The 144179-nt window shown below is 25.2% G+C and overlaps 4 protein-coding genes across 6 annotated transcripts; 1 reads left to right on the top strand and 3 right to left on the bottom strand.

Moving 5' to 3' along the window:
* Positions 1–10278: 10278 nt before the first annotated feature.
* LOC145831375 (vesicle-trafficking protein SEC22b-B-like) lies at positions 10279–11629 on the top strand. The gene has a single exon (XM_082938617.1). The coding sequence runs from the start codon at positions 10303–10305 to the stop codon at positions 10948–10950; it is 648 nt and encodes a 215-aa protein (XP_082794743.1). The 5' UTR covers positions 10279–10302; the 3' UTR covers positions 10951–11629.
* Positions 11630–18471: 6842 nt separating this feature from the next.
* Positions 18472–26870, bottom strand: LOC145832377 (gonadotropin-releasing hormone receptor-like). The gene is made up of 8 exons (XM_082939696.1): positions 26727–26870; positions 23569–23785; positions 20737–20843; positions 20410–20532; positions 20147–20248; positions 19742–19859; positions 19060–19265; positions 18472–18819 (listed from the first exon to the last, which is right to left on the bottom strand). Exons 1-8 carry the CDS (start codon positions 26868–26870, stop codon positions 18472–18474), a joined length of 1365 nt encoding a protein of 454 aa, XP_082795822.1.
* Positions 26871–41466: 14596 nt separating this feature from the next.
* On the bottom strand, positions 41467–51579 carry LOC145831700 (pleckstrin homology domain-containing family A member 1-like). Of its 3 annotated transcripts, none has more exons than XM_082939013.1 (10): positions 51419–51579; positions 49070–49169; positions 48721–48818; positions 47676–47819; positions 47216–47356; positions 46499–46567; positions 45777–45899; positions 44530–44622; positions 43940–44082; positions 42051–42228 (listed from the first exon to the last, which is right to left on the bottom strand). In XM_082939013.1, exons 1-10 carry the CDS (start codon positions 51554–51556, stop codon positions 42186–42188), a joined length of 1092 nt encoding a protein of 363 aa, XP_082795139.1. In that variant the 5' UTR covers positions 51557–51579; the 3' UTR covers positions 42051–42185. The 3 variants fall into 3 exon arrangements, with proteins under 3 accessions (XP_082795138.1, XP_082795139.1, XP_082795140.1); XM_082939014.1 differs by having other exon boundaries at positions 42097–42228; positions 43932–44082; XM_082939012.1 differs by lacking the exon at positions 43940–44082 and having other exon boundaries at positions 41467–42228.
* Positions 51580–59865: 8286 nt separating this feature from the next.
* On the bottom strand, positions 59866–73935 carry LOC145831264 (uncharacterized). Its single transcript, XM_082938444.1, has 11 exons — positions 73872–73935; positions 73227–73385; positions 72882–73150; positions 72478–72650; positions 71026–71163; positions 67845–67975; positions 67479–67604; positions 63569–63754; positions 62165–62296; positions 61527–61650; positions 59866–60975 (listed from the first exon to the last, which is right to left on the bottom strand). Exons 1-11 carry the CDS (start codon positions 73923–73925, stop codon positions 60770–60772), a joined length of 1698 nt encoding a protein of 565 aa, XP_082794570.1. The 5' UTR covers positions 73926–73935; the 3' UTR covers positions 59866–60769.
* Positions 73936–144179: the final 70244 nt, after the last annotated feature.

Genomic DNA, 144179 nt, shown 5'->3' on the forward strand with positions numbered 1-144179 from the left:
TAAGTTTTATTATTTCATGTTAAATAAATCTAATTTTATTTATTTACATATAAAATATGACTTTTTACCTCAAAATTATGGCTAAAAAACATATAGAATTAAATATGATTTCAGCTTAATATTAGTGCAACATCATCCTAGGTACTTACCTTTTCTTTTTACTATTAAAATAGGTTTGTTATGTTACTGTGTTTTATTTGTATAGTACACATGTTTAAGTAAAATGTATTTAATAACTAAAAAATGGCTTGCAAAAAACTCTGCCAATTCATTTTTTTTGGGTTCTAATTAGAAGTCTAGTATTCCATTTAATCTCATTAGATTATAAAAAGATCATATTAACAATTTAATTTAAATTTTGATTATTTTTTTTATATTTAATAACTTAAGATGCTTATATCTTTATATGAACTTTGAATGTCAATAAAACAATAAAAATGACATCATATTCTACCAACATATGTTTCTGTGTGTCAACGAATCAACACACTTCAACTGGGTTCTGTAAAAAAATAATTACTGTAATGAGAGAATAGAATAAAGTAGGTATATATGTTTTCATTAAAATAAGATATATTCTACAGATAATAGTTATTGATAGGTGAAATACTTAACATTGAATCCGACTGTTATAAAACTATATGATATTTGTAATTATTAAGTCTAAAATAAATAAGTAAGCTAAATTACACAACAAAATATAATATAAACAAACAACTTACGTTAATAGGAAAGATAACTAAATCACAATTTACCATTGTTAACTAACGAAAAAAATACATTCGTTAAAACTAATAATTACGTCACAATGTAAATGAGGCCACCTAAACTATTCAATTTGTACTGCAAGAACATTAATTTTGTTTTTATGTAATCTATTTTGAACAAAAATAAAACATTAACCATCAGTTAGTAAATCAATAAAATTTAATAAAACTTAACGACGCTGAAGGCAATAAAAGTCACAGAAACTCGGTGTAACATGTGTATTATATATTGAATGTTAATAATGATTGAATCAAAGTTATATAGAATTAGGAAGCAGATTTAGTTCAAATGTAAAAGTCAAAGAGTGAAAAAATGAAAAAATTAAACTTTAAGGAAAAAATAAAACACAAAAAAAAAAAATTATTACTAGGCTTACAATGTACTGACCGATAATTAATTTACAGCGACATACATAAAATCATAGTGACCTGAATTAAATATATATTGTATTTTATAGTTAATAAAATAATTAATTGGTAAAGTAGGAGTCGGCTGTTTAATTTAAATATCCCTTACAGATATTTTATATATTTAATAAGTAAATTGTGTTATATGTGAAAGTTAAAATGTAAAACAACAAGGAAGTCATATGCTAAGTATAAACCTGCAGTAAAAAACCTACTAGCTCTCTTGGGCGTAGTAGGTAAAAAAGCACGGTTTATCTGTGATTTGAATACAGGCTTCCAATTAAACTTGGAACTTAACATATAAAGGTGTGAAGAATTATAGTCGGAGGGTAAAGTGAATATATGAAATTTCAGAGAATAGAAAGTGACTTGTGTGAAATAGATATAAATAATAAATGAATAAAACTATATGTTACTTTCACATATAACACAATTTACTTATTAAATATATAAAATATCTGTAAGGGATATTTAAATTAAACAGCCAACTCCTACTTTACCAATTAATTATTTTATTAACTATAAAATACAATATATATTTAATTCAGGTCACTATGATTTTATGTATGTTGCTGTAAATTAATTATCGGTCAGTACATTGTAAGCCTAGTAATAATTTTTTTTTTTTGTGTTTTATTTTTTCCTTAAAGTTTAATTTTTTCATTTTTTCACTCTTTGACTTTTACATTTGAACTAAATCTGCTTCCTAATTCTATATAACTTTGATTCAATCATTATTAACATTCAATATATAATACACATGTTACACCAAGTTTCTGTGACTTTTATTGCCTTCAGCGTCGTTAAGTTTTATTAAATTTTATTGATTTACTAACTGATGGTTAATGTTTTATTTTTGTTCAAAATAGATTACATAAAAACAAAATTAATGTTCTTGCAGTACAAATTGAATAGTTTAGGTGGCCTCATTTACATTGTGACGTAATTATTAGTTTTAACAAATGTATTTTTTTCGTTAGTTAACAATGGTAAATTTTGATTTAGTTATCTTTCCTATTAACGTAAGTTGTTTGTTTATATTATATTTTGTTGTGTAATTTAGCTTACTTATTTATTTTAGACTTAATAATTACAAATGTCATATAGTTTTATAACAGTCGGAGTTAATGTTAAGTATTTCACCTATCAATAACTATTATCTGTAGAACATATCTTATTTTAATGAAAACATATATACACCTACTTTATTCTATGCTTCTATTCTCTCATTACAGTAATTAATTTTTTTACAGAACCCAGTTGAAGTGTGTTGATTCGTTGACACACAGAAACATATGTTGGTAGAATAAAGGAAGATTACTGTATAATTTGTTTTTATTTATATTCCAGTGAAGTTACTTTACTAGGATCTTTTGTTAGCAAACAATTAAAACTATATTTTGAACAGTTAAAAATGACATCATAAGTTTCTTGAAATGTTAGCTTTAAAAGTTTTAAAAAAATATAACAAAACAAAAATAAAATGTTTAATGCGCTGTGGGAATCTGCCTTAAATAACAACATATTTAATATTTTTATAAAAAAAATCAAACTGTAATATCATACAAGGTTGTCAGGAAAAGTTAAAAAATGACAAAAGTCAGGAAAAAATGGGGGGTTTTGAAAAAAAGTCAGGAAAAGTCAGGAAAGTTAATAAAGTTTTAAAATAAGTCAGATTTTCTCAGTTTAAATTAACAAAATTTCTTATTTCACAAAGCCTTCAAATGGTAAAAATTAATTAAAAATCCTTTAAAGTCGGAAAAAATTCCTAAATTTTCCTAGAAATTTACAAAATTATTTAATTTCTAATGCTTTTATATGGTATAAATTAGTATAATATCCTTTATAAAACTGAAAAATTTTTCTATTAACATATTGAACATGTACCTACTTGAACAAGCAGATTTTGTAAGCATTTTAGTATTGATGATCTGTAGCAAGGCCACTTTCATAGTGAACTGTGATATATACACAAAAGTTTATCTAGCATAATTTTAGAATCAAAGTGTTTTTTGTTTAAGTAAATAATGAATTCTTTATAATTAAGCAGTTAAGTATAATACAAACTGATGTGTATACTTTACCTCTCTATATAATTTTTTCAAAGTTCTTTAAATTTATAAAATAAGCTATAAGAAAGGTATATGCCAAGAGTAAGTTTACATATTATTTGTATTTTTTTTAGAATAACCTAAATTTTTAAAATAAATAAGAGTATATTTATTTGTTACAAATCTTATACTAAATGATAAGATAATATTATTTACAACAGATATATAGTTTACTTTTTTATGTATTTTTTTACGGGTGCATGACTATTCAAATTTGGACAATTTAAATTCTGACAAATAAAATTCTTAATATAAAATTTAAACAGCTATAAATAAAAAAGTAATGTATATTTGTCTAAAATAAAAAAATGCATATGTAAATCATATTCATATCTACAGGCCATTTTTTTCTTTTTGCAAGAAATTGACTATTTTTTGAGATATAGCTTTATTAAAGTAAAAAATATAGTTATTTTTTGTAATTTTAAAATATCTTTAAAAATATTTTAGATTTTTTAAAAAGGATAGAAGTGGCTTGTAGATATTAATAAAATACATACGCATATTTTTTTTCAAATTTATATTACTTTTTGAGATATGGTCTTTTATAAATTTTTTTAAGAATTTGAATTGTCGGAATTTGTGTTGCCTGAATTTGAATTGTCATGTAACTTTTTTTACAGTTAATTAAGTATATTCATTTTTAATTGAGTTTTAGGTTAGGGATTTTATAACAAATAGTTTGGGTATTATTTTATTAAACTAAGTGAACAATTTATATAAGTAAAACTTATGGTAGGAAATGCTAAAAATTTGTGTCTTTTTTCAGACAAGCTGTGTTTATAAGGTAATAATACAAGTATTTTGCTGATAGAGATGTTTGTTGCAAATACATCAATCATGCACAGATGGTTCAAATTATGTAATGGAAGTTTGATGATTTAATTCAGGAAAAAAAAGCTGTTGTTTTAACCTGTATTAACATTAGATTGAAAGCTTTATATAGTTTTTTGTGTTAGATTATGTATTTTAGAATAAGTTCAAATTAAGAGCTTGGTTTAGAAAAGTCAAAAAAATTTTGGTCAAAATTCAGGAAATTCTTGATCTTTGATCAGCAACCATGGTCATATCAAATGATAACATTTCATTGACAATAATGGTACTTTAGTGAAATTTTAACTTTTTCATAAAACATGGTTGCCACACACTCGAGATAACTTGGGCTATTTTGAAATTTTTGTAAAACTTAGTTTAGTTTTAGCTTTTTAAATAAACTAAGGCTGACTCATGATAGTTCAGATATTTTTCTTCCGATTGAAAACAGTATTTTATGTACATTTTTTTTATGTTTAATTGTTGAGTAGTTTTGTTAAAATTTTGATAATTTTAGGTAGTTAATGATTTAAAGTAGTTTTCATCTGCTTCTGGCTCTTATAATTTTTTTCTTCTTTACAATAAACTCAGGCTAGTTTTCAGTCTTTAAGGCTGTCTTTATGCTTCAGAGTATAGCAACCCTTTTAAGAACTGCAATTTTAATATCTTTTTTTAAAAGATACAGTAGTACTAAAATATAAAATTTTCACAAAAAAAATGTTATGGTTGTTAAACCTTAAATAAATAAATGAAATCAGCAGATACTAGTGAACATATAAAAATGACAACTCTAAAAAGTAAAAAAAACTTAAAATAGATGCTTACAAGCATAAGTGAGTATGCTTTTGTAAAACTAGTGATTGTGGGGTTTCCTTGAACTAGAAACTAAAAATACAGGTTTAAACAAAACTTAAACTTAATAATTAGAAAAAAAAGAATTCTAAACAGTTTTTAAACAAGTAAAAGATAAAGTAGAGAGGATAATAAATTAAAACTATAATTTTAAAAAAATTGTGGGGTATTTTGAGTATTATTTAATTATAAACACATTTAAAGTAGCATAACAGTATCTTTTTAGTATTGTACTTCTTAAAGTATTTTCCTACCTGGACGCAAAAAAACATTGGAAGAAAATCAGAAAACTTGAAGAAGTTTCTTAAAACCCAATTGCTATCCTGTAATATGATATTGGAAACTATCCTTACTTTTTAAGAACTTATAAATGTTTTATCACAAAAGATAGCTGTAAAATTATTTTATAAACAATTAAACAAAGTTTTAGTGATACTCAGCTTTAGAAAAACTAAATGCTAAAAATTGAATCAACTTATCTAATCTAAATTTTACATAAAAATTAGTCTGAGTTTCTCAAAAAATCTTTTAATTAAGGTGATTTTGTCAACTAGTGTCAAGTTGGTCTCAGTCATCCAATTTTTTTATATCCTCAAACTAGACTAAGTCAGCTTCAGTTTTAAAAAATTCTCAAGTTAGCCTGAGTAATCTGAGCTAAGTGTTTGACAACCCTGATATTTATTCAAGTTGGTATTTTAGATAATTTAAAACAAATTTTCAATAAATACAGGGTTGTCATAAACTCAGAACATTTTATTTATTTTTTAATTTGAGAAGTTCTGTAAAACTTTGTCTAACTTAAACTAGATTGTTTTTTTTTTAAATATTGAAAAAAAATTCAGTCAGTTTTTTGATATTTTTCAACTGAGTTTAGATTGATTTAGTTTTAAGTTAATGATATTTTGCAGTTACAGTCACCTCTTGCTTAGCACTCTTGTTTAATTACGCATTTTAGAGTTCTCAAAAAAAGAATCTCTAATATTGTAAATTTATTGTACACTTTGAGTTAGTATTGTGTTTAATTTATAATATACATAATTTTAAATTGTAAATCCTTTCTATATATATTTAGACTTTGTAAAATTACGTTCCTTTTTAGTTGGATAAACATTTAATTGTGCCTCAATTGCATGGTATTAGACAAAATTTATTCTTAGGTGGGCAAGAAACATAGTAAAAAAAAAAGTACTTTGTATACACATAATTTTTTATGATTTTTTTTTCAAATATATGTACAACTTAAATGAAAACTATTTTTGTAAACAAAATAAATAGGAAAGTCAAAAAACTGTATTTAATCAAATACAAAATAAGAAAACAGCTAGATTAGTTACGTTCTCTCACTTAGTTATTGTTTAGTTACACACTTTTGCTGTGGACACAATGTGTGTAGATATGCAAGAAGTGACTGTAATTCACAATCTGCTTTTACATTTTTGTTAATTTCACAGTATTTAGATTAATTTAATTCTTAATTTAAAAACTTAATCTCCCTCTCGATTAGTTACGTTCTCTCACTTAGTTATTGTTTAGTTACACACTTTTGCTGTGGACACAATGTGTGTAGATATGCAAGAAGTGACTGTAATTCACAATCTGCTTTTACATTTTTGTTTATTTCACAGTATTTAGATTAATTTAATTCTTAATTTAAAACTTTGGTTTTGGGACTAGCTAAAATGTTAGAATTGTTAGATAGTTCACTTTAATTGCCTTTTATTTGTAATTTAGTTTTGAATCAAGTGATGCATTAAACATAATATATTTTTTGTCTAAGAGCTCTTTAGTAAATAAATTAAGTTTAATTCACTTTTTATTGTACTTACTTTATGTCTAATGCAGCAGTAATTGTAACTTCACTAAGCTTACTTAGTTTTAAATTCTGTCCACAATAGTCAATAAAAATTAATTCAGATAAAAATAGATTCTTATCAAAGTCCTACAGTTTATGAGATAAAAAAAGTTTTTTCAAAAATTACCATTGGTTTTTTTGTAAATTAATCAAGAACTCTGATTATAGAATAAGGTCCGAGATTTTTAAACAGTATTCAACGTTTGATTTAGTTTAATTAAAGTATTTTAAGTTAATATTTTGATGAATGTAAAATTTATAAACTTTGAATGAAGTTTGTTAAAAGTAAAAATAGTTTAAGAGCTTCAATGAATTTTAAAAAGTTAACTGTTTTACTTTAAGAATAGTAAAAAAATTTGAACCTAATATTATTTGAAATTTGAAAAGTTTTCTTGAATACTCCTGTGAAAATAATAATTTAAACAGAACAAAAAACTGTTTAGCTGTTGGCATATATTTGTTTCACAGTTGATAGTAAGTTGTATATGTGAGAAAATTTTTGCAGTTCCTTACTCTTACAACTATTTTCAAAAGTGTTCTCACAATTTTGTATTTAATTACTCAGGCAGTTTTTTATTTGTCCAAGAATACCAGCTTTGTTTACTTAACAAGTAGTAAAATTAGGAGTTAGGAAGTAGGCCAGGGTGTTTGTATTAAAAAAATTAAACATTTTACCCATTAAAAATATGCCAAGCTTTACAAACATGCCACTCTGTAAAAAACTGACAACTATTTAATTAAAAACCCAATCTATAAAACAATCCATAAGAAAAAAAAACATAAAATACACAAGCTCACACTTTTATAATTTTTTGGTAAAAAAATATTTTATACTCATGATGTAGTAACTGTGTAGAATACAATTTACAATGTGTGTTAAGAATATCAATGAAGCTCATTTATTTATATACTAAGAATTAGAATTCAGTATAAAGTTTTAACTTTTGAAACAGCATTTGTTAAAACTAATTAGAAAAAGGCAACTATTTTTGATTTACAGGTAGACAACATACTAGTACTTAGTTCTTTGGTTATGAGTTAAAAAAGCAAATAAGGGATATATTTCGAATATGAGATATTTTTTTTTCTAAAAAAATATTACTTTTAAATATGAATTGTTGATTGACAAGTTCACTCAAGTATATATCCTAATTAGGTCTTTTAATACTTAACTTGTTGCTTTTTTGTTCTTGTTGTTGCAAAAGTATAAATAATTATTAAGTTGTAGTAGTTATTTTCTATAGCTAATAATTAAAGTAGTTTTGAATAGTTATTTTATAATTACTAACAACCAACTATTAACTCCTAACATTTTATTATGTTAATTCAATTACATTGTGAAACTATACACAGTACAAACATTGAAAATAAATTATTTTATTAGATATTTTATTATCTTTTAATACTTAACTTGTTGCTTTTTTGTTCTTGTTGTTGCAAAAGTATAAATAATTATTAAGTTGTAGTAGTTATTTTCTATAGCTAATAATTAAAGTAGTTTTGAATAGTTATTTTATAATTACTAACAACCAACTATTAACTCCTAACATTTTATTATGTTAATTCAATTACATTGTGAAACTATACACAGTACAAACATTGAAAATAAATTATTTTATTAGTTTATTAGTTTTAAAACTCTATTCTAAAAATTTAACAAATAACTCTAGTAAGAAGCAAAGCATAATTTAGGATTAACTTGGGTATCAATGTATTATTTTATAAGAAAAGCTGGATTTATTATCATTTAAAATATTATTAAGTTGAAGTTATAATTCAATGAGTTTTGAGGTATAATAAGTCTTCTAAGGCTTGTATATTAAACTGCTATGACATACTATAAATAAAAGTTGTTTTACACTTTTTTTTTACCTTGTTATGTGTAATCCATTGAAGTATTTTTTATAATACTATTTACTAAAAAAAAGTATTAAAATGTTGTCATTTAATTGTTTATTGAATATATCTGGTGTCAAACATGATTAGCTTGCAGTAATTATAATATTTTGTTTGATAAGTTTTAGAAGAAGTGTTGCTTACTAACAGAAGCTGGAGTTTATTGTAAACGTTAATAAGAAATGAAGAACAGCAATGTTGTTAACAAGTTCATGATCCATTCAGTCAGGGTTGCCACTCGGTCAGGAAAAATAAGGAAATCAGGAAAAGTCAGGAGAAATTAAAAAAAATGACAAAAGTCAGGAAAAGTCAGGAAAAAATGGGGGGTTTTGAAAAAAAGTCAGGAAAAGTCAGGAAATTTGATAAAATTAAAAAAGAAAAAGTCAGATTTTGTCAGTTAAAATTTACAAAATTCCTTGTTTTTCAAAGACTTCAAATGGTAAAAATTAATTAAAAGTCCTTTAAAGTCAGAAAAAAATTCCAAAATTTCTTAAAAATTTACAAAAACATTTAATTTTGTTTCCAATGCCTTCACCTGGTATAACTTAGTAGAATATCTTTTATAAAACTTGCAAAAGTTCCTTATATGTCGTTTGTTTATCTAGATACATTTATGCTAGGAAATGTTAAAAAATTGTGTCATTTTTCAGACAAGCTGTGTTTATAAGGTAATGATCAACAAAAAACATCATACTAAAACGAGCGTGCCAGATGTCTTGCTTAGTGGACAATGTTTTAAACGTTGCACAGCAAATGACAATGCTGACGTCACTGATCATTGCTAGCAAATGGTTGATTCATGTGAAATCATGATAAACCGTTTGTAGATTGACGACTACAAGTTTTTCGGTTGTGACTGACTGATGAGTCCTAATAAGGACGAAACCGGTCTTAGTCTACCGAAACTTGTGGTCTGATGATCAAATTGGCGTGATCAACCCTATTGTTAAACTTGAGCTTGTCTCACGGCAAACGAAAGTCCAGGCTTCTGCTCTGCTGACTTTCGCCGATGTTTTTTGTTATTTATACTTATATAGAAAATAACTTTTACTAAATAAAATTAATTGTAATGATTGATATGAAAATTAACTTGTGTATTTAAACAGATTGTTTGTGATTTATAAAAAACCTTTAACTGTTTATTAAATTTTTAGAATAATAGTTATAAGAAAATTTTGTCAATGTTAGGTTTTTATTTTTTTTGACACAGACTACCTAATTTTTATTAAAATAAACCTAAAATTTTTATAGTTATGTTACAAGTTTTCAATAAACTACAATATATGTATTATGAAAAATCCAAAATAGAGATTAAAACTACATACTTTTTTGAGAAGACTAAGTTATATTTTTCTACTCCTTTTTAAATAATTTTACTTTATGTGCTACAGAAATATACCATGCATGAAATATTTTTTTAATTAATTAGATAAATTTACAGCTATTTGAAATTAATAATTATTTTATTTTACCATCATACTGTAAGTTTAATAACTAGTTAGGTTTAACCATTTGGTTATATTTTTTAAACACCCAGCATTTGAAATGAAATTATACTAATAACCCACTTTTCAGTTTTACAACAAATAAAATAAAAGTAGCCATGGTGTTGATGACAATGATAGCAAGAGTCGGCGACGGCTTGGCTCTGTGTGCATCCATGCATGAAGAAGAAGAGAGGCCTCTTGATGAGTACAGGAGGCAGGCCAAACAAATATTCAGAAAACTGAACCAGCAGTCGCCCGACCGCTTCTCCATCGAATCCAGCAACAAACTGATGTTCCACTACATAATCAGCCAGGCCGTCTGCTACCTTGTGCTCTGCGAACAGTCCTTTAGCAAGAAGCTTGCTTTCGCCTACCTCAACGAAATACAGTCGGAGTTTTTTGTGCAGTATGGAGCAAGAATTGCCAGCCAGACCAGACCTTATTGCTTCATCGAGTTCGAAACTTACATCCAGCGCTCCCGCAAGTCCTACATGGACAGCAGGACCAAGAGGAACTTGAACCTGGTTTCAAACGAGCTTCAGGACGTGCAGAGGATCATGGTGGGAAACTTGGATGACATTTTGGGCAGAGGAACACAGCTTTCGGAGCTGGGAAACAAAGCAACCATGTTGGCGGACGTGTCCAAAAAGTACAGGGATGACGCGCACTCGTTGAACTTGAGATCTTCTCATATTAAACTGGCTTGCGGCGGTATCCTCACAGTTATTCTTATGATCTACTTAAGGTTTTTCTGGTTTGTGTAAACTATTCCTGTGTTCACATTTCAAATATAGCTGCAATTCCTCAACACTTGTTTTCTTACTTTTTGATAATTTTTGAAAAGTTTGTAGTTTATTAAATTGTGTGTTTCACAACATATTTAAGCAGAACTTAGAGTTAAACTGTTAACAAAAGAACATGTTTTTAATTCTAAAGTTAGATAGTAAGCTTATTTTTTAAATATATTTTTGCTTAAACTTGACTTAGTTTTATACTTTTAAAGTTTATAATTTCACCAGGTTTTAGAAAAAATACTATCTTTTTTAACTTTCTAACACTTAATTTGCAAACAATTTGCTATATATTAACATAAAATGTAGTAAATTTGTCAACTTAAATAATTTTTTTCAAAGTTTTTAAAGTTTTATATTGTTTAGATATATACCTAGTAAGTCTAGCGTAAATTACTTAAAAATATATTATAATATGTACAAATGTGAACTAAATACTTTTCTACGTAATATAAAGTTTTTGGTGTGTTTTATGGTAATGGTTATAAAGTGTTAATGTTTGAAAACACTGTCTGTTCTTAACCTTGTTTCATACATTCAAAGTAGGTTATACTTCCCAGTAGAAAATGGTTTTTTCACCTGTTTTGATATCTGGAACAATGAATAACAAAGTAATAAATTATACACTTGTTGATTAGTTTTATCGTAAGTTTTTAACTAACATTTTACAAAAAAAGTTGTACTTTTCACATGTTATTTCTTCTTAACTGTTAAAAAGTTTTTTCAACTAAATAATATAAATGTTTATTAGCTATAAATTAATCTTTATAAGTTTAATAGAAATTTTAGAGCAAAACTTTCTAGTTCTAAATTAAATATGCAAAAAATAAATATTACTAAAAAATTTAGTTGTAAAAGGTTATTAAAGAAGGTGTATTACTAATTTATATTTTATAGAAAAGTTCAGATACTTAAGTGAAGTTGTTAAATAGAAACCGCCTAAACTGTTCTATGGTTAAAAAAAGATTGATACTTTTTTATTTGGCTCTAATTTAATTTTGTTTTTGTTTAGTTTTAAGTATTAGCATTTATCTTAAAATACGGTATATTTTTAGTTTAGCACTCTTTTATACTTTTATTAAATTTTATGTTGTTTATACAGGTTGGCCACTAAACCTGGAATTCTGGAATACCTGTAATTCGACAATTTGGAATAAAAAAGCCTGTAATTTTAAACTATTTTTACATGTAGTAAAATTTTGAACTGACACGAAAAAAAATCTATCAACTAGAAAAAAAAAATTGTCATCATCAAACATTTTTTTGATTAAAAAACACATTAAAAGTAACTTTACAGTATCTTTTCAATGTTGTTATACTAATTAAACACAATTTTGAAGCTTAAACTTAACTTTAAACTAAAAATAGACCAAAAAATATGTATTTAACAAAAACCTGGAAGAAATTTCTCAAAAACCAGTGGCTACCCCGTTAATAATTTTCTTTTTAAATAGGATTTATAATTCTTTTTTTATTAGCTTGGATTCTAAACTTAACAAAACTTTTTTTTGTTTTGTTAACCCATTCTTATAATAATAACCAATATTTTTACCATAATTTACACTGTTACTGAATACATTTTAGTACTAACCAGCAGAATTTTTTTTCGTTTAAAATTGAAGCAAAATAGTCTATTAGCTACATTATTTTTTTAGCTATTTATTAAATAGTAACTAATTCAATGATTTATTTTGATTTTTCTATTTTAAGCAGAATTCTTTTTAAAAACGGTTTAGAGTTAATTTAATAAGTTTAATCATGTTTATAAGTTTAAAAATAATATATACACAAAAATATGCTAAGTGGTGTTCCACAGACTAGTAGCCTTATCTTAAAGCTTATATTAGCATTAATTTTTTTATATTTAAAGTTCATACGCGTCAGGCTAATTCTTTATTTTTTCTGAAGTATTGGAATAATGTCACGTATTTGAAATTTTATTAACTTTTATAGAATTTTCAGAATAATATTTTTCAAGTAGATTGTTAAATTGTAAATATCTTTTTTTGCAAATGTGCCTTTTGATCGTGTAATGAGACAATTGTGTCTAAAAAGTTATCATATCAGTGATAAGGTAGTGTTTCTAAGAGATGCATTTAATGAGATTAATTTTAGTTTTACAGAATTAATGAGGATAATTGTGAAAGTAAAATATTAAATAAACATGCAGCAGTTACATGACAACTCAAATTCTTAAGATATTTTCCTGGGGCCATCTCTATTTAAATAATTATAATTTGCACACATAAAATTATATCAAAAAGTTCCTATAGTCTACACTGTTTCATCTGGTTGTAAGCGCAACTGGGCGCCAACCAACAAATGTTAGAGAAAAATTCAGTCTAAACTTTGGCATATCTATAAAAAAATTTCAAAGGTCTGAATATAGTTTTTATTCTAGAATATTGTAACTACTAATTTAATATTTTATAAGAATGTAAGATTTGTTGTTTTTTGCGAAAAACTTTGTTTATAGAATTGAGTTCACTTCTGAAAACAGCTTGCAAAAGCATCCCGTTTGAAACATGTTTGTTCTTTTAAAAATATATTTTGATCTGCTACATTTACCAATTATCGAGAGTTTTAAACCATATATAAAATATATTGTCTATGTTTATAGTAAAATATACTAAACTACTGTCTATTTATTAAAAAAAGTTTCCATTTTACCTTTTGATAACAATATTGTTTTAATTGAAAAAAAAAACAGCATATAACTTTTATACATTTTAATGCTTTTTGTAAGTTGTACAAAGTTTGTAACTAATGTTTTGGAATACTTGATTAAAATAACGTAACTTTGCCTTATTATCATTTTTATTTTAATAGTGCCAAGTTTAATTTAATACGTTTCTCAATCATTAGCGCTTTTTATTGAAATTAGTTGATTGTTTTTTGGTTTCGTTTCATATAGTAACTTGAAAACTATTAATTTCCTTTTATAAGCAAAGAAAGTAGTAAGACTTAAAAAAAAAATTAAAATACGTGCTCTTAATTTTACACAAAGTTCTTTCTATCAGATAATTTATCAAACTAAAACAAGTTTATACAACGCATAATTAACTTCAGTTTCAATAAATTACATATAAATTTTTTTGTAAGTTTGAAGATTGCAAATTTTCAGTTTTAAATTTTTTTTACTACGTATTTTTAACGTATTACAAAATCTCAAATTTAAATTTTAGACTTGCAATAGTACTTTATCTGTTACTTAATTAACAGAAGTAGAGTACAAAGAAAGTTAATGTTCTTATAATAGTCATAATTAGATAAGTTATTTTATATCGTTTGAATTAGTTGCACAGTGTAGAGGTGGCAGGGTTGTCCAATAACCTGGAATTTTGAACAAAAATCTCTAAAAAACCTGAAATTTTAAACAATTTTTACATGTTAAGTAATAAAATTTCGATTTTACACAAAAAAATTATCTTGTATATTAAGTTTTTCGGTCATCATCAAAAATATATTTACTAAAAAACTTATTTAAAGTAGTTTTACAGTATTTTTTTAATCTTTTTATACTAATTAACACGGTTTTTTACCTTAAACTTAATTTAAACTAAAAATAGACTCAAAACGTGTACTTTTTAAAAGCTGGAGAAAATCCTGAGGTGGGCAACGTTCGACCCGCGGTCAGACTATGCTTATCAATAAAAACACTGGCCTGCCACGTATTTTAAGCTAAAAAATACCTTGTACAAATTAAATTGTAATTGAAACAAAAAATAAATATATATTAAATAAATAAACTAAAGTAAAAATTATTTTGACTCTGACTTCTTCGTCTGCTTGGGTTTCTAAAAAATGCTTTTCTCACTTTTAGTCTTTTGTTTATAGAAGATCGCTATTTGTCTCGGTCATTAGCAAACTCCTCATAAATATCAGTGCTAACATTTAAGCTCATTAAGTCGCGCTTGCAGACGTCCTTAAGACATAGTTTTGGACGACTGCGGTTGCTTTAGCAAACGACTAACTCGCTGTGCAAGTTTGGGATTCGTTCGTCGCCCATTCTTAGAACATGATCAAGCCAACAAAGCTTGCCATAGCTGAGGGTAAAGCACATGTTTGTTAAAGTACTTATGTCTCAACACTTTCTTATTGGTGATCTAATTCTTAAGATACGACGAAGACATCGTAGGTATTGATGTCATCTTTTGCGCTCTCGACAACGTTAACGTTTCGTCACCGTATAGCAGAGTACTGCATTAAAAAGTATACCCGCGGGTCAGATCCACCCAAATGATTTCTTTGACCAGCGACGTATTTTAAATTTGAAAATATCTTGCGAAAATCAAATAAAACTTCATAACAGTACTACTTTAAGTTTTTTAACTTTAAAGAACAATTTTTAAAACTATGTAAACTGCTATAAATGTTATTTAAAAGGTTCGACTCGCAAATTAACTTTTTGTTAAATCTGGTCTGCCGTATAGAACAGTTACCACCTCTATTTAACTAGTATTATTGATATAGTATTTTTTGTATAAAATCTAAAAATCTAGCTTAAAATAAGAAAATCTAAGCTTTCTTTCTTTTTATTATAGTTACGCAAAAAATTCTAAAGTGCATGCTACTAAAATCTAAGTCTGTTTATTTTTATTATAAGTACAAACAAATAAACACCAAAAATAAACATATATTTTTTCAAAAAAAAAAAAACAATACTTGATCATAATTTAAGTTTATGTAATTTCCTTAAACAAATGTCTATACTAAAAAAGCTAAGCTTATTAAATTACTTTTTATTGAAGTATATCAACTTTTTTACTGTTTCGTGTAGGCAATTGGGTTGCGATGAAGTATTTTGATACTTTTATTTTTCCTGAAAGATATGGATCAGAACAGAGTCCAAACCTGACTTACCGCGCTGTAATTTACTAAACCAGGTTTTAAATTTTATACTGTTTTAGCAAGCTCACAGTTTTTTAGAACAGTTTTCCATGTTAGTTCAATTAAAAAATTTTAAAACAAATATTATAAATACACACAAAAAGTTTTAAAGAGCTAATCTCAGAAAAATTACAACTAACTTTTGAAATACCAATATTCTGTTTTTTTTTTTTAAGCTTAGTCTTTATAATGCCTAGTTGTGCATTAAAATTTTACAGTAACCATCAATACGACAATTGTATTTGGCTGTACAATGCGCATTAATTGTTTCATCAGACTATTTATTTTCTCTTAAATTAACTTTTGTTGCATCAGTATTTCACACTAAAACATTCAAAATTCAACATTCTGGAATTTTCTAAAAAAAAAAGGTACAGACTAAGAATAGAACAAATTTTTAAGTTTAGTAGAGCTTTAAAAGCTGTTTTTGATCAATAAACACCATTTTTTGTCATTAAGGCGTATAAACTAAAAACTTGTTCCATCGTGAAAGAAAAAAAAAATTCAATAAGCTAAACAGTATTGCTTCACTGTTTGTCAGTAGACTAGTTTTTAGAGTCTACTTAAACAGAGCAAAGTTATTAAAGTAATAAAAGAAAATTGTTAATGAAAAAAAAAGAACTAAAAAATAAAGATGCTTGCTTATATGGGGACGGGTCAAATATGCACGAAGGGACACTTTTGCACGAAGACACTCTTGCACAAAGGGTCATTTTTGCACGGTGAGTCACTTTTGCACGAAGGTTTACTTTTGTTCGAGAATAAAAAAATTATAAAATTAATTAATAAAAAAAAAAAAAGAAATAAAATTACCGACCGAGAGTAAGGGTTAGGGGTAACAGTAATAAAAAAAATATTTAAAAAAGAAAAAAAATTAAACCCGTGCAAAAGTATCTTCGTGCAAAAGTGACTCTTTGTGCAAAAGGGACCCCTCGTGCAAAATTGATGCTATGCAAAAGTTTCCTTCCGTGAAAAAGTGTCCCTTTATATAAAACTTTAAAACATACTTTATTAGTTAAAGTTGTTAACAAAATGTTAACATTCTAGTGTTTGTTGTTGTTCTTCTTTTTAGTTTAGAGTTAAATTTGATAGTTAAGATTATAATTTCGTTTGTTAATGCTTTTAAATGTTATCTTACATAACATTTGAAAACAAACTAAAATTTATTTTAGAACAGTACAGCTGATTAAAGTTTTTAATAACTGTAAAATACTTCAAACTTTCATCTTTAATCATTAACATAAATAGGTATTACTTAAAGAAACTACATTAATTAAAAGATATGTCTTAAATTATTGGTTGCTTAAAATGCTTTTTCTTTTATTATTGTAGAAAAATAAACAATTCAAGTTATTTATTACACCTTCTTTCAAAAATATGATTGTGACTAAAATTAACTTTTAAAATAATACAACTATATATCATAAATTCAACTTTTTTTCATACTATATCTAACAACTTTAGTTTGATATCGTAATTCTAGTGAAGCTAAGTAAAAACGAGTTTTTCTGTTTGATATGAAACTGCAAGTACATGACATAAAAAGTAAATTGACCGTAAAAGCAAGGTTTTATACAATTTGAAAAGGTAAAAAGAAAATAGTAAAACCAGTAAAATTAAAAGTAGGGAGCTTAAAAATTATAAAACTATTATTTCTGAAAAATGTTACCGAAAACTAAATTGAAATTTGTTTTAATTTTTTTAAATTCTATTTCCTGAAATCGGAAATCCAAACGGAGGTACCAAGATGACTTGTAGCTAAGTGAAGTTTTCATTACAAAATCATACATTGGTTGTCCTTGACAAAGGAATAACTTCTTTGAGAAGCTTGTTGCTTTTGGTGTTTGAACTCATGTTCCTTGAAGATCCACTACTGTTTATATAAAAGTTATAATGAAGATTGTATAACACATCCCAACTTTTTCTAAAGCTTTGTTCAGTAAAAGACTAAAAAAAAAACAATGTGTCAAAAGAGACAAATTAATATAATTTTATATATAATTTAAAACTGTTAAATTATGTTTCATTATTTTTGTTGAATACTAAAAAAAAAACTTTTGAAAGCAAACTAAATGCATTACAAAATTACTTTGGAATTTTTTAGTTACTCAGAAATTTAGTTTTGCACAGTAAAATAAATTTTATGCATACTGGTGTTACTTCTAAACAGTTCTAATAAGTTCTATAAAAACATGTGTCAAATAATTATTACTTTAAAATAAGTTTTGTTTTTTAGAAATATAACTTTATCAAACTTTTATTTCCAAACAGTTATTTGTATGACCGCTTCAAAAAAGACGAAATAAAACAGAAGGAAGCAAAAAAAGTGTTAGACAGACGAAAATATTTTTTATAACTTTTTAAAGTTATAAAGTTGGAAAAAAGTGGTTCTACGTTGTAAAACTCTACTCTAAAATTAAACAAAATTTTTTATAGAACAGTTTAATTGTCAACTAAATTATAGTTCTAAAATCAGCTATTTAAATAAATAACCTAGTTAAAACGATTACCTACTACTCTAAATCTACAAGACTTCAACTTAAATTTACATAACCACAATAACAACGTCCTACAACTACTTCAAACTATTACATCATACTTCTACTATGTCATACTTGGAAGTGAATTATTTTTGAAAAAGCTGCAACTGTGCGTAGTAGTCAACGAGCACAGGTTTTGGTTTACTGTTGTAGACCCGCTGACGTTGTAAACGTTGTTTTTCATTTCGCTTGAGTTGTCGTTGCGACTGTGCTGAACAGTTACTTTTTTATTAAAACGAAGAACAGGAACTGCTAACCTGCTGTTGCCTTTTTGTCTGAATCTCCACAGTTTTCTGAGGTCGCAAGGACTCCTGCAGCCCAGGTTTCTCCTGACGTCTTTCAACAGAACGACTATGATGAGAGGATGGAGACAGGGTGACAAGTATAACGTCATCAGCATCCACTGGATTGCCTTTATGTCGTAATAGTACGTTAAAAGTAAACACAAAAATTCAAATAGAGTTTAATTTTAATAAAGCTTAATTTTATTTGTTTTAATTTGTATAGTTGTTTCTAAACTTTGTGTTACAATATAAAAAGTACGTTATTAGCGAATACAAAATATTTATTTTAAATAAAGCTTTTTCAACGTTTTCTTTATTTATTCTACCTAATATAATTACAATTTCGTACAATTTACAAACAAACTAACATTAGTGCTTATATTGTTCACATCAAAAGTGTTTTGTATGACCAAGGTCGAGTAGTATGGACCCCAGCAAGCAACGTAGGTCAGTGTAATGAAACAAGTAACCATCTGAGAAAGACGCTTCGCCCTTTCCAAACTTTTTCGAACCAAACTTTTTTTCGTTGAGCTGTTGTGTAAATTGCGGAACCCAGCCGAGTTTCTTTCAGTTTCTTAAAATTGTTTATACTAAAAATATTTACGTTATTATACGATAAAATATGATGTTTTCTTCATCGTAAGCTATACAGTGTAGACATCGAAAAAAAAAAACAGTTAGTTTGATTTACTTTAAAATATCTTAAAAATACCATGGTAAAAATTTACTAAAATTATCTTATGTTTTTATAAATAGTTAGTATAAATTAAATAGATAAATTTATAACTCTGTTAAACAGAATACTATGATATTCTTTTTGTTTTTTAAAATTTTGTCGACTTTAACTGCTATGAGTGTTAGTCAAAAGAATAAGAATGTAAAATAAAAGCTACACAGATATTTTTCAAGAACTATTTATTTCAAAAGTTCTCTTTGAAAATTACAAAAAAAATAATTTGAGTAAACTTATCATTTCCGTTCAAGGATAGTTTACAGAACATAAGAAAAAAACAAAGTATTTACAACAAAAGTTGTAAACGTATAAGTTACCTCTGTTTTTCTTGGCTAGCTGTGTTATTCTTGTTGCAATTATGGCAAAGCAAGTAAGTATAGTGACTAGTGGAAGAAAGAAAGACATAATTGAAGTGTAAGTAGTGTAAGCAGATACCTATAATCAGAATTAAGTTTATTCTTTTTTACAAAACAAAGTTTTTTTTTATAATTAAAACCTATCTATACAACATTACATAAAACCAAGCTTAGAATACTTATTTAAACTGACAAGCAATGATGATCGAAATTCCTAAAAATGGTCAATATAATAAAAATGTAGGAAAATTTTGTTTGAAAACAAGTTTTAAGCCAGCATTTATCTGATAATACAGTTCAATAACAAACATAAGTGCTAATAGAAAAACACTGCAATATTTTTGACAAAATATATTGTACAAATACCTGAGTTGGTGAAAGTATGCTGAAATCTACGCACTGAACAATTGAACTGTTTGGACAAACACAAGGAAAAGGGTGATGCTCTACAGAGTCGTATATACCTAACTGAAGCGTACATGAGTTATGTTTTGTATTATTAAACAAAATTTTGAGCTGAACATTTCAATACTAACAAATCAGTTAAGAAATATGCAGTTGTTTTATTTAAGACTTATATTAATCAGTTCTTTTTTAATCAAATAATAAAATAAATTCTGATTACTTACTGCAGGAATAGAAGCGATCAAGCAAACTATCCATGTTGTAGTCAGCATTCTTCTCAGTCTTATTTTCAACATGCCAGATGAAACCGGCTTCAATAATCCGATCGCCCGGTCAATCTCCATTGTCTGATAAAACTTCTTTTTGGTGAATATACTTCCAATATAGTTTTTTAAATATAACTGTAATTGTCAAATAAAACATTTTTTTGTAAATACATTCAAGTATAAAACAGTTAATTGTAGTAAGTGTTTCTTTTTTCTGCAAATAACTCATGTAGTGAGTACTATTAATATTCAAGTTGTTATTCGAAAAAGTGATTTTTTACTAACCGCCACCATAAAAGACGAAACGAACATTGAAAACTGTTTTGAAGCCTGAACGACCCGACACAAGATACCACCTCCATACCATTGCAATGTTTTCTGCCATACTGCGTCTGTAGTTTTGTTAGTTACTTTTTTTACTAAAAATTATCTTTAAAAAACATATAAACTTGTAAACTTTTGATTACAGTATAGCTTTATAGCTTAGTGCAACGATATAAAAAGTTTATGAGTTATAACAAACTATTTTTCAGTTTGATTTTAAAGAGCATATTTTTTTGAAGTCACAAGTTAAAGAACTTTAATAAAAGATTTAGGTTGTCGATTTACGACATGTGTTTAAAATTATTATACATGTATTTGGTTAGAAAATGAAAAGATATATTTTTGCAGAATGAGGCTTTCTGTTGTTGCTAGTATTATAAAAAATATGTTTGTTAAATTTGTTTTTATTATTGCTATTTTAAGCAAAATATGCTACAAAAAATAGTTACTGCTGTGATACTTACAAACTTAGTACCCTATAGAAATGTAATTTTACGAAAATAACTTTTCTTAGAATTATTCTAATTGCTTAAAAATCACTTTAAGATTTTAAAGACATATAAAAAACTTTAAGTTAGTATTCATTTATTACACAGTTTTTCCTGTAAACCATAAGTTCCAAAAAAAAGAACGAAAACTGTTTCGATCAACTTTTAAATAATATTTAGTAAAATGAATCACTTTATACTACAAGTTTAAATAAAGACTAAATTTTATGACAAAGTTTTTTTAATAAGCGTGTGACAGAAAATAAACATACAAAAAAGGTGAGTTTGTGATTAATCAGTATAAGTTTAATTTAGTTTAACAACATAGCAAATAGTTACGGAAAAAAAAAGTAGTTTTTTATTAGTTTGCCAATACTAAAACGGAAAATATCAGAAACCGCTAACCGCTATTGAAACTAACTTAATAAAAAGTTTTACGATTAATTTGGTTAGCAAGTTAACTAGATACATACTTGGTACAAAACATTGTTGTGTCTTCTTTGTCTTAAATTTATTTAACCTGAAAAACTTTCTTTGTATTATTTGTACGAAAGCTATATATGTTTACTAGTTTTTTAAGTTTTGTTGATTTTGTAACTATTTAAACCAAAAGTAATTCAAGTTTTAAAGCGTTTGCTTATGTTTTTATGGTTCCTATATTAGAAACTTTAAAGTAATTTAATATTTATAAACTATTTATAAAATGGAAATTAGTATTAATTTTAAAGTTATTTATTTATTATTTTTTCTATTAAACAGAAAAACCCTGTTAAGTTTAAAAAATTAAGTACTTTGAAAACTGCTGCTGTTGTTTTAAAAATTATAACAAACAGTTTAATTACAAACAGTCAGCGATAGAAATAAAGAAAACTAATATTTAAGTGTTAATAGCTGATTAAAGTTGCTTATAGTTAAATTGATTGGTACTATGTATCATAACAACCTAAAAATAAATCATAAAATATAATATTTGCTTTTTGTATATATTTTTTATTTTAACCACTTGGGTTTATGAACTCGTTTACATTCACTTAACTTATTTGAATAAAAGGTATTGATTTTATTCTTTATTTAGAGTCAAATGTTTGTAAATTTATTTTGTTTTTTAATGTCAGTTAACGCATGTTATTTTTGGTTAAAGTTTAAATAATCTATAAGTTTAGATTTTTCAGTTCAAGTTTCAAGTTCACATAAATTATTCAGTTGTTTTATATATTTAATCCATAAAATATGATTAAGTGTATAAAATCCGTAACAGTAGCCAAAAAACTGTAAAAATAAAAACAAACTTATAAAATAACACTTTTTATAAACAATTTTTGCTCTTTAAAAACAGCAACGGCACTATTTACTTAACTTCTTTTATATAGAAACAACTTAAAGTTTTATTTATACCAATTTAACTTTTTAGTGATTGGTAACATCATAATATCACATCAAACTTAGAGAATTTTAATGATTGATTTTTAGTCAATAAAAACAGTTACTTGATATAAAGTAACAACTGTTTTTAAAATATAAAACCGTAGAATTTTTTGATACATAACTGTTGTCAACAAGCAACCATGTAATTAAAATATTGTTAAAGTTCCTTTAAAGTTCTTATAACTTTTAAGGTGTTATTCAAGATTAGACAGTAAAAAAGCTTAGGTTTTAAGTTTTAGTTCTAATTTAATAAGTTTATTAATTAAAATGTAATTATAACGTTTATAAATATTTTTGTATTAAAATAATAGTTTCAGTACTATATATTACATATTACTTTGCTAATAAATTTTAAGTTTAAAATTTAGGTTATTCTCTAATACTTTTTTTTCGTTAAAATCCTTATAAAGGTTATAACAAAAGAACTTTTAACACAAAAGCTACTGTGTAAATTATAAAATTCAAAGTTTAATATTTTGAATACTTATAAACTAATTATTTAGAAGTTAAACTAAGTATAATTTTGGTTTCGACTGTAACAACTAGAGTTTTCAACTTGCGTTCAGGGAGATAGGTACAAATATTGTACTTAAATTTTTTTTACCAAATATTTTCTTAGTCTAAGTATTAATATGAGCTAAAGCGTAAAATAAAACACAAGTATTTTAATTATCGGCAGTAGCTGCGTATTAAAACGACAAACTTTACTTTTTTTTAGCTAATTGTAATTTAAGTTTGGTGTACGACTTGATGACCGAGAGGTCTTTTCGTACACCCAAGTCCTTAGACAAAAAAATTATTGAGAACGCTAGTTTTTTGTTTTTGTTCAATAAACTTATAAACAATGTTATGTTTTTGCTCATTAAAAAAAAGTGGAAACCTGTGGGCATGACGGTGCAAGTGAAGCAGATGTTGGCTACCGATATGTTCAGCATCAGCGTCTGAGTGTGCGTCATCTTCACGTTTCTCCGCCACGTGGTGACGCACATGAGCACGAGGGAGTTTCCCGCCAACGAAATTGCGAAGGCCAACCAAGCGACAAGTATGCGGGTCACGTGGGTTTGGTCGAACACAAGACGGTGGGCTTTCTTGAAGTTCTGTTGTTTGTTTTGTTGTTGGTGTACTGCTGCAACCATTTAAAAAAACTGGTGAAAAGCGTGCAAATAAAAAGCAGACAGTAAAACACAAGTAAAAATTTAAGGTGACTTAAAAGTTATTATAAATTTGAACAAACTATGTCTCTACATCAGGGCTTCCGAAATTAATTTTCCTATTTGCCCCTATGGTATAAAACCGCCTACTTTATTTTACAGTGCCCATTTACAAGATAATTACGTTTCGCCCCTTTATAGTCAAACTCGCCCACTTTAGAAAACCCCGCTCTATATAGAATGAAAATACAAACAGCTGAAAGTTGAGCTTAATGAAAAAAATGTTAAAAAAGGTTTAAAATGCTAATTTTAAACTAATTGTAAAAATAAGTTTTGGGTTGGATCGTAAATATATAAATAAAAAGAATTATCAAATAAGTTAAACTTGAACTTTAAAATCTAGTAAGGCATTTAAAGATCTGATTAAATTAACTTAGTTTTAATGAGATTTTTTCGACTTAAAAGAGTAATTTAGTAAACTTAAAAACTAATTAATGTTGCTTTCAATTTTAGTTTAGAAAGTTGTGTTTTAAAAGAATATATTTTTTTAAAGCAGAGAAGATGAAACTATATAAAAATATATTGGAAAAAAACAAAATTTTTAGTTAGCCACTAGCCAATTAGATAACTTAAAAAACCTACACGAGGTGTTTATATATTGAGAGATGAAGGATTTGCTAGTGGTTTAAGTTTATTGCAAAACTAAAATTTCACAGTGGTAACAGTACCAGTGATCATCAGTTACTGTAAAATATAGATTTAGTTTTTTGTAACTGATGATCAGTGGTATTGTTAAGTTGAGCAAAGCTTCATTAGCTTGATTAAAGTAATGTTTAAATAATATATTGCGACATTAAACACAAATTAGTTTTTGCTCATTTTGTGAAATACCATCAGTAATTGTAAGTTACTTATTTAAAAAAAAATAATCACCGCAAAGCTTAGCATCAAAAGGTACATCTAATTAATGCTGTTAGACAAATATAAAATCTGATCAGATAAAAAATACGGTGGTGTTGATTTTTAATATTCCAGTTTGATTTTAATTAGTCATAGACGACTTTCACTAATTGAAAAAAAGATTGATTAAGTTTTTCCTTGACAATAGAGCTTTGAAGTACTCTTGATAAAAAAGGTACAAAATTCTAGATTTTTACTTTTATAAGATTATGATGGTTAGAAACATAGTAACATAAATTATTTTTTTTTATCAACCAAACTTTTTGTAGTTTTAAAAACAAAATATTGAGTAAATTAACAAAAATCTACTTCTTTTTAAAATAAATGACAAACTTATGATTTTTTGGAAAAAGTATTAACTCCAGGTTTAAATTGTTTAAATCTAAAGAAAATTAATAAAACTACACTAATAATTGAGAAAAAAGCTTAACATATGTATATATATTTTTCAAATAATTACATTAAAAGTATTAACATCAATATTTTTTTTATTAAATATATAGTTAAACTTTTTTACTTTACATAATTAGCAGTTATAAAAAGTTCTTGATTGAAAATAAAAACATATAAGAAAACAAACCTTTAAAGTATTTTTATTACCGATTATATCCTGTATAATTAGTTTTTTTCAAAAACCAGCAGAGTAGTGATTAATTTAATATAAAAAAATGGTCGGAAAAGTGTCAACATCAAAACTAGCTTCAAAAATTAAGTACTGTTTTTAACAATTTAAATTAAAAGTCTAGACTATAATTTTTAAGACAAATTTTCTGCTCCTAGTTTACTTTTTAGCTTTCTAAACTTTCAACAAGAAAGTATAACAACTAAAATTGTGTTTGTAAGTTAGTTATTGGTGATTTACGGTATAAAAAAATAAAATCAACTGAAAAACTATTTGTGGATAAAATTTTTAAATATTTAAAAGTAAACTTAACTATTTTAAAGCAGTTTTTATAAATTTAACTTGATAAATTTCTTTAAAATACATTTAAGAAAATGTTGAGTGAGTATGTATGTAGTAATAAAAAATAAAACCAGTAGTTACATTCCGTCAAATATGCCAAAATAGAAATCTGATTACTACTTGTAAATACTTGTAAAAAAATATGCTTGAAAAGGTAGTTTAAAGAAAAATCAAACTTATTTATGCATTTATAAAATTTCACTATAAAACTTTTTATATCAGCTCGTTTTTTTAACAAAACTTTTACAAGTAAAAATCAGTCATTTTTATCTTTCGTTTAAAGTTACTACATTAAATTTAAACTTAAGATTTATTAAGAAAAAAATCATTAAAATGTTATGATTGTCAAAAATAGCTAACTTAAAAATAATAAATTTTTTTATATATACAAGTTAATAAAGGAAATAAAAGCAATTTTAGTCTTTAAAATCCAAAGCATCTCTTAATTACTAGTTTTAGACTTTACTTTGATACATAAAACGTGTTTTATTTTTGTTTTTACAACTCCTGTTGGTTTCAATCTGTTTTAAAGTGATTTTTTTTTTAAGTTTTTCTTTTTTTATCTAAAGATAACTTTATCTGTTAGGCTATTATCGGTTCTTTTAGGTTATATTTTCTTTTAGTATATTTAGTGCCAAGTCAGTTTTTTGTATCTCTTTTGAATTTTGTTTAAGATTCATATTATTTTTGGTCTACTTTCTAACTCTAAAAATAATCTTTTTTTTCATGTACTTTTAAAACTACAAAAAAAATAGTTGGATATTATGCACCTTTAAAACTATTTTTAAAACGCTAAAATTTTTTTTGTTTTAAATCACAATAATATTCAGAAATTGTCGATAACATACTTGATTTGTTAACAATGTGCATAAAATACTTTTTTAAAAACAATTCAAGTTTGAGCTTTAAAAGACATTAAAACCGTCCATCGAAACTTAAGTTATAAAATAACAAGAAACTAACATAAAGTAAACTGTCGCAAGTGTAGTTTGTTTGACCTGGTGGCAAAAAATATTTTGTTGCATTTAGTTCTGACTCCGTCACATCACATACAAAAGACTCGTTGGAAAATACTAAAAGATCACTTGAAACGTTTACACTAGCCATTGTGTTTTAAATTATTTAACAAAAGCTAAAACAATGTTCGACCGTAAATTTCTGAAGAAATTCTTAAGATAAACAAATAATTAAAAAAAATACAAAATTAGCTTAAAATTTTGAAAACTTGACTATTTTTATAAGCAAATTAAAAATTATTAACATTTAAATTATACTATTGTGTAAAATCTTCACTGAAACAAAAAATAAAATATTTAGTATTTTGCGTAGTAAAAGAATGTCTTAAACGAACAAAAATTAAAGCTTTATCTCAATAATATTTAAACATTTTTGTTACTGATAAGTTTTAAGGTTTATTTAAAGTAGTACAGTTTTTACAAAAAAATATGCTTTAAAAACTTAAAATTATATTTAATCACGATTTATCAAAAAAAAAAATTTTTGTTGTGTTTTATGTAATGTGATAAAACTAATAGTTTGTTTACTAGTTATAGTTATAAATAACATGAAATAAAAAATTTAAAATAGTTCGTTGAAGCAAATGAGTAACTTTATATGTTTTCACAGCTTATTTACATTTACAAGGAAATTTTAATAGAATTTTTTCTAAAGTAAACTAAAGGTTTTGTAAATTTAGTTTTGTTTGTCTGTTCTTTATAAAGCTAGGTTCTAAGAAGAAATATCGATCTAACGTTTAAAAAATTTATTAACGATATCTATATTTTAATATGTTAATGTGATTTTGAATATTTTAGTTAAATGATTGTATAATTAATATTTTTTTAAATTACTTATAGAACTTAGTGACTGTATAACAAACTTTTTTTTTATTTAGATTTTATTTGTACTTCAGAATTTTTGAACTAGTTTTTGAAGAATACTAAAAAACTTAAATACGTTTCATATTATTTTTTATAATAAAAGACTAAAATTAATTAAAAAACTATTTTTTTTAATGATCGTTGTCTACATTATGTTTAAGGCTTCAAAGTTCTAGATTTCTAAATCGGTATTTTATTTATTAGTAGTACTTTAAAGCGTTTACAAAAATTATTCAACTTTTGGACCAAGTACTTTTTAAAAGTATTTTTTCAAACTAATAGCTTAGTCCTAGAATACTAACTAATTTAAAATTCAAAATTCTATACTACTGTGTTGATACTGTTAAAATCTGTCTTTAATCCCTTTATAACCTAAATGTTAAATAACTTCTAGTTTCAAAAACTACTTAAATCTATAAAACCTTAAAACTAAATCTATCAATGTAGATATTTAGAACCATATTTATACTTTTCACAAAAAAGAGACCTTTTTTCTTTTTTTTTACTACTAAGAATACTTTTTCTTTTATACAAGGGGAATGGTAGTTCAGTAATACTTTTTAAACAAAATAAGTATCGTAAAAATAAAGTTTATATTTACGAAGAAATACTTTACAAGTATACATTTATAACTTTAAAAGGAGAAAAAGTATTTTTTTTGTAAATAGAAAATCTTTTTCTCTTTTTTTTTATGGTAACTCGTATTGGAAAAATATAAAGTAGAGAATGGTCAGTTTAAGCATATATATTATATTACGTAATAAAAAAAAAGCTTTATTGCTAACATAAACTTCAAATTATCGATTAAAACTGGATGTAAAAATGCTTGTTTTGGTAATGATTATTTCTATGAAAGTATATAAAAGTTGGAAAGTTAAACATGCCATGATTTAGGAAAAAAATACTAAATGCTTGGTAATGAAAATATAAAGTAGTAAACGAATTTTGATAGAGAATTTTGAGAAGTTTCATAAAATTCTATAATGAAGTATTTTTTTAGAACCACATATTAAACTTTAAACTTATTGGTTTATGACTAAAATGAACTAGAGTTTGGTATAAATTTTCGAAAATAAATTAATAAAGTATTAAATATTTTTTTTATTTAACTTGCTTAAATACATCTTGAAGCTGTACTAATATTTATTTGTAGTTGTATATTTTTTAATTTGAGTTGTTAAATAAAAAATTTTTAAAGTTTTTATTAGATTAAGAAGTAATGTAACTTACTGCGTAACTTCGCACTTGAAAAAAGACTTTGGATAAACAAACAATTAAAGTTATTTTTTATACGGTAAAATAAATCCTAGCTTAAGTTAAAATAAAAAAGTAATGTGGTATTACTTTGTATCTTCTAAGTTTTTATACAAATCTTATATTTGTGTAAAAGCTACTTAAAGAATACATATTATCTGTAGTTATTAGAAAGTGTTATAACTAAAAAATAAATTTTACTTTAAGATTTAATCAATTGGTTATTACATATAAAAAACAAAGATAGATAAATTAAACATCAACTTAAAGCCTAAATTATGGAAAGGTTTTTCGCACCAGCCAAATATCTTCGCATATTTAGTTTTAAGCTAATATACGAGGTACTAAAAGGGTTAAATTTTGTAATTAAAAAAATCCTTTATTTAAATGTCTGTAAATTTTCAAATATAAAAAATACTTATAACTTTATTTATTATTGAAATAAGTAAACTATCTTTAAGACTTATCAAAAAATTAGAATTTATAGATTGATTTTAATTTAAATTCTAAAAAGGAGAATCTCTTTTTTATTGTCGATATAGAAATAAAGAATTTATCGATATTTTTTTCTATAGATATTTTTTAGTTAAAAAAAGAAGTTTTATAAGCACTGTTTAGAGTAAAGTTGAATGTTTTATTAAAATATTAACTTAGTTTTTTCCACAAATGCTCTATATGTAAAGTTAATCAAAGTATTTATCAAAAATTAAGTTTAAAGTTATAGTAACAATGTTTTATATAGATAAGTTTTCTAATTCACAATACCAGTATACTGTAAATCTTTTTATTGTTCTACAATTAATACTTTTTTGAATTTTCAGTCACTTATTTTAAATAAAAGCGTATAGATATTTAAGATTGACACTCAAAAAACTTGATTTAAAAAATTAAAGTGATCTTATTTAAACTTTTAGAACACTTAGGATTTTCAAAACATTCCTTGCAATTTAGCTAAAAGAAACTTTGAAATACAATAGTTTACATGGATCAAAAACTTGATAATTGAAATTATTTTCACTAAAACTTCTATAAAACTTAAAAAAAACTAAGAATATTAATTAATAATATCGGCTATGCTTGATAAGTCCTTACTAACAGTATCTTTAAACAAAAAAAACAATACATGTCTAAAAAAAAGTTATGTACAAAACAAGTACTAAAAGATAAACTATAGACGAGAAATTGCTATACTGTTAAACGAAAAAAAAAGCTCAGTTATGAAACAATAATTGTTTTTCAATCAAGATAATTGAAAAATATTAGTCCGAATATTTAATACTATACTGAAGTGTAACCAAAAACGTTACTTTCTGATAAACACAATCGTCAACTATAAATGAATGCAGGAAATATTAATCCTTAGAAATAAAATTATTCAAAGAAAGAAAATTAAAGTCTTAGTTTTACATAACACAAATTACAACAAGAAAAATAATAAAACTCAAAAAACTAATTAAGTTAAGGTTTATTCAAATAAATACATTTAGTTACAAAAAATTATGTCCTCTAAAAAACTATAAGTATAAAACAATGTTCATTAAAATTAAAAAATATATAAAGTTAAAAAATTATAAAATACTTTTCTAAAAAAAGGTTAATATGAATTTTATAAAGATTTACATTTCAAAAATAAAGCTTTCCTGCAAAACTTCAATTCCTTTTTTTTTGAATTAAAATTTTTCCCCTAAAGCTAATTTATTACTAGAAACTACGTCGAAAGAAAACTTTTACTAAAAATGTAAAAACAAACTAATTTTGCCGCTAAAAATTTTGAATGATATGATTAAATACAACCTGTTTGTTTATTTCAGCTAAGATTTATTTTAAAAGTATTTAAAGCAACTTTTGAGGTAGCCCTTAAAATAATTTAATTTTATTAATTTTTTTTTTTTTTAATTTTTTAATAATGGTGTTTAAGTAATCTGGGCATGGTGTTTAAATAAGATTTGTCATCTAATTTTTTTTAAAGAATTGATGTAAAAAATATATTTTATATAAGTTGATGTTTATTTTTAGAAAACAGTATACATAAATAATTAAAACACTTTTAAGAATCAACTTTAAAAAAGGTAAACTAAGTTTAATAAGCAATTTTATTGTACACTTTTTGTAGTTAACATTAAAAATTATATAAAACTATGTTCTAAACACGGTACAACATTTACAACTTAAACTACACACAAATTAAATGCTTAGTTTAGCTTTTTACCAAAAGTTTTATTAAGCTTTTTTGTAGTGAATATAACTAAATATTGCTTTTATTTCAAAGCTTGTTACTATTATATGCTTCGATTTATTCAAAACAGTATACAAAGATATCTACTTCTAGAGGAGAAATAATACAGTTTATTCTTTCGAGACATTAGTTAGTAAACAAAGTTTAGGTCAAATACCTCATCAATACTTATATAAATTTTATAAAGAAATGTTTAACAATATTGTATTGATCGAAGCTTTGTTTACTAATTAAAATATAAAATAATAATTTAATAAATTATAATAAAGCTTATTACTTGAAAGTTTATAAGACAATGAAATTAACACTAGTTCTTAACTGCAAAGTAGCAAGCAAGAAAATTAGTGAATATATTATGAATTAATTATGTCTTAAACTATGTCTTATCAAGCAATCGAGTTTATTACAACAAAAATATTATGTTGATAGTTCTAAATCATATCGTTGATATGATTAAGATATGATATACTATCGTTGATAGTTCATACTATGCTATAAAAATTAAGTTTAAAAAACACTCTGATCAAACTACGATATTACATCATTGTAGATATTTTTTAAGTAAACTGTAGGATTTCGGAGATACTTTAATACTGTTTTTTTATTGCTTGTAATTTGTCAAAATTCACAATATAGTTTTTGCTTGACTTTGATTTAAATAAATTATTTCTTACCTACCTAACAGTCTTTATTTTCTAATTATTCCTAAATTATTCTTTTACAATAATATTTTTTTAAACATAAATAAAATACCATACTAATTTTTGATTTTTTATGTAAAACTAACTCATAAGTTATAAAAACAAATCGAAAAAAGTTATGTTGACTTCAATATATTAAAAAAAAACACAGTTTTATAAAGACTTAAATTAAAAATTATCTATGGTTAGTGAATTATAAATGCATAACGTTGCTAATAATTTGATAAAAAGTACATTAAAAAGTACACCAAATGTAGTGCTTTTAAAACTGCTATGACCATTTAGTTTATGATCAATAACCTTCTTCTGCTTCGACGCAAGACTTAAACACTAAACTGTTCTAGCCAATTGTTAATTATTTTTACGATTTCGATAAAAATGTTTAAAAGAAGTTTCCACTGGTTTGATTCAGAAAAGTTTTGCGATAGTGCTAATCAATACAACTTTGGTTTTCTTGCCACTGAAATGTTAGCAGTACGTCACAATTTTTAATGGACTAGACTGATTAATGCAGTCTGGAAGGAAAATTCGCTTCAACCAAACGTGTTTGACTTTCTACTTACGGACATTAAAATACTTTTAAGGCAGACAGATTTTTTTCGTCTGATCTTAAATTCAGCTTGCCTAATTTCCCAAAAAGCTTGTTATTGATTTTTTTGACGAACGGTGGCAAAATTCTACTTATGCTGAGACATTAGTTTTGGTTTTATATTGAGCTTTAAATGAGTCAGGTCTTAATATTTTTAAACATCTATAATATAATGTGTAGTTAATTTTTTTTACCTTTAGCAAAATTTTAATTTAAAAGTTTAAAAGGTTTAGTCACTTTATTAGCATCGAAAAAGTTTTACAGAAAATTTCATTATAGTTTTTAAATTCTTTAAGGAAAATGCTATAGACCTCAAAAATTACTTATTAGATTTAAAATGTTATTAACTATAATCACAAAATACATTAAAACCAAAAGTTTTTTGGTAAATTTTTTTACAAAAATTAAACTAAATTGTTTTTATTACATTCAGTGCTTATAATAGTTTATACGTCAATACACTTTCAAGAGTTTCGTAGAAAACTTACAAGCGTTAGATCAAACATCATACCCAGAACAAAGAAATCAACTAAAAAAATCATATAGCCCTATTTTAAGTTTAACTGTTCGATTATATCGAAGAGCGACAGTGAAAAAAAAAACGTGATGAGGAAATTTACATTTGGCTTGCGAACTTAAGAGATTAGCTTTACCGTGTTTAGTTGGCAGATGTATTTGTTTGTGTCAATCTTCGATCAACGCTAATCACTCTTAATACTTGAAAGTATCTTGAACGTTTCTGCTATTTTTAGAAAAAAAATCATTTATTTTCTAAGAAAGTCAGTTTTAAACCCTATATGAACGCGGATTAAAAGAATAAACAGGTATTGAATGTTAAAAATTAAAAAACAAAAAGTTTATATATAGTTTTTAATACGACGAGTAATCTATATTATAAAACTTTTATACATATGAACTTTCAATGGCATCCAATTGGTTACAGATTAAGTACTTAATGTGTAAATTACACAATATTAATTAGTTTAAATCATAACAGTTTTAGTCTTTAAAAATAGAACTTACATTCTGTATTTTTAATAAATTAATACAAATATTTTTTAAATTTTATATTTTTGTGCTTTTACTTACAAAACAAACTTTAGTATTTGTAAAATTTGGTTATATATGAAAACACTTATTTACAAAGTTTTAAGTTGTTTAAATGGTCAAAAATGTACAGAGTAAAGATAAATTAAAAAATAGAAAATAATTTTTTTCAAACTTATAACTTGCATTTCTTGTTGTTATAATTTTCCATTAGCTATATTTTAGATAACTTTCAATCATTACTTAATTTTATGTCTAGCTTTTTATAAGTAATAATTTTCTGCTCTAAAAGTAAAAAGTTCTTATTGTTTTGATGTATAATTTTTAATAGTACAATTATAATAGTAAAATTTTCAAGAAGTTTTTCAAAAATTAAACAAAAGTATTTCTTTGTCTTGTTTAAACTTAGATAATTAGTTCAACTAATGACAAAAAACTGAATTTTTTTTAAATGTAAAAACTAATATCATCAACTTGAGGTTTTTTATTTAAACTACTTTTATTATTTTGAGCTTGAAAACAAACAAAGTAAGTAAGTATATTTTTCACCAGTTAAGTTGGTGTTTCAAATATGAAGGGATTAAATGAAATTGTTTACAACTTATAAGTTAACAAAAAATTATTTCGTAGTATAATAACAACAAATTATAATGGCTCTTCTCTGTGCTATTAAAATCATACAGTCTAACAAAGTATGAAATATAGCTTAAAGAGATGAAAACAAAGTATATTAAGAGAAAATTTGTATGTTTTGAAATTTATAAGTATATGAGAATACAATTGTTAGTTCTTCGAAAGTATGAACAATATTAATATAAAAATACAGTTATATAAAAATATATATGTGTATAAAGTAGTTACTAATTTGATTTAATGTAAAGAAAATTTTATAATAGAGCTATAAAAATTGATACAATTTTTGTGTATTATATTGTTTATTGAACGAAAATAAAAAACACTCAAAATTTTTAGTCCTAGGACCTGATTCACAAAAAAAAATTTTGGTTATCGAGTCGCACACCACTTCGATACCTTTTAACGTCTTGTCCAGGACATATTACATATTAGACTAGTAGTTAGAATCTTTTCTAGTCAGAGGCAAGATTTACCAGAAAAAGTCTTTCGTGGGTTGATCTTGTTAGCCAATGTATAAAATAATCAAAAACACACTTTAAACGTGAAAGTGCAATAAACATATCACCTGATGAGCACTAACGTATAACGAAAATAAATTTATGAGCACATTTGGACATATCTGTTAAAAAGTAGTTTAGTTTTATTATTTAGCTCAAGTTGATTTCAGTTAAAAATTACACCGCGGATTGTACATTGTTCACTCTAAAACTATACTACAGTTGATAAGCTTAAAAGGGTACGACATTATAAAAGTATAATAGACACATACTAATCACTTTAAAAGTGAGCATTAAAAAGTCTTTAATGTATTAAAATGATTCAATTTGTTTAACATATTTGTTTTGATTAAAAACAAGTTAAAACTGCTATGTATATGCTAAAAGTTCAAACTAAAACGTTTTATTTTAATTTTAAACTTTTTTAAACAAAGATACACCAAACCTGAATATAATTATAAAACTGTTTTGCAATAATTAAAAATTTTAACAAAAAAATCGAAAAAATATTTCCTTTTAAAGAAAGTAATAATTCAAGGTCTAGTATAACTACTCATTAGAAAGTCACAACTTTATTAAGATACAGTAAAAATTTATTAGTAAACAACATAATAAATTGTACATTTATCATATAGTAATATATTTACAAAATTAGACCTTTTATTACAAATTTAACGTAAGGTTATTTTTGTTTTATACAAGTTAATATCCTTACGGAAAATAATTTCAAAGCAAATTATAAAAGTAGATAGCTCTAGAGGTAAGCTTTGAAACAGAAGCTTATAGACTGTCAAAAATTTCTACTACAAAACTAAAAGAATTAAAATAGACAAAAATATCAAAACATAAATACAAAAGGCATGTATTCTCTTTGCAAAAGCTCTCTTTTTAATATTTTCTAAACAAATACTAATGTTGTTACATAACATGCTTTTGTTGAGTATAATATAAATAAATAAAAATCAGAAACTAATTTTCCCTTTTCTTGTATTCCGAAAAATTAATCAAACTGAAATCTATATACAAATTCACCACAAATAGAGCAAAATATGTCCATTAAAAATACACATGTGGTATAAAAAAGCTAAAACAACATAATTCGCAATATGTAAGTTAATTTTCTTATCTTGTGTATTTGACGTTTGTTCAAAATTTTGCGTTATGTAAATATTTGTTATTTGTTATGCATTAACGAAAAACAAAGCTAAAAACAGTTTTTAATGTTATAATGATTTTTGTAATATAAAGATTTGATTTTATTAACCAAGAGCTATATGTTTTATGCTACAACTTTATCTTTTTGTTTAAGAACATAATTATGTAACATTTTCATATTTGTAGAGGAAAACTAGTTGTTTTACGAAATAGTATAAATGTTTAAAGCTAACATACATATTTAGTTAAAGTACAAAATATAATTTGTTAAATTTCTGAATATACTCTAAAAAAATCTAAAAGACAAGTACTTCACACATATGTTTAATGAAATTTAAACATGATTATATTAAAATTTTAAAAGAAATTTTTTTTTGGAAATTGATATGAATTTGCAAAACTAGTTATTCAAGAAAATACTTTTGTTATTAAGTGTTTTATTGCATGTTTTAAAATTTATTTTAAATAAAAAAAAGTCATTCTGGTAATACAGATTTAGCTTATATTTAAAAAAATTAAGCAGATTATAAGAATATTGCATTAAAAATTTATATAACAAATATAGTAGGCGATGGTGGTTTAACATATTAAACAGCAATAACAAACATTTGTTTTAATAACTTTTTTTCAATCAGTTTCATATTATTTTGATAAAACAACTAATTTGACACGCTAATACTTTATCCAATTAACGGATTTCCGTTATCATAAAGTATAAACTAGACAATCATGTGATTTTATTTTTTGATAGACCTCGCTTTTCTAAATAAAAAAGTTTTTTTTAAGTCTAGCCACTGTTTGGTTTTGATTTGTTTCGTAAAGTTTTCCCAAATTTAAGTTGTAGTTTGTGGAAAGTAGTTTGTTCAATCAAAGCCTAAAGTAAAAATACTTGCACATTCTGTAGCCTAAAAAACTTAATTAAAATATAAACAAAAACAAATATTTAAACAAAAAAAGACAACATTCAAGCTTACAAAATCAGTATACTTATTTCAATAGAAATAGTAACATTAACTAAAGAAAATAAAAACAAACACAAAATAACAGCTAACATACTTGTATATTGCATTTTTATAAAAAACTATAACAAATTTATCAATTTTTGTTTTGTGGTCGTCATAATCACAACAGTTTCAACTGTAAAATTTCGATGCTTGATAACTGTTTATTTATTTTTGAATTTTGTAAAAATTTATGAATAATCAAACATTGAATGTTTTTTTAATCAAATATAACCAGTTACTGCGAAAATTTAATTGCATAGAAGCACTCTACAACCAATTAGTTAAAAAAGACACTTACATTTTAAGTATATATGTAAGTATGTATTGAAAATAACTCATTAAAACAGGTGTTTGAAAAGCTTTATGAGTAATTATAAATTTAAAAAAAAGTATTTTGCGGACCGAATTTGTACAAAAGAGTTTTTTAAACCCAGATTAGTTTCGAAAACAAAAATTAAGGTTAAATGTTTAGAATCCAAGTTGAAATAAGATAATCATTACATTTAATCCTAAAATAAATAAATAGCACATTTGTAGATATTTAACATAGGAAAGCTTAATTCGTTTTTTTTGAAAACTTTATTTTTAAAACTTAAAATACGGTTTTTGTCTGGCTCGCGGGCCGTAGTTTGCCATCCGCTTCAATAATATGTTTTGTATGAATTACAATCTACAACATGTTTTTTTCTGTTACTTTGTATACATTTAATTAGAATTTGCTCTGCGTTTTAATTTTATCGTATTATCAATTACTGAAGAGGTTAAAAGGCGAAATTTAATTCTACTTATTAATTTATTTTTATTATGTGAATATTTGTTACTTCAGTCCTACAAAGTGGGTTAACTACAAAATTAAGTTAATTTAACACAAACTTAATTTAGCTAGTAAATAAAACTTAATAAATGTAGTTATCATGTAGCATATAAAAAAAAACATTATTTATTATTTTAACTGTACTTTTTTTGAGGCAATTTTTTGCCCTAGATATTTGACTGAATAAAACATGAAATAAACTATTAGGACATATTGGAAGTAGCGATCTACAGTATCCATAAAATTAGTATCCGGTCAGGTCTTAATTTGAAATTTAGATCCGGATTTTGTTTTTAAATTTGAACCTAGCTAATCCTGTGAATTTTCAAAAAAAAAACTCTGTAAATCTAGTGTGGTTTTTAAAACGGAAAGGTGAGGTGTTAAATTTGCACGAGCGGAAAAAGTTGCAAGGGTACCAAATTTCACGAAGACACTTCTGCATTAAGGGTTACTTTTGCACGAGATGAAATTTTTGCACTAGCAGACAATTTTGCACGAAGACAATATTGCACGGTTTGATTTTTTTATTCATTTAGTTTGTTTATTTTTTATTTTACTATCACTGTTACCCCTAACCCTTACCCTCGGTCAATAGCATTTTTTTCTTAAGTTTTAATTAATTTATTTTAATTTATTCAATTTTCTTATTTTTTTAATAAAAATTTCTTTTGGTTATTATTTAATTTAATTTTTACTATCACTCTTACCTTATACTCTTACCCTCGGTCAGTATCTTTTTATTTTTTATTAATTCATCTTTTATTTTTTTTTATGTTTTTCATATATATATGTTTTTTTTTTTACTGTCTTTTTTATTCTCGTGAAAAAAACATCCTTCGTGCAAAATTGTAACTCTTGTTAAATTGACCCTTGTTGCAAAACTGTCTTCGTGCAATTCAGTCCCCTCGTGCAATTTAGTCTTCGTGCAGTTTTGACTCGTTCCCTTTAAAACTGCCCTTAAAGACGCCTAAGGCTTTTTTTCTTAATCATGAGCTCCGGAATATTTACTGAAGTTCCAAAAGTATTCTGTGATCCACCGGATCCATAAAGTTAAGATCCAGATAATTTTCTATTTTATCCATAAAGTTATTATCCGGGTTTTCAGATCCGGATACTTTAATCCGTTAGATCACTAATTTAAAGTTGAAACTAAAATTCTATTAGTTTAAAGTAAAGACAAATACTGCTATTTTCACATAAAATGTAGTTATTCCGACTTTTTTGAAATTAGTTTATATTTAACTTGTTTTGAATAATTAATCTGAGATATATATTTTAATGTAAAACTTTTTGTAAAGAGCATGTTCTTTAACATTAAACCCAACATTCGTTTTAAATACAAATTTTATCAGTTGTTGTTATTGCTAATTGATAAAAGAAACTGTTACTAAAAAACAACAAAGAAAAATTACTCTTTAACACTGTAACGTGTTTATATTTATGTGAAAAAGTTTTCATAAAAGGAGATATAAAATCAAAGTTAACGTTACTGTACTTAAGGTCCTTGACAAGACGTTAAAAGGTATCCAAGTGGTGTGCGACTCGATAACCGAAAGGTTCCTCGTCCACCAAATCCTAGGACCAAATATTTTGACCAGCTTTATTTTTGTGGTTTAATAAACTAATAAACTTCAGTAAAGTTTGTTATTTTTATCAATACTAGTAAAACAAACATTTTTTATAGTTTTATTTTAAATAACTGTTCAAAAACATCAAGATTGTACAAAGTAAACCCATGTTTTTTACTGGCCAATGTTTTAAAACAGATCACTGTATAGTATAAAAATTTGACAATAATTTTATTTATATACATTCAATTCTATGTTTACTCCTTAAATCAAAATTTCATAATAACTTGTTTTTACTTTAAAAAATAAGGTTAAAATTTTTGTTAATACAAAACGCAAACACATTACATATTTCCTTCAAAGATTTCTTTACGAGCTTAACAAAAATAATGATAACTTTTTATAGTAAATAAAGTTTATAAAAAAACGTTTAACCTAAATAACTTTAACGAAACAGATTTCCAAAAATGTATAATAAAAATAGTTCACATTTATTTTAGTGTTAAAAACTAAAATATTAAAAAAAGCTATAAATTATTCGTTGTTATAGTTGTATTTTAGTCAGTTAAAAAAACACAACATTTTCTTTCAATAGTTAAGTTTTGATTAGTTTTAAAATTATTACTCTATATCCTAAACAGTAATCGGTTAGTTGATGAACAACTGTTATTGATACCATTTCATAAAAATTGAAAAACAGACAGAATCTAAACTAGTAGTTTATTCTAACTTTTTGTTTAGTATTACAAAACTAAATACTATTTTATCATTTAAGTTATGAACTTCTTTAATAATTATGTTAACACAGTTCTATAAAGAAGATGGAACTCCGTACAACTGTGTTAAAGACATAAAATTATACGTTAGTTAACTAAAGAAAAGTACTGTGCCAACTGTTTTTTTTCTTATTATGTGTTAAAACGAACTTGTTTCTTAGGATCTGTTTTATTAGACCATTAACTAAAATAAATTTATTTTAATTCGGGGAAGGCTTTTTGATTATAAAAGGTGGATTTTTTATTGATTTGCTTTCTGCAAATTAATAATTGAGTTTTTAATGAAATTGTAGACATAATTTTTAAAATACTATTTACAAGTAGTGATAACATTCAAAACTTTTATTAATAAATGTGCACAAAATAGTTTAATAACTTGTTAAGCTTCACATAATACTTTTGTAAGTATTAGGGTTACAATTTATAGGATGCCTTTTATATATAAAATATATCAATACTTATTAAATGCAGTGTTTATGGTTCGACTTAATTTCGATAAAAATTAATAGATTTATAATATATACGGATTAAAGACTTTTTAACTACTGTAAGTTTAATTAATTTCAACTTACTCAGACAGTTTTGGTTAGATTTGAGTAAAGTTTAAGTCTTTTTTTTCAAATTAACTTTTTTCTATCCTCAGGATAAAATAAACAAAAACCAAACTAATTCCGTTTTAGTTAAATTCAGTGCTTAAAACTCCACATCGAGTCATTTTTGTTCACTCAATTTTAATGGTGCCATACAATCTAAAACATAAAACTGCGTTACAAACTCCAGTTAATGGTGAACTTAAAGTGATCTAGTCAATTTATTGCAATTTAGTGAGTGAAAAAAACAACTTCTCTTTCAAGTTTATAAGCAAATATAATTTAAATTTGTTTTAATATATTACAAAAAAAAAAGAGTATAAAAAGTTAAAGCAACCTATTAAAACGTAATCCTTGTTCTTTACATAATTATTTACAGTCACTTTTACTTCTCAGTAATTTCAATTTTTATATAAAACCTTTTTTTAATTTTTTAACATTTGTTGCTAAAAATTTTTATTGTGAAGGAAATGTGATTAAAACTTGATTTCTTAACCAAAACAACGTAAAATTAAAACATCAACAAACTGCAACTTGTTCTGTTCGTTTAAACATAATTTTATCGACACAACGTTGTCTAAAAACTATCGACAGTCAGCTTTTTTATATTTTCTAGATCTATAAGTTACTTCACACAGGTTATAAATATTTTCACTTTCACCAGTTTTCTGAAAACTTTATACTTAACATTTTACCAGAGTTTCTGAATGTAATCAAAAAACTAAAACTAGTGGAAAATATTTAAAATATTCTACTCTTAATTCAATTTTTTTATTTTTTTAATAATACAATACTATGGATAAATACAAAATTCACAACTTATTTAAATTATTCAGCAACAATTTAAGTTTTAAACAAACTTCTAAAAAATCTCATCAATTACAGAACTTCAAAGATTACACAAAAATAAACTATGAAAAGAAATGTTATCTGTTTTTGGTTTAAACATTTATATAAAAAAACCATTTATAAAAAATGTTTTACAGTGCTCAAAACGACTACTAATTTTACAGACTAGTATATATATAAAACTGAAATTTAGAAAACGTACAGTAATATGATCTTAAAAAGAGTGTCAAACAAATACTTAGTTTTGTTGTATTTTTTCTGTCAATTTAAACTAAAAAACAATTTTCACAACATTTTAGCGCACTAAAAATTAATCCATTTATGACACAACTACCGAACACACTTGACAGAAAAAATGAAATAAGGCTTGGCTGCAAGAAACAGTCATTAAAAAAAATAACGGGCTCTATAACAAAACTGGTGCGAACAAATCAAATAATCATACAAAACCTTTACAAAAAAAAGAGAAATGTACAGAAAATAAAAACAAAAAGTAGGCAGCTTCAGTTGTTGTTAATCTTCTGCTGCTTCTTCTGGAGCATGTAGTTCAGCGAGAACCTCACCCCAGTGTTCTTCTTCTTTTTCACCAATGACGGCTTCACAGCCGACCTCTTGTCAATTTGCGGGTCCAAGTTGAAATTCCCTCCGCCAGACGGCGCCACCGAGATCATGCTGCGGCGGAAGTCTTCCTTGGATTTTCTCCCGAGAGTTGACGAGGGCGACTGCTGCACGCTGTACCGGTTTAAGTTGGGGGATTTCCGGCCGGCTGTTCGCATGACGACGCCGGAGGAGGCGACGGAGGCGCGGCTGCCGCTGAGCGATGACGTCATAGAGTCCAGCGAGTTGTAGTCGCCGCTGTGATGGAATACCTGTGTGACGTAACAGCGTGAAATGTTAAGGTAAGTTGTGTTACATGTTCTAGTATCTGATTTGCTATTTGATATTTAAAATTTTTAAAATTTAAACAGAAATACATATCTAATGTTATAATCCAAGTTAGTATTTAGTTAAAAGTTAAGGTAAATGGTATCACATATGTTTTATTGTCTTATAGAACATTATTATTTACTTTTTATAATTAAAAACATTATGATTATACAGATAAAAATTTAATTTACTATCATGAATAGTGCTGTTATAAAACAATTTCGAGTGAAGGGTTAGTATAGTTTTTGTTTTTCATAGTTTATCTACCTAGACATAAAAATGTTTGGCTTTGTTAACTTAAATAATTCTTATTAACAAGGATTTATTTATTATCATTTAATATAGAAAATAAATTTTAATGTAAGTTTGGCAAAAAACTTACGTGTAGGTACTTGTAAATAGTAGAACAAAAATATTAATTGTATTCATTTGTACCTAGAATGTATATTATATTGAATATTTTACTACACGACAATGCGCTTTTTTCTTGGAATCACATTTCTATATTAAACGTGTTACTTTGTTTGTTTTGCTAAACTGCAAATAAAATGAATATATTATTGAAGAAATATGTTAAGTTAAGTACTATAGAAATCTGTCTAATCTTAAACAATGTTTAAGTTGATACAAGAATACTTATAGAACAATTAAAATAATGCTTTAACTTATTTTGAATTATCATTTTTAAAATTTCCATTCCATTCCCTTTTAATGACAAAACAAAATTTATAAACCAAAAAAACTAAAAACTTTAATAAAGATGCTGAACTTGAAATTAAACTTTATATTAACATATTAAAATTGTAAGTGAAACAGTTTAAAATTACTAAAAATATCAGAAAAGTAATTTACTTGAATATCTATATAAGCATATATATAAGCATTTATTAATATTATTTTTATAATTTTCTCAAACGTAACTAGCTACGTATTTGAGTAATGATTAACACTTTAGTTATAAAGTATTCTCTTGAATTAATTTACTATATTTATTTTTAAAGAGAAAATATTAACTAAATTTAAGTTAATTAACTAACCAATAAAATTAAAGATTTTAAATTTAATTATGGAGTTTTAACCAGATTTAAACTACTGTAAACTACTATATCATTAACAAAATTATAAATGGACATTTAATTTTTGTTTCAAAGAATAGAACTGTACTTGGAATGCACATAATGGAGTTACAGTTATTTTCACAGTAGTAATAAAAATAATAAAAAATATTTGTCATGCAGCGTTCGATGAATGCATGACGCAATTGCTTCCTGTAGTTTTATGACATCATAAAAGCCATTTTAGCATAAAACTTCATTTTACAATAATCAGTTTGTTTCAATAATTCTCACTACTATTTTTCTACGTTTACTATCAGTAAAAGGACTATTTACATTACTTAAGAATTAACTCAGGTTATTAGCAGTAAACTAAAGTTTTTTTTTTAATTTTTTATTCATTTTTTGGTATTTTATACTAAGTTTTCATCATTTATTCCTTACATACACAACTTAATACAGAATAAGGTAACGATAATAAAATCATCAAAAAATAATACAAAATAGATTTATACTGGTCTTAAAGTATTCTTTAGCAAACAAAAGCATGCATCACGCCACAAATAAAAAATAAAACAAATAAAACAAACTAAGTCACGTGGAATGATTTTGTTGGTCGCCGTTGGGTTGGCGTGGCAGCTTGTAACTCTGCTTGGACAGGCCCAACCACGAAGATATTCTCTTCAACGGTGTTTCCCCGGAGTTGCCATTTTGGTCGATGCCGTTTTCGGCTTCTTCTTCCTTCAAGAGAGGGCGTTCGAAATAAAATCATGCAAAACTTAGTAACTGAAACATGTCACACTTTAAAAAGTATTTTTTATGCGCAAGCTGTTATTTACCAAGGACTTTTAATAAATTAAACGAAAAAACTTATATATATTGATTACAATTAAAAAAAAAGGTTAAAGTATAATGCAAGATGCAAAATCTAGATAAAATAAAAAGTAAACGTTGTGCTAGATACACAATGTGTACAATTAATGTAAAAACTAATTAACAATTTATGCTGCAATCATAGGTCAAGTATCTTGACAATGAGAAAATTTTGGCAAAACATAAAACAAAACGTGTAAAGATTAACAAGATACAACTTTAAACTAAAATTTTATTGCAAATACGGATGATTATCAAAAAAAAATTAGGAATAACAAAAGAGATAAATACTTTAAATGTGAATATAAAACTAACTTGAAGCTGGATTGCTTGTAACGATTCTCTGAAACTCGTTATTGCTTCACTGAAGCTGGCAATCCAACTCGCCATTTCACTTTTGCTGTCCGCCTGGAAATATGTATTGAAAGCTTGAAGTTTTAATATAAGTATTTATAAACTGAGTTGTTACTTAAACAAGTTTGATAAAAATTTAGCAAAATGTATATGTTAAAAATTTAAATAAATAGAGTTGTTAGCGTTACTTAATATAAAATAAGTTATATAAGCAGTTATTTTTATTAAGTTTAAAATACTGTAAAATGTTCATTTAAAAGTTTATTATTAAAACCTTTATTTAACTTATAACGTTTTTAAATATTATTCAAGCTTTTATATGTAAATATATTTTCTTATTCTATAAATAGAATTAAAGCTTAAGCTTCGAACGTGAAGGTAGTTATTTATTAACATAGCTTTTACAATGAATCTAAATATTTGTTCAATTAAACTACACACTTAAATATACGACAGACTTATTTTAAAAACTATAAATGTTCAGTTTCCAACTTATATTTTCTATTTATTATTTTGCTGGATTTACTTTGATGATATTAATTTACTTTTCTTTCAACATTAAAAGTAAAACATTTTATCATACTGTGTGTATTAAATAATGGTAAATATATATTTAGTTCTACTGTAAGTGTACAACTGAACTACATATTTCAAACTATCACTTAAAATAACAGTTATTAGCTTAAATAAATTAATAAGATAATGAAATTTAAAATGAAAACCAAAACGAGTTTTTATGACAACTAGGGATTATAGGATATACAAACTTTAAAAATAATTAATAATTTGTAAAGTTATAAACTAAAAGAGTAATTTTAAAGTCATATCAACAATCCATTTATTACAAAGTATTAGCTATTAGCTACCTTAAACAGTTATAAATTTTTATGTCTAAGTAAGGATTCAACGAATTAACAAACTATTAAATAAAAAACTGGTCACAAATATACACAAAACAGTAATGGTATAAATTAAAATTGGACATTTCAACCAACATAAAAAGAAACTTGTTAAACAAATAGTTACTATTTTAGATATTATGATGAATGATATGCAGGTAGTCTGCCTTTTTCAGATTAGGATCAGACAGCTGTGATAACTTGAAAAATAAAAATTAATTGCAAAAATTTTGAAATATAACGTCTCAATTTTTTAACAGAAACTTTTAACAATAACTAATTTAGATATACATATTAAACTTAACTAACTTGTATATAATAAATCTTATCGTTAGTTGCAACGAAGAAGACGAAATTTTTACGATGAGCCCCGGTCTCTTGTACCATCAGAATATCGTTCATTTCCACAACTCTGATTGGTGGTTCATTTTGCTGGAAAAATAAAATTGAAACTTATATATATTGACTGGCTGCAATTTTCGAAGGTATTTTTAAATTTAAATATAAGAATAGTGTTTTAAACATTTAATGTTACAGACTTTAACTAAATAGCTCACTTTAAATAAATTGAAAACAAATATTATTTTTAAAATAACTAATGAGAAAAATTAAAAAAGAACGTAATAAATTAAAAAAAGTATTTTAAGATTATAGTTTAAAGTAGTGTATCCATGTGTACAGAAATTATATTACCCTGCACAGAAACTTTGAGGAGTAGTGAACCTACTTTTTAAATAACTAAAACACTTTTCTTATTTCATTTTAAAGGCTGTAGAAAACTTTATGAGAAATAAAACATTTCTATTTGTATACTATATTTTCATATATATTGTGATATGATTTTTTCAAAATAAGAATTTAAGTTTTCACAAAAACTTCTTCATTGTGGAACATATATAATTCTTTTTTAACTTACAACTTATTGAACAATTATTTGTTAATAATTACTTTTATCTTCTTTTTTTATGTAAATTATGTTTACTGAAACTATTTTTAAGTAATCAGGAGAAATTTATTATAACATAACTTACTTTATCACTTTTGTAGTAAGCAAAACCGTTCTTGAAAAGTTTGAAAAACCGCCGTTTCCAATTTTTTCTCTGTTCATTTTTTGATATGAATTAAGAACTTTTTAGTTAAATTTATACTTAATCACGTACAAAGCTGATTACAGAATAAGTTTAAAACTGAGTTATGTAAAGAATATAAATACTTAGAATGTGACTATTTGTGATTGTTTTTTGGATTTAGTTTTAATGCTGAAAAGCTTTAAAAATATATTGGCTTTGTTTTGAAATTTAAATATATAATAGTCAACATATATAGTAGATACCTTTATTTTGTATATAATATATAGAACTGAAAACAAATTAGGGTAAACAAAATACTTCTTACAATATTTAAATAATATTAAAACAAAAACAAAAGTTTTGACTCACATTATTTAATGGAGAAAAGTTTACATTTAATAATATAACAGAAGTTGTTAAAGCACTTACTTCATACATTTATTTTATATACTTAACTATTCTACTTTAAAGAAGTATTTACACAGCGCATAATTCAACCAAGTAAATATTTTCCAATTAATCTAAAATACTAGACAACTTATACTTCAGTAAATTTACATTTACGTTTCTTATTAGTCCTTCTGAATAAGTACAAACATTCACGTAACATACATGTCAAAAACAAGCATGTTACAAATAATTTCAAATGTCATGCGACAAACAAAACCAAGTTCTTACAATGTGCCCTTGTTTGGTGGCCCAGCCGGATCTGATCACCACATCGTAGTTGTTCTTATCAATCATTTCGGATGAAGAGTTGAGTGTGGTGTTGGATGCCGCGTTGTGTTTCCTCGAATTTAAAGACGAATTACTGGGTATCTGTATGATGGTTTTTCTTAATTAAATTATTACAGAGTATAGCTAAATAGCAAGCTTAGCTTGACCTGAACAGAACAGCTATTTAGTTTTCTATGATTCATTCAAAAAATTAAATGCATCAAGTACAACAAAACTTTAGTAGACTTAAAATGCAACTCTTTCAATTTTCTATTATACTTCATTTGTTGAAAATCATAATAAAAAAACAATATCTTATAGTTAAAAAAATCATAAATACCATGAGCACTAGTAGAAGCTTTTGTTTGAAAATGACTCAAAAAGTGTTGAACAACAATTAAAAACAACCAGCGAAACATACAGAGGCTGATGTGAGGTTGGCAGATTTCTTCATGACAACTCCCCCAACCACCTTCGTCGTGTAACCCTCGCCCTTCTGCGAGTTTTGTCTTGACAAACTTGAACTTGTCTTGCTGCCGTTTGAGAATAACACTTCTTGTGGCACCTGTGATTTGATTTGGGAATGTTTTATTTTTAGTGAAAAACTCGTTGAAAAGAGTTTGGTGTACGAAACCGACAAAATTTAAGTTTGCAACCATTTGTAGCCAGGTTCTTAATAGAAATTGAAACACAAAATCACTAATATTCAAAGAGTTTAAAAAAAAACTTGAACTGTGAAACTTTTAATTCAAAAAAACACTTTGAACATTCTAGCTTAATATCTTTTTTACAGAAAGTTCAAAGACTTGAGAAAAATTTATGTTTTTTGTTAGGCGTAATACAAATTTAGTCTTAACTAGCATATTTTTTAAAAACATGAACTTAAACAATTTAATAATAGTTCCAACTTTAATTTATACACCGAGCTTATCACAATTAAAAACAAACAAGGTTTTTTACTATACACCTAAATATTTCAACAAATTTTTCATTTATCACATTTTTTTTTCATATTTTAATACCAATAGTTATAAGAATTGAAAAAAATATTTTTAGAGTTTTCAAAGTTTTCAGTTATAAAGGAAAAATTACTTGAACATGGTAACAGATTTTTAGAACCGACCTTAAACTTAAGACAATAAAGCATTCACTTAGAGAATTGAAAATAATTTAACTGCAACTGTTTTGGATATACTTCTAAATATGACAAAATACAAACAAAAGCCACAAATATAACGTTTATTTAAACAATTAATAGGTATATTTAAATCCAATACAAGAATATTTAGTTAGCTCATTACGTTTTTGCTAATATACACTTCAGAGAATTTTTTATTAATAAGTTGTGATAACAGAAAATAAAAAGTTCTTCTTAGAATAACTAGTTTTATTAAAAATTTATTCAGTGCAATAAAACTAAATATAGACTTTGTTTAAATTTTTCCAATTATAAAGTAGCTGCTTACATGTATTCTTCCCGCGTCATTGAGAGCATCCACCCATCTTTCAGCTTCTTCTTTGCTTGTTCCTTTCGCATAGTAAGCACGAAATGGGGTGTTGATAACTGCAAAAAGCTTTAATTATAATAGGCTATTTAAAGAAAAGAAAAGTAAATATTAAGAAACTATGCTTAAAATGTTTTTTTTTTTATACTGGTGACAAAAAATTTAAACAAAGCTTATACAAAAATAGAATTATACTGTTGAAAACTTGTACAGTCTAATAGTTGAAAAAAAAATCCAAACTTAGTCCTATTGTTTAACATTCATAATAAAACTTTGAAAACATTTAAGATTTAAATATTGGTAAACAAACCAAAACAGTGTTCAATTTTTGATTTGCTCAGGATATCAACATGTGTTATGTAATTGATGTTAATTACTCCGCGTAATTCTTGCTTTTCTTTACTGTTTTCCTTGAAATATACATATCAATGTCAGAAACTTGAATAAAACATCAAAAAACTTCTTTTTAAAATTTATTTTAATATTTTTTAAATATTTTTGTCTAAATTCCAAATCACTAAAATATTTTTGGACTATTACAACATAACACATATTCGTTTCAAATTATTTTAACTTTTAATTAAAAAATCTAATTTTTTAAGAAACTATTGTTATATGAAGATATATATTTTGTATCAAAAATATCTGGAATTTTCAATAAATCTCAATTCCCAAGTTTGTTTTACTTCATTTGAATTTTTGATATGCTTTATTTAAGATAAGTAACTAAACAAAATTTGTCAAGTTTTTAAGTTTTGTAAATTATGTTAAAAAAATAAAATTTTTGTAAAAACACTTTTTAAATAACTTTATATAAGGACTCAACTGGCCTTCAATCAGCCTAATTAAAGCCATAGGGGGGGGGGGGGGGTCCAACATTTTTTTTTACTAAAATTAACTTTGGCTTTTATATGAAAGCTTAAAGTACAAACTATAAGCCAGTTTTTATAGAATTCAAAAACATCATTTAACTTTTGAGATATTTAACTTTTTGTAAAAATTTTCCAATATAAACGTAAGGACCGCAAATTTTTCAAGGTCAATTTTCTCGGAAATTTTAAAATTCACTAAAAACCTATATCCTCCTTAATTTTTTGACCTAGAGACTTCAAATTTTCAGGAAATGTTCCTTTTTATATTTTGAAGAATCTGAATGTTGGAATTTTTGAAATTTTGAAAAATAAAAATTTTCTACAAAAAAAAATAAAAAAAAGGGTAGTTTTTTGAAAATATTTTTTTTTTTACTAAAAATTAAAAAAATTCCTACAATAGATCTCTTTAAAGTTTAATGATACACATTCTGTAAAAATTTGAGAAAGATTGCTCAAAAAATGAAGGAGGAGATAAATTTTTAGTGAAATAGTCTTTTTTCGCATTTTTAGTTTTCGCCTTCCATAAGGAACCTATTGAACGCCCTTTCTTTGATTGCTTATATCTCAAAAGTTACTTTGAGTTTTTTTAAGCGGTTAAAAGTGTCTGATAGCTCAGAATAAATTCTACAAAATAAGATCAAGTTGTAAAAAACAAAGTGGACCCCCCCTGTGGCCTTAATTTTATTCATAACAATAGCAAAAGCACTTATTGTCGTGACAAAATACTTAAAATTATAATTTTGAAGTCTTAGTTACTAGTTTGAAATTTACAAAATAAAACTACTTTAGCATAAGATTAGCAAAAAACTTTAAACAAGCCAGTTTATTTTTAAAGAACCTGGAAAAACTTAAAACTAGTCAATTTTAACTAATTTAACAATTTAAACTAGGTCGGATTGTGTACCAATCCTGTTTATACTAATTTCCAAAAGTTTCAATCTGTCCTGAGTTTGGGACATCCTTGTGCCCTGTATGCTTTTTTTTTTAAAGAGTTTAATATGTTTAATTTTTAAATATTGTAAAGAACACTTTTTGAAGACTGGAGATAAATTGCTTAGAATTGGAATAGATTTTCAGTAGATGTTTTTTAACTTAAAGAAAACATAGCTTTCAAATACAAAAAACTTTTAAATTTTTTAATAAAAAATTTGAATCTTTCTATAGCTTTAACAACACTAAAAAAATGTTGTTGTTCTTTTATTTTAACTAAAATGTTTTCTTGGAAATTTAAATAACTTATGTCTTCTGGTTCATATATATAAACTTTTTTAATTAAAGCTTCATGTAGCTAAAAACATGTATTAAAAAATTTATGTAAATTTTAAACTAATTTTATCATCAATTCAAAGAAAAAACTGTTCATAAGTCTACAACTTACTAAATTTTCATAAAAAATTGATAAGATAAACTTGTAAAAAGTTAATTAAGCAATATGAAAATTTCAACATATTATGATTACAAATATAATAGTATGGATAATTTATCAAAAAAAGGACAACTAAAAAAAGTAAAAAAAAACTAAAACATTTTATGTAAATATTTCATAATACATTTTAGAACCAAAAAAATCTCAAAAATTATAACAGAAAGTTAACATTGTTTGAGTGAATTGAAAAACTGAATTAGATGTAGTTAAAAGCATGAAAACCTTTTAGTTTAACTTTTTTTTTCAGACAACTCACACTTAAAATAACAAAAAATTAGTAAAAAAAAGTTTCAGAGAATCAACAAATATTAATACTTAGTAACTATACTTTATTAAAAAAAGTATTTAAATGCATAAAAACCTCAGGCTTATCTTTAAACCATCTACACAGTCCACTGTTTTTGTCTAGGATAAAAAACCTCTTTGGAAAATTTTTCCTTTTATCTGTTTCATCAATGTGAAGGTATCCACTAATTTTTCCATGAGAATCTTCCTTCATTTTAGATGCTTATACAATATAAAATTTACTGCAATTATAAAAGTTAATTTTCACTGTGTTTATATAACTACTTTAACTTTTACGAATTATTTACTAAAAAAGAGGGTCATCAGGGTCCTGTAGGTTTGTTATGTAGTTTTTAATCAAACCTGACTGGTCATTTTTAACAGCTTAAAGTTTGAAAAAATTGTTGTCATATATAAGTTTAGTATTGTATTTTAAAAAGTATTATATAAAAGAGGCATTCTAAACAATCCAAAACAATAGTATCAAAAAAATATGTTCTAAGTTAGGGGGGGGCAACAGACGGCCCCCGGGCCAGATCTGGCCTGCAGAGCAAAAATGACCGGCCCCGATCGTTTTTTAAACTTTAATGGGATCCAGCCCGCGAGCAAAGTGACAGACCTGCAAAGGGTCAATATTACAAATTAATTATAAAACTTTGTATTCTACTTTTACAAAACGAAAGTGTAAGAATTAGACTTTAAAACATGCTAAAACACTTCATTATAAATTAATGTGTACTTATAAACACACCATTTTGCCCTAATATTTTGTGTTGTTCTAACTAATGTTCAATATCTTTTTGTCAAATTACCCCAAACAAAGTGCTTTTTTAAGTACAATATTTTACATACGTATCTTTTTCAATTGAAATGTTAGTTCTTTTTATAGACATTATCTTAACATCTGACATGTCTCAATCTACATCTTAAGTTGTCAGATATGAGAAAGTTTTGTGAATATGAAGGGTTAAAAAAAGTGATTTACTGTATCCATAAATTTAGACTCCGGCCCGATCCAAAACTTTTATTTAAATTAGAATCTGACTGGATCCGGATCTAGACTGAAAATTAGTATCCAGTCGGATTTGGATCTAAAAAGTCATTATTTGGGTGGATCCGGAAAATTACTAATTTGAAACGCTCCAGCCGCCCGCAAAAGACTATTTTTTTCCAGATCCGGCCCATCCTGGTTTAAAAACGTTGCCCACTCCTATTCTAAGTCATTTTGAGGGAAAGTTATTAAAAAAGCTTTAGTAAACTACTTGTTTTTTTTTTAAATAGGAAATATTTTTACCATTACACTATAAACACTCAACAAGCCATAAGACATTCTGTAAAATGGTTTTGTGTTAATAATGAATAGTCATTAAGACTATATCTGTCACTTAAGTCCTAGTAAGCACAAAACCAGATTCCGGAATATCACAGAGATTGGTGGTATGGTATTATCTAGTCCCTTTAAGTTGTTTATAAGAATAATTGTAATGTGTTAAACTTTATTTTTTTAAATGTTGTTAAAACAAAAAATTTATTTAATTAAAATTATAGAGGGTTATTTTTTTTTATTTTTACAAAAAATTACATTTGGTCTTATATGAAAGTTTGAAGAATAAACAGCTCAGCCTTATAGATTATAAAAATTTTAACTGGTTTTTGAGATATATACGTTTTTGTTATAAGTTTCTAGTACAAACATATTAACTACACATGTTTCAGGGTCGTACTTCTCAGAAGTTTAAAACTTACTAAAAATCTATCTCCTCATTCATTTTTTAAACTAGAGACCTCAAATTTTCAGGAAACATCCCTTATAAAATTTAAAAGACTTTTAGTTTTTAGTTTAAAAATCTTGGAAATTAAAAATTTATATAAAAAGAACAATAAAATAGGTGTTTTTTTAACAAAAAAATCCTACATATTGATTCAAATATTAGTAATAAATTTACTGTGAAAATTTGAAGAAGATTGGTTAAAAAAGAAAGGAGGAGATAGATATTTAGTGAAATAGTGTTTTATTTTTTTGCGTTTTTATAGTGAGCCTTCCATCAGGAAACTATTGAGGTCACCGACTTTGAACACTTATATCTTGAATGTTATTTTGAACTCTGTTAATCAGTAAAGAATGTCTAACAGCTCATACAAAATAAGATCAGCTTGTAAAGTAATCTAATCAAAGTAAACTAACAAAATATATGAAAATGCATATTCAAATTTAAAGCTAATAAAAGTTGTATGATTTATTAATAATAAGAGGAAAATTAAAACAGTCAATGATATATAATTTTTTATAATCTCTAAACACTTTAGATTGATTTTATTTGAAATTTGTATTTAATGAATGCTTTAAGTTTATTGAAACAACTCAAAAAATTATTTTACTATTGTAAGTTTAATTTTTTGAATTTTTTCATATTAACTAAGTATTTTAAAATGTATCTTCTCATAACAATTTGAATTTTATTTGAAAATAACAATTTGCCTTAGATCAAGGGGTTAGTAAACTGCGGCCTCAGGCCAAATGTGGTCCTTAAAGCCAAAATTTGCAGCTTGCAAGTTAGTTATTAGCTTAAAAAATACTTTATAAAAAAATAAACATAAAAGGTTTTGTATTAAATCTTAGAATAAGGTTCTAAATTCAATAATTACTGTTTGTTAGTGCTTTGTTATTGCTCACTTTATCATATTTTTGGCTTAAAAATATTCTAAATACTATAACTATTTAAAAATAACTGCGGCCCTCAAACTTTTTTATAGATAGTGTGGCTCTCAAATCTTTTCATAGAAAAATTATATGTTTAGAAAAAACATATACTAACAAAAAATAACTGTTCTTAACTTCTAAACTGACTTAAAAGAACTTCAATTCACTTTTTTAATGGTAGTAAACATTAGTCTAACTCTTAAAAATATTTATTCAAAATATATGGTGTGAGGCCCGATGACCTAAAGGCCTTTCTCTACCAATCGATTGACCATAGTTGTGAGCGTTCACATTTTTTTCATTCTTTCCTTCTTCAACAATAAATGTCTTTTGAAACAATTTAACTATGAATAATTAGTTTATTTTGTTTTATTATTAATAAATAGATTAGATTAATTAAAAAAGTAAACAAAACTGTTAATTATTAAACTAAAGGAGAATAGTATACAGTGGATTATTTTGAAAAAAACAATTATGCGTACTGTATTCTGTATCATACATAGTTTAGCTATTGCTTTTAAAAACATAAAATATGCTATAGGTAACAAAAGGAGAATCATAATATCACAGAGATTGTTGGTATGGTATCATTTAGTCCCTTTAAGTTGTTTATAAGAATAATTGTAATGTATTAAATTTTATTTTTTTAAATGTTGTTAAAACAAAAAAATTATTAATATTAAAATTATAGAGGGTTAATTATATTAGACTATTAACTTTTTCTTAAATTACTTTGATAACTACAAGGGATCTTAGTACAAACTTAAAAAATAATGCATGTGTGCACTTTTTGAGAAACACCTTAAAATGACAGAGAGTAATTGTGATTGTTTTGATTCAAGATTCTTGTGATTGCAGCATGTGAGATAATTTAAAATGATATCAATTAGAGTTTGCATTCACCATTCATAGCAAAATAAAATACTTAAAAAATAATATAGCTCTGATAAGTATAAGTATAATACAAAAAAAACGTTAGTAAGACAAATGTTGCATAAAACTTATTTTTTTTTAATTTAATTAAACAGAAAAACGTTTTTTTAATCATAAATTAATCTGCATATAACTGTTGCAATTTTTTACATAAGCTTGTTCGACTAAAAAAAAAGTATCGTAATACAAATTAGCCATATAGATTAAGCAGATGTGTAAAAAAGTTCTAAGTATATTAGTAACGAATTCAATTTTTTATGTTAATGATATTTTTATTATAGTTTTTATTTATGATTATGTATAGGTAAGCAGCTGTTTATAAATTATACGGTTGTTTAAAAAAAGCAAATTTTCCAATAAATACCAAAAAATCCTACTATGCAATTTTTTAAACAGTAGTTGAACAAACCTTTAAGTTTTAGACAGTATCAAATCTTGTTGTAATCGTTTTTTTGAGCTTATAAAGTCTTATTTAGTTTATTTAGTATTAAAGTAGCTTACAAAGGCTTTTGTACGTTTTTACCCTAATATTTTTAATTTTTTGATCTTACTAAAATTTAATTTTAAATTACTTTTTTTTCAAACTTATTTCATAACTTATAGTTGGAGAACATAAAAAGTGTGCTGTTTTAATATTCTATTCGTTTTAAATCTGTTTTAATCTATGTATCTAACAATAAGCTGTTTATGTTTATCAACCGCAAGTAAACTAGTTAAAAAAAATAAAAATAAACAAAATATTGAAACAAGTAGTACACAGTTTTATTGCATAAGAAATTTTAACAGAATAAAAAGAACGGTTATCTCCACTTTAAAAGGTTTTTTAGTTCTTGTCTTAAAAAGTTATAACGAATTGAAGTTAAAAAATTTGAACTTTCTATTACTTTGTTATTTTAACTGGTACATTGAAAATGTTATATATTGATATGTTTGTTACAGCAAAAAAAAATTTTACAGATAAAAAAATATATATAGAGATTATAATCAACAAAGGAGTTTATAAAAAAAATTATAAATTTAGAGTTTTAATACACTTACGTCGAAATGCTTAAAATAAATAAAAATATTTCATATAATTCACAAACTTTAATAACCAGAAAATAATACTTTTAGTTTCACTATTATTGTTGGTTTTAGTTTAATTAAATTACTTATTTTCAATTGCTTTTATCATGTTACTTTTATTTGTCAACTTAAAATTACATGAGTTGGGAACAATTAATTAGACTTGAAATTTTTATTTACTTGAATGAATAAAATAATCAGTGAAAATGATGACAATACCAATAGTTTAAGTGCTAAATTTATAAGAATTTTAGAATATTATTATTATCAATGTAATGCAAAAAACTGCATGTTAAGAAGAAGTTGTTTTATTTTTTGTTGCTTGATACAAAAATTTGGGTCTGAAGAACTTTTTTGAATGAAATACGAACTTCACAGATGGTAAGGCAATACTAAGAATTAATTTTTGTGTCTAGAATTCTTCGCTACTTTAAACATAACTTAGAAAATACACTTTTAGACTTTTAACACTACAAAAAAGGTTATTTTTTTGTTTTAAAAACCAAGTTTTTCCTTATAAAAGGTAAAAATAGTTATGCATTAACATTTTTATATAAAACTTATTACTAATTAATTTTCGTAAGATTCAAGTAAAAAAAAATGAAATAATTCATAGCTTTATTAAGTTTTAATACTGTAGTTTTTGCGACTGTAGGACTCTTAACATTCTCTTACAATATTGATACCAGTTTAAACTTCTTTACTTCCTTAAAACTTCTTTTCAGATGATCTACTAGATTTCGATACTATTTCTAAGATTTGGATCTGACCAGATCCTGATCTACTTAATTGAATGAGCAGCAGTATTTTTTTATATAAACAAAACGTTTGTGGTTAAACAAAACAACATCACTATATCTGTAACAAAAAATTAGCTGATTAGACATAAATATACCATTAAGAATAAACAAATATACGTTTTTATGTACTTTTACTAATTGTTTTTGATGCACTTAAAGCTTTAAAAACGGTTATATATCTTTTTTTTTTGCTGTGAAAATTACAATTTTTTTTGAATCTCAAAGGTAAATTTTAAAGTTTCACTAAAATGAAATTTTTTCTTTAAATGGATCATTAAAAATGTGTTTGTTTGGGTTTTTATTGTAATTGGTTGTATTTGTAATTGTTCTCAACATAGACTTCCGCGAGCGACCTTTAATTTTTATATTATACTAAAAAAGTTGTAGACTTGTCTTTGCACGAAATGATAGCAGTGTAAACAAGGAAATAACCAAAAAGGTTACTCTTAGTTTATATTATAAATATTTTTTTAAATTTTTTGTTTGGAACAAATTTTTATGATTAGAAGTTTAGTTATTGGCCCAAGTTTAGTTTTTTTATCTATATTGTAAGTGATAGTCACAAAAGTTACATTTAAAGTGTAAATTAGCAGTAACAGTTTTTTATCTTTTTTTACCTTTATACAGCCGAATTCTAAAACAAAGTTGGTCCGGCCAAATTTTACAAGAAAAATTAATTAATAGTGTTGAATACTGGATCAACAACAAAAAGTTCACCAAAATAGATCAAACATATTTTGAAAAATTGTAATAATACGGAAAATAAAATCTGCTAAATTTTTGTGCTAAATATAGAATAAGTCTCCCTAAACTTAAAACAGGGTTGTTACAACACTTTGTGTAATAAAGTAATTTATTATTGTTTTAATAATACTTTTATAAATTATTTTTGAAATGTATCAAATATATTGATGGTATCTTTATTTTTACTTAATACTTAATAAACGTGTTTAAGATAATGCTTTTTTATAAATTTCTTTTTACAAAACACTTATATCCTTGTTATTTAGTTTTAATAAAAGACTTTTAAGCTCTCAAACATAATTTTAATCAAAACTTTTAATTAAAATAGTGTTATACCAAAAAATATGTTGTAAGCAGTATCGATATAAACAATATTTAAATGCAATAAACAATTTACAAGATACTTGTCAAAAGCGCACTCAAGTTGTAAAATTTGAATAGTAATTCTGTGGTAAAAAAAGAATCAAATATTAAAAGTACTTAATAAAATAACCCTTCCTATTTTCTAAATAAATATCTTAAAAGTTTTATTTAATACATTTTTCAATGTTTTTTTTTCTTTATTTTCTTTTCAGTTTTTTCTACGTGAATATCAAAGTATAAATTAGTGTTTACCAAAGTGCGAACCTAAATGTTTCTTAAATAAAGACAACCTTTTGGTAAGTTAAAGAGTAAATAACAATAAGCAAGGTTCGTGCGCAAAATTTTGCAATTTTAGACTGACATGACCCAATTTCGACAGAAATTTTCCTAATCTTTGTTGAAAGACGTCAAATTGGGCTTCTAATCAGACGAAACTACATAGTTTATCTTTATGTTGTAATGGTGTAGACAACTTTTTATTTCTCCATTTTCAAGTTATTTTATTAGATATGGCCTCCGGAAAATTTTATAAGAAAATTGGTAGTCCAAACTTCAATTTTCATGTAACATATGCTGCAAACATACTTGATATTCTACTTCTACAGAATACTAGCTCACAGAGTTGCGGGCTACAAAAACTTAATGCTTAAATAGAAAGAAGTTCAAAAATTATTATCTGTTCAAACGAAACAAACTGATTTTGTAAACTCATTTAGAAATTTAGTAACTTCCCGGCATTTGTATTGAAAAATCCTTACATTTTGTCAATACTTCCTTGTTTGAAGATTACAAATACCAAATGTTTGTTTAAAAAAATTTACAATTTAATTATCTTTTCAAAAAACAAAATGATTTTTAAATTTTATTGATGGTGTCAGAAACTTTTAAGGTACTAACAAATCCTGACATTTCGCTAATAATGTCTTAGTTTTAGTAAAAAAAATACTAAAAAATTTTACCAAAAAATAAATTCATAATTTAATAACTTACTCAAAAATACTTATTTTTTTCTCTTTTTGAATAAATCACAACCTTTTAAAAAGGAACTGACAAAAACTGACACTTTGCCAATTTTGTCTAAAAAACTGACTTAGCTCTATGCGTATTGACCCTGAATAAGTTAATGTAAGTTAAATTATTAGTTTAAAGTTTACACTATTGTTTGTTCTCAATTAGTTGAAACACATAACAATCTATAATAATAAAGCAACTTAAAAATGAGTTTGTTTTTAGATACAACTAGCAATTAAATTATATGTACAGTTTAAAGTAAGTATACTTTTTATACAATATAACGTTAAACTTAATAAAAAACTATAAGTTGACGCCAAGTTTATTTTAAACAAAACACATAATTCAAACACAAAAACTTGCTATAAACTTCATGATTTATCAACTAAATAAAAAATATGCCTGTATCTCCAAAAATACAGCTTAGTGTTTTTGTAAAACAAACTAAAGTTAACCATAGTTAATAACGTTATAAATTTTGTATATTAATGAACAATTTGATTCAAAAGTTGTTATAAAATGTGCACATTAACAAAATTGTTTAGTATTAACATATCAGAATAACTAAATCTTACAAAACTAGTACTGTAAAACATGCCTTTGTGTACAATTTGAAGATAAAAAAGTTAACATAATTTTATAGTTAATTCGAGTAATGATATGTTTTCTTAAACACAATATTGATTATTAACCAAATAAATTTAGAAAACTTTTTGCATTAATTCTTTTAATAGAGTGCTTAATTATGGATGGAAATTAACGAAGTATTTTTCTCAAAACAAGTAAAACGAATCCAATAGCTAAGGCATTTTTAAACAATGTTTTCTATCAAAAAATAAACTTTTTTTCAATGAAAGTAAAAGTCAAATGACTAAACACGATACAGTAATTAAATTTGTACAAGGGAAAATATAAAAACTCTAAACAATACTATGGTAAGATCAAACTTACATCCTTTAAGTTTACAAAATAGTTTTAAATTAAACAAAATAAAATTTAAAGTTGATATACACTGTTTTTTATAAGTTATTGATTGTTACAAGAGAGTAATGAAAAAATTTTCTTTTTATTGGCTAAAAATTAAAAAAAAAAGAACTTGAATGTATACGGATAAACAGATTATATTTTCCTTAAATGGTATAATTTTTTTAAGTACAAAGCTTTTAAATCCCTTTACTTATACAGTGTAACTTGATAAAAAAAAACAACTCACAAATATTAAGATTACCATGTTCACTAGAAACCATGTATATATTTGTTTATCTTTAAATTCAATAATTTAGAAGCTGCAAACTTGTACTTATAAATAATTTAAAGTTTTACAAGCATTGATAGTGTTTTTTTTTTATATTTAAGTATATTAATTTATAGTGGAAAAACTTCGGATAGCATTGAACTAGACACATCAAATTATTATCTATTTGTACTGAAAGAATTGAAAAGTTTAAGAAATAAACCACGGAAATTAGTTTAAATTAACTGTTTATTAAATACTTTTCTCATTCATTATTTGTTATTTTGGATTTGAAAATAGATACGAAATACTCAAAATAAAAAGTAAGTTTTTCAGTTAACAACGTAAATGTAAATTAAAAAATACTGAAACTAATTTATATTATGTTTTCATTATCAACAGTATATAATTTCTTATCTTTGCTTTGAAATAAAGAGACAAAAGTAAAAGATTAAAAAATAACTTCATGTTAATTTTTATGCAACTCAACTGTGTGGGACGATATTTCAACATCAAAAATTCCGGCAGTGCTGCGACAACTGTAACGTCACAAATCTCACAACTGTGACGTCACAATCAGGCGACGTTGCGGTAGGGGCCGTGGACGCGCAGGTAGTGCATGATCATGCTCGGCCCTCCCTGGACCGCCATGGACGGAATGTGCGACAGCGGGCACGACTCTATGGACATGAGGGCCAGTTTGGAGCACAGGGCCAGCTCGAAGGGAAGCGAGTCGAGCGGGTTGCTGTTGACGTACAACTCCTTCAAGCTGCACAAGTTTCCTGTGTTAAATTGCACGTTTATATAAAGGAGTTAAAACTTCGAATAAATTTAATTATATGGCATAGTTTTTTTTTTTTTTTTTGTTTCTAAATATTAAACTTTAGTAGATAGTAGGACTTTGTCGATTTTTTATAGTAGAGTATTTTATAAAATGTGTGTTTACCAATCAATGTTGAAATATAAATATTTTCAAACGCAAGTTACCTGAACAAATTAGTTATCAGCGTTAGAAATATGGCTATATGCGAAGTAGACTTTTTTACTTTTGAAGAACTTTAGATATCACATATAATATTGACTTATAATTATTACAATATTCAAAGTTCAAAATTTTCTGTGAGTGTTGAGTTTTTATATAAACTGAATCCTTTTGAAAAAGTCTAATTGAGAACCGTAAATTAATGTTTTGTTGGTCAATCAATAGTAAAAGCTGATTTATTTATCGAAAAAAATAGCTGGATATGATTCAAAGATTTACGGAATCTAAGTTAAACTACTCAAAATTACTACGCAGAAAAGAACTTTTCACAACTTTTAACAGCAAACGCACCAATTTCAGGCGGAAGGTCCTTCAGCTGGTTCTCCCCGCACTCGAGCTTGGTGAGTTTGGTCAACTTTCCCAGCCCGCACGGCAAACTGGTCAGCTGGTTGTTCTGCACTTTCAGTGTCAACAGCTGAAAGAAAAACGTAAACGACTGTTTGGAAGAGTTGGTAAGTTCGTATAAGTAATTGGGGAACGGGTCACAAATGCACAATTTAAAAGTTCTAAATAAGAGCTTTTATAACAAAACAATCCCAAAACGTTTTTTTATTCACCAGAAAAAAAATAGTTTGCTAATTTATTTTAAAACTGGACTTTTTTAATTATAAAAGTTTCGGTTCTTGAAAAGTGAGCTCCGTGCACTTCCGACACCTACCCGCTAAATTTAAATAGGTTACTGTTTAGACAAAAACTTTGATTTTTGACCGTATGTTTAAAAAAGAACAAGTGTATTTCAAAAAACCGGTTAGAGGAGTATTTTTTCTCATTAAAACTTTATAAACTGTTTTTAACGTTGTCTGTCGCAGTGTACAAATATCTAAAAAATGTGCAAAATTAATTCAAAAATCAATTAACTAATTAAATGATAATCATCAAGTTAAAAAAAAAATATTCATTTAATCAAAATTAATTAATTGAAAACTAACTTGCGACAAGTGCTCGATTCCGTCGGGCAGAAATTCAAGTTGGTTGCCCTCCAGGTCTAACGACTGCAGGTTTTTCAGGTTCCCGATCCCGTTTGGAACCCTCTTCAGTTGGTTGTTGTTGGCGTGGAGGACCTGTGAATTTATTTCAATTGGAAACTACTTGAATCATCTTTTATTAGATAAAAACTAAAAAAGTAACTTGGTCGAGGTAGATTGGCTTAAAATTCCAATGAGACACGGAGAAAGCTTTTGATAGGGAATAATAAGAGTAAAGTTTAAAAGAATGAATTAAGTGTTTAAACAGTTTCGGTTTAAAGTATATTTATAAAATTTACAGCTTTATTTTTAATGCCGTTATATAGATGTATTGTTTGCATTTTTCAACACCATTTACACTCTTTGAAGGAAAAAATAACTAAAGTTTTTGGGAAAATTAAAGTATTTTAAATTTTACTCAGTTGCAGAGTTTCTCGATTGTGCACAGTAACGTGCATAGAAAATAATGTACAGTGAAAATTTGATGAGTAGTAAAAATAGTTCAAAAAAGTATCAGTTCAAATCAATCTTAACTACATCAAAAACCAGCTAACGTTTTGAAAATTAAAACTAGTTTTAAAACTTTTTTCAAATAAGCCCGAGTGACCACTGTTACATTAAATTAACTTTTAATGATTCGAACTTATATTAAGGTCATACAGAAATTAAATTCTATTTTACAAAAAATAACATTGGCTCTTATATGAAAGTTTAAAGAATAAACTACAAACTTTTTTTTTAAAGAATTTTCTTTTTTTTTTTGTTGAGGTATAGAAGTATTCGTAAAAAGTTTTCAATAAAAACGTATGGACCGCAATTTTTTCACCGTCAAATTTTTCAGAAATTTAAAAATTCACTAAAAATCTAATTTCTCCTTTATTTTTTAAGGTATATGCCTCATATTTTCAGGAAACATTCCTTAAATAATTTAAAAGATTTTGAATGTTGAGTTTAAAATTTTAAAATAAATACTTAAGACAAAAAATGAAGCAAAAAGTTGGGTTTTAATAAAATTTAGAAAGTTTCTGCATTGAACCGATTACTGCTAGTAATGGACTTACTGAGAAAACTTGAGGAATACTGTTAAAAATTGAAGAAAGAGATAGATTTCTAGATTAAGTAGTCTTTTATTGTGTTTTTGGTTTGCACTTTCTTAAGGAACCTATTGCGGTCACCGTCTTTGATCTCTCATTTCTCAAAAATTACTTTGAATTTTTTAAGCAGTTAAAAGTTCCTGACAGCTCTTATCGAACTCTACAAAATACCATCAAATTCTAAAAAATCAAGGTGGACCCCCATGTGACTTTAACGAGTTATTTTCTATATCAAGCCAAACAAGAGGCAACCCTGTTTGTTTTTCAAACCGACCTGCAACGACTCGAGCTTGCAAATTTCGTCGGGCAGCCTGGTCAGTTGGTTGTGGTTGAAGTGGAGCTCGGCCATGGATTGCCACGAGCAAATGTCCAACGGCAGCGCGGTCAACTTGTTGTTCTGCATGCTCAGCTTGCTCAACTGCCTGGCTTGCGAGAACACCTCGTACGGAATTCGCGTTATCTGTTGTTTGATTAAATATTGTTTATACAACTGTTATAAATATTCAAAACTCCGAGCTGACCGTTTGTTAATAAAACCCTAAAGTATTTGAAGCAAGTTCGCTAGGATGGCTGGAATTTTTAATAAGAACAATTATTTCCGCGTATTTTTGGATCTTGATAAATCCGTCGAATTGTGTTAACTCGTTTAACGCACAGAAACATATGTCAGTTGGATTAAAAAAAATACCGCGTAAATTTTTTTTGGTATTATTATTGTATTAACTATTCGCGTTTTCTGCACATTGATCAAATTAAAATGTCACTGTTGTGTAACTGTTTGTAGATAGTTTAGTTTCACCAGTTGGTTCATTATACACGAAATTTAAAATTGTAAATTTAAATAATAAACTAAAAAATATTTCTTAATATCAATAAAAAGTTCAAAAAAAAAAGCTTAAACAACTTTTGTTATAAACAGCTACATTTTCAAAGAATAAAAAAGAATTTGTAGAGATCTAATCTATATTTCTTAACTTTAGAACTTTTATTTTAGATAGTATATAAGTACAAAAAAAAAATTAAGTGTATTATTTTAGTCACATATAAAAGCAAATAAATGTTTTTAATTGTTAAACATATCAAAAAACTTGTTAATCAATTTTATTAGAAAATTGCCTATAACAGCTATACACATAAAATATTTCATTTTAAAACATTTAATTAGTTTTTTAAATAGCGTTCATCAGACAATACAAACATTTTCAACCAATATTTTATAAATTTAAAGTTCTGCTTTAAAAAATAATCCTCAAGTAATATATTTTAATCTTGAAGTTTAAAAAAAAGTTCCCTTCACTTTTTCTTCTTCAGTTATAATTAAATATAACTGTACTTTTACAACACTTCTACGATTTACAAATATTACAGACTTTTTTTAAATGAATGTGTCTGCTCTTCATTAGTTTTTTTTTAAACTATACTTTTTATTTCTAGTAAGTTTTAATTTAATAATCAAATACGTGAATGATTTACAAAATATTCAAATTTTTTTTATATGTCTAATAGTAATTTTATGTTATTTAGCATTGGTTTTGTTTTTGTTTCAGCACTAAAGTAACATTTACTAAACACAAGTAAAAGAAAAATTACAACAAGAATAAATAATTAAAAACAAAAAAGTAATTCGAGTTGTAAAATATTTATTAAGTTAAAAACAGGTCGGTCAAACTAAAACAGATTTAATTGTTTTTCTACAAGATAATGTTTAAGTTTATCTACTTAAAAGATAAAAATGTTTTGTTTGATACACGATCTAGTTAAAATTATTTGTATGGTTAAAAGAAATATTTTACTTTAAATGCCATTACGAAACGTAAAACCCTGAAAGTATCAATTATTTTTGAAGAAAAACAAAATGATGAAAAAAATTAGATAGTTTTGTGAAAGTCATTTGTAAAACACACAAAAAACAAAAACTAATTTATACAAGTAAAAAATAACAACTTGTTCCGGAAAGGAAACAATAAGTTATACCAGTGTCAAATGTAAACAAGCCAAATCATTTATTGGTCTTTTTCCTACCACAAGTACGTAAATAATTGTGTAATACACCCGCTAGCAAAAGGTGTTTAGTTTAAAGGCTTTAAAACGGAGCTTTTTGAATCAATAGTTTAATTACTTATAAAATTTCCGTTTCATTACCAACGTTAATACTTCTCTTTTACTTACTTTGTTCTTAAGGTTAAATTTGTATTTACGTAAAATTTTCAACTTTCATGAACTTTATTGCTTTAATAGATACTTTATAAAGTGCAATAAACAAGGTTCAGACATACATTTGGTCTAAACAGCTACACTATCAAAAAACAAAAAAAGATCTAAAAATATTTGCTCTATACTTTAAAAATTTTTAATTTGTAAAATTTAAGTTATCAAATATCAATAATAGAACCTTTAAAAAGCCATGCTAAAAGAACAAAAAATATTGTCAGTTTTTTACTACTAATCCGAAAGAAAATATTAACTTAAAAACAACTAAAATTTCTTAAAAATTATATGCAACATGTTATTTAAAATGGTACAACTTTTTCAACTTTAAACAACTTAAAAGAAGTTTTTCATATAATCGCAAAAATGTCTACTGAAACTTGGTGACGTAAATATATACGCATGGAATTTAGTAGCAAGAATTGTGTACACGCATCTTTACAAACACTTTACAGGCATAATGTGAAACTAGACTGTTGTGCAATGATGACAAAAAAGTTTCAAACGAACGTAAAAAACTAGCTTTACAAATTATTAGAATTTTTTGTAGCAAATTAAAACATTTCCTTCAACTTGAAAATATCACTATAAAGTTAAAAATAAACTGTAATATTTTTTTTTGAATACTGACACGAGAACAAGTTGTATGAGGTTTTCATGAAATTTATAAAAAATTGAGAAAAACATATCATTGTAAGTGTTTTGAAAATTCTGGCCGAGGTTTTAAGAAAGCATTTTCTTATGTGAAAAAAAAAGCTGAAGCAAAGCTTATCTAATTAAAAGTAAAAAAAAAACAATCTAAAGGCATATAATATAAAACCAAAAAATTTATAAATAAATAAAACATTATTGATTAGATAAAAATAGATTCTTTATTTATAGTCAAAAAAATTATACCAATGTTTACAAAACTAAAGTTAAAAATTAAAAAGTTAATTGATTTTATCATTGAAACAGTTTTATTATGAACTTTTATTTATAATATTTTTATTTAAAAACATAAAATTTATGAATATATAATTCAAAAATAAAAACTAGTTAAAATATATTCAGCTTTATTTCAAAAGACACGAATTGAATGCTACACATGCAGTTTTTTAACGCCGCCATAGAGAAAACAAAGTAGCTTTACAACCGCTTAATAAAATAGCAATTTATAGAAACCGCATTAAACAGAATTGCGACTTTAATAAATTCGTTTATAAAAAATCTCTAAAAAAAACCAATGCTGCTAGATAGAGATTGACATGGCTTGCAACAAATCGATTTGTGGATTTTCGCTACTTATTATTGCTCAAAATAGTCATAACTTACATAACATTCGCAAGTTAAATACGCTCAAACAAAGACAGAAACGGAAGCAGAAAATTAGTTAAAAAGCTGAAACAATAATATTAATATTTTTTAAGAGGTGATGCACTCAAAAATTCCGGTAAGTATTAGTAGCTTGAACACGATGATTATCAAATACGGCTTTTGTTTAGTTTTTATTAGGATACTTTTTGTTAATACGAATATTCACAAAAAAGTATATTCTTAAAAAATAGTTCCTCAGACAAATAAAACTATTTAAACGAAGTTTGTTTTCAAGCTGTTTTTCAGCGAATTGGCGTAAGATAAATAAAAAACTCCTTGAAAACCCAAGGATGGATAACACATCTGCTTCTATTCGAGTTACAAAAAAGTTTGGAGATAAAAACTAAAGTGGAAATCACTCATTGATACCTCGTTTTAAACGGCTTAACTCGAATACATCTGCTTTTGTTCGAGTAACACAAAAAATTAAAACTAGAGCGTAAACAACTTAATACCTCGTTGTAGTCCATGTTGAGTGTAATAAAAAATATATATTATTAAAGTTGAAAGCAATTTATGCAATAAAGATAAAAACATATTGTGTTATAGCAAATAAAACAAACAAAGAACTTAGTGTAAAGAACACTTTTAAAAATGTACTAAAAAATGTAACACAATACCTCGTTGTAGTCCATGTTTAGCGAGCGGAGGGCTGTGAATTGGGAGGAGCTGCCGACGGGGTAGCACGTGAACTCGTTTCTCGACAACGTGAGAAACTGAAGGTTGCTCAGGTTGTTCAGCATTCCCTGTATGTTGGAAAAGTTAAAAAAAAAGATATATTATAGTCTGCATATTTATTGCAAAAAGTAATAAAATTTAAGAACCAAAAAGTTAAACTGATTTTTATTTTATTTTTTTTCTATTAACTGTAGTTTAATTCCACAACAATTTTTGAATTATTATAATAATATAAACTAGTTTATCAAAAACTAAATATTTTTTAATTCAGTCGACTTTAATTACTATCTAATAAACATCAAACTGACATCGGGCAGCGATCTGTTCTGGTTATTTTCAATGTTCAGGTCCTTGATGAGCACGCAGTTCTTCAGGCTTGGGGGCAGGCACTTGAGCTTGTTGTACTTCAACCCCAGCTTTGTCAGCTTTTTCAAGTTTCCTGAGAATTTTTGTTGTTGTAAACAAGCCAAAAATGGGTACATTGACGTGAAATTAATATCAAAAATACAAATTATTTTGTAATCCGCAAATTATTTTGTAATATTAAGTAAATGCAAGGTAAAAAATGTTTAATTAGTATAAAAATTTTGAAAAAATACAGTAATGCTTCTTTAAACTTGTTTTCATTATAAAAAATAAAGGATACCAAAAAAAAGTATTGTAAATGATAGACTTTTCGTATCTAATAAAAATTTTACTATTTTCATTATAATTTTATTATTACTCATGATTGTTTAAAAACTCAGGTTTTTCCACTTTACTTTTGCTTAAATTGTTAAATTCCAGGTTTTTTGCAACCCTGTATTATGTATTATGAATATCAAGATTTCACCAAACAATTACAGTGACATAATTAAAGGACTTTAGGCACAGGATTAACATTTATTATTTTAATATACTTGTTCTTATATAAACGAAAATCAGAAAAAAATATTGACTAATGAACATGTTTTACTATCATTAAATTCAATGATATTTCAAATCAAAAACAGATCAAAAAATAAGAGAGTGATTTGAATTTTTATTCTAGTTGCTTAAATCTTATGGCAGACCTAGAACGCAAATTATGAAATAAAGATAAAAACATATTTTCATATAAGAATTAAAACATATAAACATTTTCAGTGTAAATAGTACTTTGAACAAAATCTACTAAAAACATTCAAACTTATTAATGCTTTCTATATTTGATTATTACACAAATCATCATTTAACTAATATTATAATTCTAAATTATATATATATATATACATATAAATAATAAAAGTATTAATAAAAAAATTATAGAAAGTAACATTAAATAAATATATTTTAGGAACTAAAAGTTACATTTTTAATCACTTTATACATAATAGAATAACAAGTATGATGCAAAAAAAAATAAAACTTAACAAATCAACTTCAACTTCTATTTCAGTTAAACAAGCAAGCAGAAGCAAAACAACAAGTGCGCAAAAGTAATTAAGCAGCCATCAGCAATTGCATAATTAGATTGCGCAAAAAGACCACTTTCGACATTTGATTGCGAATTAAAGCAGGTGGTACGATTGATGCTTGCTCTTTCAAAATAATCTTCAGCAGCAGCTTCAATTGTGACTACTAGCCCTAAGCGAGCCGTAATGAAAGTAATACAAAAAGCACTGCGACTGTTTACCTGATATTTCATGCGCGCACGCGTTGATAAGTAAAACAACAGATTATTGATTTTTATTGAAAATGTTTGCAGGGATTAATATAATTCGTTCGTTAAAAAAACTACGCTGGTATAAAGTAAAAATGGAAATAATCAAAAATATATACATGGTATTTTAATAAAAGTGAAACGAGTTGGAAAATTTATGATGTGAAAATGTGCATATTTTGCCATATTATAAATGGTAATTAAAGCAGCTATTAATTACCAAGTGAAATATAAACTTTTATTTACTTAAAAATAAACATTTATAACTTCAGAAATTTTATATTACACAAATAGTAGTTATGATGATGATATAAATGTAATGATATACTTCATACGTTTTATCATTGCCAAAAGCCCTTTAAAGAATAAAAATTAGATAATTCACTTAATTCAAAATAAAAGCGTAAGTTTAAAAACTTCATTTTTTTTACAATTTAAATCTAATGCTATATTTTTATGTAATAAAAGCTAAAAATGTAATTATTTTAATAAAAAACAGAAACAGATTAAACAAAACACTGAAATTTTTAGTAAGACATTTATTTCCCAACTAATTTAGTTTCAGAACTTTTTTGTTATGTAAAAAGAACTCATTTAAGCTTATATAAAACGAAATCGATGTTGTCAGTTTTTTTAATGGTTTTTTAGATAAAAAATCTTATTTTATAACTGTTTAAAACATATATTTTTTCTAAGTCTTCATTGTTACATACAAGCATTATATTCTTAATGTACTGGTGTTAGCATAAGCAGCTTAGATTTTTTTTAATAAGAACGTAAAATTCTTTGTATTAGTAAAACTTTTAGTTTGTAAGAAGTTTAACATAAAACTGAAAAAGATTATTAAAAAAAACTTAAAAATATTGATTTAACCTGAAAGTGTTATATTTGATCTTAACAGTTTCCAATTATCAAAATTTTATTTTTTAATCTATAATGGAAAAAAGTTTTTTCTTTACTTTTTAACTGCAGAATAACATATTTCAAATCAGAACTTCTTTATTAGCAAAAACTATCGTATGTGGATACTAAGTACAATATCAAATTAATAAAGTTATAAAAATAAACTAATCACAGTTTTTTTAATGCATAAAAATGTACTAAAAGCAAAAGGTAGTGACAATAAATAAAGTATTATAAAAGAACATCTAAAATGATTTGTTTTAAAGTTGTTTTATACTTTTGAAAAAATGAAAATCATTTAAAAAACTGACCATTCCACTAAAATCTACTGCCAATTTTTGAGAATAAAATTTTCTGTACTTTTATAAACGGCAACCGTGCAATCAAGTGAAAAAGCTTAATTTTCATTATGCAACCATAAAAACGTAATTTATTTAAGAAAATGATAATTTTTAGTTTTTAAGCCCTAGCTGGTACACACGAAAAATTTCTGAAGAAACTTGAGTTTCTTGATTTATAAGATAGAATAGCAAAATTTATAATATAAAAAATAAACCTACATAAAAAATATAACATCTAGTAAACTTTTAAATATTTACAATTTTTCACTTTTTAGATTGAACATAAAAGTTTAAAAAAATAACAATTAAAAACAATAACCAATGTTTTGCAATTTTTAAAACAACAAGAGCAATCATGTAGCTTTATAAAACTACACAAGACTTATATATATAATTAATTAATGATTGTTTAAATTAAAAACAAACTTTATAAACCCTTTGAAGTACATATATATGCCTTACTTTAAAGAGCATGTAAACAATTTAAACGATAGCTTCGAGGAAAAATCAATAAAAGTTTTAAAAAAAGAAGAAATGTAAGCTTATTGCGTGAAAATGTCAAACCTATTGAGTCAGGTATGGTGGAGAGGTGGTTGTGGGTGAGATCGAGGGAAGTTACCTGGTTGCATTCACCAATTTCACCTGGCACCTCCTTGATGTCATTGCATGAAAGATCAACCAGCACCAGCTGCTTCAATTTTCCTGCATTGATAATAAGCTTTAAAAAATTATGGAAAAACTTATAACTTTTTTTTTTATTCCGTTTTTGGGGAAAAATTAAAAGTGTTTTAATAACACTTTGTTATCAAAGTCATTAGCCGTTTGTATACAATACATTGTTGGTTATTAAACTTTAGTAAGATGTAGTAAATTAATAAACCAAAAACACCATCTGGACAGAAAATGTGTATTTTTAATACAAAAAACTATTTCCATTCATTAAACTAATTAAATATTACAACTACAAATGTAATACATTACAAGAACCTAAAAATTAGTTATACAACATTAACTTATCTAACAGTATATGTGAATATTATATTCAAACAATGTATCTTCTTTTTTGGGCTAAAAAAATTACACAATAAAAATCAAAAGTTTGAGAATTTACAGACACAGTAATATCATTTTTAAATAAAAAATATAAACAAATACATTGCATTTTTTATTAAAGTAGAAATTTTTTCAAAACACACTCTTTAACTACTGCTGTGTTTAACTAAGCTATAAAATATAATATTAACATGTATTAAAGCTTGATAATGGATACCTCATAATGAGTTTAAACAAAAAATGCAACGTATTTGTAGATATCTTTTATCTAAACTTTGTACCCCAAAAATTTAACATCATTTTTAAAGTGTTACAAACTTTTTTTATATGTCGAAAAACATGTTATAAAAAAAGGAACAACAACACTTTGAATAAATCTAATAAAACTTATTATAATTCTTGTTGAAACTAATTTACATTTAATAACTTACTAATACAATTAACTATGCAAGAAGTTTTTTTTATTGTAGAAACATTGCAATTATACACTTCTATAAAAAATCAAGGTTTTTAGAATTTTTCCAACTTTACCATATATAATAAAAGTTACAAGTGCTAAATTAAACAAAAATTGTTTTTCTTAACTAATAACTACTTTTATAGAATTAAAAAATTTAACACATTCTTCATGCAATTTTTAAACCAGTTGAATTATTCTTGTTAGTTATGGTCATAAAAAATCTTAATCTTTTCTTTATACTAAATATTTAGGACATTTTTAAAACTATTGAATTAAGACTCTAATCAAAGTTTACAAATCAATAGTTAGTCATAATAAAAAGTATTTGTTTATTACTTCAAATCTTTTTAAATTAAACTTTATAGTCAATTGTTGTTACTTTGCAAGTTTATAAAAACATTAAATATGGTTATGAATGCAATACTAACAGTTGATTAAAAGAATAAATATGGTATACAATAATGAACATACTTTGCTTTAAAAACCCAAACTACCAAAGTTACCTATTTCTGCTGGTATTGTCTCCAGTTTATTTCGTTTAAAATTCATGTGTCTGAGGTTCACCAGGTTGGATATTGCTGGAGCAATGTTCTTGATTCTGTTGAATGTAAAGTACATCATTTCCAACGACCTCAGATTGTAGACCACTGGGGGAATGTTGTTAAATTTGTTGTGCCTGAAACATTAAAGTGTTATAAACACATACGTTGGAAGTATTTAACAACTTTTTAAAGTTTAGTAAATGTACATAAAAACTTAATAATTTAAAGTTAAAAAAATCTTTCTCTGACTAATTGTATTAATATTCTTTTTTTTTTCATAAAAAACAATACATTAAAGCTTAAATTAATTTGCTATACAGAATAGACTATAAAATGTCTAATAAAATGTGTTTGTGAGTACAAACCTTAAGTCCAGCATCTTTAACTTTTTCATTTTTTGGAGAGAATCAGGTAGAGACATTAGCAGGTTTTCATTCAACATGAGTGTGTTTAGATTGCACAGAGAGCCTATTTCACTTGGTAGAGCTCTTAATTTATTTTTATACAAATAAAACTCAGTAATGTGCTGTAGTTCTGAATACACGTTTCTATTAAATTTAATTGTGGGTAAGACAATTTCACTCAGGTCCAAAACTTTCCTTCCTTTTAAGCATTCTTCTAATTTTGCATTGGCCTGGAAAAATATAAATAGAAATATTACTAAAACTCGAAAATCATTTCACCAAAAATTTTTTTTTAAGTGAACTAGCTTTTTTTGTCATTTCTTTGTTTTCCTTTTCTATGGTCTTTCTACTAACTGTTCTACTGTTAGTGGAAGTAGTGTCAACCCATCTCAGAGTTCTACTATCTTGAGATGAATTATTTTTTTCAGTTGATTTCATACAGAGCTTTGTTTTTGATGTTGTCATCTGAAAAATAGCGTACTACTTTATATTTGTTTAATATGTTTGCTAGATTCAAAAGTATTTTATATGAAAAGATCTCAAAAACTTGTTTTAATTTCTATAAATGAAATTCCTTTACATTTTCTTAAGATAAAAATTTTTTTTCAAGCAAACAAAAAGTATTTCTTTACAATTATTTGATACTCTTAATTTTTCTTTAACTTGATGTGATACATCAAAATGTTTAAATTGTTGAAAGTATTAAAAAAATCTATTCTTTTCAAGTGCATTGAAGTAGTTTTTATTCAAATAAAATGACTATGGTGTATAGCAGAAAGTTAAAATGATAAACCTTAAAAACATTAACTAAAAAATATCTAACAAGTCTCTAACTAAAATCCTGTTCACAACTATTAATTATAAAAAAGAAAAAAAAAATTGTTTACCAATAATGAAAAAAAATATTTTACTCCAATATTTTACTTGAATACATAATGCAAATAAACGCACTTTTGTTTCATTTGATGCTTTTGATGATGTACTACTATTTCTTGGTTTATTCATATTAATTAAATAGACTAATAAATGTAAGTTTTTAATTTCAATAGAACTTTAACTTCATGGTTTAAATGACAACTACAATAAAATAAAAATTTATATTAGGAAAATTTTAACAAAACTAGAAAAACTGAAATAATGTAAAAAAAAGGTTAAAAAACAATTGTTAAGAAGTATTGGTTTAAACCAGGGTTTCCAAAACTGTTTTTCAAAAAGCCCCCTTTAAAGAAATTAAAAGCTGTGGCCCCCTCTAACAAGATTCCTTAAAAAATACCATTTAAAATGCCTAAGAACTTTTACTTTCAGCTCTACATCATCAACTCCAGAATATCTAGTGTAAGTTTCAAATTATGACTTCATGGCCCCCTATGGCCTTTTTATTGCTCACAGCCCCTATTTAGCCCCTTTGCTGCTCATGGCCCCCTAAATTTCTGTAATGACCCACTTTGGGAACTGTGTATTGGCCCACTTTAAATCAATTCAAAATTCTTTTATTACTTAATAACTTTGTTTGAAAGATTGCTAGAATCAAAATAATATTGATGACAATTTTTTACACTATATAAGTAGCCATTTAAGAATACAGTCATGTATTATCCATTATTTTACCAGTAAAAATTAGTTTTTGTACTATGCAATGCATGGTAATTTAGTAGTGCAACATAACCATTTGTCATATAAAGCAAGCCTGAAAACATTAAGATTTAGGAAAATATAATAAAAAAATAAAAGTAAACTAGCGTTAGAGCTCATACCTATGTTTGTCAGATTTATTAAATTTACTTTCACATAAAGGTATACTTTTTTAAAATTTATAAGATATTATGCTCTAGTAGTTACTTAATGGATTATTATTAGAATAAACTCTCACTTATTTTACATTAATAGAAAACTAAATGACATTTTATTTTATATAAATTATTAACATATTTTTTTTGGTTATGCTTAACTTTAGGTGAGCACCAATATCAAACTGAAAATGTAATACATTCAATGTCTTATTTAACCACAATTTTAGGCTAAAAAAACAATATTTTGATTTAAACAAGCTATATAAGTACATAGAAAGAACTAAATTAATATATTTAATCAATTTTATTTCACAATATCATAATCAACAAAAATTATTGTAATGATATAACCACTTTGTATTGCAAAATAAAAGCAATTAAATACTTAAGGTTATTAGTTTATGATATATAAGTAAAATTTTATTCATCTATTTATAAAACATAAATTTTCAGCCTAAAATTATAATAAAATAATACATCAAATGTATTATAATTTCAGCTTGATATTGGTGCTCACCTAAAGTTAAGCATAACCTTTTTTTTTACCAAAGCCAATCACTTATCAATTTTGATATAATTCTATAAGTTGTTGAAGTTACTGCCTATAATTGTCCTGGACAAAACTTTAAAATGTATCCAAGTGGTGTGCGACTAGATAACTGATAGGTTCTTCGTGCACCAGGTTGTAGGACAAAATATTTTGAGCATATTTTGAGGTCTTTTTGATTAATAAACAGTATACTATAGCTTCAAATATTTCCTAGTATGTACAATTTTAGTATGTATACATTTGTTGAATTAAAAGTAAGTTCCCCCACTTTATTGCTCTTATTATCTATCTAATCCAGGGATCCGCAGCCTTTTGTAACTCGCGGGCCAATTTTCTCAAGAAAAATTCCTCGCGGGCCGCACTTTTTAGAAAAAAGTCGTCGAGGGCCGCAGTTATTCAAAAAGAATTATAGTAATTAATAGTAAAATATTATTTTAAACAAAAAATATAACAAAGTAAATAGTGTAAAAGCACTTTTAAAAAGTATATAAAAAACTATTAGTCTCAATGTAAGTTTTTATTGCAAAACTTATAATTTAATTTTTTAAAGGTATTGTTTTGGCTAAAAAGTAGCTCGCGGGCCACAAGTTTTTGCTTTGAGGGCCGCATTTGGCCCGCGGGCCGCAGTTTGCCGACCCCTGATCTAATCAAACTAAAAGCAGGGCATAAATCTAAAAAAGCAAACTTGGATAAGTAAATATAAGTTATTTTAGTGTTAACTTTATCAACTTAACTTTAAGGTTTTTAAAAACTGTGCACAGTAAATGAATGAAAAATTATCATGTGTCCACAAGATAAATTTTTTTCAAACCTTTCTATATCTGTAAAACAGTTGTTGTCATTTAGTTACTCTAATCAACGTATAATACAACAAAGCTCTGACTAAGATTGAAAGTAAAAATAGAAAAGGATAAAACAATAGTGAGAGACCAATTTTATCTATAATTGTATTAATAAACAAATTTTAATGTGTAGAGTAACTTAATTCTTTGCACAACTTGAAAAACAAGTAATTTTTGTTTACAATCTTGTGTAACTTAAGTAAATATTAAGATTCTGATGTTGTTCAACTTTAAACCCGTTTGTTTAAACCAAAAGTATTTCTTCTATTAATTCCTAAATTTATATTAAAGTACATAGATTTAGGATTTCTTTACTAGCTTTATAATTTTTTAAATAACAAGAAGTTTGGTAATTAAAAGAAAAGTAAACTATTCAATTTTTATCTATGTATAAGTAAATGAGAAAGATAACAACTTTATTAATGTGATCTTTCGAAAAAACTTGTATAATTTTTTTTTTTTTTTTTTGAAAATAAAATATAGTTTGATTTTTTTTAGTATAATACTTTTGTTCTTAAAAAACTTAAACATAAGTTTTATGAACAAGAGTAAATATTTGGTTAAAATATAGTTTTCTTTATTATTAACTGGCAACTGCAAAACATTTTTTACTATTGTATTTAGGAAAATATTAGTGAACAGAGTTTTTTGGACTCTGTTTTGTAGTTATCACATCACTTATCAGGCATCCGTATTCCGTAATTTATACTTCTAAGCTATATATTTTTACTTACACATTGCTTTTTACCTGTCATCAGAAATATAAATTTATTGTGACACAATTAAGCTTAGAATAACGTCAAGTAGAGTTAAAGGTTAAACCTTAGAATGTAGCTAGTATCAGTTATTGCCTACTACAGAAAATAATCGTGTTTAAAATTTCAGTTCCTATTTTTTATGGTAATTATGCGGGTAGGAGATTGAAAAAAAAGTTGAAAAGAAAACAAAAGCTGGTGGTATTTTAAGGTGTATAACAGGTGGTAATAACCGAGATGTTTTGAGCAATTGATTATACTTTAATCCTTTTTAGCTCGTAAGGATTTTAAGTTATACTGTTGTAAATAACTAAAGTCGTATCGAAACTTTAAATCCAAAGCTAAACATATAAAAACAAACTGGCTAGTTATCTAACTTTTGTTCGTTTTTTTTTTCCAAATTAAGTGTTTTATTTTAGTGATCTACTTGCATTTAATTTTTTTATCGCAGTCATATCTAGTTCAAATTTGCTAAGAAAGACAAAATATAAAAGTATTTATAAAAAAACTTGTCCCTAAAAAATCTTTATCATCATAAGTGACTGGGAAAGCTTTTTTTAGTTTCTTAAACAATACTACTTCTTAAAGGTCCTAGCTAATAAGTGTACGACTTTTTTTAAATAGATTCATACTGTTGAAACTAAGTGTATTGTTAAATTCGTAAAAAACTGTTAATAAATATGATATCACTATGAATAACAAATTTTTGATTATTAAAATAAAAAATAAAAAAAAAACCTTAAAATACATATTCTAATTCATCTAGTTTACTATTTATAAACAGTGTAGCTATTTAGAGAGTAAAACGTATAACTTCGTAATTAACTTTTTATTTTTTTACAAGTACAGAAGTTTAAATATCGTTTATAACTAACAACTGTTTAATTTGTTCTGTTCTGATATAATTTTAAATTACGTAAAAAGTGTTTGTGAATGGCAATTTTTGATTATTAAGTTTTTAATGTAATATAATTATAAACTAGTATAAGTTTACTACTTTTTATCTTTTATTTTTAAACATAAAATGTGGTGAATTTATTTTAATTACTTAGTATGAAGTGTTCGTTTAACCCTAAAAACTTTATCATTCTACTTTTACTAAACAGCTACAAGTTGTATTAGCAAAAAAGTAAAATAGTAAAAAAGTATTTAAAAAAACTAAACATTTTAATTCCTAAGATTATGTTTGTTAAACAAAATCTTCATACAGTAAAAATTAATAAAACTACTGCTATTTACTGATCATTTTTGTTTTGAAAAGGACATTCTACTTACTTTCAAAAAATGTTTTGATTAAGTTTTTGGCTACATTAAAATCTTATTTAAAAAAAGATATCTATATATTTTTACGAAATTTTAATAAAAAAACCTGTTGCTAGTTACTTGAGCTGACTGTGACTCTATAAATTAGTAAATATAACTCATTATTATATTAAAAAATTGGAACAATAAAATTAAAACTTACTGTAAGAAAATTAATATTACTTTAAGTTGTTGTAGATTTTACAACATCAATATTTTAAAACTATTAAGTTATTATTTAAAAAAGTTTTATTTGTTAAAACTAACATGTAGATTAAAGAACAAATTTTTTTTTGTAAACTTAATAATTAAAAAGTTTTTTCAGACATTATAAATACAAAATATAAAAAGTTCATGGCAAATAAAAGTCTCTAAATATTTCTTACGATATTTTTTTTTTGCAACTAAGGTATTTTTTAATACAAAAAAGTCTAAAAATTTTAGTGAAACTAAACAACGCACAAATTATTTTTTACGAAATTTCTATAAGTTTAAGGAGATTTTAATCTGCTAGAGATTGAAATTTAACGAGCTTAGTTTTCAAAATGTTAAAAATAAAAAATAAATAGTAAGAACCGATAAATTTACGTATCGAAACGTATTAAAACGAATTTTTCCATTTTTTTTAATTAAATACTAAAAGCAATAGGTAACTGTGATGCAAAACTTTAATTTTAAAATTTTATAAAACTTTAATTTTTTTCATAAAACATTTAAATTTTTGGTGGTAGTTAACTTTTAGTTAAATAGGCTTGAAACATTAGATTTCGTTTTCAATTAAAATATTTCAAACATTTCCAAAACTTACAACTATGTTTTGCTGACAATAGTCTTAATTGTTTAGTTACAAGATTAAGCTTATACTTTTACTATTATTAGTTAAACATTCAAATCAGTCATTGAAATAAGATTTTTCAAAAAACAATAAGTAACAAACTAATTAAGTACCAATTAAAAACTATTTAAATCAGAAAAAATTAAACTAAGTAAACGCTTATAGCTCAATAAAGATAGTATGTTGTCTTGAAAGTGTAGCATTTAAAAACTTCCATTTGTAAAAATACGATAATTGTTAGTTTACTTTAAAAGTAAAATAGCACTATATTTAAATAAATTTATCGTACAAAAGTTCAATATGTATTTTCTAAATTTAAAAACTAAAGTAACGATAATTTTTGAAAATTTTTGTCCTGATAGTTGATAAAAAAAGGCTTGCGCTAAATTTACTCTATAAATATAGGTAAATAAAATTTCTAAAAATTTTCAAAATAATCGTTTTTAATAAACTTTTGAGATTTTATTTAAATAGTTTTTAATTACTAAAAAGCGAATTAATTTATGAAATATTATCAGATATAAATAAAATTTTAAAAAGCATTTAATATAAAAATAGGTGTAAGGTTTTTACATGATTACATAAAGTTTTTATCCTTGTGTTTACATAAATTGAGAACGTTTTTTATTTAATTATAAAAATATATAACAGAGTGCATTTCATTTTGTTTAAATTTATTTAAGTACTTTCAAATAGGACTCGTCAGAAATTGTTTCCTACTGGATTGCAATGAATACAAATTGAAATAAAATTATACTGCAGTTAAAGTTTTAAGATATAAAATGACGTAATAATCAAAAGTTTAAAATTAAATAAGTTCTAATGCTAAACAAATTTGGTATACTAATAAAACTCGGTAGAATTAAAACAGTCTAAATAAAGAAGCGATAACTTTTGATTATTACGTCATTTTATATCTTAAAACTTTAACTGCAGTATAATTTTATTTCTATTTGTACTCATTGCAATCCAGTAGGAAACAATTTCTGACGAGTCCTATTTGAAAGTACTTAAATAAATTTAAACAAAATGAAATGCACTCTGTTATATATTTTTAGTAAGTTATGCACCGGAAAAAAGCTGTTCAAAGATTTAATTATAACTAAAATTATAAAACTTCGTAGAAAACGTTTAAATTAAATTAGCTTTAAACTCTAAGCTTTTATATTGTATATTGTTGTAGTTAATTAATGTTTGTTGTATAAGCCGTGTAAACCCTTTTAAATAAGTAAACAACTAAAATTTTAAATAGAAACTTTTATTTAAGATTAAAACTTTAACAGTTGCCATTACGAACATTCAATTAATATATATATTGGTCTCATATAAACAAATTTTGCTTTGTTAAGTTAAAATAATAAACTTGTTTCAACTAATTCTATGAAAGTTTTAATTAGCTACTGATGTTTTTAAAAACAGTTTGTTAAACTTGTTTAATTTCAATAAACATTAGATTTCATTATTTTTTTATATTTTGTATTAACATTTTACTACTTTATTTAATCAATAACCAAAAAATTTTATTATTTATAACTAGGAAAAACAGTAGAAATGTTAAAAACATAAAGAAGTCTAAATCTTTTGATTATTTTAGGATACTAACTACGCTTATTTTATAAGTTAAAAGTATTCATGACAAGAACATTGTTTATCTTTGTTGATACTTATATTTTTTGTACATTGATAAACTTACGACTCTTAAAGGTAAATAAGATAGTTTTTTTGTTTAAGCAATCACTTTTAAACCAATTTTTTTCAAAATTATATATATTTTTAACTACACACATTTTACTTAAAAACACTTTCATTAACATTATGACTTAGTGCAGTAAAATAAAACAGTATTATTTAATTATTGTTGCTTAATTTCATTAAGTATAAATTAAGTAAAGGTATTATTAATTAAGTTAAACATTTAATAACAGTGTATTAGTTCGTTTAATTTACAAAACATAATTTAATCTTAATTAAGTAAATTTATAGCCAATCTTTAGATTTCAAATTCAATCTTTCCTGTTTTAGATGTTTTCTCATTTAATAACTAGAATATATATTTTTTCATTAATCTAGTGAAAATTTAATTTTTAAAACTTCAATGGCTTTTTTTTTAAATTCACGTAGTTTCGATATTTTAGGCAAAAACAATACAGATATAAGGTCTAAAATTAAAATTTTTGTTACGTTTCTGTTTATCTTTTTGAATTCACCTTTCATTGCTAACAAATAAAAGATGTTTAAGTACATTTAAGATCAAATTTTTAAAATGTTTTAATGTTACCATTAAATATATTGCTTTTCGCTAAAATTTTAGTGGTCTAAAAAGTTTTATTAAATGAATTTACCCATTAAATTTTAGTAAATATTTAAAACTTATAAAATCCAGTTTAAAGTTTCCAATAGTCGTGAAAGTATTTATTTTAAAGTTAAAACATGACTTAATCTAATATAGCTTTGTTATACAAGAAATGTTAATGCTAGGTTTATACATATTTTATTTTTTCAACTATTACATTTCTTCTTTGGTTCCTCGCTTATCCGACTCGTTTCAGTCGAGAAGTAGATTTATAGTTTAGCTAAAATCAATGTTTTACTATATAATTAAAACATGTCTAGTTTAATTTCTATAACTAAACAAGCATTTTATACGTCATCATTCTAATATTTCTTTCAAACTTAATGTTATAACTCATAGCTAGTTTTCGGGCTCAGTTAATAAAAATGTGTTTTATGATTCATTTGCAAGCTTTTTTAAATTTTGCAAGTAAGCTAGATACATTTAAAGATGTCAACATACCTCGTTTAAAAAATGGATACGATAGCAAACAATAGTAAACGAGTTCAACTATTAATTGAAAACAAGCTATTTTGCAAAACAGTAAATAATAATGTACCTAAATCTTTTATAATTATCCAGTTCAGCAAAGAACAATTGATTTTGAACAAATTTTTGAGAAACAAAGGGAAGTTCAAAAAGGTATCTACGGCTAAAAAGTAGAGGGAGGCTACTTTAACATGCTAGACAGCACTATTTACGTTTAGTTTTTCAGGGACGTGATAAGGGCTGTCCAATACTGATCCAATACTGTTAGAAAAGGTCTCTGAGCTCCACCGTTTATTTTACGGTGAACACTTCCGGCCCTTCTCAGCAGGTACGGAGATTCTGATGAGAGTGTTGAAGCCAGAATTTTCTTCCTTAGTCATTAAAGTGCCCATTTTCTCAATATGCCGAAAATTGATAATTACTTAGCTTACTATCGTTGTCAACTAAAAGCACCACCAGAAAGTGTGTTACAACTCATCCTATTCTTTAAATTTTCTGCCAGAACACAAAAAAGCTCTGACAAAAAAACCTCCATTCTTTCCTTTATCAGAAAGAGTTCCAATATTAATTAAACTGTTTACGGTGTATTTTGTCTTCTTTAAATTAATTTTAAACTTCATCAAAGTATGTTTTAGATTAGATTGTCTGTTTTGTCAAAACTATTAAAATTAACTTAATTAACTAAAAATTTAGTTTGAGTTTTGTTGTATGCATCGCAAAATACTAAAATTGTAGATTAAAAAAACACGTTTTGTCCTTATTTGGTCTAATGCTAATCCGTACTAAGTATCAAAATTAATGATATTTAACATTATTTCATAAATACTTTAAAAAAAACTAAAACTGCTAAAAGTTTTTAAACTATTTTTTTTTAATTTCTGAACTCAGTTATATACAAAAATTACGCTTTTATTTAGGTTAACAATTTTTTAACTCATTCTACAATTATCATTTTAAGAAATTCAGTCAGATAAATTATATTTTATCTAGTTCTACAATTGTTGTTTTAATAAAATCAGTTTATAAAAATAAAAATTCAGTAGGTATATATTCAAAATACTATATTTTCTGTTTTTTTCTTAACCTAAGATTAATTTAGTTGTAAAAAAAAACAATAATCTTTATCTTTTATATTTCTAAAATAAATCACTTTAATTTAGCTCTCGTTCTATTATTTACTATTTAAAATAATAGTATTTAAAATCAAAACGATTTATAGTTTATTGAACGACAAAAAAAAAGACGCTCAAAATATTTGCTCCTAGAATCTGGTGCACAAAGAACCTTTTGGTTATCGAGTCGCTTACCACGGATACCATTTCTACCAACGTTTTGTTCAGAACTTTAGATCCAAGGCCCAGACCCGAGACTTAGATCCAAAACTTTGTCCAGGAATTTACATCCAACGAAACTAATAATATTATATAACAACTCGAAATTCATTAAAGTGTTTCAAAAGTAAGCTTTTTAGTATATATCAAACTGTATTTTTTAACTACATAGTTAAAGTGCGTCTGTAAGAAAAATAATGTTCCAGATATTATACATCAACTTACACCTAAGTGTGCAGATCTTAGTTTGCTTTTCAATAGATTTAAGCACAATTAGCACTTACTTATGAAAAAAAAATTAACAACTTACTAAATGAAGCTTTAACTTTTCCTTATTAAGTCTACTAGATAGCTTGGATGTATGGACGTCTACTATAAAAGATAATTTCTTAACTCGGACATGCATTTTTAATAAATATAAATGGTTAATTTAACTTGTTAGAATGGGGTTTAAAACAAAAACTATTTTTGATATAAGAATTTCTAAACTTAGAAAGATAAATTTTAATGTTCTTGCTTCCGATCCGAATCAAACAATTTTATTATTTTTATAGAAAAAGATCTTTCATCTAAATTCTTTTTATAACAAAAACTTATTAGACTGTTTTTTTTTCGAACTTACTTCTTAATAAAAAGTGTTATAAGTTACTTTTGTTGTAAAGACTATACAGCGATTATCAATAAAATTATAAGGTATTTTTAATATGTTAGACCAGTTTCACTATTATTAGAAACTAATTAATTTAATATACAATCTTTCTTAGTAATACTTGATGACAAAAATTATACTTCACTTTCGCCGAACTCAAATTTTGATTAACTAAAGCTTAGTAGTATTAGCTAAAGCTAGAAAAGTATTTTGTACACTAGGTCCATAGACCTAGCATCTTTGCACGCTTTACTTTTATCATTTAAAAAACAAAAACACAATCGAAAAAATCTTTTATTAATTTACTACTTAATGTTTAGTATTTAACTTAATCGCCTTCAACTTTATTTAAGTTAATAAACTATTATTATAATTAAATTAATGTATTTAAATACAGTTTCAGTGTCTAAGCAGGTTTTAAAATAACTTGATTTAAGCTTTTTTTTCTCAGTTTTGATTTTGATGCACGTAACAATACCAAGTTCAAAATATGTTATGCTTACTTGTATTACCTATATAATAATTTTAGAGCTAAAAGATTGCTATACCTAATAACCTAACTCATTTTGGTTTAAAGTATTATGAAACACGCATTTTTACAGTGCTACACTTTTTTTTTCAAAACTGCGACATCGTTGAAATTGTTTACATTAAAATGACCTGATATTGCACAAAGTAGGCAATGCTATGGAAGTGCAATTGACCTCCAAGAAGTCTGAGTACTAAATGAAGATTGGATTCTTTCTTGATGTTTTAGTCAGACAAGGTGCTTCCATCTTCCAATTGTTTTCCTGCATAGATCAAACGTTAGTAGTTTGTTGGGATACCTCAAAAAACTAAAATAATACAAAATAAAAATGCTTTAGTTTTTAAAATAAAATTATGTTGTTTTTTCTGAAAAAATCATTTTTCAACTAACAAGTGTAGTATTTTTAGAGTAAAGTTTACATATTTTTTTAAATATATTAGAAAAACAATGTTTTACGGAGTAAAGCTTTAAAACATATTCTGTGTTTTTTTTCAACTTTTCTTACAAATGGTTTTTTCAATACAACATATAGATCATAAAAATTACTAAAATTTACTAAACTACTTCTTTAAAGAGTTTTAATTGCTATTACTAAAACTTAAACTTATAAGTGTTGAATAATTGAAAACAAATCACTTAAAATTAAAAGACTTGATCCTAGGTGTAAATAAAACTACCTTTTAACAAATCTTAAACTGAATTAAGTGTGTAAAATAAAATTTGAAATAAAAATACCATTTTACAATTTAAAAACTATAATAGTTGAAAACATATTTAACCTTAAAGTTAATAATATTTGTAAGCGTTGTTTGTCTTGGATCTTAGATTTGACATTTTCAATGGTATTTGAAGCTTCAATTTCAAATGTGATGGTTTTACCGGTCATTGTTTTCAAAAATATTTGCATTCCACCACGAAGTCTCAACACCAAATGAAGAGTAGTATTTTTCTGCATGTTGTTATCAGATAAAGTGCTTCCATCTTCCAATTGTTTACCAGCAAAAATCTAACGCTTCTGGTCTAGTGAGATACCTGAAAACAAAAAATATAATTAAGACAAAAAACCTAGATCTTTTAACTGTCTAAGTATGAGATGTTAAAAAACTGTGTACAAAAAAGGTAAACTATAGGAGTTTAGCAAAAATTTATATTTAGAGTAGACCTTATATACAATTAAAAGTCAACGTTTTTTAAATAATTTTTTTAATATTCTTAATGAAACTTGACCTTTTGAAAGCTCTAAAACTACTTACACTTATAAAATATTTGTATTAGAAGCTTCAACCTCCAATGTGATGGTTTTACCAGTCAATGTTTTAGGTATAGATTACATGTTAAACAAAAAACCTAAATTGTAAAGGATTTTTATTTTAGTATATTATTGTTTATTACTTTTGTAAACAATGAAAAACAATTGCTATTAGTTTATTTATTTGATAAGTAGTATAAAATTAACTTTCAAATTTGTTCAGGTTCACCAGTTGCTAGGATTTTTTATCTAAACTAAAAAACACACTGCTAGAATGCTAATCTGTCCTTTTTATAATTCTAAACCTAGGCTGTAATTTTTTAAATATTTTCAAATTGTTATACAGGGACTTAAAACTAAATTAAACGAATTAAAGAAAAAAACTTAAAAAATAGTCACATTTACTTGCTCGCGGGCCGCAGACTAGCCTCATTCTATTAAAAAAAAAAACGTACTTACGAGCCGCAAATATACCCTTCGCATGCTGCAGTATGCCGACTCCTGATTTTGATACTTTAACTTATATTAAATTAAAAGATTGGCAAAAGCATGTTAAGTTAGATGAAATGATAGTTTATTAGATACTAGTTGATACTTACCTTTTTTCTTAAAGAGTTTTTTATAGCTAACTACTATCTGGTTTAATACTTGCTCGTTTACTAACGTTTGTGCTTTGCTTAAGTGATGTAACAATTTAGCCACCAATAGAGGGCCTAATAGTATACTCCAAGTAAAAGGGCAACTAGTTAGCCAAGTGGTTGGTCAACAAGTAGGCTAAGAAAATAGGAATAACTACATAAACATTGCTCAAAAATAAAATTCACGGGTATATGTAAACTATAAAAAAGTTCAAATTCATAGTGTTGTATATAAATCAGTTGTATTTAAATAAAATTAAAATATTTTTACCAATTGTTATTCAAGACATTTTAAACAATGGCTAAAAAACTATGCAATCTTATTTGAGTTTAAACTATATACATGAAGCTACATAAATACTTATTGGCAAATATAAATTCATACTTTATTTATAACACAGACTATCTGGTATAAACAACTAGATTTAATTTACAGTACTAAATAACAAATAAAAACTTGAATAGTTCTCACAAAACACGTTTAATTTTTTTTCCTGAGTGAAATCTCTGCAACCAGAGCTGCACAGTGGGCTGAAAACGGGGATCAAGCGGCCATTGACATAAAACTGTCATAAAAAGCAGTATAATACAATTTAAAGTTACACTTAGTGTTACAATATGAATAATGTTTGTTTTTATTTAAAAAATAGTTAAAATTTTAAATTCTAATAAAACTTTAAAGAAAGAAACTTAAAAAAAAGAAAATAATAGTTGGCTACCTCAAGAGAGTCACATTTACTCCCTTTTTAGTTTAAATATGAATGAATTTTCAATATCAAGCCGGGTGAAACTATACTCTAAATACAGTTTATTTTTAATTTAAGTCTGTTCTGTGTATATCAAAGTTTGTATTATTAATAACGTTACATTTGTACTAGTTTATCAAAAGAAAAAAAGCCGTAAACATTTTAAACAATAAAAACTTTTGTTCGTTGCAAAACAGTGCAAAAAACAAAATAATTTAGCCTGTGATTAGAAAAAAGTACTTTAATTTTACTAGAAAATATAAGTCAAACAGTAAGTTCTTAAAACTTCTTTGAAATTAAGTTTCTAAAATTAATAAAACACTCTATTCAGTAGCACAAAGCATATGTAACAACGTTTCCCATTCTGAACTACATGATGAAATTTTTTCATCTAGCTGCAAACAACTTCGCGCAGTATGTCCAACTTCTTTACAATAAGTGCAATTCAGTCTGTCTAAAGTGTTGTTAACATCCTAGTCACTCTTGTCCCATAATCGATTTAAACAATCTGTTAAATTTTCATACTGAGAAGTTTTCCTTGAAAAACTCATTCTGTACTGTCTTAGAAACTTGTTGTTAGCTTCCAATCCACTTTCGGTGTAATTTAGCAAACCTCTACCGTTGTTTTGGTCAATTAGTACAGCACTATGTGCAAGAACAGTATGCGCAGTTGGTGTAAAGCGAATCCATTTAACCGACATGACCAGCATCATTGTTTTTTGACATAAAACTGAGTATTTCTCTACACTAACCTTTCTGATAGAATTTAGGAGGCATAAAATAATGGAAACATACAAAATAACTTTGTCAATGTTTTCTTTTAAACTAACATCAAATGCTAGTAAATGAAAGTAGGCGTCTCCGTTGCGTTCTTGGAGCAGCTTCATCTAAGGAAAGTTTTTTACCAAATTTAGAATATGAAGTCTTTTCAATAACTATTTTCTCGACTATATTTCTATCTGTGCTATGTAATTTTTTATTGTTTTTTTGGATAGTTTTGTATCCTTTGAATAGCTTATCAAGATCTTCTTTAACTTTAGATTTGCAAGATTTTGAAAGTTCAAGCTTGTCTATCACTTCATCAGCAACAGCGTCAAAGTTAGGCTTAGTTTGAAACTGTGGTTTGTGAACAGTTCGCATATTTCGATGTTAGTTAAACTATCCATATTACTGCTAGGTTTAAATAAGTTATAGTAATAAATCTATAAAAAATATATTAGTTTTAACCAGATGCAATACTCTGGCTATCTTGTATCATAAATAAAAACACTACTTTTACAAAAACTACTATAATAACTTCAGTACTACAATACCTTAAATTTGCTAATATAGTAAAAAAAAAACTATTTCAATAACTAAAACATATGCTAAGCTACCATGTTTTGACCAATACTAACTGTTCTCATCATTCTTGGAACTTAAATGATCTGTAAACAAAAGTAAGTGAATCTATACACATTAAGAACCTTCTAGAACATCAAAATGGTCTTTTTTGTCATAGTGAAAAACCAGGGATAGGATATTATATCAAATTTTTAAACAGAAATATCGCTTGTAAAAACCTAAAAAAAATAGTTATATTCCACATGATAGATTTGTCTGTAAATTTGTATATAGAATCCTTGTCATTTTTACTAAATTATAAAAAAAAATATATGTTGGTTGTACGGTGGCGAATTGAGAAAATTAACCCTAAAGAATACCCTAAATTGCCAGAAAATCATCAATGAATTTTCGACGAGAATAGAAGATTTTTTAAATGAGAAATAATATACTTTTACATTTAGATATTCAAAGAATTTCAATTTTTCCAATTAACACTAAACCAAAGAAACGAAAAAACTTAAAAAAAAGTATTTGTATGAAACATTTAAAGGTGTTTTTTAACAATAGATGTAGACCTTAATTTTGATAAAAATTTAAGCATTTTTCGAGGTTTTTTTTAACTTAAAGAAAGCAAAGTTTGGCTACATTTAAGCTTACATAACTTTTAGTATACTTTAAGCAGAACAGAAATAAACCTAGTTTTTAAAAGACGAAACCCCGCTCTAAACAATTAAATAAAAATCTTGCTTTAACTGTTTAGTCGCGAAAATAGTCAATGGCCACTTGCCAGCCCACTGTGAGCTGTGACTAACTGGTTGCTATGGAGTTTCAAATTATCCAATACTTGCTAAAACATAACTATTGCCGAAAGTTTACTAAATAGGACTTTTGTAATGAACTTTAGGGGAATTCATTTTTTTGTAAAAAACAATTAAATAAAAATTGGAGTTCTTATAAACTACAACCAAAGAAATTCGTGACAAACCACTTTGAAAAGAAGTCTTTCTCACAGAAGTTTTTTGTACAGATGAATTAGTCTCTAAAACATAACAAGATTTTTTTTTGTAGCAGCTGTTAGAAAAACGAAAGCTTATAACTTTAAATTTCTAGTTTTTTTTTCACAATAAACACCTTTTTTTTTTGTTAAACAAAACTTAAAGTTTTGATCTTTATCATTTAGAATTGTTTAAAAAAAAACTATAAAGTAAATAATAAAATAAATGGAATCACACATTTTTAAAGACTATCTTTTAAATGTTAATGTATATATCTAACAAATTTTAACTCGTAATTTATAAACGAATTTCTTTATTGTTTAAATAGTTAGTAAGTTTATTTTCTAATGTGTTCAAGTTATACTTTTGTGAATGAGATTTACAAAATTTTCTATGCTAGTAAACTTAAAATTTCAATAAAATACTTGTAGTAGCAATAATGAACTGTGCAACTTTAAAAATATTTAATAATTTTAAATTGCTAACTTTTTTTTTGCACAAAGGTAAAAATATATTGTTATAACTGGTCTATATTATAAACGAGCCTAACAAGTTTTTAAAACAATTTTTAACCTAAAATATTCTACTAAAAGTTTAAAAATTATAAAGATTGTTCAAAATATGTACGTTGATTATTTTAACAAATAATTTCAGACTAAACTTTTCTGATTGAGAAAAATATTATAATCAGATCAAAAAAGTTATAATCAAAATTAATTGAAACTTGTAACTTTGAACTAAATTACATATTTTAATAAAAAAGTATTAAACTAAAAAATAATAAAAACTTACAATCTTTTCTTTTTAATATTTTTGTAACGAAAAAGGGAAAAAAATCTTTAAGTTTCAGAAGAAAGGCTGAATATTTAAGAGTTAATATTTTTTTAAGTAAATAAAAAACAAATGTATTTATTACTACAACAAGTTAAAATAACTACATAGGAACTGTATTATATTATCTTAACAAAGCTTAATACTTTAGAGGAATTAAAAAAAGAGCTAAAATCTTAACTTATTGAGTTTACATAATCCAATAATATATATAAAGTATTCAACTCTTCATCAAACTGAGGTTAAAAACGAAAACACTTTTCTGAAATGTATCTTAAAACTATCAAAGAAAAGTTGTCAACCCAAAACATAAACAAAGAAAAAATAAAATACACATTTTTATAGAAGTTTAAAGTACATTTTACCATTAAAATTGCTAATTAAAAATTAAAATATAAATGCTATTTCTTACTACTCAACATTATTAAAATATATTAAATCAAAAAATTCAAAATACTACTTCATTATTTTTACAAAATAATAATTAAGATTATAATAAAACTAAACAAAATATTTAACAATATGTTAACTGTTTTGAATTTTTTAACACTTAAGAAAAAGTAAGCAGACATATTTAATTTAAGAAGCTAGCCAAAATTACATAATAAAAAGTTTAGTTTTCAACTAACTAAAACAAAGAAAAAAAAACTAAAAAAAAAACCATCTGATAACGAAACTATAATGTTTTAAGCCTAGAAACAGTTTTTAAACTTCAGTGATTAAAAAATTTAAAACATATCAATATGACTTTAATTATAAAAACTCTAACACTTTAAAAATATACTTCTAATGAACTTTTAAAAAACAGTAATATATATGAAATAATTGACCTCTGCAATTAATTCATTACACAAAAAAAATACTGAATAACATAGTTATCAAGAAAATTGAGCCAAATAAAAACGTCTTAATTTCTACACTGAAAAAATAACAATATAAAGAATATATACTTCTAAATCACCAAAAAAAAAATCAATAAGTTTTAGATCTAACGTTTTGCTGTCCCAAATAAATATTTCCAATATATTCCATTTTGTTTTGAAAGTCTTTTGCGGTAAGTCGTCGAACATAGTCTTTCTTTAAAGATTTTTTAAAAACAGGCTTCTGTGAAAAAATTACAAAATTATAAAACTAATAAAGAGCTAACTTATCACAGGCTTGATAATAAAATCTAACCATATACACATACGGCTCGGAGTTAAAAATTTCCGGGTACTTAAACTTTCTCGCAGATTTTAACACATCGTCATAAGTTTTGGGCCTGGAGAAAACAAGTATCGAAGTTAGGGCAGCGGCAAATACGTCAGCTGATGACGTATACTTCCCTCTTCTCTGAAAATGAAAACTGAGATGTACAATCACGGAAGCAAAACATTTTGTTGAGTTATATAAAAAATAATAATAAATTGACCACTATACTAAAAATTAAGTACTATAAAACACAGATAAACAAACTTTATTATTAAGTTTTAACTGTTTTTATTGTAGCTTTTTATGTTTAATAAAAAATATTCTTTCTTTTTGTTTGTTAAATAGTTATGATCATAACAAGTCAATTAACTCATTATAAAATTTTGAAAATATGTATTAAAAAAATCGTAATCTAAACAACTTTTGAAAATAAAATTTACATTTTTTCATTTATAAGACAATAAATATTTGGTATTTTAAAATAATTATTAGTTAAATTTACTGTGAGTTATTAGCTAGGAGTAAAAGTTTAGAACAAGCTTTGAAACTATTAAAACGTACTTTTGTTTAATAAAAACAAACTGATATTGTAATACTTAAGATATGTTAACTAGCAGTTCGATAAAAAACAAACTTTAAGAGCAAAATTTTAGACTATTTAATGCAATTTGATTAATAAAACATTATGAATAACTTTTTATCAAATTTTAAAAGTAATACTATAAATGTGTTTCTAAAACGTTATCTGAAAAAATGAATGTTGTTCTTCTTTTTATAAATATTTGTCTATGTTGTAAATAAAATATTAAAAAACTATTATTAAAGATACCTGTTCGTCTGGCATGTATTCAAAGGTTCCGGTTGGTTTTTTTACAAAAACGTGTTTTTCTACTTTGCCGTTCTTTTTGGTACCTTAAAATATTTATCGGTGAAAATTTGAATGTATAAGACATTATAAGTTTCACTTGACTAAGACAAACATTTAGTTGACTTTGGTTAGTTTACATTTGAGTTTACTTCATAAAAAAAAACAAACATACATTTAATTTATTTTTTTTAATTATTTAACAATAATAATTTAACAAAGTAGATTAGATTTTGAGTAGCATATCAGACAACTTATTTTTTTTAATTGTTATTAGACTTCAGACACAAAATATTTTTTTTAAACAGTAAGGTTGACAACATTTGTTTGTACTTTAAAACATAAGTTTAAATAGTTTTCTAATTTTGCATTTATAATAACTTTATGATGATATTGTACAGCTAGAATAACAATGTATGTGTCAAATGATGAAAAAACTACACAGACTGTTTTTGACCGCTCAGATACGAAGTATAACAGAAAAACAACATTGAACCAGCTGAAACCAATGTGTGTATACTGAAGTTAGTCAAACATACACTACAAACAGAAACTAACCAAAAAACTTGGATATCCCGAAGTCACTTAGCTTTACTTGATTGTCCATGGTGAACAGCACATTCTCCGGCTTCACATCACTGTGGACAATCTTGGCATTGGAATGGATGAAGTTTAAAGCTGCAAACAGCTAAAAAAAAGTCAAACTATAAATATCTATAAACTAAGTAAAATAATAAAAAAATACACAACTAAACACAAGCTTTCAGGAAACAAATACTCATTACGTGTATTTGAATGAGGTATTGCTTAAAAGAATACTAATAACAATAGGCCAATATGAGTCAAAATGAGTGTTGAGCATATTTTTAAAAACATGAAAGCTTCTTTTTAACTGGAAAATAATTTACTTGACGTTTTGAATTGTTTTAAACGTAAAAAAATTGTTCAGTAAAGTTGTTCCAAATGTTGAATGCTACAGTAAAAATAAAATATTCAACTTATACACTATCCTCAAACATCACAGATTAAAAATCATAACTTTTTTTTTATAATTAGTATTTAAAAAGCTTAAAAAAAGGTGCTGTATATTTTTATACTGTAACAAAGTACTTGGTCAACAATCCTGAAGTTTGTCTTGAGATCACCTTCTTTTTCTGGGTCCAGGTACTTAAATAGATCTGTGTGGCATACCTCCGTTTTTATTATTAACAGCATGCTTTCTGTAGAAAAACTATTTCGATGAAGAACCTTAAGTTATTATAAAGCGTGTAAATTTTATAGCATGTAAGTTATAAACTCCGTTTGATCAAAAACTAATAGTAAGTATTTTGTAAAAACTATACCAAAGTAAATAATACAAGTAATATAAAAGAAGAAAATACATTTGCATAATAAATTATCCTTTGTTTACTTTTTGAAACCATAATTAAAACTAAGTTGTATTATTTTTAAGAGTAAACGTTTTTTACTACAAAAATATTTTTTTACAGAGACCACTAACTTTTAGACCCAAATTCCACGGCAATTTTATTTAGAAAATTGGTTGACATTCCGTCACAATTTTCTAAATGACTTCTGAAAAAACAATCAGACTTATGTATTATGCTTGGTATAAATATACTTTCAATTATATAGCTGTTTAAATAAGTAATCAGTTTCTTTAATAAGAGCTTTGAAAGATCATTTTACATTTATTCATTAAGAGCCTGTATGATTTTTTAAACAAGTTTATTAAAAAAATTTAGTAAACAAAACATTTGATTTTAAAAATTTATTGTTTTAGTTAGAACTTTAAAAAAAAATAATAAGGAACAAAGCGTTAAAACGTAAAAGAAGTGTTTAAAGTTATCTCAAAGTAAATATTAAAATTTAAGGTTTTAAAAAAATTTAAACGTTTCCTGGTAAAAAAAATCAAAAATGTTTTTTTCGTATTTAACTAACAAAGACCTTTATTTTGTTTGAATTTATTTCTAAATTATTAAAAAAAATAAAAAGTATACAAAAATGTTGATGCTTTTTATCTATCACCCAAAAGTCTTTAAAAACTCAATAAAAGTTAAATTATGCAAGATATTCAAAACAACAAATTTACTCGAAGCGGTCGTCCCATGCTTCAGCCCAAATGTCGTTGTACCTAACAACATTTGGGTGTTTTATGCTGGCCAGGCATGTAGCTTCCTTCTCCACTTTCGATTGGGAAAATCTGATTAAATTTATTAAAACTTTGCTAGTGTTGTTAAAAAATAAACTTTTTACAATGAAACAAGAGAGAAAACATTACTTAGTATAATTGAGTGATTACATTTAAAACGAGTTAATTTAAAAAAATGTGTTAAAGTAAAAATATTGTTTAAATATTTTAAGTAGTAAGTAGTATAAGTTTTTATTAGTAGTAAAAACGTATTAGAACTTTGCTAATGTTGTAATAAATTATATTTTTTACTGTGAAACAACTGAGAAAACAAAAACTTAGAATTGAATGATAGCATTTTGAAAAAAATATTATACAGGGTTGGTAAATGTGTTTTGTAAATTTCATTCAGATTTTTTGAATTTCGTTCTGACTTTTTTTTTAAATCAAGTTTTTTGGTTAATCATTACTTAAAAACTAAACTAAAGTTAAGGTGTTTTCAATAGTATAACAACATAGAAAAGATACCGTAAAGCTACTTTAAATGAAAAAATTGTTAAATGATACAAAAAAGAACTATTTTTGTAATATAACTTTTTTATCAAATCTAAATTTCGTTACTTTACATGTAAATTTCGTTTAATAGTAGTTTAAGTTTCAATATTTTTAAAGGTTTTTAGTGATCTTTTTTAAAATTCCTGGCTTTTAAAAAACTTCTCGAATTCTAGACTTTTCTAGAATTTTTTCCTAAATTGTCACTTTTCAAGTTTTTCCAAAATTCCAGGTTTTATGGCAACCCTGTATTATATGTTAGAATTTTTTTTTTTAAAGTTAGTAATGCAATTTTTTTACTGTTATGAAAATCTTTACAAAAATTTATATTTAAGTGAAACTAATTAATACTGAATATTTTTTAAATTTTGATGAAAACTTAAAATAGTTAATGATAAACTTTAATTCTTTATAACAACAATAAATGACAACTAAATTACGTAATTTGATATATATACATATTTCTTTATATGAACAAATAGTAACCAAAATAGAGAAAAAAATACGTTGTCAATACAAAAAACTGTTGAGTTTTAGGAGCTATTTGAAATACGTCAGTTATGGGATAGAAGTATTTCGTAAAAACTTCCTCATTCGACACCACCTGCATTTTCAACGCGTAGTTCGTCTTATCTGCTGTGTGGTAGGCAGAAACTACTGCAGCAAATGAACCCTAATATATAAATAGTTAGATACACTGTAGTGAAATAGTATTTTTTATATAACTGAAACATTATTTACATAAAAAAAATTATTACTTTATTTAAAAGCATTTTTAGAACTAGTTATTTTTTAAAGTTACAATAAAGATATTCGAGCATTTTACATAAACCAAACTTAAAAAAATATTTACTTAAGTCTAGTCAACTAAATAAAAATCTAAATGCAAAAAAAATGAAATTTTTGTTTTATTAAACGACTGTAAATAGACATAAGCAGCAAGGCCTCAGAATTCCTATTGAGCCAATTTTGTTATACTATTTGGAATGGCAAAATTTAAAGATATCAATTAAACCTAACCTTGTAAAAATTTTAATTTTCTTAAAAGTTTATAAAAAACTTCAAGAAAAAACAAAAATATATCTTAAGATGATTAGAAACGACAATTAAGCAGTCGTCCCAGGTATAATATTTGTAACGTTTAAAAACCACAAATTACAAAAAAAACGTATGTACCAAACTGTTAGAAAAATAATTGAATATATTGCATTTAAATAAACTACTTGAACTTAAATCTCAAACTAAAGCAACAACGCTTCTACCTTACAGAAAAACAAAAACTAAATCATTTATGTCAAAGTAGTTTGAACTATCCTCCTGAAATTCTTATACAAATCAAAAAATTGTTGTAATAGACTGATCAACAATTCAAACAAAAGCAAATTTTTAAATATCTTAAAAGCTATTAGCTATTAGATTAAAGTTAAATGTAGACGGACTGTTGTCCGAAAGCAAAGTATGCAATAAACTTGTAGATTTTTTCAACCATCGTTTGATTTTTTGTAACTATGAATGCAGGGAAAAAATGACAAGTAAAAAATTTGACTGTGTCTTGGACCGATTGGAGAATTTTATATAAATCTTGTTTAAATAAATATATATAGACTCATTAAAATAAAATGGTTATAATTATAGCACACAATTGAAATAAAAATTACTAAAAAAATATATATAAACTTTTTTTTCTGATTTTCGTATTTAAGTTTTTTATAACAATATATTTTATATTAAGACTAAGATTTATATTTTTGTTAAAAAAAACTGCTAAATAATGTTTAAGTGTTGATAAAACTGTTCTCAACGTTTAGTTATATAACTTTACAATATGATAAAATAATCAACAAACTTTACTAATAAATAATTAAGTAACTTTATACAATTCAGTTTTAGTAATGTATGAGTTTTGGTTCATGTAATTTGCTATCAAGTGCTTGTTTTATTTGACTTAAAAAGATTTCAGTCCATTAAAACTGTATGTTAAAAAAAAAAACACTTTTCTTGTATAAATTTATTTATCAACAAAACATATACAAAACATTGTAGCTAGGTTTGATAGTTAAATGCGCTTGATCAAGGTCACTTATAAGTGTACAATTACTCTGTCTTGATAACGATTCTTATTAAGAGGCTCAAACTATAAAAAAAACTATAACATAGCATAAATGTTTTAAACTAAAGAAGAACCAAAATTGAATATATCACTGGTACAAACTCACTTCCCCTAAGAACTTTTTGAAGTTATATCTTAGAAGTTTCGGCTCCACTTGGCAAACCACTTTTCTGTCTGGTACCTTGTCAATACTGTTAAACCTGTTTGTAATGGTTTCTGGTAGCCTGTTTGTGGTGGTGTCTGGTATTCTACTAATGATGGTTTTTGGTACGTTGTTGGTGGTAGTTTCTTGTATCCTGATGGTAGTGGGGTCTGGTACCTTGTTGGTGGTGTCTCGGACGCTGTTGGTGGCGGTGTCTGGTAACACGTTCATGGTGGTCTCAGGTGGCAGATTGCTGGGTTCAGGTGGCAGATTGCTGGCCTCAGGTATAAGATTTATGCTTGTATTGTGCGCTTCTACATCGGTAGAGCTTGTTTGAATAAGAAGGTATCCCTAATTAATTTTTTTTTTTTTGAAAATAATTTATAAAATAATCTTAGGTGCTAAACACAGAGGACTGAGGCCAACCTATTTGTCAAACATAAAATTTTGAAAGCGTAACTAAAGTATGGAGTTAAAAATTGTATTTAAACTTATAAAAATGTTAGACACTTAAAATAAACCAACAAATACTAATGAAAAGTTTTAGACTAATGACATATAATTTTTTTTTGTTTTACTTAAACTAATTTACATGAAACAGCTTCCAACCATAACTAAACACAATGGGCTATAAATATTCTCATACTTCAATTTAGTAACGTTTAAAATTTTTATTTTAAAATGCATTAGAAAAATATGACTAACTGGCTTTGTACGGCAACAACAACAAAGCTTCTCCTGTGAAAAAAAAAATTAACTTTATATATGTCCGTTAATTCAAAACACCAAGTAAGTGGTTCAATCTAATTTTAAAAAAACAAAATGTGTTGAAAAACTTAGATGATCTTTAATTAGCTTTTAAACGTAGTTATAAATAGCTTTGTTTATAATTATTTTAGATTATAATCTAAGTTTTTTACTCTGTTTTAATATTTAAAAAAACTATTCATAATTTTAAACAGCTTTAAAAATAAATAAAACTTCAGAAGTACACTATGTATGTTGAAACACTTACTTTGACAAACTCCGGGCCATAGCAACAAAGCACTATAACAAGAAAGATTAACAAGAAAAGCAAAACAAGAAAGATTACTGCAAACAAAATAGTCAGACCAAAATGTGATTTGAGATAATCAATTAAATTAAAACCGATTTGTTGTTGTTCATTTTCCATTTTAGCAGTTGTTGTGTTTTGATTATCAGTTTTTTTAGATTGTTGTAGTGATTTGTGACCAACCTCACAAATAACTTCGGAGGTCCCTGAAAACTCCTTACAGTAAAGTTTTTCTAAAACATCATAACGTAGAGAAATAAGAAAAACTAGACACTTAGGGTATTTAGTATTTGTTTTGGATATACGGAAAATTCTACGAATATAAAAACGCTTCCTTGCTTGCTGCTTGGTAAACTCAAGTAGTTTGCTTTTAAAACTTGGCATCCCTTGGTCAGAAATATTGGATATTTTCATGCTGTGACGCCCACAAACATTCTCAGCTTTTTCTCCATCCAAAACTTGATACACAAAGTAATTACCTTCTTTACCTAAAATAAAAACTTAATATCAACTTATATATAATTTTTCTAAAAATATTATTTGAATTTTGATTAAATTAGAGAAATAAAAAGTCTAAAAGTAGATTTATTTTCAAGTAAAAAACTTTTTTGGATTAAAAAACTTTTTTGACAAGCCGTAAAAGATTTATTGTATGATTTTATTAATATTACTAATAGTAATTTACTACTATACCCGTGAAAGCACTCAAAATTTTGTCAAAACTTATTTAATTTTGTTTTCATTAAGTGTTTTAAAAATTTAGTGTCACCTTCTAATGATAATCTATTGCCTATATTATTTTTGTGTAAAAAAAATGATAAAAATATGTTTACTCAAGCATACTGAAATCATTACTATTTTGATTTGCCGATCTGTGCTACTTCAATAGTATATTTTACACTAAAAAGTATTGAAATTTTAAGTGATCTTAAAGCTTTACTCACAATGTTAATGGTATGCAACCTCAAGTAGTTATATGTATCAAGCTATTAAAGAAAAGCAAGAATCATGCTGTATAAATAATCAAAATATATAACTATAAAAGAATGAAAAACCAAACTGATACTTTTTCTATAGACAAATGAACAATGACACAGTTTTTGTACAACATAAAAAATTTACCATAAGTCAAAAGGTTTAATAAAACTACATTATAATCTAATAACCTTTTGGAGAATAATGTAAAAAACTTCTCCTAAAACAATAAAAAATTATGTCTGTAATCAAACTAAGTTTTTTATTTAAATAAACTTTGAAGAACAGGTAAACGAAAGTTATGAATAATAATATTTTTTTTAGTATAATAATAAAACATTTTAAGAATAAAAAAAATTAACAAAATAAAAGGTTTCCAACACACTTTATTGCAAAGTCTGCAAAAAAAAAGTATAACGTTTTCTTCTTATTAAAGAAGAGATAGATAATTAGATATATACAGTCACAACTAAAAAAGAAGTTTTGGTAATATAAAAATTTTAATTTTTTTTAAATTATCTCTTTAGTACTATAAAATGAAAAACCTTTAAACATCTCTCCATCTAATCCATTTTGAAATCCTAACACGACTGCCATAGCAAGACTGTTTTTGTTTTATTATATTATAACTTTGTTGTAGAATTAACTTTATTAGCTAAAGTTAGCTTAAAACATATTATTAAAGGCATAGAGGGGTCCACCTTGATTTTTACAAGTTGATCTTATTTTATAGAGTTTTATCTGAGCTATGAAACATTTTTAACCGTTAAAAAAAAATTTAAATTATTTTTTAAGATATAAGCAATCAAAGTCAGTGACCTCAATAGCTTCCTAATAGAAGATGCAAACCAAAAAAAAAACGCAAAAAGTGACTATTTTATTAAAAATATATCTCTTCCTTCATTTTTTAACCAATCTTCTTCAAACTTTCACAGAAAGTCCATTATTAAATTTGAAAAAAGATTCAATGCAGGAATTTCTTAATTTCAAATGTTAAATTTTTAATTAAAAAAACTACTTATTTTTTGTTTTTTTTCTCATAAATATTTATTTTTCAATATTTCAAAAATTGCTTCATTAAAATCATTCAAACTATAAAAAGATATTTTCTGAAAGTTTGAGGTCTCTAGCTCAAAAATTGAAGAAGGTAGATTTATAGTGATTTATTTTAAATTTCAGAGAAAAATGACCCAAAAAATATTTGTGTTTCATACTTTGTGTTAGAAACTTTTTACAAAAATAACAATATCTCAAAAGATGTATAAAAGTTTTTAATTCTATAAAAACTGGCTGGAGTTTGTACTTATATCTTTCATATATGAGCCATGGTTATTTTTAGTACAAAAAAATGTTGGACCCCCTCTATGCTCTAAATTACATTGACAACTAACTTAAAAAAGTACTTTAAGAGATCATAAAAACATTAAATTTAGTCAATGATTACTAAAAATTCTTTACATGTTTAAAAGAAAGTAAAAAAACGAATTAAAGTTTTTATAGAGCTTTAGTGTAAAATAAATCATTAACTATATTCCCATTTTCAAACTTTTATTTATGTATCTAGCTCTTTTTCTAAACTTTATTTCTCTAAATAGTTTAGTTTTAAACTATTTCTTAGAAATATATGACTCTATAAAAAAGGAATTACAATTGAAACAAAGAAATAAGTTATAAAAAGACATCCTATCAAATCAGAACACAATAAATTATAAATATACTTTGAAGAAAATATTTATAAACTTGATTTCATATATACTACAATGTTTTTAATTACATATAATTTTACTTAAGATTATCAAACTTAAAAACTAACATTAAGATCCTGAATCCAAGACTCACCATGACTTTTTTAAATGAATAAAATTAGTTTTCTGTTAATGTCATAAAAATATTAATTCTATTCATTTACTTTATTTATTTTTATTCTAATAATATCCAATATGTAAACTTTTATTGAAAAACTTTCATACTTTTTTCTAAAACTAATACTGTTAATTTAAACAATACAAAACTAAATATTTTGTGATTTAAACTTTTAAGTTTATAGATATGGAAAGTAGTTTTACAGTAATAATATTGAAGTATTAAAGTTTTACAAACCGTTTTTCTGGTATGTCAATTGTTATTTGTGATTTATTGTAGTTATCAATAACTAAAAAAAAAATAACTTTTATACTTAAAATAAAATTAACAAGGCTTTTATTTTAAAAGTAAATTGTTTATTGCACAAAAATAAAACATTCAAAATAATTAGTCCTATGAACTTTTGTACAAAAACCATTTAGTTATAGAATCATACATCACTTGGATAAAGTTTAATGTCGTGTCCAACACAGGAACTTATTATTATAGTTTGAAATAAAAATGTTTTTTAAGCATTGTTTTTAAATACATAAGAAATTATTTTGAAAAAATTATTTGCAAAGTTGCAGCATTTAGTGTTGTATTCCAAAAATAGATGTTTTCTTGTTTTGGAGAGTTCTCCTATAAAAAGTCAAAATTGTCTTTAAAATGGTATGGGAGTCTACCCTAAGATCAGTAGTTTTGCATCTCAGTCTTGATTTTTTAATTTTGAAGTATTTTGCTCAAAAATGATGTCACAAAAAAAATAATTATATATTTAAAAAATTGTTTTGGAGAATTTTCTTATAAAGAGTCAAAGTTGGTCTTTAAAATAATATAGGACTCTTTCCCAAGGTCTGTAGTTTTGCAATTCAGTCTTTTAATTTATGAGTATTTTGTTCAATAATGACTTCACAAAAAAATTATGCATTTTCACACTATAATATTTTATGGGCAAAAGTAGAGAACAGTCAATAGCTGTTTTAATAAATAGTTCCTCATTGGATAGTTGTATTTTTTTTTACCTCAAAACTTATATTTACCTACAACCATATATACTAGAAATTCATAGACACTATATAAAAAACATGGTGCTCTTACAGTTTTATGACTAGAGTAAATATTTAATGTATACTGACATTACTAATCTACCCTATTTTTAAATTTTGAGATATTTGTTGCATTTTTGTGGTTGCTTTTGTAGATAGGGCAACAAGAAAAATGTGAAAGTAAATGATCATAAAAATCAAAATCTAAGGGGAGGACAGTGTGGTGCCTATGGTAGACTATGGTTTCCATGGTTAATATTGGCAGTAATGGGTTAAAAAAGGGTACTTACCATTTTTTAAATCAAAATAAAAAAAGTATAAATAAAAGAATAAGAAAATTTGTAATTTATATTTAGTTACTTTTTAAGTTTTTTGTTTTTATTTTTACATTATTGTTTTAAAGTTAGCTCAAACTATTAGTTACAAGTAAATTGTGTGCAGCTTGATGACTGAAAGGTCTTTCTCCACACCAATCCATTGGCCTTAGTTGTGAACGTTCACATTTTTCTTTTTCTCTCAATGGTGAAACAGATTTTTAGGCATTTTATATAGTTCTTAAACGACTATATTGTTTATTAACAAGTATTAGTTTACATAAAAAACAATTTTATATATTTTACAGCTAAAATTTACTATTAGTATTTAAGATATTTTTAATATAATGTATTAAGATATCTTTTATAAAAAAATGTTAGATTGTTTACAAAAATTGTTTACAGAAAGTTTATTTAGTGTTTGTTTTGCTGTGGAAAACCAAAAACAAGTCAGTTGTAATTATTACGGTAATCCCCTACTATAATTAGTAAATTAAAGTTATACTATCAGGGACGAAACAAGTTAAACTTCAAATGTTTGAATAGTAAATTATAACTGCACATTCAGAGAAAAAAAATATTATCTGTTGTAATATCTATCATCATATCGCAAAATTTAATTTAGAAACCGCTTATCGACGATTATCAAGGGTTAAAAAGAGAAAATATATATATATTAACAAAATTAATTGATCGCGTGTGGTGTTATTTTTCGGGGATGTGGTGAATTCGTTAAGTGAAATATATAAACCGATGAAATAGCTAAACCGATAAATAACTCAGTTTGTATATTTTACCTATATTAAATTCATACTATAACGCAAAAATATTTACTATCTTTTAGGGTCAAAATTATTTAATTTTTGTTTAAAAAAATTTAAAATTATCAAAAATAATAATACAACTAAAAAATTTAAATAATTATTGTTTAATCAGTTATTAACGATGATTAAAAATTATATTTTAGTTTAAAGGTAAAATTGCAATTGTCAAGCAAATTTTATATCAACGATAATTTTTTAAAGCAAATGTTATAACATAAACTTAACTTTTTTACCAAAAAAATAAACTGACGTTTAAAATAAAAATTTCGGTTGTAGTACAGAATTTAAAAAACAATTATTCTTATTTACGTTATAATATCGATTTTCATCAATAAATTCTAAGCAATAAAATTAAGATTAACATTATTTTTAATTATAAAGCTAATTGAATCAAATTTGTAGTAAATAAAACAAAAACCTAAAAATTTAATATAAAGTTTAAAATTTACTAAAAATAAGACTTTTATTATTATTTCATTTATCTTTGCACTTTTACTATTACTATATAGTTTATGAAATAATTAGCCTAGTCCACTTAAGCATTTAAGATACAAGCTAAGCTAACTATTTAACATATAAACCATCATAAAACTACACATTTTTAGTATTTTTATAAAGATTTTGTTAAATTTGTTTTAAGTATTTTTTAAATCATTAAAATAGTTGAATTATACTTAATCTTTACACTTTTTACACTATACTTAACATTTTTTACGTAAACAACTTTATATAAAATTGATTTCAATAAAAAATAAAAAGAAAAGTTTATGTTCTACTTTTGCTGTAATAACTGTATAATAAATAATAATTAACATTTTAGATTTATAGCTAGCAGCTTAATAGATAGAAAAGCATTAATTTTTAAATAGTCTTAGCCGGTTTCTTTTGGAATTTTGACACCAAGATCAATGGTCATCGAACGATTTACATAGTAAAAGGTAAAAATTTTGTATTTATTTTTTCAAAACCTATTTTTTACGTAAATATGAAAAAGTTATAACATTAATTTTGAAAGAAGTAACTAGCAAATATAATTTATCAAATTTTTTAAATGCTAAGGGCATATCAAATATTTAAATAAATAAGCTTTTTATTTCAAAGCTTAGATTATATACTATAAGATAGCTTTTACAAAACTAATAACTAATTACTTTTGAGATATAACATTCTTTGTAAAATAACTCGGATACAACCATAAGGAGTTGAAAATTTCCAAGGGCAATTTCTCGGAATTCAAACAAATTCATTGAAAACCTATAGTCCTTCATTTTAAAAGCAATTTAATTTAAAATATCAGGAAATGTATTTTAGAAAAAACTTGATTAATACAAATAGGCATTAAAAATTTTATGATAGAAATTAAAAAAAAAACTGCTTATTTTTTATAAAAAAAAAGAAATCTGTATCTAACAAGTTGTTTAAAATTTATAAGCATTTACTCTGAGTATTTTTTAAAGCAATTGCTCACAAATTGTATGAGGAGATAGATTTTTAGTGAAAAAGTCAATTTTGCTCTTTTAGTTTACGCATCCTTTGAGGAAACTATTGAATGCTCTAACTTTGATCTCTTATATCTCTAAAGTTACTTTAAATCTAACAAGCGCTAAACTGTAACAAGTAGCTTATCTGATTATATAAAAAACAAGACAAAATTTGGAAAAAAAAAAGTTTTAGTTTCCCTATGCCCTTTAATTAGTTTATTGTAGGATATATAAAATAAATAAAAAAAAATTAAAATTTTTGAGGTCTAATATAAAATTCTGGTTTGTTTAACATAAAACTGTAACATGTTTTAATTGTGAATTTTCAAAATGTGAATTATATTTTATAAAATGAGACAATAGGGGTTGTCCACTTATGGTTTATCTTATTTTAAGTGTTTTATTTTAAGTATCAGAAGTTTTAAACAGATCAAAAAAATTCAAAGCAACTTTTGAAACATAAGCTATTAAAGTTGGTAAGTTCAATAGAAACTCATGGAAGGCACAAAAGTCATATGCAAAAAAAAAGTTCATACCATACCTATGATACTTTAAATTAAAGCCAAAATATGTAGTACACCAATTTATTTAAATAAACGTAAAGAAATCACAAAAAAAATAATCATAAGTCACTCATTTAAAAAAAAATTATAAATTAATTTCGTTTACCTCATCATCAGAATAATCTTGCTAAAAACTGATAAAAATATAGTGTAATTTTAGTTATAATCAATAATTTTAAAATATTTAACTAAAAAACAAAAATTTTTGAGAGAGGGGTCATAGTTTTTTATTTCCTTACAGGGGGCCTTATGAAGAAACTATTAGGAATTACTGGTCTAAGTTATTACCAACGTTCTTTAAAGTAATTATTCAGATACAAATAAATAGTATTTAGTTTTGACAAAAATGTTAGGCTATAATTAAACATAAAGTATTGTTTATACGAACTAACAATTTTGTTACGTTAAGTATTGAATTTTAAAACTTTAGTACTATAGTTATTTACAACGAAATAAAATAACGTTAGAAACAGTATAAAAAATAGTAAGAACCGATAATTTTATGAATCGATACGTATTAAAATGAATTTTCCGTTTTTTTTTTAAATATTATATACTAAAAAGCAATATATAATTGTGATGGAAAAATTTGTTTTTAAAATTCTCTTTAAAAATGTTTCTTATTAAAATTTTGTTTTTCTATATAACATTCATAATTTCAGTGGTTGTAAACTTTTAGTTAAGTAGGCTTGAAACATTAGACTTAATTTGAATTAAAATATTTTAAACATTTTCCAAACTTATGTCCATGTTTTGCTGACAATATTCTTTATTGTTTACTTTTAAGTAACAAATTAATCAAGTACTAATTAAAAATGATTTTAATCAGAAAAGAATTAAACTAAGTAACCGCTTATAGCTCAATAAAGTAAAGTGTTTTCTTAAGAGTAAGGATTTAAAAAACGTCTATTTGTAAAAATACGGTAACTGCTAGTTTACTTTAGAAATAAAATAATTTCATATTCAAATAAAATTATTGTACACAAGATCAATATGTGTTATCTAAATTTTAAAACAAAAGTAAGAATATTTTTTGAAAACATTTTACTGGTAGTTGATATAAAACGGCTTGCGCTAAATTTACTCTATAAATATAGCTAAATTAGCTTTCTATACTTTTTTAAAATGGTTGTTTCTAAAAAGATTCTGAGATTTATTTTATCAGTTTTTAATTACGAAAAAACGATTCACTCTATTAATTATCATCAAATACAAACAAAATCTTAAAAAGCATTTAATACAAAAAAAAAGTGGAAAATGTTCATAAATACATAAAGATTGTATCCTTATGTTTACATAAATTAAAATTTTTTAATCATTGTATAACTAAAGTTATAAAAATTCTTATCATATATAAAAAACGTTAAATAAAATTAGTTTTAAACTTTAAGCTTTGACACTTATACTGTAATAGTTAATTATCTAATTTTGTAAAAAACCGTTTAAATAGTTAAACGACAAAAACTTTACTAATAAACTTTTATTTAAGATAAAAATCTAAACAGTTGCCATTATGAGGATTCAATTAATACTTATTGGTCTCTTGTAAACATAATTTTGCTTAATTTTGTTAAAATACTAAACTTGTTTCAACCAATTGTTTGGAAATTTTAATTAGCTGCTGATGCTTTTAATAAACAGTTTATTACAATTGTTTATTTACAATAAACGTTAGACTTATTTGTTTTTCCCACTCTGTTTAACATTTAATTACGTTATAAAATCCCTAACTAACAAGATTTATCAGTAATAACTTGGAAAAACAATAGAAATGTTAACAACATAAAGAAGTCTAAATCTTTTGAGTGTTTTAGGATACTAACTACGCTTACTTTATAATTTAAAAGTATTCATGACAAGAACATTTTTTATCTTTGTTGATACTTATATTTTTTGTACATTGATAAACATACTATTCTTAAAAGTAAATAAGTTAGTTTTTTATAAGCGATTACTTCTAATAATTTTCTTTTTAACTGTGTATGTTTTTATCTGCAAACATTTTATTTTAAATACTATAATTAGTACATAGTAATATACAATAATTTTTTTATTTAATTTATTGTACAGACTCTCTGGTATAAACAACTAGATTTAGTATTATGGTACTGAACGAAAAATAAACATTTAAATAGTTCTCAAAAATCATTTTTAATCTATTTCCTCAGTGAAATCTCTGTAACCAGAGATGTGACTAACTGGTTGCAAAGGAGTTTCAAATTATCCAATGTACTTGCTAAAACATAACTGTTGCCGAAAGTTGACTACATAGGACTTTTATAATAAACTTTAGAGTAGTTGATTTTTCTAAAAGACTGTTAAATAAAAAATTGGAGTTCTTATAAACTACAACGAAAAAAAATCGTGACAAACCACTTTGAAAAGAAGTCTTTCTCACAGGAGATTTTTGTACAGATGAATTAGTCTCTACGACAAGATTTTTTTGTAGCAGCTGTTAGAAAAACGAAAGCTTATAGTTTAAAACTTAAAGTTATATTTTGTTTATTCACAATAAACACTTCTTTTTAGTTCTATTAGATAAAATTTAAAGCTTTGATCATTACTATTTAAAACTGTTTAAAATAAAAGTGTAAAGTAAATACTAAAACAATTGGAATCACAAATTTTAAAAGACTATCTTTTAAATGTAATGGATATATCAAAAAATTTTAAATCGAAACTCATAAACAAATTAATTTATTGTTTTATAAATAATTGGCAAGTTTATTTTTTGATGTGTTTAAGTTATACTCTTGTTAATGAAATTAAAAAAGTTTTCTTTGTAGTAAACTTAAAATTTCAATAAAATATTTTTAGTGGCAATAATTAACTTTGCAACTTAAAAAATGTTTATTATTTTAAGTTGCTAACTTTTTTTTGCACAAATGTAAAAATATACTGTTATTACTGGTTTATATTATGTACAAACATAACAAGTTTTTCAAAACAATTTTTTAACCTAAAATATTTACTAAAAGTTTAAAATTTTTGAAAGAATGTTTAAAGTATGTAAGTTAATTACTTTAACAAATAATTTTAGACTAAACTTTTTTAATTGAGGAAGACATTATAATCAGTTCAAAAAAGTCATAATCAAAATCAATTGAAACTTTCAATTTTGAACTGAATCACATACTTGAATAAAAAAGTATTAAACTAAAATTAAATATATTAAATAAGTTTTACAATTTTTTATTTAAATATTTTTGTAACAAAAAAGGAAAAATACTTTATTTCAATCTTTAAGAAAAATTTAATACTATGTTTTAAGTTAACATTATTTTAAGTAAATAAAAAGCAAAGTTATTTACTACTTCAACTTAAATAAAAACATAAGAACTGTACTATACTATTTAAAGCAGAAACAAAGCTTGACACTTTAGACCTAAATAGTATCATTAAAATTTGATATCTTTTTTTTATTTATATGTTAGTTATGAATTATTAGTATAAAAAATATACTTTTCAAAAGTAAACAAGGCCATTAAAATAAACATCATTAATAGTTTTATATTTTTTACAGATTTTGTAAATAATTCATAGTTTATTCTTATTAAGAAAATGGATTTTAGATACAACATTTTAGTGTTAGTTTTTAAAATTTGACTTTAATCTTTTAGATCTTTTAAAGTTCAAAGAAACAGTGATTGTTCTTTTTATTTACTAATGATGTAAAAGAATTATTTGAAACATTTTCGTTAGCCAGCAGAAATTTAGTTGTCTTTAAAAATGGGATTAACCGTTCAACTCACTTGTATGAAAGTAAGTTTTTAGCTAAGTTTTATAATTTAAATTTTCTTTTTCATTAATTTTGTGGCTCTTTTAATATGCTTATTTTTATAAGGTTTTTTACTATATTTAAATGTTTAAGAACCTTTACACAATTTGTAACAGCTTCAACAATAAAAAAAAATTAAAAGTATAATGTTTATGTTTAAACACTTACCTTGACAAATCTCGGGCCATAGCAACACAACACAACACTATAACGAAGAAAAGGAAAATCACAAAGATTAAAACAATGGTAAGACAAATATGTGATTTAAGGTAGACAACTAAATGGAAAATAAATTCTTGCTCACTTTTCACTTTAGCAGTTGTAGTTTTTGTAAGGTATTGATCAACCTCACAAACCACATAGTGGCAGCAAACCTGGACATCCACGCTTTTCTAATACGCGAGAAAGTCGTGTCAAAATATAATCTGGACTCTGAGGTCTGTCAGTTGCTGGTTTTAATATACGGTAGTAATCAAGACAGTAATTATACAAATTCACTATTTTTAACTTTTTTTAGAAAAATTCTCCGAACAAGGTTTTTAAGGTGAAAAATGTTCAATTTCAAGTTTTTAACTATTAAATTACTTTAAACTACGTCATGATAGTAATAATTTTTTTCTATGTATGATACCCTAAAAACTTGTTTCATAAAATTCGCTTACAAAGAGTCAAAGTTGGTCTTAAAAAATGGTTTATGCGTCTTTCCCAAGGTCTTTAGTTTCGCAACTCAGTCTTAAATTTTTAAAATTTGTAAAAAAATGACGTCGCAATGAAAATTCAACCTCCGCCTTAAAAACATTCTTTTGAGAATTCTTTTATAAAGAGTAAAATTGGTCTTTAAAAATAGTATAGAACTCTTTTTAAAGGTCTGTAGTTTTGCAATTAAATCTTTGAATTCTAATTTTTGACTATTTTGTTCAAAAATAACGTCACCAAAAAAGTAATTTTTCACCTTCAAAACCGAGTTTCAGAGAATTCTCCTACAAAGAGTCATAGTTAGTTTTGAAAAATGGTATGGGCGTCTTTCCCAAAGTCTTTAGTTTCGCAATTCAGTCTTCAATTTTTAAAACTTTGTAAAAAAAATGACGTGACAATGAAAGTTCAACTTTCGCCTAAAAAATATTCTTTGGAGAATTCTCCTATAAAGAGTTAATTGGGTTTTTAAAAGTAGTATAGAACTCTTTCCCAAGATCTGTAGTTTTGCAATTCATCCTTTGAATTTAAATTTTTGAGTATTTTGTTCAAAAATAACGTCAAAAAAAAAAGTAATTTTTTGCCTTAAAAAGTTATACTTGCTAAATCTCGTATGAATAGGCAAAATTAGTTATTAAAAATAGTATGGGCGTCTTCATAAAGGTCTGAAATTCGAAATTTTTTTATATTAAAAAAAATATTTTAGCTGAATTATAAATCTACTTCTCGACTGAAACGAGTCGGATAAGCGAGAAATCGGAGAAGCACTGTAATAATTAAAAAAAATAGTTTTGTATAAACCTAGTATTAAAATTTCTTGTATAACAAAGCTATATCATATTAAGTAAAGTTCTGATTCTAAAATTAAGTAGTTTTTGAGACTATTTAGACACCTTAAACTAGAACTTATAAATTTATATATAAGTTCTTTTAATAATATTCTTTAGACCACTGAACTTTTTGTGAAAAAGCAATATATATAATGGTAACATAAAAAGACTTTAACAATTTGATCTTAATAGTACTTAAACATCCTTTATTTGTTAACAGTGAAAGATTGGTTTAAAAACGATAAATAGAAACATAACCAAAGGAATAATTTTAGACCTTATATATGTATTGTTTTTGACTTAAATGTCGAAAATACGTAAATTTTAAATTAAAAAGATTATTGAAGTTTGAAAATTAAGTTTTTAGTAAATTAATGTCATGGTAAATAATTTTTAATAAGGTTAAAGTTTAAAGTTTAGAAAACTTATTAGAATAATAAGTGTGTTTAGTTAAAATATTCAGTCGAAAAATCGACACACATTTATTTGTTTGAGTATTTGCTTTATTACAGCCATAAACATTTTTCTGACAGCAGAATCCTTAATATCTATTAACAATAAGTAAAACTTAATTTATATTTTTTCATATTGAAATCTATAGAACATATTAAACTATCAATCAACGGACATAAAATTAAGTTTAGTACTATTTTAAATAAAAAACCAAAGGCTTATTTATATAGAATAGTATAGAATTATTTTGGAAGTGTACAAGATATCTTAATTTTTACTTAGTTTATTATAAATGAAATATTTTTGTATAAGGCTTAAAAAATATATATTAGTTTGTATTTTTTTGATTTAATAGGAATATTTTTTAGCAAAGTTATTTATTTTTATAATATCTTTAAATTTAACGAAGACTACATTATTAAAAATGGTAATTTATTTGACATTACACTTTCAAAACAACAACTAATAATTTCAACTACTGTTAAAGATTTTGCTAGTTGAACACATGATTGCACGTAGGACATTTGTTGTGGTCTTTAAACCAAATATCTGTACACGTTTTGCACAAATAATGGCTGACATGACAGTCCAGACGAACCATTTTTATACCAACTTCCAGGTCTTCAAGACAAACTATACATTGTTCGCCTACCAACGATTCGTCTGCAGTGAAATGTTCAAAAATTTCAATTCGTTCGGGTGTAAGACCAACAACTATTTCTTGTTGCATCAATTGTTGTAGCTGTTGCCTTTCTTGTAGCAATTGTTGTCTTTCTTCTAGCAGTTGTTGTCTTTCTTGTTGTTGCTGTTGTCTAACTTGTTGTTTTTGTAGCTGTTGTTGTTGTTGTCTATTTTGTCTCCCTTGAAATGCTCGTCGTATAAGTTGTACTGCTTCACTAACAATTTGCATAGCTTGCTCAATGCTAACCGGATCAACTTGATAAGGTTCTTCTTCTTGATCTACATTTTCAACTATATATGCGTTTTGTTGCTCCATTATTTTTACAAGTTTATTAAACCTGTTAAAACTTTTTTTTTATATAAAGTAGGTCTAATAGAATTTTTCTTGGGGTCGGCACGGCATCTTTTTTTAAGTTGGGACCATTTTTATTATTTTGAATGTAATTTCAAATTATTTTAGATAGTAAATTTATAAGAAAATTCAAAACAATGAACTTAAAAAATAAAAAATGTTATTTTTGTTTTAACTTACTGGTAGCCAAAAAAATATATGACATTATACATTTATAAATTGTTTTTTATAAATACTTACAACAGAAAGTTCTAAAACTCTTGGGAAATTTTTGGAAATAAAGTTCATCCCATAAGAGACTATTGTTAATGTTTTTTTTAAGTAAAACTAAAATGTTTAACTTCTATATCTAATTGTTTTAAAATAAAGATCAACTTAAGTTAGCTACTAACACAAAAAACATTTTTAATATATTAGTGTTCACAGAATTTCGCTTCACTTATTATGCATATTATTGTTTTAATAGTTAGTGAACTAGTGATTTAAGCTACATTTAATCTTCATCTTTTACCTAATTTGAAGAGCAGTTTATAAGTTGATACTATTGTAAATCTTTATTATTTTTCTTACATGTACTTTTAAGTGAAAATTTTGATTGATATAAAAAATGATAACTCTGATATTAACTATTTATAATATGAAAGTATTTGCTATAAATCAGGGTTTTACAAACATCTATTTATAACGCCCCCTTTAAAGAAATTTAAAAAACTTCCCTAAAAGTTCCTAAAAAAAACTACACTTAAATACGCCTGATTTTTTTTTTTCATCATCTACTCCACAATATTTAGGTTGTAGAAATTATGGCCGTTTTACTTGTCAAGGCCCCTTAAACTTCTAAAATTGCCTTCTTTGAAAACTCTGCTATTGACAGTGTATAACTACGTAAAAAGGCAGAATTCTAGGTAATCACTAAGATATGATAAAATTCATAAGCCATCTGAAAAATTTTATAAGAATTAGTACTTATTATAGTCAAGTTAACGAAAATTATGGATAAAAAATCAAAAAAAATATATATAAAACTAAAGGACTTAAAAGTCAGAAAAATAAGATAACGAAAAAAGTAAATTTTGAAGTCATTTAACAAGCCTAAAATTATGGATAAAAACCCAAACTAAGTGAAGCAAAGACTATGACAACTCTGAGATTTACTGATGTTTTAACTTTAAAGCTAATCTTAAACACACCCATCATTGACATTTATCCTATATATAGATATATGAAATCAAATAATTTAAGCTATAAAAATACCTAGACATAAATTTCATCAGGGAAAAACTTAATTAACAACTCTTAATGTCAAAAGAATACTTATAACTTTACTTCTCACTTTAGTTCTTTTGATTTAAAGTTTGCGTCTACATATCTGTTAACATAAAAAACCAAAGTTCTAATACTAAACAATTTAATGAAATAAATCAATCTTAAAAAGTAATACTATTTAGTAAGCCTATCTTAACACATTTACTAAAGAGCTCAAATAATAATAGTAAAAAATATCATAATATTTCGAAGGTTTTAATTTACAAATTGTTATCATGTTTTGTTTTAGTTTACTCCTTTGCTGAAAATTGTTTTTATAGTGTTTTTTGTTTCAATACAGTTTATTTATTAACAAAATTTCTAACTGAAATGCCTAATTAGTGTTTTAATAATAAAAATAAAAAACACTAAATAGTACTTAGTAAATGAATAGTAACTTAACTAAGCAACTTTGTACTAATTAACTTGAGTCAGCCTACTTATGTTCAAAAATTCCGAAAGTTAATTATTTTTGTCAGCGCAGAGCAGTATGGATCTAATTTTTTTAATCAGTCTTGTTTTAGTTTACCGTAGGAATTAAAAAACGTTTTATCATGTCCTCCACTATGTTTGATTAATACTATTGAAAAGTATAAATTTGATTTTGTTAAGGAAAAAGAGCATTGTAAAAATAATATACATATAAGTTTGAAAGATATGTTCTAAACAAGTTTTTAAGCCTATTAAACTAAAAGTTAACTTCCACTAAATATGAATGTTAAAAAAATAAAATAATAAGAAGTTTTTAATAGATTATTTAAAACGAAGTTTTGTACCATAGTTGTCCATTGCTTTTTAGTATTTGATATGAAAAACATGTTAAAACTGGTTTTTATACGTTTCAATTCATAAATTATCGGTTCTTACAGTTTTTTATACTATTTGTAATAGTATTTTATTTCGTTATAAGTAACTCTAGTTTAAAAGTTTTAATGATTCTTCACTTAAACTTAAAACGAAATGTTGTCACGAACTAAAACTTCATGTTTAACCATAATTTCATTAGTTAGCAAAAATCAAATACTGTTTTTTATATCTAAATAATTACTTTAAAGAACGTTGATAACAATTTAGACCAGGGTTTACCAGACTTTTTTTCATTAAGAACCCTTGTACAACGTTAAAAAAACTTTGGGCCTTCTTTCTTTTTTTTGATCTTCTTCATCAACTCCACAATATCTAGTGTAAGTTTCAGTGAACAACATTATGCCTCTACCCCAATTTGCAACTTATGGCTCCCTTAAGTAAAACTTAAAACTATCCTTAAACACGCCTAAAAACTTTTATTTTGTTTTACGCTATCAAACCCAGATAATGTGTTATAAGTTTCATATTACCCTTTAATACGCTTGACACCTTTTTTTTCTCTTCACCGTCAACTTCAGGATATCTAGTTTGAGTTTAAAATTGAGGCCTCGTGGCCCCTTTGCAGCTTATAGCCTTCTGAAATGGCCCATTTCAGGGAACCCTAACTTAAACAGACTAAACAGTGATGAAAATAAATTATAATAAAAAATATCCATAGTTTCAACTTTTATAAGTGTTTTTATTAGGAGATAAAATAATAAATTTTATATGGCTATTTTTCACAAATTAAAATTCGAAATTTTTATACACTAAAAAAAATTTCTAACAAATAAAAGCCTTTAAAAACCAATGATGGTTCTTTTAAGATTGTACGTAAGTTTGAATAATTAGAAAAAGTTTGTTAAAGCAGACAAAAATTAGTTGTTTTCTTTTCTGTCATTAGTAGTAAGAGTTGAAGAAGAATGAAACGGACAAATTGAACCATTTACCAGCTTGCTGTTATTTTCATTTGGAAGTTTTCTTTTAAGCAGTGCAATAAAAACACCAATTACAAGCACTACAACGGCAGCCAAAACACCAATCGGAAAACTAATATCACTGATCACGCTTTCATTGTCTTTAACTAATGACTCAGCAAAAGTAATCTTTTTCTCTTTGAAACAAAAATATGGGTTTCTCTCTTTACAGGTACAATTTCCGTTACACTCGGGCAAAGTCAAAAATGGTTTTCTTTCTGGCATAAGAAAAGGCATAAACAAGGCAATCAGGCAAGCCGTATCGTTATAGCTGTAATCTTTATAAATTTTACCATGCCTATGCTCCTTCCACCTAAGACCATTTGTAAATACCCTCTTAACTTTGTTTGTCTTCTTATCTTTAATAAAATCTAAACCAACCCAGTAAGTAGCTGAACTAGGAGTGACAAAAAAGCAATCCTTTATACCGTAATTTGACTTAAGAAAACTAGCGATTTTATATTCGTCTCTTCTAGTAAAAACTGGAGCTAGTACTTCGCCTTTTTCAATACATTTTTGTTTTGCTTCTTTCAAGGTTACATACTCGTCATAAAAGGTAAAAGTGCCTGACTTTGTACTTATTTCATTTCTGCATGTCATTGTTTGCTTATTTCTGAAAAGTAAATGCTAAGTGAAACTAACACATTTCTAGTTTTATTATCTAAAATTGACAAATTATCTCTACTTATAATAGATAAACAAATAAGAAAGCTTAAAAATAGAAGATATTAACAGTCTTTTAATAACAAAATTTTTATTGTTTTTCTAAGCCTTTAAATTGAATAATAAAATGCTTTAAAAAACTTTTTCAGTTAAGTATAATTTTTGTAAGATCTGTAAATAATAAGTTACTAAAAGTTATTGTTTTACATATATAAACACTAAGAAGTTAATATAAAAAAATTTAGCTTAGTAATCCATCAAAGTAGCTTTTTGATAAATAAAGACACGTATAGTAGTTAGCTTATTGTACATGTAGTAGTGTGCAAAATGGCTGTTTCATTTTTGTTAGTCTAAATTATAGTCAAATAGTCAATTAGTGTGTTTTATAATTACAAATGTCGTTAGTGTTTTAAAAGTGTTTTTATATGTACTTTTTTTAAAGCTTAATGAGCTAATTTTTTAAAATTACCGTTAGAATAGCTTTGTAATTCTTGAAATATATATTTGTTTAAACATGATACATTTTATGCTAGGTGTTAAACTTTTTTTTAGTGATAACCGTAAATACACTAACAATTTATAAATTTCTTTAATCGGTCTAAGTAGTAATTTACTCATTTGAAAAAGTTAACAAATAAAAGCAGTTTGTATTTCTCCTTATGCCAATTTTATAGTACACACCTTTTTTACGAAAACTTTGTAAAATAGTATTATTAATAATTTATTATTTTAAAGATAAACAATTACAGTGTTTCACCGCAAAGCGGATTTTCAAAATAAAAATCCATAAAAAAGTCATAATGGTAAATATGAAAAAAAAAAATTCTGCATTAAGTTTTTTGTTAAGAAAGTTACTAAAAAAATCAATGCTAAAAAACCTTTAAAATATCATTTATTTAATAACAGGCTCTAACTAAACACAAACAATTAAACTACAGTATAGAGTGAGGTATTCATTTCTAATGGATATAAAAAAAACTTTATAAAGTTAGAAATTGTAGAGTAGACAAATGTTAATAAACACATTGTTCCTATGCTTAAATTAAAATGGAATAGTATTTAAAAGAAAGTAAGGGGGGTGTAAACTGAAAAAACTTTTCTGAGTTCATTATTGTTGTTGTTACCACAGTTATGTTATGATTGAAGTCTTGTTGTAATGTTAAGGTTTTTTTTTTCTTATATTTGATGAGGCAGCAAAACAAAAAAATATTTACATAATATTTTTATTTTTAGTTAATAAAAAGTATACTTATGAAAAGTTCTTAATGCTGTTTATGACAAGAATTTGTTTAATACTAATTCAATTTTTTTACATACTTTTTTACTGTATAGTATTAACTCTTTTTTAAGTTTTGTTTTATTTTACGTTTTTTTATTGATTATTTGTTGTAGCAAATATAATATATATGAAAAAGGACAACAACTTTACTATGTATTTGTTACAATTTACAAATAAAAAGTTTCATTTCTCAACTATTTGAATGAATACTTTTTTTAACAAACAGTTAAGTATCTGTGCCACTTTTTTTATATCAAAGTTTTCCGAGTTAAATAAAGAAAAAATTATAACCTAAAGCGCAAGAAATAATCCACCAAAGCAAATTTAATTTGCACTTAAGTTAATTTACAAAGCACACAAGTAATTAAACTAACTATAATTTTAACTATTATACAAAAAGATATTCTATAGATCTTTTAACCTAACTTTAATTAATTCATATGTTAAATACTTCTCTTTTTTAAATCATTATTTTATAATTACGATCTAATTCACATACAAAACATCAAACAATAAAACTAAATTTTAAGTGATTAAAGTTATTATCTTAAAACCAATTACTGTCAGGTGAAGTCATTACTGTTAGTACTAATCGAAAGGTAAAATTACTTTAAACGCAGATTAACTTTAAATGTCTTTTGAATTTGTTTTGAAAAATATCATTCGTTTTTAAAGAAAAAATACTTTATATTTAATCAACTCAAATATTACAATTGCTTTAATTGCTTTACATTTTTAATCGATAAACTAAAGTTAATATTGTAAACTTTTTCGAAAAAGTTTACTTAGAAAAATAACTTACAAACTTGATAATCGTTAATTGTCTAGGTGGGTTGGTTGTATTCTTTTTTGTCTTCGAAAGGTAGTAAGTTTGCTGGCCGTGGAGCCGTGTAACCGTCATTAATAACGATGTTGTTAGAATAGGTTTCGATAAGGTCAATGCTGCTCTTTAATAACATCATTACTAACGGTTATTTTAAGTATTACAGACGTTCAGACGGAACGCCAGACAAATCTAATATATTAGTTTACCTTGAAAGTTAATATTATCCAACTGGTAATTAGTGCACGTGATTTATATACAAAATAAAAACATAATACGAAGTAAGTGAAAGAAAACAAATTCCTATAATAATGTTACCAACAACTGCTGAGTTGAGTCTTGTAGGCACGATAACTAAGCATTTAACATTCTGATGACTACTTTTTATTATTGCGAAGAAATAGACTCGACGATGTAAAATTGTTATCCTCGTTTAATTACAAAACGCTTTCTTCAATGTGCTTCATTTGCTTTGCCGGCTCCACCCGTCTCTGCGTCGTTGTGACGTAATATAAACCTTTGTAATTCTTCAATTTTTTTCTCTTTTATAATGATTTAATTAAACGAAACGATAAGATTAAAGACAGTTTCGTTACAATGTATAAAAACATAAAACAAAAACAGCTAAAAATATAATTTTTGTTCGATTATTAATTGAGTAAAGTTTCGTTTCAAAAATAAAATAATTTATTCAAAAAAAAATATCGAAAAACAATCTTTTTTTTTGTATTTTAATTTTTATAAACAACAAAAAGTGAAATTGAAAAAGTGTTAGCCTTACTAAAATTCTAATATTCATTGTTTTCCTGTAAAAAAGCTAGGTTAAGCTCTTATAAATAAGGTACTTTCACGCTAGAAAAATTATAAAAAATGTTTGTAACTTCACAAGATTCTTCTGACCATTCATTTTTATCAACGTCATAACAATCTATAACTGGTGTGTAACCCTGTAACATATAAATTTTGCTTCCGATTGAATAAGACCTAGTAAAAAAGCTGTTTCGTTTTGGAGATTTCAAATTGACAAATTTTTTACAAATACTGTCATAAGCCTCACATGATTCTGCAAATTTTGAAATAACAAATAATTTTTTTTTAACAACAACTAAACTGTGGTGGATTTTAGCAGAATTCATATTAGGCATTGGCGACCACCTATTTGGTAAAACATCATATGATTCAACAGAATTTAATCTTTCATATCTATTGTTCCTTCCTCCAGATACTATAACTTTTTCTTCAAAAACTGCACAAGCAGAACATAGTCTAGCTTCATTCATTCTAGTAATTTCTTTCCAACTACAATCACTCGTACTAAATTGAAAGCAACAGTTAGTTATGATTGTATCTTCATATCCTCCAAAAATAAGTACCTTGTCTATGAATGCACATGCACAAAAACCAGTATTAGTACTATTATTGTGTATTTTAGCGACCTCACTCCATGTTTTAGAAATAAGACAATATTTATAAAAAGACAATATCCATTTCTTTTTTTTATTTTTTAGACGACCGAGAAAATAGAGATCACCTTTCATGTAAACTACTTCAAGAAAATCATGTCCCGTTATCGTTGGTGTATAAGCTTCAACATTTCCTAGACTACTTACATCAATAAAACATACCTTTTTACAAGTCATTGATGTTTTTGAATTACCTGCACAAACTAGGTTAAACATATTTTGGTTACAATACCTACTTGTAGAATGATCACTATAGTTTTTAAATAGATAGTTGTCTTGGCAGTCTAAAACTTTGTTTAATACTTTCATACAGCCATCATCTTTTTTAATAAGTCTTGAATCTTTTATAAGGTACCTTATAGTTTCTTTTGATAAAAGATTTAAACGAACTTTCGACAATAGGCCTATACCATACTTACTACGTTCTTTTATATTGTAATTCAACCATGTATCAATCACCTTAAATAGTTCAGCTTCTGAAGTGATAAAAAGTTCAGAGCTTGCAATTATTTTTGAAAAATAACGATGATTTAGTTGTGTAAAGTTTTTAGTTTCACTTAAAATTGTAAAACAACGTTCTATATAACTAAAAGACGTTTTATGGAGACTTGGTAAATTTGAGAAACCGGAGAAATGGTAAAAAGATATAGCATTTTGTACATGTATTTTTTTTTCTATAGCTTCACTAATTTTGCTATCTGTATTTTCGTTCATAGCAAGTTTATTTAATCTAGTATTTGTAATTATAATCTGTTTGTTTTTGTTCTTGTCTCCTGAAATTCAAATTATTTTATTAGAAACAAAAAACGTTGTTATAAGTTAGCATGAAGGATTTTAATACATAACTTTCTTTTAAAAATGAATTAGACTAACAATTAAGTGTTTGCAAAATAAATGTTTTAAAAATACTATTATATATATTGTAAATGATTCTGTTTTATAGAATTAAGATTTAAGTTTTTGCAATTTAAAACAACTATAGTATAATTATTGCCTCTATATTTAAATATAAACCAAAAACAGTGCCTTAAACTGAATTTTAAGTCGCCTTTTTACGGAAACTAAGGTATAACCATTATACTTATGAAAATTATAAAAAAGATTATATAAATAATTTTTAAGTTATTTACATACCTGTTTCGTCAAAATAATTTGAACTGTACATATGATCACATTGAATGTCATTTATACTATTTTCTTTACAAAACTTCGAAATAGCATGATTTTTATACTCAATAAGACTAAAGGAATTGTGTTGATTTTCTTTAATCTTTCTTCCTTTTAAATCACTTTTACATTGGTGGTATATTGCTGACATGACTGTTTTATATATTGTAAATGTTTTGTGGACTGAAAAATTAATTTTGTAAAGTTAGTAAATATGTTTTATGTTGTAAAATTACTGTGTTAACAATATTTGTTTCCTCTTATTTTGAATAATATTTCTTATACTTTGAACTTGAAACAAGTGTTGAATTTTTCTTTTTTTATTAATTAAATAAGTATTGGAAAGTTCAATAAATCAGCGAACTTTAAAGTTAATTACAGTTACCTGTTAATTTTACTTAATTCTGTTTTCAAAGTAAAATGCATTACGATTTATCTTCATAAACTGTTTTTTTTTTATTTATACTTAGAAAAAACTGATCACTATCTAATTAAGTATTAGTACAAAAAACTGATATGATCTAAAATACTAAAAAAAAATTAATATAAAGATATTAAAGAGCATTTCACAAAAGGGAAGCTCGATAAAACAGTTTGTTTAATTTGTGCCGTAATCTTTAGATTTTTTTACTTTAATGTGTTAGCTAAATTATTTATGGAATGATTTTGAAAGCATAAAAATTTACTAAGCAAAACAAACAAGAATAAATTGTTAGGATACAGAATTAAAATAAATAGAAAAAACTTGGCATCCTCTTTTAATAAATAAAACTTTTAGAAGTACTTTTTTATCAAGTATGGTTAATTTAAGTTGACTACTAATTTTTTTAACTGCATATTTTTAGAGGAATTATTCTCCAATATGACTAAACTAAACTTAGTAGTATGGCTAACCTAAAAAAAAAACAAGCTATATATCAAAATTTGCTGACTTATTTTCTTGAACCTGTGCATGCTATGAAAAATAAAGAAAGTCAAATAAAAAGAAAAGTCATATTAGTCATTAATAACATTCTCTCATCACAAACTACACTATAATATTTACATGAAAATGTAAAGAGACTTAAATATGCTTTTTATCGAAATTTAAGTTTACAAAATGTGAACACTAAGAAACTTCCACAATTGTTTATGTATTACTAGCTGTCAGCTAGAAAATATATATAGAAGTATAATATAGTTAAAATTTCATGATGATTTTATGTTCTTTAACAAAGGATTTAATTTTTTAATTTCTAAAAGGAGATTTTTTATAACTTTATTAAAAGTTTTTAATTTTAAGTGTTTACATAAATGACCATTATAGATTGTTTTTGAACTAGAAAGTAAAAGCTTATTTCAAACATACTCAAAGTTAAACAATTAAGTTTACTTATACTTAGGTGCTTGCAAGTAACAATTTTTTTTTTTAATTATTTTTTCTTGAATTAGATTATATTTTAATTAGATAATTAAAACTTATATAAATTAATAATTAAAAATTAATTAATATTGAAAAAGATTTCCCAAATATATTTTATCAGATTTTAATACTTTAATTTTTTAACTTTTAAGTTTTTTGTATAGTTGAACTTATCATTGAACATTAATAACTCTGTAGTGCTCAAAAATTAATCAAATAAAGGAGGAATATTATTTTTCATGACTCTGCTTTAATAAAACCGTATTAAAAATATACATAAGGTTCTAATAATTGATCTTATTAGATACAGCTAAATGAAAAACAAAATTAATATGATATAAATTACGAGGGCAAAAAAAAATAGTTAAGTATTTATTTTTGTCACACTTTTACCAGGCGGTTTATCGTAAGAGCAAAAGTAAATTCACGCTGATTAAAATTAGTATAACTTGAATATATTAAAATATATAGAAAAATACAATCTACAACAAAACACAACAATAAAAATTTAGATCTAAAAAATTGTCATAAAATACAATAAAAAAGATCCTGACTAGCTTTATTTTTGCACAATGAAGACCTTAAAAGTTCTGTATCAATAAAAAATTAGGATAAGTTAAATTATTCTGAGTTTTTCAAATTTCAAACTAGTATAAGTTAGCCTAACGCCAAAGTGTGACTTCAGTATCAGGCAATTTTTCGATTGTTATTTTATAGTTTCAACAAATTAACTGTTTAGAATTTTATTATTTTTGATTCTTCATTAAACGTTAGGTTCTATAAAAAAAAAGTTGGGTTCTTGAAATAGAACTAAATTTATACTGAAATTTAATTACATTAGTAATACTTAATTCAAAAGGTATATTTTATTCTAACTCATAGTTGAATATGTATTTCATTCAAAACTTAATATACAACGATACTCAATTGTTTTAAGTACTATAATGAAAAAACATTAGAGATTTTTTAAACTACAATTTAGTTTAAAAATTTTCATTTTCTAATATCAGGGTTGCCACAGATCAAGCTGAGAAGAATTTCCTGACTTTTTACCTAAAATTATCTTGACTTTTCTAAATCAAATTTATAATTTAAACTTACTATAAAATACATAATCTAATACTTAAAACTCTATAAAGCTTTCAAACTAATTTTAATACAGGTTAAAACAACAGTTTTTTTTTGCCAAACTCAATCATCAAACTTTCATTACATGACTTGAACCATCTGTGTATGATTGATGTATTTGCAATAAACAGCTCTACCAGCTAAATACTTGTAGTATTACCTTATAAACATAGATTGTCTGAAAATTGACCTTGTTTTTTAGCATTTCCTAACATAAATCTATCTACATAAACGAAACGACATATAAGGAACTTTTACAATTTAACCTTAAATTAACTAAGAACTTTCACAACTGAAACCTTAAAACAAAAACGAACTTATACAATTAAAACCTTAAATAAATAATTTAATTAAACACTGTTTTTTTTTTACTATATGTACTTCAATTTATTTTTATCCGTTTCTTTCTTAGGACTTCAACCTCTTCATCTAATGAATATATGGTTTCTTTTATCTGGTCTGCATCCTGCTTCATTTTCTTGTCAGTTAAAACCATTTGCCTCATTTTATTTAAATTGTTCTCATCGGCAGCCCCAACAATTGTCAAAGAATTTCTTTTATCTAAATCTAGCCACAATTTGTGTTCTTCTTTTGTTTTTTTTCTTTTTGCACTCATTTATTTTTATCTCCAATTTTGCTGCCTCAATTATTTACTTAAATAAAAAACATTTTGATTCTAAAACTATGCCAGATAAACTTTTGTGTATATATCACATTTTCACTTTTGAAGTATCCTTGCTACAGATCATCAATACTAAAAAGCTTACAAAAACTGCTTGTTCAAGCAGGGTAGTTAGTTGTTCAATATGTTAATAGAAAAAGTTTGCAGTTTTATAAAGGGTATTTTATTAATTTATATTAGATGAAGGCATTAGAAAATAAATAGTTCTGTAAACTTCAAGGCAAAATTTTCAGATTTAGTCTGACTTAGAGAATTGTTTATTTATTTTTTACCATTTGAAGGCTTTGAAAAATATGGAATTTTGTAACTTTAAACTGACTAAATCTGACTTTTATTATTTTATTTTGTCAAATTTTCTGACTTTTGTAAATTTTTTTAGTTTTTCCTGGCTTTTCCTGACTTTATGGCAACCCTAAAATATAATTGTTTTTTATTTATTGTAATAAATAACCCACTCTACAAATGTTTTACATTTTTATCGTTTCAATGTAAAACTCAAAATTATTATGAATTAAAAAACTTTTTAACTCATCTGAGCAGTCTCAGTTTTAATAACTTTTGAGAAGGTCAAAAAATTCTTATTTTAATTACATAACTATGAATTTTTTTAATTTAGTAATTTCGTCTTGTCACTTTTTTGTTTTTATCACTATCCTTAAATCTAGCTATCTTACACTGAGCAGTTAAGTTGTATAAATGAATATATGCTATTTTATTTTTTTATAGTCATTATATTGTAAAAATTAAATGATAAGTTTAAGGATTTCTGCATAAACTAATTGAAAAAACAACAATCACTTATACTAAATAATAAACAAAATTAACATAAAGTTTGTAAGGTTTGGATGTTATTACACTTAATTCATTGGTATGTAGTATGTACCAGTGGCGTCGCGTGGTATTTTTCTTAGGTGGTGCAGAATTTAAAAAAAATCCCCTTTTTTAAAACTCTTTTTTATCTTAAATAAAGACTTTTTTCTGTTACAACTACATTAAATTGCTAATGTAACTTGGGAAATTTTGTTTAAAAATAGAACATTTATATTTTCAAAAAAAAATATTTAAGAAAATAAGTTTTAAAAAAAGGTAATTACTTTGAAAATTAAAGCAAATATAGGAATATAAAAAAAATTAAGTAATTTAAAAGACTCAAAAAATGTTAGCTCACTTATGAGTATTATTTTTTAAGAAGGCTTTAGAGTTTAAATTAACAGTAGAAAAAATTTAGACAAAACAAATTTTTATTATATTTAAAAATACCGCAACTTTAATAGTTCTTTATTTTGCCTCAACTTTATTTCAAAAATATTTAATTAAACATCATACTAAGAATGGTTATTTTACTAATATTTAACTTCACAAAAAATAAATATCTTATTAGACTTGGCAAGGAAACTAAAAAGTCTACAAACAAAAAAAAATGTTATGTACAAACTGCAAGTTTATTTTAAGTAAAATTTATTTTACTTAGTAGAAAATAATTGCTTATTTACTGCTGAATATTGAAAACAATAAACGAGTATCAACTTATAATTAATTAAAACTTTTGATGTTTGAAAAAAACAGCTTGACTAATAAGTTAAAAACACAAAAGTAAAATAAGCAAGCTCATAAATATCAAATTTTAGGAAGTCTTTAACTTACAATTTAGATTAAACAGACTAATATTATAATAAGAAAATACAGCAAATGCAATAATATTTCTTTTAGCCTCAACTTTAGTTAAAAAATATTGGATTAATTAAACATCAAACTATTTTACTAATATTTAATTTAAAAAAAAATCTAATTATACTTTGCAATAAATAAAAAAGTCTACAAACAAATAAAATGTTGTGTACAAATTAAATTTTTTTCAAAGAATAACTTACATTACTGAGTAGAGAAATTTTAAAGAATTTTAAAAAAAAATTAAGATTAAAAAAAAGTTTGACTAAGTAAAAAACTCAAAAGAAAAACAAGCAAACTAAATAATATTAAGTTTTACAAAGGCTCTAAAGTTAAAACTAAAAGTAGCTAACAGTTTAGATATTAAAAACTTATATTTTAATAAAAACACCGCAACTATAATCATACTTCATTTTAGCTTAAACTTTACTTGAAAAATATTGGATTAAATACCAAACTAAAAATAATATTTTTACTTATTTTTAACTAAACAAACAAAGAAATACATAATGAAGCTTGGCAAGTAAATTAAAAAGTCTACAAACAAAGAAAATTTTATGTACAAACTACAACTTTTTAAAGATAAACTTTAATAACAAAAATTTGTTTCTGTGTCTGCAAGAACTCATTACTTCTGATCTTTTATTAATACAATTCTTATCTGTTTGAAAGAATATGAATCAAGACCGAGAATCGAAACGTGCAGGTTGTGCTTGAAAGAAGCATTAAAGATTCTTCAAGCAGATAAGAATTGTATTAATAAAAGATCAGAAGTAATGAGTTCTTGCAGACACAGAAACAAATTTTTATTATTTTATTGGAATGAGTCTAAAACCTAGTAATTTAAATATTTTTAGCATTTTAATCATCCGTTAGTTTTTTTCAGAATTTTGTTAAGAATTTGTTGTGTTTTCGTTTATATTGCATTTAGTTTTTTAATTTCTTTTATTTTTATTTATTAATTAATACCAATATTTAGTTCACCAAATTATGCATTTTTCATTAAAATTTGAATAGTTAATGTTTATTTATTTTTTACGCATCAATGAGTTCAGATTCACATTACTGCCAATGTCTAAATGTTTTGAATTTATTTGACAAGGTCAGCTAAGGCTCACCGAAACCAGGTAATAAACCAAAGCAGTGCTTAAACATTTGTTTTATTATATTTAGCTCTTTACATTGTGTAAATTGAGCACCTTTTTTGCAGTCAATTTCAATTGTACTTCAACAAAAGTATAAAATTTTATAAAACTTAGGATGAAAAAGTTTGATAAAAATTGCTTTAAGAATGATGGAGAATATAGGTTTTCAGTAAAATTGTATTTTTTTGATGCTTAGGTTTGCTCCTTGTGTAATAAGTCATTGTACTCTCTGGCTTTGACCGGTTGTAACTAAAAGTTTAATTGGAAATCTAAAGTTTATTAAAGATTAACTATCAGCTTTCTGAAAAGTTAAAATAAGAACAACATGTAAAAAAGTGGCTATACACCCTCCCCCCATCTTACCCCTCACTATTTTGCACAATTTTTTTTTACAAACATTAAGATTTTTTTAACTTTTTTTCTACTTTTAATGTTTCTTTGTTGAAGTTTTTAAATTCAATAGTTTTTTAAGGGTATCTTTTCTTTATTTAATTTTAATATGTTTTTTATTTTGATGACAGTATTTTTCATCACCAGAGCATAACTTTTTTAAGTTTAGTGGTTAGGCTTTGAATTTTTCAAGAATTTTAAAAATAATTTATAAATATGTAACCATTATAGAAGTAAAGAATTGGTTAGTTAGTTTTCATGTGGCCATAGGGGTAAAACACTTATTTTTTAATTTTAAATAAGCTTGTTACTTTCAAAGTAATAAACTAAAATTGCTTTAGTCAGCCTGAATATATTTATTATTTGGTCTGCTTTAATTTATCTTGGGTCATCTTGAGTTTTTAACATTTCTAAGTTATCCTGATTATGAGGCAAGGCAACCATGTTTCAAAAATTTTATCTAAAATTTTTACATTGTTTATGAAAAAATTAAACCAAAAGTCATATAAAGTAGACTAAATTTTTCTAAAATGTTATACTACTCTAAGTAATCAAAGTTTCTAAGTTAAGGCTATTTACTTTATTTAAATATGTGACTGTTTCAATAATACTAATTTTCACTTAATATAAATCTAAACTATTTTTCTGTAAGAGTGAACTAGAAGTTTATAATAAACTTCATAATTTTTTTTTTCAGAACTTAAACTTTACATTTAAATATAATTTATTTAAATATTTTGTTAACTTTATGATAACAAAAATTAGTTATAGTTAAGTTTATGAATGCAGATTAAAATAAAAATCAAATTTCTTAGACTTTAATGATTTAGGTTTTTTATCTTTTTTTTCAAAATATTTAATCTATGACAAGTTTTGTTCTTTTATTGTCCAGTTTTAATGGAAGAGGTCTGTTAAATTTAAAAAAATCATGTGGGTACATAAACTCAAGTTTAATCCTTTGCAGTAGCTTAGCTTTGTTTTTATTTTATGTTTACAATAGCTGGTAGATGATACTTTAGAATGTCCTATTTTAGGGAATTTTCAACTTAGTTTACTTACCGCAAGATATTGATTTTGCGGCAATTCTTGAAGAAATTTCACTTTTTTGAGTTCATTTGCGGCAGTCAGATAAGAGTTTGCGGCAGTGAAGTGGGCAAAATGGTCGTTTTCAAAATCGGAGTTTTAAAAGAGATTTTGTTCTAAAAATAACGAAAACGTTATAGATACTTATTTTTTTTCTTACAAAATTTCAAGGTGGTGCAGTTGCGGCAGTGCAACACCCCACGCGACGCCCCTGGTATGTACTACTTGTAATAAATAAATCTTACAAAATTTAAATACCAATTTTACAATCAGGGTTTCCCAAACGTTTTTTCAAATGGCCTCCTTTAGAGAAATTATAAAGCTATGGTCCCCTCAACAAGATTATTAAAAAATCTATCATTAAAAACACCTAACACATTTTTTTCTTTCATCAGCAACTCCGAATATCTAGTGAATGATTCAGATTTACTATTTAATACACCTAAGACCTTTTTTTAATGTTCATCAGCAACTCCAGAATATCTAGTGTAAGTTTTAAGTTATGACCTCATGGCCCCCCTGTAGCTTCTTTACTGAACATGGCTCCCTAAAGGGCCTTTTAGGGAAATCCTGTTATAAATACTAGTTTTTATAAGTTAACTTCAAACAAATCTTATGACTAGTTTGAAGAATGAATCTTTTATAAAAAAATATCACAAAATATAAGCTACTTTTATTAATAAAACTATATAAAAATTTAAGTTTAAGTGAAAAATACTTTAAAACTTTAACTTACATGAACTATTAAATGCTAAAAAACACTAAAAAAACTATTTATAATAATATTTCTTATACTTAAACTATAAAAACACACTAACAAATTTGCATGCAGTTTTTTGCTGTACTATAAAGGTCTAAATTTTAGTCTTAAGGTCTTTAATACCACTTTATTTAATGATAATAATAGTGATAAAGATAACATTGCCTAAAATACTTGTTTTCTAATTGACTTTGTGACATTCAGCATTCTAACACTCAACATTCAAACAATTAAAAACCTTATGAAAGATGCATTCCATTACATAGTTCAAAAAATCATTATGAATAAATAATTATCAAAAAACATAAATATTTTATTTTAAATTTTGAAATCCTACTAAAAACTCATGTATTGATGAGTTTCATACGATCATATTCATAGAACTTTTTTGTTGAATGAGGGCAAAAACGTTACAGTAGTCTATTTACATTTTAATTACAAGATTTCTAAAAGTAAATTGCCACACAACTACTCAAGCATGACATTTCCGTTTTAAATAGACTTTTATTTCAGTTTCAACATAAATGAAATTTCTGCTCTAATTTATAAATAGAGAGAGTAAAACTATTTTTTTATTTTTTGAAGTTTATTGTCAAACGAAGGACTTAGGCATCAAAATCAAAGCTACTAAAGCTGAAAGACACTATCATAAAAAGAAAAAAACAAATTACAGTATTATAATAATAAGGCCCGCTATCAGCCGCGATCGGCTATGCGTGTTGTGCACAGAGAGAAAAAAAAATTACATGTTTAAAAAAACATACACAGTGATGCAATAAACAAAACACAAACAAATAATAATTAAATTCATTCTGCTTCTTATTTCTTCATCTTCTTCTTCGGTTTTCTAAAATATTCCTTTTCTCTTTCTTGCAGTCTTTTGTGTATAGTTGATCTCCATTTGGCACGGTCATTTGCAAGCAACTCCCAATCATCAGTTCCAATGTTCAAGCTTTTTAGGTCGCGCTTGCATACATCCTTGAAACGTAATTTTGGACGTCCTCGGTTTCGTTTGCCAACGACCAACTCGCCATACAATAGAAACTTTGGGATCCGCTCAGTATTCATTCTCAGGATATGACCGAGCCAGCAAAGCCTGCGCTGACTGAGGGTAAAGTACATAGTGGTAAGACCAGTACGTCTCAATACTTCCTCATTGGTGATCTTTTGCTGCCATGTAATTCCAAGGATGCGACGAAGGCATCGTAGGTGGAAGGTATTGATTTTCTTCTCCTGTACGCTAGGTAACGTCCATGTCTCGCTACCGTAAAGCAGAGTGCTGCAGACACAGGAAAGCCTTTTTTCGAATGCTTAGCTTTTGGTTATCCCAAACTCTTGCAGTCAAGCGAGCGAAAGTGCCTGATGCTTTACAAATGCGACTATTTATTTCTTTGTCCAATGATGCGTTTGACGCAACATTTGAGCCAAGGTATACAAAGTTATCTACATTCTCGATATCCTTACAATTGATCTTGATTGATGGTAAAATATTTGTTCCTTGACTTAGAATTTTAGTCTTCTTAAGGCTTATTTTAAGGCCGAAATCCGAGCATGCCGAAGAAAACTGATTCAGCAGTGTCTGCAGGTCTTGGGCAGAGTGAGCCACGAGTGCAGCATCGTCAGCAAATAAAAGATCACGTATGGTGACTTTCTTCAGATTTCGCTTAGCTCTTAGATTTGAAGGGTTGAAAAGGTGTCCGTCAGTTCTTGTATGAAGCTTGATTCCAGTTGTTAATGAATTAAAAGCATGCCTTAATAGCATCGAAAAGAAGATTCCAAACAAAGTTGGAGCAAGTACGCAGCCTTGCTTTACCCCACTTTTGATTTCAAATGAATCAGATACACTACCATCATATTGAATGGTTGTCCGTGTGTTTGTATGAAAAGACTTCACAATATTGAATAATCCTGGAGGACATCCAATTTTCAGCAGTATAGCATTTAGTCCTTCTCTACTCACCAAGTCAAAGGCTTTAGTGAGGTCAATGAAAGCGATATACAAAGGCATGTTCTGCTCATTACATTTCTCTTGTAACTGACGTACAGAAAAAATCATGTCGGTGGTAGATCTTTTAGACCTAAATCCACATTGAGACTCAGGATATACTCTTTCAGCCAGCTTCTGAATACGAGGAAGAAACACTCTTGCAAAAACTTTACCAGCAATCGCAAGAAGAGAAATTCCCCTGTAACTATTGCAGTCCGATCTGGAACCCTTGTTTTTATATAAGACTATGATCTTAGCATCACGCATTTCTTGTGGCACTATACCTTCTCTCCAACATTTGGCTAAAATATCATGTAAATGAGGTAACAAGCATGACTTACGATTGCGGAGCAAGTCCGCTGGTATGCCGTCACTACCTGGTTCTTTCCACGGATCCATCATATCAATGGCTTTACTGAGTTCTTCAGTAGTTGGTACGCTATCCAGGTCATCCATCATTGGTAGACTATCCATTCTGTTAAAGGCATCATTAGTAACAATATTCTGTGTAGAATACAGAAGGGAAAAGTGTTGAACCCATCTACTCAACTGTTCATTCCTACTGTGTAAGATTTCACCAGCCTCAGATAACAAAGGTGATATTGACCTCTTTGTTCGTCCAACTGCTTTTCTTATTCCTTCGTAGACTGATTTGGTATCTCCTCTGTCAGCAGCAGCCTGAATACGGGCACTAGCCTTTAACCAAAACTCAGTAGCACATTTTCTAGCTACCCTCCGAAAAATTTTTCTGGCTTCACGAAGTCTATTAAGACACGTGCTACTTGGGTCACGTTGATAATCAACAAAATTACAGTATTAAAACTAACATAAAACTTATACAAGGCACAAACTGAAAAAACTCAAACTTTCACAACCGAAACATTCAACGATTCCAAAGCCACCAATCTCCAATTATACATTCAAAAACAACAGCTTTTTGAAACGAGCATCTCTTGTCAAAATTCTTCATCTCGAAACTCTAGGAACTATCTTGAAGACATAAGTCAACCACTCTTCATCAAACAAGAAATTTCAAACAATTTTTTTGAATAATATATGATTTATTAATTATATTTTGGAAAGGAACTTTTTTGTATTTAACTACCATTTGCAACTTAATAAAACTATCGTTTTTGATTTGAATAAAGTTATATAATAAAAGCTTTTCAAACTGTTTTTTCGATTCTTTGTTAAAAGTTAAATGAAACCTAAATAATTTTGAAAATTGTTTAAATTTTGAACTAAAAAAAATTATGACGTTATTACACAAGGTTATAAAAAAAATTGGATATTCAAACTAATACTAATAACAAAAATGGAATCTCAATGGTATCTTTCCAATTTAATATACTTGCAGTAAATTTATCGTTAGTAAATTTGTGAACAATTTATAACACTTAAAATAAAATAAAAATATTAAACATATTTTTAATACATTTTTAAGTAATAACATTAGTACCAATAACAGTTACTATAAAATTTACGTCAATTATAAAAAAAATTAAAAAAACTTAATTGTTTTAAGAAAAATTATCTTCATCTAGTTTAAATAAATAAGCATTTAAGGTTAATGTTTATAAACATTTTTTATGCTGCCTTTAATTGAAATAAAAACAATGTTACAAAGTTAAGACATGATCTTTTTCTTAAAACAATGAAATAATGTTTAAAGAAAAGTTATAAACACATTTTACACAAATAGTCAAGAGTAGATAAATGTTTGTGACCGTAAAACACAAAAATAAACTTTTCAATTGTATTTTAACACTAAAAATATATGATTATCATTTATTAACAGTATTAATCCCACAAGCACATTTTAAAGACAATTTCATGCTATTTAGATAAAAAAAGTTGAATGATTTCTTCTCACCACTAAAAAGCTCACACTAAACCGAGTAAGTATCCACGATGAAGGACCTCACGTCCGTCTTCAGCTGCTTGTAGTAATCCCTGCAAACTTCCGTCATCAGCCTCTTCATCTCGACCTCGTGGCTCACGTGACTCCCGACCGATCCTCGGACCAATGAAATCAGTCTGTCGCGCGATCCGCTCCTCGCCGCGGCAGATTTAGCCCTCCTGCAACGCGATTGGTCGTTTATAATGTCACGTGACTCGGCGAACCGCTTCATCTGCGCCGACCGGCACTGCATCCGCTTCACGACGAACCCCTGCTCCTTCTCCGACATGTTGGTCATCTGGGAGGCGAAAACTCGACTCCCTGTCGTCTGAGGCCTGAGGTTAGATCCGCCCATCACCGAGTTTAATTTGCACTTAAGTTAATTTACAATGCACACGAGTTTTTAAACTAATTATAGTTTTAATTCTTATACAAAAAGATATTTTAAAGATCTTATAACCGTTTTTTGATTAATTTATTTAATGTCAAATTTTTCTCACTTAAATCAGGATTTTATAATTACGATCTAATTCACATACAAAACATCAAACAATAAAACTAAATTTTAAGTGATTAAAGTTATTATCTTAAAACCAACAACTGTTAGGTAAAGTCATTACTGTTAGTACTAATCAAAGGTAAAATTACTTTAAATGCAGATTAACTTAAAGTTTCTTTTGAATTTGTTTTGAAAAATATCATGCCCGCTTTTAAAGAAAAAGTACTTTATATTTAATCAACTCAAAAATAATAATTGCTTTAGTTGTTTTATATTTTTAATCCACAAAGTAAAGTCAATATTGTAAACTTTTTCGAAAAAGTTTCTTAAAACTTACAAACTTGATGATCGTTAATTGTCTAGGTGGGTTGGTTGCAGACATGGTAACAAGCGTCGCAAATTAGATATATTACAATTAAAAATCCCCCACAGTAAGACTTTTTAATCTCAAATGTAAATAAACTTTAAATATTAGTTATAATGGTTAATTTTTTATCTTAAAATAGGTTCTCTCATTTTGAAAATATAAAAAATAATTTAAGCTAAAATCTTTTTTATTTTCATCATTTAAACATTTTGTTTATTTTAAAGCCATAAATTAGTACTATATAGTTATTTCTTTAGTATAATTCAGCCTATAATTTACAACTCTCATTTGTGGATAAAGCATATACAAAACTTATTTTTCTATACTGTAAATAGGACATTAAAGTATTTCTTTAAAAATCTTGTTTCTAACTTTTATAGATTAATGAAAATATTAAAACATTGAAGTCCTTATGTCCCCTAAAGAAACAGTTATAAATAATAATATTGAACAAAAGACTATGTTACAAAAGAGAATTATTTTATATTCATAAGTTTTTCTATTGTCTTTTTAAAACTTTAAGCTAAAAAATAAAAAAAATGTTATTGAAAAAAAAATTGAGGTGATATGTAAAAATTTTTAAATAAACTGTTTTAATTTAACAATCAAGGTAATAAAATTGTTTAAGTATATTTTAAATTAAAACTTATGTAATTTAACATTATAGTAAGTTTATAACAACAGAATTAATAAAGATTAACATATGAAACTTTATCCAATGTAAATTATGAGAAAAAATATTAGGTATGTTTTGTTACTTAAGCTTTCTAGTTACTATAGTGATAAAACAGCTGTAATTAGTGGTTTTCAAATTTTACCATGCCTGGTTGGTTGTATTCTTTTTTGTCTTCGAAAGGTAGTAAGTTTGCTGGCCGTGGAGCCGTGTAACCGTCATTAATAACGATGTTGTTAGAATAGGTTTCGATAAGGTCAATGCTGCTCTTTAATAACATCATTACTAACGGTTATTTTAAGTATTACAGACGTTCAGACGGAACGCCAGACAAATCTAATATATTAGTTTACCTTGTAAGTTAATATTATCCAACTAGTAATTAGTGCACGTGATTTATATACAAAAAAAAACATAATGCGAAGTAAGTGAAAGAAAACAAATTCCTATAATAATGTTACCAACAACTGCTGAGTTGAGTCTTGTAGGCACGATAACTAAGCAGTTAACATTCTGTTGACTATTTTTTACAATTGCAAGAAAATAGACTCGACGATGTAAAATTGTTATCCTCGTTTAATTACAAAACGCTTTCTTCAATGTGCTTCATTTGCTTTGCCGGCTCCACTCGTCTTTGCGTCGTTGTGACTTAATATAAACCTTTGTAATTCTTCAATCTTTTTATCTTTTATGATCATTTAATTAAACGAAAAGGTAAGATTAATGACACTTTCGTTACAATGTATAAAAACATACAACAAAAAAAGGTAAAGATAAAATGTTTTTTTCAACTATTAACTGAGAAAAGTTTTGTTTCACAACTAAAATAAACTATTCAAAAAACAAAATATTGTAAAATAATCATTTTTTTGTATTTTAATTTTTATAAACAACAAAAAGTGAAATTGAAAAAGTGTTAGCCTTTTACAAAAATACAGAAGTTGCAAATAATGAAGTTACAAAAATTATAAAAATTTTTTGTAAATTCACAAGGTTCTTCTGACCATTCATTTTTATCAACGTCATAACAATCTATAACTGGTTTGTAACCCTGTAACATATAAATTTTGCTTCCGACTGAATAAGACCTAGTAAAAAAGCTGTTTCGTTTTGGAGATTTCAAAGTGACAAACTTTTTACAAATACTGTCATAGGCCTCACATGATTATGCAAATTTTGAAATAACAAATAACTTATTATTAACAACAACTAAACTGTGGTGGATTTTAGCAGAACTCATATTAGGCATTGGCGACCATTTATTCACTAAAAAAGATTCAACAGAGTTTAATTTTTCATATCTATTGCTCCTTCCTCCAGATACTATAACTTTTTCTTCAAAAACTGCACAAGCAGAACATAGTCTAGCTTCATTCATTCTAGTAATTTCTTTCCAACTACAATCACTCGTACTAAATTGAAAGCAGCAGTTAGTTATGATTGTATCTTCATAACCTCCAAAAATAAGAACCTTGTCTATGAATGCACATGCACAAAAACCAGTATTAGTTCTGTTATTATGTACTTTAGCGACCTCACTCCATGTTTTAGAAATAAGACAATATTTATAAAAAGACAATATCCATTTCTTTTTTTTACTTTTTAGACGACCGAGAAAATAGAGATCACCTTTTACGTAAACTACTTCGAAAAAATCATGTCCCGTTATCGTTGGTGTGTAAGCTTCAACACTTCCTAGACTGCTTACGTCAATAAAACATACCTTTTTACAAGTCTTTGATGTTTTTGAATTACCTGCACAGACTAGTTTAAACATATTTTGGTTACAATACCTACTTCTAGAATGATCACTATAGTTTTTATATAAATAGTTGTCTTAGCAGTCTAAAACTTTGTTTAATACTTTCATACAGCCACCATCTTTCTTAATGAGTCTTGTATCTTTTATAAGGTACCGTATAGTTTTTTTTGATAAAAGATTTAAACGAACTTTCGACAATAGGCCTATACCATACTTACTACGCTCTTTAATATTGTAATTCAACCATGTATCTATCACCTTAAATAGTTCAGCTTCTGAAGTGATAAAAAGTTCAGAGCTTGCAATTATTTTTGAAAAATAAGGATGATTTAGCTGTGTAAAATTTTTAGTCTCACTTACAATTGTAAAAATGCGTTCTATATAACTAAAAGACGCTTTATGGAGACTTGGTAAATTTGAGAAACCGGAAAACTGGTAAATAGATATAGCATTTTGTATATGTATTGTTTTTTCTATAGCTTCACTAATTTTGCCAGCAGTATTTTTGTTCATAGCAAGTTTGTTTAATCTAGTGTTTGTAATTATAACCTGTTTGTTTTTGTTCTTGTCTTCTGAAATTCAAATTATTTTATTAGAAATAAAAAACGTTGTTATAAGTTAGCATGAAAGATTTTAATACATAACTTCCTTATAAAGATGAATTAGACTAACAATTATGTGTTTGCAAAATGATAGTTTAAAAATACTTTTATATTTGTTGTAAATGATTCTGTTTTATAGAATTAAGGTTAGAATTTTCGCAATTTAAATAAACTATGGTAGATATAGCCTCATTATTTAAATACATTATTTAAACTGAATTTTAAGTCGCCTTTTTACGGAATCAAAAAGCATTGCACCTTTTCTCCTTACTAACTATTTTCCTGGTAGCTAAAATTTTTACTAAACAAAATATCACTTCTCATAGGAAACTAAGGTATAACCATTATACTTATGAAAATTAGAAAAAAGATTATATAAATAATTTTTAAGCCGTTTACATACCTGTTTCGTCAAAATAATTTGAACTGTACATATGATCACATTTAATGTCATTTATATTATTTTCTTTATAAAACTTCGAAATAGCATGATCTTTATACTCAACAAGAGTAAAGGAATTGTATCGATTTTCTCTAATCTTTATTCCTTTTAAATCACTTTTATATTGGTTTTATATATGCTGACATGGCTGTTTCATATATGTAAATGTTTTGTAGGCTGAAAAATTAATGTTCTAAAGTCAGTAAATATTTTTAACGTTAAAAAACTACTGTGTCAACAATTTAAGTTTCCTCTTAATTTTGTACAATATTTCTTATACTTTGAAACAAGTGTTGAATTTTTTTTTTTAGTAATTAAATCAGTTTTGGAAAGTTCAATAAATCAGTGAACTCTACAGTTAATTACATTTATCTGTTTATTTTTGTTAATTCAATTTTCAAAGTAAAATGCATTACGATTTATCTTCATAAACTGTTTTTTTTTATACTTAGAAAAAACTGATCACTGTTTAATTAAGTACAAAAACAAGAAAAAAATAACTGATTAGATCTAAAATACTAAAAAATATAAGACAATATAAATAATATAAGAAAAAGAAAAAGTAAAAATATTCTTAGAATATCACTAAAAACGTTGTTTATTGACTTTGTTTTGGTTATATGATAAGCTTTGAATAATGAATTTATAACACTTAAAGATTATAAGTTTCCTTAACAAAAAATGCTCGTTTTTGGCCAGCAGAAATAGATTTCAAATAAAATTTTCAGTGACGTAAAAGTAGGTAAAAGTTTTAAAGAAGCATTTTTTTTTCTGGGAAACTTCTTACTAAGATGCTCTTATTTCCCATTATAAATTGTTACTTAGTGTAAACAACTTTTGATTAAGTATTGTTTTTCAACTAGTAAGTATAATTTTACTTAAAAATGTCCAATATAATCACTAAAGTTTTATTTTACTTAGTTGATAGTATATAATAATGTTGTGTGAAACTATTAAACCTTGAAAAGTTCAATTTAGAGAGTTTTTAAAATTATCTTTAGAACTTTACACCACCTGGCAATTTATTCTTTTATCATTTAATGGTATTTTAATATTTTTATTTAAGTTATTATATTTTTGTATATCTATTGGCCATAAAGCTGATCCTTGATTATTGAAATTTTCAACTCAGAAAGATTTCAAAACCATCATTAGAATCCCTACACTATCAGGCAAACATTTAATTATAGTTTAGAGATACTTAAATTTTTTTGTATAAGTCTAAACATTTTTTTAAAGTGAAATTTCAACTTTTATTTAAGTTGTTTTATTTTTGTATATGTGTATTGTGTTGGCCACAAAATTGATTCTTAATTTTTTTAAATTTTCAACTCAGAGAGATTTCAAAATCATAATTAAAATTCCTGCACCATCATGCAAACATTCAATTATAATTTAAAGATACTTTGATTTAATTGTAAAGTCTAAACTATTTTTTTAAGTAAAATTTCAATTTTGTTATTGTATATTTAGTGAAGTTTCAAATTTTATGGATTAAATCACTTGAAAAAATATTTTTATTATAAATAGATGTATAAATATAAAGAGTTTAAAATTTAAAAGAAAACATTGTGAGAGTTCCATCTATACTAACATTTAGATCAAAATTTAAATTCTCTTTATAAAAGTTTATTATAGTTTTAATTATTTTATAATATTGTTATCTGATAAAAAGGTTAGTTTTTTATAGAGTAAAATAGTTATTTCTGTAACAGTTAAAGGAATAAAAAAATAAATATCGATATACAATTTGTAAAATCATAACTTTTTTCTGGTTCTTATAGTTTTAATTTATATAAAATTAATACAGTATATAATAAAAATAAAATATAATTTTTTTCCATTACTACTTTATGTTTTTTTTATTTCAAGCAGAAATAAACATTTTAAACACAGAGATTTTCGGCTAAATTTTGCGTAGTACGCACAATGCCTACTTAACTGGCAGTGCATACCTAAGAAATGCGTACTTAAGCGGCAAATTAAGGACAAAAAATAATTCCGAACCTCCTTTGAAAAATGTCTAGACATGCCCCTGTTGTGCAGGAGTCATTAGATTTTTTAACCTTAATGTGTTAGCTAAGTTATTTATAGAATTATTTTATAAGCATATAAATTTACTAAAAAAGAAAAAAAAAGATTAAGTTGTTAAATTTAAATCTAAAAACTTGTCATAAAATAAAGAAACAGTATCCTAACTAGGTTTTAAAAACAAAAACATTAAAAAGTTCTGATTCTATTAAAAATTAACAGGGTTGGCACTCGTTTTTTCAAAATTTTTTCCAGGTTTTCCAAATTTCTTCCAGGTTTTAAAAAGTACACATATTTGGGTCTATTTTTATTTTTAAGCTAATTTCTATATAAGCAACTGTGTTTAATAGTATAAAAACATTGAAAAGATACTGTAAAGTTACATTAAATGTGTTTTTTAATCAAAACATTTTTGATAATGAAAAAAAAAATATTTTTATGATAGATTTTTGTGTCAAATCGAAATTTTACTACTGAAAATGTTAAAAATATTTAAAATTCCAGGTTTTTTCATCAAAACTCCAGGTTTTTCCAGTTTTTTTTTCAAAATATCTCAAATTCCAGGTTTTTCCAGGTTATTCTTGCCTAAATTGTCAAATTCCAGGTTTCCAGGTAAAGTAGCAACCCTGAGTTAAGGATAAATCAAATTAGTCTGAGTTTTTGAAATTTCAAACTAGTATGGGTTAGCCTGACGCCAAAGTGTGACTTCAGTATCAGGTAATTTTTTAATAGTTATTTGTAGTTTCAACAAATTAACTGTTTAGAGTTTTATTAAACTTACTTATTATTATTAATTTTTATGATCTATTTATAAACGTTAACTTCTATAAAAAAGAGATTAATTTCTTTAAATGGAACTTAAGTTATACTGAAGTTTAATTACATTAGTAATACTTTATTCAAATTGTATATTTCGTTCTAACTCATGATTAAATATATATTTTATTCAAAACTTATACAACGATACTTAATTACTTTAAGTGTTATAATGAAAAAACATTAGAGTTTTTTTTTAAGCTACATTTACTTCAAAAACTTTCATTTACAAATACGCTTATTTTTTTATTTATTGTAATCAAGAACCCACTCTACAAATGTTTTACATTTTTATCATATCAATGTAAAACTTAATTCTTTTTTTAACTAACGTGAGCAGTCTCAGCTTTAATAATTTTTGAGAAGTTCAAAAATTTCTAATTTTAATAACATTACTATGATTTTTTTTAATTTAGTAGTTTTGTCTTGCCACTTTTTTTATCACTATCCTTAAACCTAGCTAACTAACACTGAACAGTTAATTTGTACAAATGAATATATGCTATTTTATTTTTTTATAGTCATTGTATTGTAAAAATTTAACTATGAATTTAAGGACTTTTGCATAAACTAATTAAAAAAGCATTAATCACCTAACTAAATAATAAACAAAATTAACATGAAGTTTGTAAGGTTTGGATGTTATTACACATAATTTATTGGTACTACTTATAAAAAATAAATTATATTAATTTAAATACTATCTAAACAATTAGGGTTTCCCAAACTTTTTTCAAATAGCCTCCTTTAGAGAAATTATAAATCTATGGCCCCCTTCAACAAGATTACTTAAAAATCTATCATTAAAAACACCTAACACCTTTTTTTTCTTTTCATCAGCAACTCCGAGTACCTAGTAAATGTTTCAAGTTAGGACCTCATGGCCCCTTTTTGGTTTCTTTACTTCTTACCCCCCCCCCCCCCCCCCCTTTGCCCCTGATTTCCCTAGGGAGCCTTTTAGGGAAATCCTAATATAAATATTAGTTTTTATAAGTTTACTTAAAACAAATCTGATAAACTAATTTTAACAATGAATCTGTTATAAAAAAGAACCAAAAAACACTTTTACAAAATATAAGCTTCTTTTATTAATAAATCTATATAAAAGTTTAAGTTTAGGTGAAAATTACTTTAAATCTTTAACTAACGTAAGCTAATCTAATGTTAAAGAACTCTGAAACAATTAAGTATAATAATACTTATCATACTTAAACTATAAAAATACCCTAACAAATTTGCATGCAGTTTTTTGCTGAACTATAAAAGTTTAAATTTTAGTCTTAAGGTCTTATACAACAACAACTCTATCTCTAATCATAATAATAGTAATAATGATAACATTACCTAAAATACTTGTGTTCTGGTTAACTAACTTTGCGACACTCAGCATTTAAACACTCAACATTTAAACAGTTAAAAAGCTTATGAAAAATGCATTCCATTACCTAGTTCATAAAATCATTATGACTTAATAATAGCTAAATGAGATGAATATTTTATTTTAAATAATGTAATCTTAATAAAAACTCAAGTATCGATGAGTTTTATATGATCATTTTCATAAGTTTTTTTTGTTGAATCAGGGCAAAAACGTTACAATAGTCTATTTACATTTTAATTACAAGATTACGAAAAGTAAATCGCCACACAACTACTCAAGCATATTTCCGTTTTAAAGAGAATTTTTTTAGTTTCAATATTAATGAAAGTATTGCTCTAATTTATAGATAGACAGAGTAAAACTAATTTACATAACAAAAAAAAGAGTATCAATAAACTGACAGTAAACTTTTTGCTGAAAGCATTCTAGCATCAAATTCTAAATTAAAAGAAAAAAAAAATAATATAAATAGTTTACCGAAATAATTTTGCTCTTTCTTCAATCATTATATATTTCTTTTTAGAATTGAAATTAACTATATTAATAGTAACCAAACCTTTAAATACACTGTAAATCTTTGTAGTAAAGAATTTGATTTTAACTTAATTCTACTAAAAATTAAGTTGAGAAAACAGCAACCTTATTTGTTTTCTAAACTTGATATAGAACCTGTTATTACAAATCTTGTTTTAATCAAATTATATTTTAAACTTTTATTTATAGGCCATACTCAAAATTTATACTACATTTTTATACTGTTTTAATTAACATATTAAACAAATATATATTATTTACGTGCATATATGATCAATATTGACAATAGATACTGTTAAGTATTTATTATTGTTACATTTTTCTTTAAATTACTTAACTTATGGTATGGGTAGTACATAACGCAAGAATAGTTATAATTTCATATTTAAGTTACTTAAGTAAAGGTTTATAGTAAAATGGTTGATAGTTTTACTTTTGCTTAAAACAATAACATACTGTTAGTTTTTTTGTTTCTAATTATCTATTATAATAGAAAATTTTCTTTACTTTACAAATTTTTAGTTTAGCAAAATAAAACTATTTAATAGACTTTTATTGTTATAGTAATAATTATTGGATAGCTGTCAAATTTGCACGAGCGTACAAAATTGCACGAAGAGACAAAATTGCACAAGGGCACAAAATTGTACGAATATACTTTTGCACGGAGACATTTTTGCACATTTTTGCACAAACTTTTTTTATTATTATTTTATTTTTTGTTAATTTAGTTTATTTTGTTTTACTATCAGTGTTACCCCTCCTAACCTTCACCGTCGCTCGGTAACTTGTTATTTTTTTAGATTATTTGTTTTTTTTTTAATATCACTGTTACCCCTAAGCAGGGGCGTGTTTTGACTGGTTTTCTGTTTCCTGTGAACCCTCTGAAAAAAACGAAAAGAAAAAAAGATTCTTAAAATATCACTAAAAACGTTGCTTATTGACTATGTTTTGGTTATTTAATAAACTTTAAATAATGAATGTTGAATTTACAACACTAAAAGCTTATAATTTTCCCTAACAAAAAATGCTCGTTTTTGTCCAGCTGAAATAGATACCAAATAAATTTTTAATTGTGACGTGATAATATGTAAAAGTTTTAAAATAGCATTTTTTTTCTCGAAAACTTTTTACTACGATACTCTTAGTTCCCATTATAAATTGTTACTTAGTGTAAACAACTTTTGATAAAGTATGGTTTTTTAACTAGTAAGTATAATTTTCCTTAAAAATGTCCAATATAATCACTAAAGTTTTATTTTACTTAGTTGATAGTATATAATAGTGTTGTGTGAGGCTTTTAAACCTTGAAAAGTTAAATTCAGAGAATTTTCAAAATCATCTTTAAACCACTACTCAGCTGGCAATTTATTCTTTTACATTTAATGGTATTTTAATATTTTTATTCAAGTTATTTTATTTTTGTATATCTGTTGGCTACAAATTTGATTCCTGATTTTTTAAAATTTTCAACTCAGAGAGATTTTAAAACCATCATTAAAACCTCTGCACAATCAGCCAAACTTTTAATTATAATTTAATGATATTTTGAATATATTTTATAAGTCTTAACATTTTTTTAGTAAAATTTAAAATTTTATTGATTAGATTACTTGAAAAAAATATTTCTATTGCAATTAGATATATAAATTTAAAGAGCTTAAAATTTAAAAGAAAAATTTTTAAGAACTCCATCTATACTAACATTTAAATCAAAATTGAAATTCTCTTTATAAAAATTTATTCTAGTTTTAATTATTTCATAATAATATTTGTTGATAAAAAGGTTAATTTTTTATAGAGTAAGTTAGTTATGCCTGTAAGAGTTAAAGAAATAAAAAACATTTGACAGAAATTTAAAACATAATAACAGCACAGAACTCTAGTTTATATTTTACTAAAAAATAAAATTAATGATTTATTATCAGGACTTTACATTTTATTTCACTAGTATTTTTATATTTTTAATTTATCTAAAATTAACACAGTATAATACATAAAAAAATATAGAATTTTTCTATTACTACTTATATGTTTTTTTTTTATTTCTAAGCAGAAAAAAGAATTTTAAACACAGACTTTTTCGGCTAAATATTGCGTAGTACGCACAATGCGTTCTTAACTGGCAGTGCATACCTAATAAATGCGTACTTAAGCGGCAAATTAAGACAAAAAATTGTGAACCTCCTTTGAAAAATGTCTAGACATGCCCCTGCTCCTAAGGCCCTTACCCTCGGTCGGTAGCTTTTTTTATCTTTTTATTTGATATATTTCTGTTTATTTATTTTTTTTTTGTTTTTTTATTAATTATTATTAATTTTCTTGTTTTAAATGTTCTTATTAGTTATTTTTTTTTGTTTTATCTTTATGTTTTCATTTTACTATTACTGTTACCCCTTAGCTAACCCTTAGCCT

Source organism: Thalia democratica, chromosome 3 (genome assembly GCF_965202585.1).
Source record: "Thalia democratica chromosome 3, ktThaDemo2.hap1.1, whole genome shotgun sequence".
In the NCBI taxonomy this organism is placed as follows: Eukaryota; Metazoa; Chordata; class Thaliacea; order Salpida; family Salpidae; genus Thalia; species Thalia democratica.

Coding starts and splice junctions, on each gene's coding strand:
- LOC145832377 (XM_082939696.1), bottom strand. CDS start 26,870: ATGGCTAGTGTAAACGTTTCAAGTGATCTTTTAGTATTTTCCAACGAG. Junction 23,786..26,726: donor CTTGCGACAGTTTACTTTAT/GTTAGTTTCTTG, acceptor AACAAACAACAG/AACTTCAAGAAAGCCCACCG. Junction 20,249..20,409: donor TGATCGCTTCTATTCCTGCA/GTAAGTAATCAG, acceptor TGTACGCTTCAG/TTAGGTATATACGACTCTGT.
- LOC145831264 (XM_082938444.1), bottom strand. CDS start 73,925: ATGAATAAACCAAGAAATAGTAGTACATCATCAAAAGCATCAAATGAA. Junction 67,976..71,025: donor CACCATACCTGACTCAATAG/GTTTGACATTTT, acceptor AAAAATTCTCAG/GAAACTTGAAAAAGCTGACA. Junction 61,651..62,164: donor GAATCGAGCACTTGTCGCAA/GTTAGTTTTCAA, acceptor TTTTTCTTTCAG/CTGTTGACACTGAAAGTGCA.
- LOC145831375 (XM_082938617.1), top strand. CDS start 10,303: ATGGTGTTGATGACAATGATAGCAAGAGTCGGCGACGGCTTGGCTCTG.
- LOC145831700 (XM_082939012.1), bottom strand. CDS start 51,556: ATGAAGGAAGATTCTCATGGAAAAATTAGTGGATACCTTCACATTGAT. Junction 49,170..51,418: donor GGTTTAAAGATAAGCCTGAG/GTTTTTATGCAT, acceptor GTATATTTCAAG/GAAAACAGTAAAGAAAAGCA. Junction 48,819..49,069: donor AAAAATTGAACACTGTTTTG/GTTTGTTTACCA, acceptor AGCTTTTTGCAG/TTATCAACACCCCATTTCGT.